A 137564-nucleotide genomic window follows, 5' to 3' on the forward strand; every position below is an offset into this window, starting at 1 on the left:
CTACTCATAAAGTGATACATTTTTATTAGGTTTTTCTTTTACTTTCAACACTTGTTACGAGATCAACTTCAGATATATCTGTCGATTTTATGCTGGAACTATTATTTTGTTTGTTTTATGCGCTTTTGTCAAAGAAAACTTTGATGTTTTTATATGGCTACTACACAATATATATAATATTTACCACATAAAACATTTTAAAGTGAAATATTTGAAGTAATTGGAGCCCTGAAAATAATTCATTATAACATGGATTTTTTGTCATTATTTTTTTTTTTTGAGCAATGGCAAAAAAAGAAAAATGAAGAAAGGCAAAAGAAAAAAAAACAGCCTGCATGGCAGCTTTTGTGTCAACATTGCAACTTTTTCTCGTTAGATTTCACCTCATTCCACTTTTTTAATGTTCTTTTTTATTTTTACAATAGTATTTCCAGAATGTGTGGTGGGCCGGTAAACAATTAGCTGCGGGCCGCAAATGGCCCCCGGGCCGCACTTTGGACACCCCTGAGTTAGTTGATCATAGGACTTCTTCACTGTTTCAGAGGAAGACATTCTGCGTGCTATTTGCACCAAATGTTCAGCAAACATTCCGTGAGGAGGGGAAAAAAACTTCCTGTTTCGATAAATCAAACCTTATCAGCCACCAGAAATGCCAGCATCGCTACGACAGTGTTTTGAAAGCCTACGAAGAAGCCTGTTGCTAAATAAGCCCCAAAGCCAGTGGCAAAGAAAGGTGCAGTTAAATGTACATTTTAAAAATAATAGACATTAATAAGTTATCGGTATTGGTTTTGAGAAGCTGAAAGTTATATTGTGCATCCCTATTAGTGGTGAGTAGGGCTGCAACTAACGATTATTTTGATAGTCGGTTAGTCATCCACTATCTTAACGATTAGACAACCAGTCGGATAATAAAGTGTACACATATTTTTCCATCGACTTCTAAATGCAGCTTAAGTTTTTTTTAGGCATGTGCTTACGGACAACAAAAATGATAAACTCATTCATAAATATTTATTCATACTGTAACTGTGCTGTGTTACAACAATTCAAATGACTATTAAAATGTCTATTGAAAAGAAAGGAAAGGCAAAGAGCTAAAAAAACAACAACAATTAACCATTACTGTCTCACAATGAAGGACACTCGACAGCACCTCTGCTGGTTGCAGCTAGGCCTGCAACAACTAATCGATTAAATCGATTATAAAAATAGTTGGCGATTAATTTAGTCATCGATTCGTTGGATCTATGCTATGCGCATGCGCTGGGCAATTCTTTTTTAAATTTTTAATTTTTTAATTTTATTTTTTTTATAAACCTTTATTTATAAACTCGAACATGTACAAACAGCTGAGAAACAATAATCAAAATAAGTATGGTGCCAGTATGCTGTTTTTTTTCTATAAAATACTGGAAAGGATAGAAATGTAGTTTGTCTCTTTTATCCGATTATTAATCGATTAATCAAAGTAATAATTGACAGCTTAATCGATTATCAAATTAATCGTTAGTTGCAGCTATGTACTGCCCTTGGGATGAATCAGCAGGCGCTGAAGAGAAAGAGGGTCAACAGTAAGTGCACCAAATGTATCCTGGAATTCTGCTCCAACTTTAAGTGCACCCTCCTCCTGATGAATTCCTAAAATTCCACCACTCTGCCTTTAATGCAAAAGGGCAAGTTACCAAGCCTGAGCAGAGACTTAATTAAAGACTAAAAAGGGATGTCACTCAAGTCATTCCCTCGGGGTGCAAACTACAACTCCCAGTGACCACTCAATTGACCTGTAAATCCAGTTAGGACATTTAAATCAGTGCAACACCACATTAATGACGTGCAACGTTCCAGCAGCGACGCTAAAAAAAGGGAAAATGTTTTTTTTCTGCTGATGAATAAAACACCAGAGTTGAAATAGTTTCCTTTACTGTTTTTTGCTAGTGTGTTTAAAAAACACAAAAAGAGGCGATGACGGAGTATTTTCACATCCTCTATACCCTCTTCCTTCTCCCACTTCCTGTGTAGACTCTGCACAGTGTAGGCAGGCAGTCCACACAATGACAAGCAGTGGCCTTGACAACCAAACTCAAAACAAACAGGCTTTACAGTGACGCCCGTTTTTTGCGTTCTTTTCAATACAATTAAAAGCGATATACAAAGGTAACCAAGTCATTGGTTAATAAATTGTGTACGGTCTAAGAATGCAAGCGTTTTTTGCGACTGATTGAACTTTGATCCCTCTAATCGTGCCTGTCATAAAAGCTCATAAAATGAGGCAACATGGAGTCGCCTCTTAAGCAGCAAAGTATACTAGATAAACCACTCGTACATTTTAGACCCATTTACAAAGGTCTCAATTTATACTATTTTTCAACAATTTTAGAAACATGTCAGAGGTGCCACACTACTGTATTGCAGGTCACATTTGAACTGATAGGGTTAGTATTCCTGCTTGTAGAGCTGGGCGTTATGGACGAAAAAGTACATCTCGATATATTTATACTTAAACTCGATATTCGATATATATCTCGACAGGGGCGTCACTAGCTTTTAAGGACAGGGGGGGCTTTGCCCCCAGGAGATGCACAGGATGCGAGCGAACGTAGCGCACGAGCACAAAACTTCACAAACGGCTTACAAAGATTTAGAAATTAATCATTGTTATTATTATTATTTCAGTGGGTTTATTTTCAATGTGTGTTCAGTACAACAACAAACATGGGTTTGCACAGTGACATTTTGTTTACAGCATCAACAAGAAACAATTACTTGCATGATCCTTCAAGATACACTGAAACACAATGAAAGTCATGGCGTTAGCCTCTATGTTATTCATTCACCAATTAGAGGCTAATGCCACCACTTTAGCTCACAATACAATAATTGTCTGTTCCCAAATATTTTGAAGTTGCACAGATTACATTTTGGGCACATATGTGACTAAAATGGTTGTAAATTCAAGCCCTGGAAATATTACCTAATTACTTGAATTAAAGTAATATCTGGATCGGGATAATTTGGCTTGTATATTATATATATATATATACATATATATATATATATATATATATATATATATATATATATATATATATATACATATATATATATACACATATATACATATACATATACATACATATATATATACATATATATATATATATATATATATATATATATACATATATATATATATATATATATATATATACATATATATATATATATATATATATATATATATACATATATATATATATATATATATATATATATATATATATATATATATATATATATATATATATATATATATATATATATATATATATATATATATATATATATATATATATATATATATATATTTATATTATGGCAAGCCGTTAAGGAAATTAAATATATATGGAAGTCTGAATAGAAATGAGAAACTTTTATATATACTGTAAATAAGAAAGACTTAGAGTCCGACTGTCTGCTGATCTGAAAAAGAGCCAAAGCTGTCAAAGAGCTGAGGGACCATCTTCAAAGTGCAATGCTGAAACAAATAATGCAAACAATAAAATGTAACTTCCAGGGCTTGAGATCAACGTAGTCCCGTCGTCAAAGGGACGGTAAAAAAAATGCACGGGACGAAATTAAATGCTCCCCGGGACGATGGCTTTTAACCATTTTCTTTGTTTTTCTTTTTATGTATTTATTCATTTTACATTTTATATTAAATGTCTTGGTTTTTCCACCCTCTGAAAATCCTATGAAATGTTTAACAAGCCATCCTATAATAATACAACAGCTATTAATGTAACAATACAATAAAACAAATATATTTAATGAGTTTTTTTTCATTATTTTAACTGTATATAGATTCTACAAGAAACACAAAACTTAAAAACTAAATTATTTACAATTGCAGACACAAGGTTCTTGTTCTGCAGTGCTGTGTGCTAATGTGCTTCGTACACCTGCAGGACCGCAAGGAAGGTCGCAGAGGAAATGCGGACTGGATTTTGAGTGATGTGGGCATTTTCTCTATGAACAAGTGGAATGGATTGGATACCGACGCACTAAAGGGGCTCTCTATCTTACGCTATGAAGTGAGGGGAAACTGAGTGAATAATGACAGGTTATATTATTATTTATTTAAACTCATATTCGGGCCACTTTATAATAAATATGTCGGCATGTATTTGTAAAAAAAAAAAAAAAAAAAAAATCTTTTTTTTTTTTTAACACCAAATTATTTAGGGGGGCTTAAGAACATTTTAGGGGGGCTTGAGCCCCCCTAAAATAGGCCTAACAACACCAATGTATCTCGATATATTTTCCGGTGAAAGTATACGTGTAAAGATATGAATTTTTGAGCGAGATTCACTGAAATTGAAGTGAATGACAACTGTACTGTAAACAGTCAGTGGCACTTTTAATAACCCAGTTAGTCAAAATGGGTATTAACAGCACAGAAAATAAACGGTTTAAGTAGCACAGAATTACGTAACATAAAAAAATATAAAAATATCATTTGTACGTAAAATAAATAACATAGCTGTGCAAATAATACAAAATGTATCAAACTCAGATAAAAAATACATTTGCAGGCAGACACTTATTAATTCCCAGACGACGATGTAATGGACTGTCACACACATACAGTTCTGGGGCCGTACTTATCAAGCTTCTTAGAATTACTCCTAAGAAGTCTGCTAAGAGTTGACTTAAGAGTAAATCAATTATTCGCTGAAAGCTGCACTTAAAAGTTAGTTATCAAGCGTCTTACTCACACTTTCAGCGAAGTGTAGGACTGAATCTTAAGTGTCACACTCAGAGCTGAATTACGACATTACTATGTGCCGTAAACGGAATTTTAGGTGACGTCATTTCTGTGTCCATAGAAATGACCAATCACGGAAAGGAATCCGTTGTCTAAGAATAAAGAAATATCTTGGAAATATTTAAGTGGACAATGGGAGTGTATATTTTGACAATAAACTGCAAAATAATACAAAACAAACTAGTCCCCGCTCCTTCTCTTCTATCGCCCACACACTCACTGACGTCACTCACCTCACGGCCACACACATACGCTACTGTCATAACATTTTCTTTCCAATTCATTAATTAGGCAACTAATTTGAAACTGGTGTGGGTGGCTCTATATATACTAGCCCACTGCAGACACATGCAGAAATCAACAAGGAATTGAAAAGTATTAAATCTGTGACAAAAATAATATCCGCTCTGTCTAAACGATACCGTTTGATCAGCTGCTCGTCATCAAAAAAAACCAAAACATTGTTCCGTTCCCTGAACGTTCGCGCACGTCTCTCTCACCTCAGTGCCATCCCCTGCTAACCACTTAAGACACCTCTGAAGGTCTCTTAAATATCGTGGAGAGTAGGAGTGATTCTTAGACTTAAGAACGCTGATAAAAAGCTTTTATTCTTAAGTTTGAGAGTAGGACTAAATTTCGCAAATTCTCATGACAATACAGCTTGTAGGTTCAATGTGCACAATTGAAGAGTTTAGTTGCTCAGACAGCAATGTGTTTATAGAAGTTTAGATGGCGGTTTGTCGTTTTATAAAGGGGAAACCCGTTATTCTCTCTTGTTTTCATGTTAACATTTAGGTTTGCGACCTAGCGCCAGTCAGTTTGTGAGTTTATGAAAGTGCAGTTATCAATCACAGTTTTTTGATCATTTTAATTTAAAATTATATAGTGGGACAGGAGTACACAAACGTTAATAAAAAAACAAATGAACAAACTTACATATTCCACATCTGTAGGTAACTGACAGATAGTTATTTTAGGGTGTGTAGCGAAGCCCTTAAGAAGACAAATAGCCATGAAGTGGGGGCTGGAGTGGTTGGAATACACATGCAGGCTCATTCAGCAAGTATCACGTCCATGAGGAAAGGTTTTCCCTTCATGATATCATGAAAACCCATAACTTTAAAAACAACCCTTATAGCATCTCTTCTCTAAACAGTAGAGCAAACAAGTGAGGGAGAGGATATATTTTTTCTCATAAACAGGCTCGAGTAATGACACACATTATTACTGTTAGGACATCATTAAAAAGTCATTTTTGCATAATAGGGGACCGCTAACAATCAATTATTGCCATTTTGCCCATCCCTAATACACACTATAGTAACTGACACCAGCTCTAACACAACACCAACATCAAAGACCGCTAAGGTCACCATGGCAACAACAAGAGGCGCATCCGCCATCAGCATTAAGGCTTAGAGTGTCTTGTTTTTTTCCTCTAAATTATTTCTCCAATGTGCACAATATCTGGTTGTTTTCATTTGACCCATGGCAACAAGGCCATGTGTGTTGAATATATGCGGTCAGCGGTCCCCACATCTTTCCTTCAGCTCGTTTCAAGCTCATTAGCCGCGCGCACGACCCATCCAAGTGGCCTAGTTCATAGCGATGGCGCTCCCATGGTTATTCCTCAACAAGACCGCAGGCAAGCACACTAAACACAACTGGCATAAACAGTGTTGTTGAGCAAGTTAAACGTGTGGAAATTGCATTCAGCAAACATGCTTGTGTGGAATTTACGGGTGAGAAAACATACATTTGCAGCCGTATTTTCCAAACTACAAGCCGTTACTTTTTTCCCCCCACACTTTGGACCCTGCGGCTTATAAAATGGTGCGGCTAATTTATGGATTTTTCTTGAATATTTTGTATTCAGCAAATAGTTTTTATAGAACACCGACAGAGACACTGAAACGATGTGTTTTTGTTTGTGCTATGGTACCATCTTTTAGATGAGTTCGCTCACTGCAGGTGCTGCGAGTTGAAAATGTACTTTCTGTTTTGCTCCTTGAACCGCAATTATTAGTCTATAGCGTTTCTGCTCGAAAGGATTCGTCATTCATCATTTCAAGAAGTGTTTGTAACTTTCAGTGGCCTAGTGGTTAGAGTGTTCGCGCTGAGATCGGTAGGTTGTGAGTTCAAACCCCGGCCGAGTCATACCAAAGACTATAAAAATGGGACCCATTACCTCCCTGCTTGGCACTCAGCATCAAGGGTTGGAATTGGGGGTTTAATCACCAAAAATGATTCCCGGGCGCAGCCACCGCTGCTGCTCACTGCTCTCCTCACCTCCCAGGGGGTGATCAAGAGTGATGGGTCAAATGCAGAGGTTAATTTCGCCACACTTAGTGAGTGTGTGACAAATGATTGGTATTTTAACTTTAACTTTTACATTATAATGAAAACAATTCATACTTACTAAACCGTTCAATGTGTGATGCCTTGAACCGGAAGTATAACAGTCCATAGCGTTTCTGCTCAAAAGGATTTTTCCTTGATCACTCTGAACAATCTTTTACAATACAACTATAAAATGATAGATGATAAATGGGTTATACTTGTATAGCGCTTTTCTACCTTCAAGGTACTCAAAGCGCTTTGACACTATTTCCACATTCACACACACATTCACACACTGATGGCGGGAGCTGCCATGCAAGGCGCTAACCAGCAGCCATCAGGAGCAAGGGTAAAGTGTCTTGCCCAAGGACACAACGGATGTGACTAGGATGGTAGAAGGTGGGGATTGATCCCCAGTAACCAGCAACACTCCGATTGCTGGCACAGCCACTCTACCAACTTCGCCACGCCGCCCCAATATACTATAACAATTCATACAGACTACATCCCATATGTAATGTCTGTATGAGTGTTATCATAGTGTAATAAAGCTAGCATTGTTAGCATTAGCAAATATGCTAACAAGTTTACAAGTGTCAGTGTTAGTATTATTAACTTACAATGACATTCTTTGCGCATTGTTTCAGTTTTGTAAATCCACCAAAATGTCACCGTGGAGTTATTTAGTCTGTTCAGCTTATTGGAGAGCTAGCTTCCGCAGCTCGTGGGTCCATGGCGATGACTGCTGTTTTGTTTGATCAGCCGTTTTACTGCCTTGTAACAGGCACTGTTTGGAAACAATTAAGGTATGTAAATAAACATTTACAAAATCTTTCATGCCAGTGTATATCTGCGGCTCATAGTCCGGTGCGGCTAAAAGATGTAAACATATTTATTTATTCTAAAATTTGTTGGGTGTGGCTTAAATGCCGGTGCGCTCTATTGTCAGGAAAATACAGTACTTTCAATTTCTCACCGTGCAACAAAATAAACAACCCTGAGCGTACTTTTTCTATTTGATTAAATGAACAAATGTGACCGTATCTAAGCAACAAGCAATAAGTGCATGTCTGTAATCTAAACTGACTCAATTTATTGTTATATCAGTGACTATTGATAGAGGATCACTTTCCTCCTGTCCGCTAATTCCATAAAAAGGACATTATCTATTTTGGTTTGCCCCGCTTAGGCTTCTCCGTTACACAAGAACGAGTACAAAACAATACCTGCAACATTTAGCATTGGCGTCACCGCCATAAAAGGCGAAATAAATGCAGACTTTTTTCCAGCCGTGTTATCACATGCACACCCTCCAACCAACACTCCCACATTCAGGTGCTCCGCAGGTCACACCCAGGTTAGCTGCACTTAATGAGATAAAAGGCATGACCTTGAACACACTCAAGCGCAAAAACAAACAACTTGGTTTTTGTCCTTACGGGGCCCCGACTTTACATAATAATCTAAAGTAGGCGTAGGTCGTTACCCCTCTCGATCCAACATGCTTAATGCAAATATGCTACTCAGAAAAACACACTTTACGCTTATGAAATATGCAAAAAGCTTCAAGCCTAGGAGTATCAGAGAATCGTTGTGGTATATGAAGTATCACACATTTTGGGGAACATTTACTGCAGCAAATCTTCTCATAGGACAATACCATTAGAGTAGGGGTGCACAATAAATATCCGGTACCTTTAACATTTTAACAAACACAGTACCAATTCCCGGTACTTGAGAACAATACTTTTGTCTGTTAATAAATGTTACCGTATTTCCTCCTTATGATAAGCCGCTACTGCTTTTCAACGCTTTGAGCCCTGCGGCTAGTAAAACCAACGTGGCTAATTCATGGAATTTTCTTTACAAACGGCCATAATGTTTTGTATTCAACAAATAGTTTTCATGTTACACCGACAGAAACACTGAAAATGTGTGTTATTGTTTGTGCTATGGCGCCATCTTTTGGACGAGTTTGCTCAATGCAGGTGCTGCGGCTCGAAAATGTACTTCCTGTTTCGTGCCCTTGAACCGGAAGTATAACAGTCCAAAGCCTTTCTGCTCAAAAGGATTCTTCATTGATCGCTCCGAACGATGTTTTACAATATAACTATAACAATTCATACAAACTACATCCCATGTGTAATGTCTGTATGAGTGTTTTCAAGCATATTTGTACGTGCTATTGTAATGTAATCAAGATAGCATTGTTAGCATTAGCGAATAAGCTAAGACTTTCACAAGTGTCTGTGCTAATACTATTGTTAACTTACAATGGTATTCTTTTGATTTGGAGAGCTAGCTTCTGCAGCTAGTGGGTCTATGACGATGACTTCTGCTTTGTTTGATCAGCTGTTTTACTGACAGGCACTGTTTGGAAACAATTAATGTATGTAAATAAACATTTACAAAATCTTTCGTTCCGGTATATATCTGCGTCTTATAGTAAGGTACGGCTAATATATGTAAAACACATTTTTTATCTCTCATTTAAAAATGAGCTGATAATGATAACTGTGCCATCCATTTGTTAAATCTAGTTTTCTTATCAAATTTCTGGGTTTCATTTGCAAATTTTATGCAAGCAGTTGCTATTCCAAGACTTTAGATGGCAGTTGTGTATAGGCTACGGTTTGTTGCCTAGCGAGGAAGTCGTCTTTGTCATGTAGTTTTCATTTACAAATTTGGATGTGTTGAAATCGCCAAGTATAACTGCTTAAGCATTATGTCTACGGTAAAGACAATGTAAATTAGCATAACGCTAGCACATTTTGGAAAAGTTTAGCTTTACTTTACTAGGTTGCAATTTTCAATGCCAACAAAGCAAATATTGCTTTGTTGGCATTGAAAATTGCAACATTATTCACGGGCAGTGTGGTAAGTCCGCTCTGAGTGCTGCTTGATTGATTGTTTCCTTGCCAAGTATTGAGCCGGTGTTTAGTCTGCAGTGGGATATGACATCACAAGCAACAAAGGTATCGAAATAATGAATTGATATCCTTCATATTTTTCATGTGTCTGAGCAAACGCACAGATTCCCTGAGCATTTAGTGGACCACATGTGAGCAACATCAGCATCACATCTGTCCCAAACCTGACTTTATAACAAGTTCAATGTTTTATTATATTAATAAAACGGCAGCAGTCATTTCCATGAGATTATTTTCTAATATAAATGATTTGGCCCACTTACAATGAAAATTACAAAAAATATATAATTTTTCTCGAGCTGTGTACTAGTACTGTATGTCTGGATGGGGGTCCTACTTTGGAAATAATTTGTACCCCTTACAGAGATCACATTTTAGTATCCCTTAAAACAGTGGTCCCCAACCACCGAGCCGCGGCCCGGTACCGGTCCGTGGATCGATTGGTTTCGGGCCGAACAAGAAATAAAATAAAAAATATATATATTTTTTTTTAATTTTTTTTAATTTTTTTTATTAAATCAACATAAAAAACACAAACTACACTTACAATTAGTGCACCAATCCCAAAAACCTCCCTCTCCCATTTATTAGGGATGATACTCGAAACCGGTTTTCCCGGTTGTTCGATGAGAAAAGAACAGAGTCCTCGGACTGAAATCCCTTTTTGAGAACCGGTACCCGTTATCGAGACCACTATAGTAAAGAAAAAGAGTTGGTTCTTTATTCGAATCGCTAGGAACGAATTCCGTCCCGACCAGAAATGCCCCGTGAGACATCACAAGAAATGACGTCACGTAGCTCAGTCATTAGGCGCAGATAGCGAAAGCAGGAAAAACAATGGACATGAAAAAGCGCTCCAAGGTGTAATAAAGTTCAAAACAAAAGGTATAATCCAATGAATAACTTTACTGAGAGATTTGAGCAGGGTACAAACACATGACGAACACTTTTACGACCAACCGGAAACATAGCAACCAGGCTAGCAACGCACCTCCTTTACGGCAGCTGTCGCAACGTTCTTAAAGCAACCGCAGCACATACATATATGACATCTCCCTTTTTTAACTTTTGTTTTTCTTTCCTTGTAAACAAAACAAAATCACACTGTATATGTGCTGTCTGTCTAATTATAAATAATGCAGACGAGGCGTGTAGGCTGAGTTCTTGACGTTTACTTTCACAGCGTGCTCATAACCTTATTCTTACGTGACGACATGCAACAACACTTTTCGGGGCTACCACGCATGCTCGTCACTCCCGTTGCATGCTGGGTAGTGTAGTTATATTCCTAGCTCACAACATCACATCTTCCCCCTATAAAGAAATAATGTTAACTCAATAAAGTGTATTTCTTTTTTTAGCTTTAACTTTTTATTTTTTAGCATTGTAACCACATTTGCAAACAACTTTTCTCTTCATAGAATTTTCTTTCAATAAAGAAATAAAGTGCAAAAATGTTAAAGCATCATAAGAAACAGTTATGTCAAATAGCAGCAGAATTGCACTTTTTGGAGAGCTGTATTATTTTCAGTTTTGTGCCCAGGGGACTGATTTTATTTAACACTATATTATTATTTATACACCTATAGTGATCACAGAGACAGGTTGTTTTTGTGTTACTGTATATAATTGTTTTTCTTAAAAATCCCACTTAATATACTTTGGGTAACAACAGTCAATATTTATTTATTTTATTTTATTTTTTTAGGGGGGTAACAGTCTATGTCTATTTATTTATTAGATTTTATTTTTTTCTTATATAATAAAAGTGAGCTTTTGTTAAACCAAATATTGTGTGTTTTTTTCCATATACAACAACCTATCTGGACTCAATAAGAGAATCGATAAGGAATCGGTTCGATAAGAGGATTCGATAATAGGCTCGAACTCGATAATTTCTTATCAAACATCATCCCTACCATTTATACTCATTCACACTCATTCGCACAAAAGGGTTGTTTCTTTCTGTTATTAATATTTCTGGTTTCTACATTATATATCAATATAGATCAATGCAGTCTGCAGGGATACAGTCCGTAAGCACACATGATTGTATTTTCTTATGACAAAAAAATAAAAATAATAATAATAATAATAAAACTACAAATAAAAAAAACATACACCCCCCCCCGGTCCGTGGGACAAATTTTCAAGCGTTGACCGGTCCGCAGTTACAAAAAGGTTGGGGACCACTGCGCATTCGTATTCATTTGCGCAGTGGTCCCCAACCACCAGGCCGCACAAGAAATTAAAAAAAAAAATTAAATTAAAAAAAAAAAATATATATATATATATATATATATATATATTTATTTTTTATTTTTTATTAAATCAACATAAAAAAACACAAAATACACTTACAATTAGTGCACCAACCCAAAAAACCTCCCTCCCCCATTTACACTCATTCACACTCATTCAAAAGGGTTGTTTCTTTCTGTTATTAATATTTCTGGTTTCTACATTATATATCAACATAGATCAATACAGTCTGCAGGGATACAGTCCGTAAGCACGCATGATTGTATTTCTTTATGACAAAAATAAAATAAAATAAAAAAATACCATCCTCGGTCCGTGGGACAAATTTTCAAGCGTTGACCGGTCCGCAGTTACAAAAAGATTGGGGACCACCGATCTACAGCATGGTGATGTACAGCGCACACAATGTCCTAAACCAAGTACATCTGCTGTCAGTCATATCATCTTCTTTTTGTTACTTAAAAAATTACAGAGCATATGACCTGGTGTCCTCAATGGTAGTTACGGACATTGATGGAATTCCTGTCCTCTTTAAAGCGTCTTCTACAGACGTTACAATAGTTGAACAATGTTGACACTGTTTTATCTGTTAGGGCCCTCGTTCTTGCACCTGTCACTCAGAGTTGCATTGCAAAATCTGACAGAACAAATAGTTGTGTGTTTATTTTGTTTAGAGTTCAGTTTGGATTTTATTTTGTGCGCAGCATGGATTTGCTGTGCGCAGAGGACGTGTGAGCAGCATGCAACTGCACAGGCACGCACCTTAGAGGGAATCTTGATACCCGGTAGTACTGACAGAATTCGATCAGTGCCTATAAAAGTAACTAATTTGGTACCAATCCCTACGCAGATAATTATTGAGCTGATATAAGGAGTTATGACATCATACCGATAAATCCAATGCATGAGAAAACAGCTCCCATAATTTATTTTAATTTATTTACCTGTGCTGTAGGTGGGTTAGGATGCATAAATCAAGAGCTGCTTCTCTCCTACCTTTGTGTTCTTTGATGTTTCCATTCTTGTTTTCGTGCATTTTTGCCTTTTTGTTTTTTGTGGACTTTTGAATCTGCTTCAGGGGAGCCTTTTGGCCAAGACAAAAGCTTTTTGCAGCACACACCAGCACAAATGTGGCACAAACAAATAGGCCAAGTTTAGAGAGATTTTGACAAGGCTGGGTATGAATAATAAAACGTCCATGACATAAAAACTACAATATACAAACATTTTTTGCAGCACTAACAAATGTGACAAGTTTGGGGAGATTTTGACAAGGCGGCGGCTGGATGACGTCAGTAGTCTGAAAAATTATTATTATTTTAATATTTGCAACTTCACATAGGTGTTTAGATTGTGGTATGTTGTTTCTTATCGGGGAAAGACGTTAATCCTCTTGTCAGCCTATGAGTTTATCCAAGTTATCACAGTTATTCGATATTTTTTATTTAAAACGGTAATAAACTGTTGCGAGTTTTACCGCGGTAATCATTAATATCGTTTATCATTAGATCCCTAGCTATGACATTGTGAAACAGAGCATGAACCTCCATGGAGTCGCTTGGCAGTTTCCCAACACGATACGGAACCCAAACACACCACCAAGATCATCAAGTCCCTTGCTGAAGAAGCCGCATGTGGCGGAGTGGTCTAGTCTAGTATGTGTCCTCAAGACCTAAACCCCGTTGAGCACCAGCTCCTCTAAATCAGTGACTTAAAATAAGCTGTTCTTATACTGATATTGCAGACTCACTGCAATATAGCCCATCTAGCGCTGGCCCAACCCTGTGGACAGATGCAAGATCTTGAATAATGCTAGCGGCCATTGCAGGAAAGCGTTGAGTCACCGGCGGGCAAGGTGTTGATGATTATTCCCGCTTTGCTATCAGAGATGATTCACTCGCTATCAGACGTCATTGCCTGACAGACTTGAGAAAAAAAAGCAACTCAACTAAATATTTAGTACTCCCTCAGTTTCTTCTCTTTGCATTTTGATTTGGGTACACCATGTAGCGCTGCCCACCAAGGAGTAAAATAATTAACAAACATGAAGGAAAATTGTAACAGTTTGACCTTCAACCGCTCAGGCTGCTTCAAGAGCCTTGAACCAAAAAAATCAATAGAATCATACATGACATTGAGGACCTATAAAAGAGACTAAGACTGAGAGTGTACAATGCAAATTATTTGCCAGTTAATATTATCATTATTATCTAACATTTTGTGTCTAGAAATCTCCCTAGTTTTAAGAGCTATTTACTTATTTTTAGTCATTGACTCCACACATCATAATCTTAATTTTAGCTCTAAGCCAATTGTTCCTTAAATATAATATTAAATTCCATTGCTATGCAGATGACACCCAGCTCTACCTGTCCTCCTCCCTCTCAGATTGCCTTCAGGAAATTAGATGCTGGTTCTCCCATAACTTTATCAAACTAAATAGTGATAAAACCCAACTCCTCCTTATTGGTACAAATTCCACCCTCTCTAAAATAAATGACTTTTCCATCTCCATTGACAATTCATCAGTTTCCCCCTCTCCCCAGGTCAAGAGTCTGGGTGTCATCCCGCATAGCACCTTATCATTCAAGTCCCATATCAATAATGTCACTCGGTCAGCATACTTCCATCTACGCAATATCTCTCACCTAAGCCCATTTCTCTCCCTCAGCAACGCTGAAATTCTGGTTCATACCCTGGTCACGTCCCGTTTGGACTACTGTAATTCTCTACTCTTTGGTTTACCTGACAAGTTCATCCATAAACTACAATGGTTCAAAACTCTGCTGCCCGTGTCACTACTAGAACCTCCCCCATTAGTCACATAAAACCTGTCCTGAAGCATCTCCTTTGGCTCCCCATTAAATATTGCATCCACTACGAGATCCTTCTCCTCACATTTAAGGCCATCAACCATCTTGCCCCTCCGTATCCCACCGATCTCCTTCATATCAAGACACCCTTTTGTTCTCTCAGGTCTTCTTCCTCCATCCAGCTCATCCTCCCACCTACACGTCTGGTTACCATGGGATCAAGAGCATTTAGTCACCTCTGGAACTCTCTGCCCCTGGACATTCGACACTCCTTTTTCATTGCCACCTTTAAATCTCACCTGAAAACATATATTTTTAAACTAGCTTACTCATGTTAATCAGTTGCCTCCATGTCACTTCTCATTTGCACTGCTTTTATTATGTATATATATATATATATATATATATATATATATATATATATATATATATATATATATATTTGTTTTTCAATTGTTTGCCACATGACTGATGTATCTTTTATCTGTTGTAAAGTGACCTTGAGTGCTGAGAAAAGCGGCCATAAATAAATTGAATTATTATTATTATTAATTTTAGCATGAATGATTATTGTCTATTCTAGTTTATAAATGTTAACATTGAGAAAATAACCATTCAAGTAAGATATATATTTTTTCTCCACATAGAATATCTTGTTCAAAGACTCTGCACTATCCCAAGGACGCTTAATTTACAAATTGCAAGTTGAATATTGCTGGTTTTCAGAATAAAATACCTATTCCGAGTATATATATTGTAAATGATACTAGAAGCATTTCAAAATGTGTTAAAAACGCTGCTAATTTGGCTGCTGACATATGCGGTAACTCCGCACACCTGGGACACTGTCAATCACCGGCGACGCCAGGGCAGAGAACAGATACTGTATGGCCGGGTCGGGGAATCTACTGATAAAATGTTGGCTACTGTACTTGCATTGAAAATGTTTTGAATGTTGAAAATGTGGGCAGAAATGTTTCCTCTTGTTAATTCAACCTAAAGCGTTGGTTGCACTTTATTCAAATAAGATGTGAATGCATTGGCCATTAATTGTTGTTTACGTGCTTGTTTGTATCATTAATTCATTTATACCTAATTCCCTTACAAGAAATAACAGGAATAAAGGAAACTTTACCTGCAGTGTCCAATAAACAGTATTTATTTTAGTCACACTGGTTGATTATTTTTGCTAAAACGTTAATATCATTCTAAAAAAATTGGATTGTGCCTAAATCGTATCGGCAACCGCAAATATCGAATTGAATCAAACGAATCATTACACCCCTATTATCGTCAATATCGCTCAGCCTTAGTGGCATGTCATAACGCAGCAGGCCGCTTAACTCAGGCAAAGGCAACATAGTCGCCAACATAGCATCTCTCGGTCCGTCCCATCTAGCCACATCTCCGTGGAGCCTTAGCGACAAGATGCTCGCTTGGCATGGACCCACAAGTTGGCTCTTTTCTGCTCAATCGGTCCTGAGGCCGACTAACAGACTGGACCTAAATGGCACTCATCCCAGTTGCACTGGCAGCGGCTGGTGTGATCAAATTCATTACAGCCTGGGGGGATCGATGGTCTGCGAGGAAAGACCGCATCCCTTCCTACAATACTATAAAAAAAAACAAGTGGGTTGTTTTTTTCCGTTACACATTTTCCCATCAATCAGGCAATAAAAAGGCAGGCAATACCACTTGACACGGTTTACAGGGTCAGCGCCACCATCTGTTCAGATTTGCTGCCGACAAGTGCATGATAGCAATTTCACACATACATAATCACACAATGTGAGTGACTCACTTTTTCTGTCGATGACTGAATCTCTGTCACGGCTTACTTTTCATACGCGTAATAATGAATGAGAGAAAGTCATTAACATGCATTTGATGATTCAACTTCTAAGACCACCATGACATTTTGGAACATGCTCCATTTTCCTGCTAAGAGATGAGAGGCAAATGCTTCATATGCTCTAAGTCAAATCAATAATTATAATCTGCAAAAAATGTGCTGTTGTGTCAGTGCTGTATAGAGCTCGGCAGGGTAATCATCAGGGGTGTGGGAAAAAATCGATTCGAATTCGAATCGCGATTCTCACGTTGTGCGATTCAGAATCGATTCTCATTTTAAAATTTTTTATTTATTTTTTATTTTTTAACTTTTTTTAAAAACAAATTATTAATCAATCCAACAAAACAATACACAGCAATACCATAACAATGCAATCCAATTCCAAAACCAAACCCGACCCAGCAACACTCAGAACTGCAATAAACAGAGCAATTGAGAGGAGACACAAACACGACACAGAACAAACCAAAAGTAGTGAAACAAAAATGAATATTATCAACAACAGTATCAATATTAGTTACAATTTCAACATAGCAGTGATTAAAAATCCCTCATTGACATTATCATTAGACATTTATAAAAATAAAAATAAATGAATAGTGTCACAGTGGCTTACACTTGCATCGCATCTCATAAGCTTGACAACACACAGTGTCCAATATTTTCACAAAGGTAAAATAAGTCATATTTTTGGTCCATTTAATAGTTAAAACAAATTTACATTATTGCAATCAGTTCATAAAACATTGTCCTTTGCAATTATAAAAGCTTTTTACAAAAATCTACTCTGCTTGCATGTCAGCAGACTGGGGTAGATCCTGCTGAAATCCTATGTATTGAATGAATAGAGAATTGTTTTGAATCGGGAAAAAAATCGTTTTTGAATCGAGAATCGTTTTGAATTGAAAAAAAAAGAAAAAGATTTTGAATCGAATCGTGACCCCAAGAATCGATATTGAATCGAATCGTGGGACACCCAAAGATTCACAGCCCTAGTAATCATGTAATACTCCGTATCAGTAGGTGGCAGCAGGTAGTTCATTGCTTTGTAGAAGTCGGAACGCGTCGGGTGAGACGAAGATGGTTTGTCGTGATCCCAATATGCAGAGCACAGCGGAAGACGGTGTGCAGGTAAAAAGGTATGTAATGCTTAAACCAAAAATAAACAAAATGCAAGTGCCGCTAGGAAAAGGCACTGCAGCATAGGGCTATGCAAAACAAAAGTAAAACTGAACTTACTACAAAGTAAACAAAAACAGAATGCTGGACAACAGCAAAGACTTAAAGCGTGTGGAGCCGAGATGCCGTCCACAAAGTACATCCGTACATGACATGACAATCAACAATGTCCCCACAAAGAAGGATAGCGTCCGCACAACTGAAACAGTCCTGTTTGCCAATACAAAGCAGGTCAGGCAACAGCACTCAAAGGAAGGCGTGAAGCTGCTACAGGAAAACACCAACAAAACAGGAAAGGCCACCAAAATAACAGCGCAAGACAGGAACTAAAGCACTACACACAGGAAAACAACAACAAACTCAAAATAAAGCACAATGACCTGGTGGAGTTTCATTTTTTAACGTTTTCTGCTGGTAGTGTGCCTCCGTATTTTCTTTATTAAAGAAATGTGCCTTGGCTCAAAAAAGGTTGAAAAACACTGCACTAAGGGAAACAGTGTTTCTTAACCATAGTGCTGGGGCCCGTTGCTGGACCGCAAGCGCCCACTAGAGCGCCACCAAAAAATATGTGTTCCTCAGCGGTACTTAGTTATAATACACTTTTCTGCCACTTGTGGCAGTAATAACAGTATGAAAGAAGAAGTCTAGAACTAAAGTCACAGAGAAGTGTCTTAAAGGCCTACTGAAACCCACTACTACTGACCACGCAGTCTGATAGTTTATATATCAATGATGAAATCTTAACATTTCAACACATGCCAATACGGCCGGGTTAACTTATAAAGTGCAATTTTAAATTTCCCGGGAAACTTCCGGTTGAAAACGTGTAGGTATGATGACGTTTGTGCGTGACGTCAATGGTTGAAGCGGAAGTATTCGGACACATTGTATCCCAATACAAACAGCTCTGTTTTCATTGCAAAATTCCACAGTATTCTGGACATCTGTGTTGGTGAATCTTTTGCAATTTGTTTAATGGACAATGGAGACAGCAAAGAAGAAAGTTGTAGGTGGGATCGGTGTACTAGCGGCTGGCTGTAGCAACACAACAAAGAGGACTTACTTGGATAGCAGACGCGCTAGCCGATGCTAGCCGCCAACCGCACCTGTGATCGAGTGAAGTCCTTCGTCGCGCCGTCAATCGCTGGAACGCAGGTGAGCACGGGTGTTGATGAGCAGATGAGGGCTGGCATAGGTGGATAGCTAATGTTTTTAGCATAGCTCTGACGAGGTCCCGTAGCTAAGTTAGCTTCAATGGCGTCGTTAGCAACAGCATTGCTAGGCTTCGACAGGCGGCACAGCATTAACCGTGTGGTTACAGGTCCAGGGTTTGGTTCGGTGTCTCCTGATAGTAGTATTGTTGATCTTCTGTCTATCCTTCCAGTCAGGGGCTTTTTTCTTTTGTTTCTATCTGCATTTAAGCACGATGCTATCATGTTAGCTCCGTAGCTAAAGTGCTTCACTGATGTATTGTGGTGGAGATAAAAGTCACTGTGAATGTCCATTTCGCGTTCTCGACTGTCATTTTCAAGAGGATATAGTATCCGAGGTGGTTTAAAATACAAATTTGTGATCCACAATAGAAAAAGGAGAAAGGTACAAGGGCTCATTGGATTCCACACTAAGTTACGGTCAGAGCGAAAAAAGATACGTCCTGCAGTGCACTCTAGTCCTTCACTCTCACGTTCCTCATCCACGAATCTTTCATCCTCGCTCAAATTAATGGGGTAATTGTCGCTTTCTCGGTCCGAATCGTTCTCGCTGCTGGTGTAAACAGTGGGGAAATGTGAGGAGCCCTTCAACCTGCGACGTCACGCTACTTCCGGTACAGGCAAGGCTTTTTTTTTTATCAGCGACCCAAAGTTGCGAACTTTATCGTCGATGTTCTCTACTAAATCCTTTCAGCAAAAATATGGCAATATCGCGAAATGATCAAGTATGACACATAGAATGGATCTGATATCCCCGTTTAAATAAGAAAATTTCATTTCAGTAGGCCTTTAAGTGCAAAAATTATGACTAAAGTGATGAAGCTGTATTTTCAATCGCACTTAAATTTTATTGACAGTTTATTTAATAAACATATCATTTATCAATAATTTAGTTATAATTTTTTATTTTTAGCACTGTACGTAAAATGTATTTGTCATCAGTTTTTATGAGTCAAATCTTTTGCAGTATATTTGATTAATATTTATTTTGTAATCAGCCTGACTTAAGCCTTGATAATAATCTTTGTGATTAACACAGGATTTTGTAAAATTTGACAAGGTTGTAAACTGTAAGTAGATTGGATACAATTATTAAATATGATTAAAATCACAATTAAGATTACTAATTCAGTGTTAATATTTGAGTGCACTCCGGCCCCTCTGTAGTGGAAAATATGGGCACTGGGGTCAAAAAGGTTAAGAAACCCTGCTCTAACACAATGGTGTCCAAAGTGCAGCCCGAGGGCCATCCGTTTGTTTTTATCGGGACTTCACATATTCTAAAAATAAAATAATTCACTATGAATTAAATATATTATTAGATATTACACTAATTTGTTAGTCACCTACAACAGGGTTCAACGTTTTCCAGGGTAACGAAAATTATTTTGAGAAAATTAAAATATAGACCCAATCACTCTAGTATCCATCACATACTGATACAACCCCTAGTATCCACGACAACAGATTATAGATGAGCTGCCCTCCTCGTACATGTCGTGTACTGACTGCGACAATACTGATACACCAACAGTTGTTATATTATCCTCTCTAACTTTTTTATTATTCTACTTGTTAATTTCCTGTTAATATCTGCTTACTTTCTGCTGTGACGAGGTTCCATCTACACTTTACTGAGGACGCATTTTTGTTTTTTCATGCTAGTTTAGCCGTTAGCTTAGCTACTCGCATGCCTGCTCCCAACTTGCTTTCGGTGTGTAACATGTCTAGCCTTGTCCTCCAGTGATAATACTACTTAAGATACTATTAAATGCAAGTTATTTGCTTTGTTAGAGGTTATCGTTATCAGCTTAGGAGAGCTAAAAATAAATATAATGTCAGGCAGAGGGGGTCAACGTTTGTGATCGGCATGAAAAGACAAACCTGCATTTGCCAAAAACACCTACTAAAAAGTCCTAGCATACTTATTTTGATATTTTTTACCAGTTTGTAAAAAAACTAACAAAATGAAACAAATATATATTTACAGACAAAACTTAACTTTTTATTTATTTATTTATTATTTATTATTAGTTTTTAAGATCACAATGTCAGCTTTTTCCTCATTACATCTTTTTGCTCCTTTACATTTTTACTGTTTTTTTGGTTGGATTTTTTCACGACAATATGCTGCAGGTTAACACAACTCTAGCTGCGGGCCACAATTGGCACCCGGGCCACACTTTGGACACCTCTGACCTAATGTATCACCATTATTGACAGAGGCAATAGAATGTGGTTGATGCTTCAGGCTTCTGATTGGCAACTGCGGTGAGGAAAATGTGCATTTTTTAAATATATCCACGTTTGTGCGGACATGGCCAGAGCGTACTGAGGACATGGTGTATCACGGTGTACCACAGCTACACAAAGGGGCAGATCAACGACAACAAAGCATGAATATTACATGTCACCCCGCGCTAGCTGTTCCACATACAGAACACAGCCATTCGTAATAATTTGCACACCCAAAAAGGTTATAAGAATACGGAATTCAAATTCTGTCATTTTTGACTTAATTCTGCTTTGTTGTATTTGAAAGAAATTGTCACTGTTTGACAAGTATTCTCTACGACGTCATTCCAAACGCGAGTGCTAATGTTGCTGCCGCGTGAAAGGAAACAATTGTACGACAGGTTAGAATACTTTTTAATTTTAGCATCAAAAGGAAATAACTCACCTCAGGTTTAGCGTCTTGCTTGGCTTTATTTCCTTTGTTTTATTTTTACAACACACGCACAAAAGACAGCTAAGTAAGCATGAGTGAAGATTTTTGTAAAACTGAGGCCTGAGCAATTACGTTGATCATTAACATTAGCCAATAGCGTTAGGTGTGGACTCGCTAGCTGCTTTTCGCATAGTGACTTGTTACCAAAATTTTATTTTTTTAATTATTATTGTTTTAAAGAGGTTAGGAACGCTTTTAAGATGACTGATTATTAAAATATTACGTAAACACTTGCGACAGTTTGACTTGGGATTAGTTTCCTTTCAATTGGGTTCTGTATAAAAAGGCACTAAAGAGGGGGAAAATGATAGAATAGAATACAATAGAATACAATGGACTTAATTGTCATTATATTTGCATATAACGAGATTAAGGACTCTAACTTAAGGTGCGGTATCGACTCTCCAATGCGTCACAATTCAAACGTAGGCAATTCATGAATTGATGCACAAATGTCCAAACACTGATTATTCACGTATGTTAAATAAAGTAATACAGACGGTTCTAAAATGTGGCATTAATGCTAATGTTCCCTTAACGTTAGTTCCAGGTTTGGTTTTAATTAACCAAGAGAGAACCATTAGCTAACATAAATTTTAATTCCCCCCCCCCCCCCCGGAGATTAATAAAGTGTTTCTGATTCTGATTCTAATTTTAAAGCAAGGAAGTAGCAGACCACTCGATGATGTCAACCAGTGACGTGCGGTGAGGTTCATGGCTGGTGAGGCACTGACTTCATCACAGTCAGATTTACAAACATATGAACCCTAAAGAGTATCTTATTCACCATTTGATAGGCAGCAGTTAACGGGTTATGTTTAAAAGCTGATACCAGCATTCTTCCCTGCTTGGCACTCAGCATCAAGCGTTGGAATTGGGGGTTAAATCACCAAAAATGATTCCCGGGCGCGGCTGCTGCCCACTGCTCCCCTCACCTCCCAGGGGGTGAACAAGAGGATGGGTCAAATGCAGAGGACAAATTTCATTACACCTAGTGTGTGTGTGACAATCATTGGTACTTTAACTTAACTTTAACTTTACACATACAAACTGTAGCACACAAAAAAGCACATTTAATAAAAAAAACGTTATGGTCTTACCTTTACTTATAAATGAAGTCCATGCGCCGCTGTTGTGCCGGATAATGCACCCCCGCCGTAGAATGCACCCCCTGACGGGAGTGTTATATCAACTAAAGCCCACACTTAAAGTTTCCACGTGCAAGATTGAATCTATTTAAAAAAGTTATTTAATAAGAAGCCAAAAAGTGCAAAAACAATAATGTTCATGTTGGAGGAGTTGTGAATGACTGAAATATGAAATCTGTGCTGCAGTCTGCAGGTGTACCTAATGTTGTTGTCCAGCAGTCATTCAAACTCCTCCAACACGAACATTATTGTTTTTGCACTTTTTGGCTTCTTATTAAGTAACTTTTTTAAATAGATTCAATCTTGCACGTGGAAAGTTTAAGTGTGGGCTTTAGTTGATATAACACTCCCGTCAGGGGGTGCATTCTACGGCGGGGGTGCATTATCCGGCACAACACCACCAGGAGGCGGGATTACTGCGAGCCTCAGCCAGTGCGTCTTCGCAGCCGTTTTATGATTGCTCAGCACAAGAAATACATTACACACATACAGTTGTTGACAAAATACATTGTACATTATATACCTCAGCTAACTAAACTATGGAAATGTATAATATAATTCATATAGCAATACGGTCTCACTGCACAGCAGGCCAGCAGTTAGCCGAGTCATTGCGCAATCCATGGTGAGGCTCAACTCAGTGACGTGCCTCAACTGGTTGCTGATCACCGCAAGTCTCTTCTCAGTATTTGAACGGCAAATGTGAAAATTCAGCGATTTTGAATAAAAATAATCTAAAACTGGTGAAGTTAAATGGAAAATAACTCTAATAATCACTGGATACATAACAATTTAATAAACATTTTTTCTTTTTACATTTTTTTTCTTTCCATGATGGCACGTGAGGCCCCGCCTCACCTGCCTCCCCTGATTGCACGTCACTGATGTCAACATAGGTTGTGATCACGGCGCCGCTCGAAAAAGTTTGTCTGCGTTAGCATTTATAATAACAATATCACTAATACTTGGTTAATATTCAAGTCACAAAATGTAAATTGAGTATTGTTGGCGCTTTTTGAATGGTTATTTATCGGATTTTATTGCTGGAATAATGGAGCTCCCATTGGCTCCGCTGTAAACTCTATTTTATCTATGTTTATAAAATATTTAGAATGCATTAAAAAATAAAAATCCATACGTTGTCATGTCTTTCATGATGATTGTGAACGATAGGCAACATTTTTTTTTTTTTAAAGTGAAAGTTCCCATTTAAGACAAGAATATGTTGATTAACTTCCTTCACTCGTTATTTTTCCAGTTTTATGCATTTTTGCTTTGTGTGGCTTTTCTGGAAAACAGGTGGAAATCCAGGGAAACTGAAGAGATGGTAAAGTCCAAGTCAATGGCCAGCATTAGTCGTTAGTGTTACCCATCCCTGTTAGTGCATGCAGCTTTCCAAAAAGGTAACATTTTCACATTCAACAGTGGTTAAGCATTCTTAACACTTGTTAATCTTCACACATTACTTAAAACACCGCCTGTACATGTTATGATAGCTTCTTGCACAATTGTTTATGCGGAAGAAATGTGTTTTGTAATCTAAACAAAGACTGACAATAAAGTGTGTTTGCCCTTGAAGGTTCCATTGCACAATCATTGTGAAATGTTATTCTTTTCTTACCAGGGCTTTCAAAGTTAACTCATGTAATTTATCACAAAATATAGAATATATTAATCACACAATTCATTTTGAGCACACATACTCCTTGATCCTTTATCTACGTTTTTTAAAATCCTTTTTATGAGCCCTGTTGTTTTAAATTAATTGTTGTTTAAAATTCACCCATGTTTTGTACAGCACTGTGTGATTTTATCTTTAAAAAAAACAGTTTATAAATAAAATTTACTTTTAAAGTTTGGTTCAAAATACACCGCAACGGGGTTTTAGATTAGGGCTGCTGCGATCGATTATTTTAGTAATCGAGTAATCTATCGATTGTTTCGAGTAATCGAGTGATCTAAAAAAAAATTATTTTAGGGGAAACAATTGAAGTAAATAATTTTGCTCCCTGCCATAAACTTCTTTTTTTTTAAAATAAATGCACATCATTAACATGAAAAACAAAATAAAAACGATTAAAAAGAAAATCACTTTTTAAAGCCACTGAAGCAGACATGCAGAAACCGTGTCCGCATCTACTGTATGTCCGAATCACGGTTATTGCAACTAGAATTATTATGGCTATCATTATTACCACGGTATTGTTGAATGTGCTCAAGAAGTACTTACACACACTGAAATCTTTTGACCAAGTATTTTTTAAAGAACTGACACACTGTGAGAAAACCTACTATTTTGTATTTTATATGTTTCTTATGCTTCACTGATAGTGTTTTAGTCTTAGTATTTTATCTGTTTTAATGGCTAAGCTTTTACTGCTTGAAATATCAGTTTGTACTGCAACAATTAAAGATTTACTTCAATGAAAAGTGTGTAACAAATCAAATATATTATTATTATTTATTATTTTGAGCAGGGATTTCCCAGCGTGGAACTGTCATAGGATGCCACCTGTGCAACAAATCCAGTCGTGAAATTTCCTCCCTCCTAAATATTCCAAAGTCAACTGTCGACTTTATTATAAAAAAATGGAAGAATTTGGGAACAACAGCAACTCAGCCACCAAGTGGTAGGCCACGTAAACTGACAGAGAGGGGTGAGCGGATGCTGAAGTGCATAGTGCAAAGAGGTCGCCGACTTTCTGCACAGTCAGTTGCTACAGAGCTCCAAACTTCATGTGACCTTCCAATTAGCCCACGTACAGTACGCAGAGAGCTTCATGGAATGGGTTTCCACGGCCGAGCAGTTGCATCTACGCCATACATCACCAAGTCCAATGCAAAGCGTGGGATGCAGTGGTGTAAAGCACATCGCCACTGGACTCTAGAGCAGTGGAGACGCCTTCTCTGGAGTGATGAATCACACTTTTCCATCTGGCAATCTGATGGACCAGTTTGGGTTTGGAGGTTGCCAGGAGAACATTACATTTCGGACTGCATTGTGCAGAGTGTGACATTTGGTGGAGGAGGAATTATGGTGTGGGGTTGTTTTTCAGGAGTTGGGCTTGGCCCCTTAGTTCCAGTGAAAGGAACTTTGATTGCTCCAGGATACCAAAACATTTTGGACAATTCCATGCTCCCAACCTTGTGGGAACAGTTTGGAGCGGGACCCTTGCTCTTCCAACATTACTGTGCACAAAGCAAGGTCCATAAAGACATGGATGACAGAGTCAGGTGTGGATGAACTTGACTGGCCTGCACAGAGTCCTGACCTAAACCTGATAGAACACTTTTGGGATGAATTAGAACGGAGACTGAGAGCCAGGCTTTCTTGACCAACATCAGTGTGTGACCTCACCAATGCGCTTTTGGAAGAATGGTGGAGAATTCCTATAAACACACTCCGCAACCTTGTGGACAGCCTTCCCAGAAGAGTTGTAGCTGTTATAGCTGCAAAAGGTGGACCGACATCAAATTGAACCCTATGGGTTGGGAATGGGATGGCACTTCAAGTTCATATGTGAGTCAAGGCAGGTGGCCAAATACTTTTGGCAATATAGTGTATTTTGTTTGGCCCGCAGCTGAGAAACAGATTTTTTTTTTTGAGGCCCAACAAATAACACGTACTACTTTAGATTATACTGCTGCCAATTTTTGAGGACGTGCGTTCCATTTACATTCCGACAACAAAAATGCAATTGTGTCACAATATTAAAGTTAAGTTAAAGTTAAAGTACCAATGATTGTGACGCACACACTAGGTGTGGTGAAATTTGTCCTCTGCATTTGACCCATCCCCTTGATCACCCCCTGGGAGGTGAGGGGAGCAGTGGGCAGCAGCGGTGCCGCGCCCGGGAATCATTTTTGGTGATTTAACCCCCAATTCCAACCCTTGATGCTGAGTGCCAAACAGGGAGGTAATGGGTCCCATTTTTATAGTCTTTGGTATATCAGGGTGTTTTTAAAATTTAACATGTATGACTTTTCTCACACACTCAAGTGAATGCCTATCATACTTGGTCAACAGCCATACAGGTGACACTGAGGGTATAAACAACTTTAACACTGTTACAAATATGCGCCACACTGTGAACCCACACCAAACAAGAATGACAAACACATTTCGGGAGAACATCCGTGTACACAGCTGCGTTTTAAAAAGTCATAAATTTTACTTTTTGAAACCGATACCGATAATTTCCGATATTACATTTTAAAGCATTTATCGGCCGATATTATCGGCAGTCCGATATTATCGGACATCCCTATTTAAGATGTCAATAAACTTCTCAATCAGTCAATTTTTAAAAAGTCTATTTGAATGATCCAAACAAGTATTTTACTGCGATTAAACGTGATTAATCAGAATTAGAAAGTGTGATTAATCTGCTTTTAAAATGTAATTATTTGACAGCACTTTACAGTAACTTCATGCCACCATGAGCACTTTTGAGTGCAGCTCATCTAAATAAATGAAAATAGTTTCCATCAACATGATAAGGTTGGATTTTGCTTTACAGCAGCAAACTAGTTTCATCGCAGTGATGACTTTAGGATATTGTTACAAGTCAACTATGCCAGGGATAGAAGATTGTACACATTTTGCATTTTCACACAGCACAAGGTTGCAAAGTGGGCGTCGTTGTAGTAGAGAAGCAAGATGAGAACCATGCTGCGGTTTGAAAAGTCAAACATTGGGGGGGGGAGTTGAAAAAGACCAAAAGAAATCTAAACAAATGTTACCTCGGTTTCAAGCTGCACTAGTTCCATAGTGGGCCATGGCTCGGCGATCTGTGCAAGAGGCATTTTTTTTTTTTAGCAGATTTCCTTCCTCGAAGCTGTACAACTTATTGGCTTTGGGTCTGGGTTCGATGACCTAGTGCTCAGGTCCGGTTCTCCAGTGTGAAGGATCTCACACACACACACACGGGAGAAAAGTGTAGCTAGCACCACCCGGGGCTTCAATAAACAGGTGCAATCCTTTGATTTGATTTGGCTCGGTCCAAAGTGATAATCCGGTGCAGTATAAAGACTAACGTGGATCCAGGTGAGGCAGTCTGGGGCTACAAGAGCCGTGCGTGAATATAAAAAAAAAATATCGTCGCTCCTTCTGATAAAAATCGTGTACCCAAATCCGGAGTGGCTTCACATTGGAATCCGATCTACTCCTGTTCCTGCTGCTCCGCGGTAGTAGTGAAGATCCACGCAGCCTCCAAGCTGCTACTGGCGCACACACACACACACACACGGTTTCATCCTGCCCTCCTTCGCTCTTTTTCGCCCCTATAGCTGCTTGGTCCGCCCGGGTCCCATGTCGCCATCACGCGGCGGAGAGGTGAACGTCAACTACGTCATGCCATTATAACAAAACAACAAAAAACCGCTTTAACAAAATTGATCTAAAATGCTATTCAGTAGCAGAGGTGGGCGATACTACACATTTTGATATCGAGTAAGCGCAGGACCAGTATCAAGTGATTTTTGAAGAAGTTTATATATTTTTTTAATTGGTATTCTCTTTAATTAGATAATATTCCGCATACAACGCAGGACTATGATTGAATTTGTGTTAATTTTATTTAAATATTGAACACAACAATATGATACAATATAACATCATTAATTATCTGTGTTGGCCCTGGGATGAGGTGGCGACTTGTCCAAGGTGTACCCCGCCTACCGCCTAAATAATAATAATAATAATACCTGGGATTTATATAGCGCTTTTCTAAGTACCCAAAGTCGCTTTACATGTTAAAAACCCATCATTCATTCACACCTGGTGGTGGTAAGCTACTTTCGTAGCCACAGCTGCCCTGGGGTAGACTGACAGAAGCGTGGCTGCCAATTTGCGCCTACGGCCCCTCCGGCCACCACCTATCATTCATTCATCATTTATTCACCGGTGTGAGCGGCACCGGGGGCAAGGGTGAAGTGTCCTGCCCAAGGACACAACGGCATGGTAAGAGGCGGGGAGCGAACCTGCAACCCTCAGGTTTCTGACACGGGCGCTCTACCCACTACGCCAGGGGTCGGCAACCCGCGGCTCTAGAGCCGCATGCGGCTCTTTAGCGCCGCCCTAGTGGCTCTCTGGAGATTTTTCAAAAATGTATGAAGAATGGAAAAAGATGAGGGGAAAAAAATCTATTTTTTTGTTTTAGTATGGTTTCTGTAGGAGGACAAACATGACACAAACCTCCCTAATTGTTATAAATCACACTGTTTATATTAAACATGCTTCACTGATTCGAGTATTTGGCGAGCGCCGTTTTGTCCCACTAATTTTGGCGGTCCTTGAACTCACCGTATAGTTTGTTTCCATGTATAACTTTCTCCGACTTTCTAGGACGTGTTTTATGCCACTTCTTTTTCTGTCTCATTTTGTCCACCACACTTTTAACGTTGTGCATGAATGCACAAAGGTGAGTTTTGTTGATGTTATTGACTTGTGTGGAGTGCTAATCAGACATATTTGGTCACTGCACGACTGCAAGCTAATCGATGCTAACATGCTATTTAGGCTAGCGATATGTACAATGATATTGCATCATTATGCCTCATTTGTAGGTATATTTGAGGTCATTTAGTTTCCTTTAAGTCCTCTTAATTAAATTTATATCTCAAGACACATGTAATATGGCTTTTAATTTTTTGCGGCTCCAGACAGATTAGTTTTTGTATTTTTGGTCCAATATGGCTCTTTCAACATTTTGGGTTGCCGACCCCTGCACTACGCCATGCCACTGAGATGGGCCCTAGCACCCCCCGTGACCCCAAAAAAGGACAAGCGGTAGAAAATGGATGGATGGATATTGAATACAACAATATGATGCAATATAACATCATGAAATATCTGTGTTGGCCCTGCGATGAGGTGGCGACTTGTCCAGGGTGTACCCCGCCTACTGCCCGAATGCAGTTGAGATAGGCTCCAGCACCCTCCACGACCCCAAAAAGGGACAAGCGGTAGGAAATGGATGGATGGATGGATATTGTCTTTAGTTTTATAATATTTCGCATATAACGCAGGATTACAATTTTAGGCAAACAAAAGCAATATCTGTATCAACAAACTATTGTCCATCCCAATTTCTACCGCTTGTCCCTTTCGGGGTCACGGGGGGTGCTGGAGCCTATCTCAGCTGCATTCGGGCGGAAGGTGGCGTACACCCTGGACAAGTCGCCTATTTTTTAAAATTGTATTTAAATATTGAATACAACAATATGATGAGGTGAATTTCAACTACGTCATGTCATTATAACTAAACAGAAAAACGCTTTAACAAAATTGATCTAAAATGCTATTCAGTAGCAGAGGTGGGTGATACTCCTCATTTTGATATCGAGTAAACACAGGACCAGTATCAAGTGATTTTTGAAGAAGTTTATAATTTAAAAAAAATTGATATTTTCTTTAATTTGATAATATTCCGCATATAACGCAGGACTACGATTTTAAGCAAACAAAAGCAATATCTGTATCAACAAACAATTTATTTTTTGTTAATTTTATTTAAATATTGAATACAACAATATGATGCAATATAACATCATGAAATATCTGTGTTGGCCCTGTGATGAGGTGGCGACTTGTCCAGGGTGTACCCCGCCTACCGCCCAAATGCAGCACCCCCCCCAAAAGGGACAAAAGGTAGAAAATGGATGGATTGATGGAAATTAGTCCTATATTCCCGACCAGGGCTGCCCCCTGGCTAAATTGGGGCCCTACTTGGAGTCTCTCTCATCCCCATTGCAGAAAAAATATATTAGATTTTTTTTTTTTTAATACTTTTTTTTTAAAAAACCTTGAAATTAATTTGATGCACGTTTTGTACTAAAATTCAGTAATTGATGTCTTTAATGCAAAATAACAAATTGAACATAAACTTCCCATCTTTCACGGTGTGAACACTCCTTTTTTACCACAGACTAATGAACAGATTGATGCAGGTGTTACCTTTGGAAATTCAAATTTACATGCTGATTCTATATTTGATTTCTCAGAATTAGGTGATTCCATAATTTCACTCTGCTTGATCTAAAAAAATAAATTGTTACTGACTACCACTATTTACATTCTTGTTTTTTTAGTGTTTCTTAATCATCATTAATCAGAAAGTATATATATATATATATATATATATATATATATATATATATATATATATATATATATATATATATATACATATATATATATATATATGTATATATATGTATATATATATATATATATATATATATATATATATATATATATATATATATATATATATATATATATATGTATATATATGTATATATATATATATATATATATATATATATATATATATATATATATATATATATATATATATATATATATATATAATAAATGAAAATGTAAACAATTACGAAAAATAACATTTAAAAAATTTATTAAAAATTTCCGATTAAATCATATATTGCATTTCACTGCATTATACTTGGATAACTTTTTATATTCACCCCTCCCAAGTAGCCCAGGATAAGGCAGTTCAGTTCTAATTACCAATATATTATTTAATTAGTACCTCCCCTTCTATTCAACACTGCAGGGGAAGATGATCATATGAATAAATCACAATGAAATCGACACAACACAATGAACATGTAGCTAACCATCAAGTAAAACGATCATAAATCAGGTCTGCTTGGTTCTACCTTCTACAGGTGTGCTTACTGTTTTGCCCTGACATGTGGCTGCATGTTTTCTGGAAGGCTTCAGTGGTTAAAGGCTGAAGAGCATTACATAATTAACGCTTAAGGGCACAGAAAAATTCAGATTTCACTCGTGACGGGTGCTGTTTTGGGCTTCAATGCACACTTCCCATTGACAACAGTTCTTGTTCTGAGGGCCCTCGGTGATATAACAGAACCTCCTCCTGCCCTCCACACTTCCCCGCTCCATTCAACTGCAGAAGAGAGAGTGTTTTGCAGCTGTGGTTACTATTGGCAACTGGAGAGCATCAAACTGCCTTTCTCGCCATAGATGGATCAGATGTTTTTTTGTTTTAAAAAAAATCCTGTTTGGGATAAAGGCAAGGCATTTTGGAGCAGACAAAGGAGGTGAAGTGGGGATGGCGTCTTTTGATGGAAGTGTTTGCACAACCAGTCTATGTAAACGTCAACATGAACTGTCATCAGAATATAAAGAAGCGCTTTAATTGGGCAGTAGAACTATTATTGAACATCGGCTGTGACAAGGTATTCATTTAATCAAAATTCATTTGACTCTTTTTTCAGATTTATCCGATCAATACCCTGCACATTTACAACATCTAATGTCAATCAGTGTTTTTTGCACAATTGCCTAGTATATTTTTTTCATTTGAAAAATACATGTTTTATTTATTTCAAAACTTTATATATATTTTAAAAAAAATAGATACTGTACATCTATTTTTTCTAAATAAATAAAACAATCTTAAATCGGTAATTTTTTTATTACTTTTTTTATATCCCCAATTTTTTCAATTATAGTTGCTCAACTCCCCATAGCTGACGTTGTATTGTTGTGTTTTTTAGTTGAGCCTGGATAGGCTGATTGGCAACACAAAATTTCCAGTAGGGACAAGCGGTAAAAATGGATGGATGGGCGATCCAACAACACCTCTGCTGGTTGCATCTAAGTATTACAACCCCTCTTGCCTCCATTATTTTCAAGATATTACTAATCAGCAATCAATTATAGGAATAATCCATAATGATGCCAATCTGTATTTTAGAGAACAACCAGAATGGCTCCTGTAAAAGCCTTTTTTTTTCTGTGTGACTATTTTGTTTAAACGGAACTGGCACAGAATGGAGGTGATGAAGTTTAACCAGCAAACAGAGGCGGGACACAGCAGGTATTTTAAAAAAAAATGGCCAAACAAGCAATCATTGCATACAAAACAAATCTAACATTACTTTATGAAATTGATTTGGTACCAACTGTTTGCCCACGCCCATAAACACAATAATAATAATTATTATTATTAGCCTTTATTTAACCAGGTAAAATCCCATTGAGATCAAAGATCTCTTTTCCAAGGGAGACCTGGCCAAGAGGGCAGCAGCAAGGTTACATTAAAAACAGTAAACAAATACATAAAACATCACATTTACGACATTAAAACTTGCTCACATAACACATGTGCATACAGACAAGGTAGACTGCAGTCTTTTCACAGAAGCTTTAAACTCATTCAACGTAACAAGGGTTTGAAGTTTAATATTGGATTGTAGGTTATTCCAAGCCTTCGCTGCTGAAAACCTAAATGCTTTCTTGCCCAGTTCAGTTCTTACTTTGGGGACGACAAATTGCAGAACATTCATTGAACGAAGATTGTGACTTCCTTGTTTCTTTGTTAAAAGACAAGACAGATAAGACATATATAACACACCTATAATATAATATAACACACCTGGTCTGCCAGGATATAAGAAAATGGACCAAGAGGGATTGACTTTTTCGCTATGTTTAGCGAGTAATCAGACGGACAAATCTAGCAAAGAGACTTTTAGTGAATTACATAAAAACCCTTTTGGCTCTTCTCACCAAGCAGCGGGTGCTGCTGTGGGCCTTTCTCCCATCTAAAACACTCACAAAAAAAACAACTGAAAATGAAGCAACAGAAAAAGTGTAATTGTAAAAAATGTTATGTTTTTTGCTCACTTTTTGTAAACATGTCTTTGAAAATGATGCAATTTTGACAATTAGATCATCAGGCCCCTCATTCCCTGGACTCAAAACCTACCGTCATGTCTTCAATGTGTGAATTTTGCAGGAACACTGTGTGGAATAGGCCAATAATAGAAATATTTGTAATACCTCAGAAGCATTATTGTTAGGCATGTGGCGATGGATCAGCCACCCATCAGTATTGGCTGATTTCAACGAAAACGTATGTGATCGACAAATGTTAATTACTGTCTTTCAGTGCTGATCACAACAGCCAATTTCCACTGGTTGACAGGGAATCCAAGCAGCTAAATGTGTCAAGCCGCCCATCTTCAGTCATAATCCTCTATCGCGGCAAATAAACTGCATTCCTTAAAAGTAGCATTATCACTGGAGGAAGGGGCTAAAGATCTTACACACCGAATAAGAACAAGCAGGAGCAGAGAAGGCATGCTAATCACTAAGATAGTCGCTAAGCTACAGTAGCTTGAAATAACACCAAGAAATAAGTGCTTAGTAAAGTTTAAGAAATGTAGATGGAAGCAAGTTAGAGCGAAAAGTTAGCAGATATTAACAGGATATAATGGTGCTTTGTATGCTAATGGTGAGGATCTGTTGAATGCTTATACATCTAGTGTTGTAAATGTTTGGAATACCATTGGCCCTCTCAAGGTTAGAGGGGTTAAAAGTAGGGAAGGGGTACCATGGAGAAATGAAGACTTGGTCTGGGCACAGAAAAATGGAGTGCCGCAGAGCTAAATGAAAATGGCGCAAGTCTAAGCTCCAAACTCATTATGAGATTTACAAAGAAAAGTTAAACGTGTTCAACCAGATTTTGCGTACAAGGGATTTTTTTTCTTTCTGAAATTTAAAAAAAATAACTTTAAAAGTAGTAACAACTCTCATGTCCTGTTTGCTACAGTAAACAGATGAACAAACCTTCAAGTTTCACTTTCCAATAAATATTATTTCTACATCAAAGTGCAAAGAGTTCTCAATATTCTTTCATGCTAAAGTTCAAGGCATTAAAAATGCAATAATTCCTGGAAAACAAATCTCTACTGTGCAGCCAACTTGGTAACAAGTGCTGGCACATTTCACAACAGTTGAAGAAATCATCAATTGTCCGAGTTCATCAAAATGCTGCCTTAATGTGTTACCTACTAAAATTCTAAAGCGTGGGCTGAGCAGTTTGTTACCGCAATTCGCTCGTCTAGTTAACATCTCACTTCAGACTGAAACATTTCCAAAGGCCTTAAAAACTGCTGTCATTAAGCCCCTTTTAAAGAAGAGCAGTCTTGATGCCATGGCACTGAACAACTATCGTCCCATGTCAAACCTGCCATTTTTGGGCAAAGTCCTCAAAAAAAGTTGTATACCAACAGCTTAGTGGCTTTTTTCTGTATAACAATGTGTTTGATACTTTCCAATCAGGCTTTAGGCCCAACCACAACACTGAAACAGCTCTGATCAAGGTGACAAATGATATCAGGATCCAAATCAGTTTTTTGGCCAAGTATGTTTAACACACAATGAATTTGACTTTGTAGACTGTAACCTCTTTGTTCAAGGCTAGAAAAAAAAAAAAAAACGCAACAACTAAGAGAGCACTATCCTCCTGAATACAGACGCAGGAAAAGTCTAAGTCTTGGTTCTGCTCAACCTGAGCGCTGCTTTTGACACCGTTGACCATTCTATCTTATTAGGTTAGGAACCTGGGTGGGGAATATCTGGTTCTGCTCTTAACTGGTTCAAAGTGGATCACAGGACATACTTTGTTTGAAATTTGTAACTGTGTCTCTCAGCAAATGGCTATGCCCAAAGCTTTGGCACCTATTGTTTAACTTGTACATGCTGCCACTAGGTCAGCTAATACACAGCTTCAATGTGTCTTACCACAACTACGCAGATGACACTCAGATCTACGTATCACTGACAACTGGTGAACCTCGGCCTGTTGTTGTACGTGGTCGCTGCATGGAACAGATCAGTGTGTGGATGCAAAACAATTTTCTTCGGCTAAACTCAGACAAAAGAGAAATCATTGTCTGTGGCCCACAGAAGCAAAATAACCTATGATTAGTCACTTTAAAACCCTCTCCCTGAACCCTAATAATCAGGTTAGAAATATCGGGGTATCAATAGACTCAGACTTCAACTTTAACAACCACATTAAGTCAATAAAATCAGTTGCTTTTTACCACCTGAAAAAATTTGCCAATTTGAGAGGAATAATGTCCTAATCAGACTTAGAAAGACTAATCTTTGCCTCCAGCAGGTTAGGCTATTGTAATGGCCTTTTTACTGGGCTCTCTAAACGAGCGGTTAAGCAGCTGCAGTACATCCAAAATGCTGCTGCTCAATTCCTGTAAAACCAGGAAATACAACCATATTAGTCCTGTGCTTCCGTCATTGCACTGACTTCTTGTTGCTCAGAGAATAGACTTTAAAACAGCTCTCCTTGTGTACAAGTCTTTTCATGGTCTTGTGCCAATGTGCGTCTCTGACATGTTAGAGACATATAAACCATCTCGAGATCTGAGAACCTTAGGGAGTGGTCTCCCGTTGGTGCCCGGGGTCAGGATGAAACATGGTGAGGCTGCGTTTCAGTTTTATGCTTCTAAAATCTGGACTCGTCTTCCAGAAGATGTGAGACAGCCCTCAACATTGGCAATGTTCAAATTCAACACTTTTCTTTAACTGTGCATGTGACAACTGAAAGTATTTTATCTAGACTATTTGATTTTGATTTGAATTATGATTGTTTTTATGATGATTTTTTTATTTTTGCCTTTTTGTAATTTTCTGTAAAGCCTGTTGAATTGCCTCGTGTACAAATTGTGCTCTATAAATAAACTTGCCTTGCCTTGCCTTGACTCTATTGCTGTCCAGCGTGTACAAGTGAGCGGAGGTTGGATCGATCTACATATCTGTAGTTTCGATACCAAGGGTAGTATCAGTACTTATATTATTGATACTATAGTATCAATAATCGTAGTACATCGTAGTGTGCTGGTGGGGACAGGCAGTACATCTAAGAAGGACAGTTCCAGACTGGAGAAACTGATCAGGCGGGCCGGCTCTACGATCGGAATAAAACTGGACTCACTGGTGACGGTGGCAGAGAAGAGGACTGTGGAAAAACTACTGAGCATCATGGATGATGCCAGTCACCCTCTGCATACCGTTATCAGTAGCCAGAGGAGCCTGTTCAGCGCTAGACTACTTCATCCCAAGTGGAGGACTAATAGACTAAAAAACTCCTTTGTCCCACACGCCATCAGACTGTACAACTCCTCTCCTCTCTAATTTTCCTGAGGGAACTCTCTTGAAGGAATCAATAAAGTGCAATTTATCTATCTATCTATCTATCTATCTATCTATCTATCTATCTATCTATCTATCTATCTATCTATCTATCTATCTATCTATCTATCTATCTATCCAGAGGGATTATACTGATATGTGATCGGTGTCGGATGAGCCCACGCATGGATGATCGATATTGGACTGTGCAGCATAAAACCCAATCAGAAAATCCCTGATTATTATCTTTGTGAAGAGAGAACACAACAACACAACAGCAAAATCATGAAAGAGTCCTCAGAGGTGGTGAGCATGTTGGGAGGGGTGTGTTAGTGTTCATCATGCTCCTTCAATGTCACCTCCCTCACCGAGCTCACATCAACCCATTCATTTCTCTCCGTGAAGGATAAGCAGCTACCGATAAAGCGCTCATGATAACGCCGCATTGGCCTTCGTGCTGCAATATGACAGTACTGTATGATACTGTCAGCAACCATCCCCCATCTTGTCTCCCTCCTCCACTAACAACTTCAGTCTATATTGGATGTCAGTCAGTGGAGGCTTTCCACTGCTTACAAGGCTGACATCATGAAGCTAAAGGGTGAAATAAACAGTCCAAAATAATGCTGTAGTGACATCACGGCTGGCTGATGACTCAGTGGGAACCCCAGGGATAACCTACCCCCACCGACAGTTTGGAGCGAAGCATCATGGGTAAATGTGAGTCAGTCCGACATGTCGTGCACGCTCAACGGAACGGGACGTGAATGGACTGGACATGTTGTCGACGGAATGCCAAATAAGAGAATCTGCCGCTGCTTCTTGACTACATGAATGATGGATTTATGACAAGGTGTGCAGAAATGGAAGCTGTTCTCATGAATCTTGTACTAAAAGAAACAGAGTATTTAACAGAGCTGGCAAAAAAAGGATGCTTAGGTTGCCGTCTGAATAAAGCAAAAAGATCAAATAATTTTTTTAGTGATGGAACCTATTCTTACCATCATATGAAAAATTATGTTTTTAGTCATGGAATCTGTTCTCAACAAGGATGGCGGATTTCAATTTTGTAAAAAAAAAAATCTCTAACATCCATCCATCCATCCATTTTCTACCGCTTATCCCTTTCGGGGCCGCGGGGGGTCGCTGGAGCCGATCTCAGCTGCATTCGGGCGGAAGGCGGGGTACACCCTGGACAAGTCGCCACGTCATCGCAGGGCCAACACGGATAGACAGTCAATTTGTAATACATTTTATGAGAAAAATAACAAACTTTAAAAATGTTTGCTAAACAGAATTTAGTCGGGAGTTCTATTTTGCCTGTAAAATAAATTTTTTAGCAATGGATTTTGTTTTCATAGTAACATTCCATAGTTTAAATTTCGACCGGAAATTCACGTATATAGTGATGGAACCTGGTAAATCTGTTGATTCAGATCTTTTATCGTGACAGAACCTGTTTGTACAACAATTCAGTTAGTTTTTTACCAATCAAGTTTGTTTTAATAAGAATTTAGTTGGAGTTCGATTCAGTACGAACATTTTTATAGTGATAGAGCCTGTTCATACAGTAATTTAGTCGGATTGCAATTTTGTACAAAACATTTTTTTAGTGATAGAGCTTTTTTTCTTATTATGAATTTAGTAGGATTTCGATTACGTAAAACAAATCTAGTTTTTCGTGAAGGAGCATCTACTGACTGAGATTTAGATTCTGTATGAAAACTATACTTTTTAGTGATGGAGTTTTTTACCTTAATAATTTAGTATGTTTTAGTAATGGAGACTGTTTTCAAAAATGCAAGTTGATTTCGACTTTGTCAATCAATCAATTTCAATCAATTTTGTGAGGAAAAATAAACATTTAATTTGTTTCCCTAAGAAATTAGTAGAATTTCTATTTTGCCTGTAAAATGTGTTTTTTTAGCAATGGAGTTTGTTTCTGTGATAATTTTGCCAAACTTAAAATTTCGTACATAAATGAGCATGTACAGTGATGGAACCTAGCTTTTTAGTCGGATTTTGGTTTTGTACAAAAAACTTTCTCAGTGACAGAGCCTGTTTGTACAACAATTTAGTCAGATTCTTAGTAGGGATGTCTGATAATGGCTTTTTGCTGATATCTGATATTCCGATATTGTCCAACTCTTAATTACCGATATCAATCGATACCGATATATACAGTTGTGGAATTAACACATTATTATGCCTAATTTGGACAACCAGGTACTGTGAAGATAAGGTCCTTTTTAAAAAAAATTATAAAATAAGAAAAATAAATTAAAAACATTTTCTTGAATAAAAAAGAAAGTAAAACAATAAAAAACAGTTACATAGAAACTAGTAATTAATGAAAATGAGTAAAATTAACTGTTAAAGGTTAGTACTATTAATGGACCAGCAGCACGCACAATCATGTGTGCTTACGGACTGTATCCCTTGCAGACTGTATTGATATATATTGATATATAATGTAGGAACCAGAATATTATTAACAGAAAGAAACAACCCTTTTGTGTGAATGAGTGTAAATGGGGCAGGGAGGTTTTTTGGGTTGGTGCACTAATTGTAAGTGTATCTTGGGTTTTTTATGTTGATTTAATAAAAAAATAAATTAATTAAATTAAATAAAAATAAAACGATACTGATAATAAAAAAAACGATACCGATAATTTCCGATATTACATTTTAAAGCATTTATCGGCTGATAATATCGTCAGGCCGATATTATTGGACATCTCTAATTCTTAGCAATCAAATTTGTTTCCATGAGAATTTAGTAGGATTTCGATTTAGTACAAAACAATTTTTACAGTGGTGGAGCCTGTTCGTACAATATTTTAGTCGGATTTTAATTTTTTACAAAAAACATTTAGTGATGGAGTTTTTTTCTTCTCATGAATTTAGCTGGATTTCGATTATGTACAAACAAATAAACATTTTTATGAAAGAGCCTGTACTCACTGAGATTTTGAAACTAACTTTTTAGCGATTGAGTTTTTTTTATCTTACTTAGTATGTTTTTAGTGATGGAGTCTGTTCTCGACAATGTAAGCAGATTTCAAATTTGTATTTAAAACTAAATAAACAATTTCAATTCCTTTTGGGGGAAAAAAATACTTTAACTTGGTTCCTTAAGAATTTAGTACAATTTGTATTTGGCCTGTAAAATAAATTTTTTGCAACAGAATTGGTTTTGAGAATAAATATGCAGAATTTCGATTACGAATGTAAATTAACGTTTATAGTGGTAAAGCCTGTTTGTACATCCACTTAATCGGATTTCGGTTTTGTACGAAAACATTTTTTTTCAGCGATCACGTTGTTTTCATAAAATTTTAGTAGGATTTCCGTTTCAACGAAAAAAACTCTTGTAGTGACAGAGCCTGTTTGTACGAAAATGTTGTCAGATTTTTAGCCATCAAGTATTTGTATAAAAAAACATTGTATGATGGTCCCTGTTCGTACAATAATCTAGTCCGATTTCAAAAGATACTATCCATAACAAATCCTACAAAACATAATGCAATGAAAATTCCATAGAGCAGTAATATTTTATTGTTTATATTTTTAAGGTCCTGCAACCTATACACCAGTGTTTTTCGAACTTTTTTGAGGCAAGGCACATTTTTTTCATTAAAAAATCCGGAGGCACACAACCAGCAGAAAACGTTAAAAAATGAAACTCCACCAGGTCGTTGTGCCTTATTTTGAGTTTGTAGGTGTTTTCCTGTGTGTAGTGCTTTAGTTCTTGTCTTGCGCTGTTATTTTGGTGGCCCTTCCTGTTTTGTTGGTGTTTTCCTGTAGCAGTTTCATGTCTTCCTTTGAGCCCTATTCCGTGCACCTGCTTTGTGTTAGCAAGCAAGGCTATTTACGTTGTTGCTATCCTTCTTTGTGTGGACATTGTTGATTGTCATGTCATGTACAGATGTACTTTGTGAACGCCGTAAGTTTTTGCTGTCGTCCAGCATTCTGTTTCTGTTTACTTTGTAGCCAGTTCAGTTTTACTTTCATTTTGCGTAGCCATTGCCTTTTCCTTTCCCTTTCGTTCATTTTTGGTTTAAGCATTACATACCTTTTTACCTGCACGCTGCCTCCCGCTGTGGTCTGCATATTGGGATCACAACAAACCATCCTCGTCTCACCCGACACATTCCGACTTTTACAAAGCAACTAACTACCTGCTGCCACCTACTGACATGGAGTATTACGTGGTTACCCTGCCAAGTTTTACACAGCACAGACACTAAGCAACGGCACATTATTTGCAGATTATAATTATTGATTTGCAAACAATTATTTTTGGACCAATTAGGTGAAGTTGCATAATTTCCCACGGCACACCAGACAAAATCTCACGGCACATGCCGCGGCACAGTTGTTGAAAATCACTGCTACACACCATTAGCGGGATTATTAATGCATCCTTGCATTACAGTGACATGTTTAGTCCATGGGATTAATTGCAATGGACTACATAAAGATAAAACAAGAGCATGGTCTCTAAAATCCCAGCTTTACGAATAGATCAACACAGGACTTCCAGTATGTACACAGTGTTCTCGGTCACAATGCAATATATGTTTCATCCCGGTGGAATACATCGCAGAGCTAAATTTGATTCTCTAGAAGGGTCAGCTTTCAAGAGGAGCACTTTCAGGTCTCTACCATGTATCATTTCTGTGCAGCTGTGCACAATGAGGCCATGCCTGCACCTTGCGTTGACCAAGATGCTATTTAATTAGCAGCTCCAAAGTTGAGCGAGGGTAATTATCCAATCTATGCTGGCTGGGATGATGGGATTGCGATGATTAAAATTCACTCTGGAGGCGCGCCGTAATGAAACAACGGTGTTATTGTATTTCAGACGTCGGCGGCGTTATCATTTATCACAGCAATGGCTGCAGGATACTGCGGTCACACAGGGACTTGGAGGACAGCGGTGATCGATAAGACAAGTAAAGACAGACAAGTGTTCTGGCTCTCTTTGCAAAAAGCCTCTTATGTTTACCACAGATTGTTAAAAAAAGAAAAGATGCTGAATGCGGTAATGGGTGGCTCCAACAACTTGTCCGGACTTGAATTGTGCATCTTAGATATTTGGGGCTGGGCAAGGATGTGCACACGAAACTCTTGATAGCTGAGACATTAAAAGCAAATGTTGGTGTAAATCAAAACAAAATCAATTGAAGCAACCAACGCTTTTACAAAGGAGAGCACAACATTTTAGTAAGAATAGACTGGTGGACATATTCTCATTCCTAATATAATTTAAAAAATAATTCCATGATATATAATATCTTGTCAAAATCGAACTTAGTGCATAAATATAATTATCTTGCCATTTCTGTATAAACACATCCACTTTTAGAACTGTATAGCGCCCTCATGGTGTCTCCTGGTTGAAAGGATTAAACAGCAGGGGGTGCCACATATCACAGGTCAGCTCTTTAAATGGCTTCTGTAAATCAATCATGCCCTTTCCCTTGCCGTAGGGGTTGGGGGGGCGGGGGGGGGGGGGGGGGGGGGGGGGGGGGAACGACTGTTACCATTCTCCTCCTTTTTATCTGTTTTTTATTCGTGGCCTCTACACACTAGACCAGTGATTCTCAAACTGTGGTACACGTACCACTAGTGGTACGCGAGCTCCATCTAATGGTATGCCAAAGAATCACTTGATTAGTCGTGCTTTATTTACCTATATTAAAGTTAAATTTAAAGTACCACTGATAGTCACACACACAATAGGTGTGGTGAAATTACCCTCTGCATTCATTTGACCCATCCCCTTGTTCCACCCCCTGGGAGGTGAGGGGAGCAGTGAGCAGCAGCGGTGGCCGCGCTCGGGAATCATTTTTGGAGATTTAACCACCAATTCCAACCCTTGATGCTGAGGGAGGTAATGGGTCCCATTTTTACAGTCTTTGGTATGACTCAGCTGGGGCTTGAACTCACGACCTACCGATCTCAGGGCGGACACTCTAACCACAAGGCCACTGAGCAGGTGGCCTGAAATCACAGTGTTACTGTTCAAAGTGTGTGTAACCTCACAGTGGCCAAAAATATTAAATATAATTGTTAAATGAAACATCTTCCTTGTTTTTAATGAATACGTAGGCCTACTATGCTACTGTATTTTAATGTTGGTCAATATGGTGGTACTTGGAGAGACAAGTTTTTTCTGAGGTGGTACATAGTGAAAAAAGTTTGAGAACCACTGAAAAAGTCCATCGCCATTCGAAGGTTTTCTTCCGTATTTTGCCTTGTTTTAGTGCTCCACCCACTTTTAGAACACTCTAGCAAACTAGCTAGTCATCCCATGATGCATTGCGGTACGTTGCTTTAACTTTGTTATTTTTCAAGTTTGTTGTTAATAAAAGGCCAATATCTGTGAAAGTTATACCTTAAATATATAACATACTACTTGCAGTATCATTCTTCTAAAAACTACAAGTAAACTATGTTGTTAATGATAATCATTTTGGTCTGAATTCACAAAACACAACAAACTAAATACACAGTACTTATACGCTAAATAATGAAGTAAATTAAAACATTTGGTACTTCTAAAGGGTAACTAAAATAGAACACTGTGGCTGTAATTGCATTGCCACAAATGAAAGCTATTTATCACACAACAATGTTGTTAACTGCATATTAAGCAATTTAAAAGCTATTTAATTAAAAAGCTGTTTCCATACACAGTACTGTAGTTCAAAATTACCTCATTCTCTATAGTTATTCATTCTCTATGGCTTGTCCTCCATCGAATCACAAGTGAGCTGGAGCTTATCCAAGCTAAGGCTGGTCACAATTCAGTCACAAGACACATATAGACAAACAACCACATTCACTCCTATGGACAAGTTAAAGTCGCCATGCCAAAACACATGTTAGAAATCCAGTGTGTCAGCCAATAGGAGAAGAATGCATATTTACCCCGTACACAACCTGAGATTTTGGACTATATTATGAAACAAATATCTTATAGTACTTGGATTCAATTCCAATGGTATTCAATTTAGTTTTAAAAGCCCCTAAAATAAACAAGATGGTGCATTAAGCATGGTCACATTGCATTCACGCTATACCACGGTCAGTCTCTAATAATTCATGCTCATGCATGCTGGAGGTAATCATTCACCATACACCAATGAAATAAAAGTAAATATTAGGATTATTGTAAAACAATTTAATAATAATACATTATAAAAAATTATAGTAATACGATTTAGATACAAGTAAATCAGAGAATAAACACTATTCTATTTCATTATCATGTATCAAAAAAAAAGATATGGAAACATTTTTAACTCAGTTTGATTCAGTGTAATTAATTTTTTATAAAGTAATGAATGATGATGAATAAGATAATGATAAATAAATAATTAATACAATTCAATAATCGTATTATTATTGAATTAATTACATTATATATTCTATTTTATTATTGTTTGTTCACCAAAAATAGATGAATAAATACAAAACTAAATATTTATACAATTATTTGAGATAGTAAAAAATAGAAAATACAGAATACAAACATTTGAACAGTTCTATGTTTTTAGTATTATTTATTTATCAATAAATATATATAATAGAAATAAAGATAATTATTTTCTTTATAATTAAAATTTCCAAAGAATTATCTGTTTTATTAATTAAAATGAGAAAAGTTTAAAAATATAGAATGAATGAAGTAATTTACACTATTGTATTTTATAATTATTTATCAACAGATAAATAACAAAAAAATAAACAATGACAAGAAAAAAAACATTTACTTACACATATGGAGCAGTATTGTATTTATTTGTGTAAAAATAAATACATAAACATAAACATATCAAATGTTTAAACAGTATTATAATTTGGAAAAAAATACTGGTTAATTAATAACATGTTCACTATTGTGTCTTACGCTAACTCTACTACATTATTTTTGATTTATTTGAATAAAGAAAACATTGGTAATCAAGAAAATCATTAAGAAAAATTAAACGTGTTCAAGTCATAATGAGTGTTTTATAAGTTATTAGCAGTGGCGGGCCGTGCGTTTCCCACCTTAGGCCTTCAGTGATGTCCGACTTCAAAGATTACCTCTCAAAATACCATCATTGATGTCACCACATGACCATTGCTGGAGAAATACTATACAGAAACACATTTACGCCCTACTGAGCATTGGATCACATCAACAGTGTACAAAACGGGTTATTTTCTGGCGCAATCAATTAAAACGCATCAGCAATTAAAACATATCTTATGTGGTACCGTCAAAATTAAATATGCAAAAAACATCAAAAGTGAAAAAATAAAATATTCGAACTCACAATTAGTAGGACCTATTCGACGCCGTATAAGCTAGTGGTACCCCACGTCGTCGGCTTATTCGAGTGGAAATGCAAACAGCTGAGCTAGTTTCTGGAGTTGGCCGACATCGTCTCACAAGATGTAGTTTCTCTAAATATCCTTCTTGAAAATGGCCTTGCGAATACATATCTGCCACCTAATCAACGTTTTGTTCTCCTTCTCTGCTATCCCGGTCTGGCTACGGCACAACACTTCCTGCTTCCTGCTAAATTTAAACTTGTGAATGGATACTCACTTTGGAGTGACAGGTGAGTATCCAATCACTCTCTCGTTAACATCAGTCTACTTGGATAGGATACTGTCAACAACTTGTGATCTGATTGGCTATCGCAACTGTCTCTCAACTCTATGTGTTCTCAAATTCACCCGCTAACGGTCCCGGTGAGTATCCAATCACATTACCATGAATTGATTTACGTGGACCCCGACTTAAACAAGTTGAAAAATGTATTCGGGTGTTACCATTTAGTGGTCAATTGTACGGAATATGTACTGAACTGGGCAATCTACTTATAAAAGTTTCAATCAATCAATCAATCAAAAAGGATGCGTAAATGTCACGTTCAACATGAGGCCATCTAGAACAGTGTTTTTCAACCACTGTGAGATACAGTCTGGTGTGCCGTGGGAGATTATATAATTTCACCTATTTGGGTTAAAAATATTTTTTGCAAACCAGTAATTATAATCCGCAAATAATGGGCCGTTGTTGAGTGTCGGTGCTGTCGAGAGCTCGGCAGAGTAACCGTGTAATACTCTTCCATATCAGTAGGTGGCAGCCGGTAGCTAATTGCTTTGTAGATGTCAGGAACACGTCGTGTGAGACGACGATGGTTTGTCGCGATCACAATATGCAGACGACAGCGGGAGGCTGGGTTGAGGTGTGGGGGGGGACGGGTTTTGGTGGTAGCGGAGTGTATATTGTAGCCCGGAAGAGTTAGGGATGCAAGGGATTCTGGGTATTTGTTCTGTTGTGTTTATGTTGTGTTACGGTGCGGATGTTCTCCCGAAATGTGTTTGTCATTCTTGTTTGGTGTGGGTTCACAGTGTGGCGCATATTTGTAACAGTGCTAAAGTTGTTTATACGGCCACCCTCAGTGTGACCTGTATGGCTGTTGTTCAAGTATGTCTTGCAGTCACTTTCGTGTGTATGCAGAAGCCGCATACAACATGTGACTGGGCCGGCACGCTGTTTGTATGGTGAAAAAGCGGACGCGTCGACAGGCTGTAGAGGACGCTAAAGGCAGTGCCATCACGGCACGCCCTTAATATTGTTGTCCGGGTGAAAATCGGGGGAAATTCGGGAGAATGGTTGCCCCGGGAGATTTTCGGGAGGGGCACTGAAATTCAGGAGTCTCCCGGAAAAATCGGGAGGGTTGGCAAGTAGCAGGCGGAAGACGGTAGATTTAAGAACTACCCAAACGGCTGCGATGGCGTAAGAAGGCTGCAGCAGAAAAGGGTCCTCAGTCGTCTTGGACTCCATGCCACTGGACCCTGACCCGATTCTGTCAAGGTTCGTGTGGTGACTGTCTGTGCACCAGTCTCCCCACGCAAAACAAAGTCACGCACAGGCATCCTCCATAAAGGGATACACCCCTACCAGGAGGATCGTCATACTCGTTTGAGTGACCGCCGATGATGAGAATATGAATAATTTTAGATATTTAGGGTAAGTAAATACTTTTTTTTTTTAATCTTTATGTTAGGCCAGCACCACTGGTTATTAGTAACATAAATATTTCTACAAACCCTGTTTCCATATGAGTTGGGAAATTGTGTTAAATGTAAATATAAACAGAATACAATGATTTGCAAATCATTTTCTACCCATATTCAGTTGAATATGCTACAATGACAACATATTTGATGTTCAAACTCATAAATGTTTTTATTTTTTTTGCAAATAATCATTAACTTTAGAATTTGATGCCAGCAACACGTGACAAAGAAGTTGGGAAAGGTGGCAAAAAATACTGATAAAGTTGAGGAATGCTCATCAAACACTTATTTGGAACATCCCACAGGTGAACAGGCAAATTGGGAACAAGTGGGTGCCATGATTGGGTATAAAAGTAGATTCCATGAAATGCTCAGTCATTCACAAACAAGGATGGGGCGAGGGTCACCACTTTGTCAACAAATGCGTGAGCAAATTGTTGAACAGTTTAAGAAAAACCTTTCTCAACCAGCTATTGCAAGGAATTTAGGGATTTCACCATCTACGGTCCGTAATATCATCAAAGGGTTCAGAGAATCTGGAGAAATCACTGCACGTAAGCAGCTAAGCCCGTGACCTTCGATCCCTCAGGCTGTACTGCATCAACAAGCGACATCAGTGTGTAAAGTATATCACCACATGGGCTCAGGAACACTTCAGAAACCCACTGTCAGTAACTACAGTTGGTCACTACATCTGTAAGTGCAAGTTAAAACTCTCCTATGCAAGGCGAAAACCGTTTATCAACAACACCCAGAAACGCCGTCGGCTTCGCTGGGCCTGAGCTCATCTAAGATGGACTGATACAAAGTGGAAAAGTGTTCGGTGGTCTGACGAGTCCACATTTCAAATTGTTTTTGGAAACTCTGGACGTTGTGTCTTCCGGACCAAAGAGGAAAAGAACCATCCGGATTGTTATAGGCGCAAAGTTGAAAAGCCAGCATCTGTGATGGTATGGGGGTGTATTAGTGCCCAAGACATGGACTTACATATCTGTGAAGGCGCCATTAAGGCTGAAAGGTACATAGAGGTTTTGGAGCAACATATGTTGCCATCCAAGCAACGTTATCATGGACGCCCCTGCTTATTTCAGCAAGACAATGCCAAGCCATGTGTTACATCAACGTGGCTTCATAGTAAAAGAGTGCAGGTACTAGACTGGCCTGCCTGTAGTCCAGACCTGTCTCCCATTGAAAATGTGTGGCGCATTATGAAGCCTAAAATACCACAACGGAGACCCCCGGACTGTTGAACAACTTAAGCTGTACATCAAGCAAGAATGGGAAATAATTCCACCTGAGAAGCTTAAAAATGAGTGTTGTTAAAAGGAAAGGCCATGTAACACAGTGGTGAACATGCCCTTTCCCAACTACTTTGGCATGTGTTGCAGCCATGAAATTCTAAGTTAACTATTATTTGCAAAAAAATAAATAAAGTTTATGAGTTTGAACATCAAATATCTTGTCTTTGTAGTGCATTCAATTGAATATGGGTTGAAAGGGATTTACAAATCATTGTATTCCGTTTATATTTACATCTAACACAATTTCCCAACTCATATGGAAACGGGGTTTGTAATTTCAACCCATTTTACAGTGATTTTTTTGAGAAAAACAACAAAAGATTTCCTCCAGAAATTCCCACGAGATCTCGTGGGAATTTCTGCAGCAAAGAAGATTAGGATTAGAATGCTTGTGACCGATCATGGAATACAACAAAAGAGAGGCAATACTCACATAGTTTGTGTGTGTTGTGTTCAAAACAGGTGGTGTGCGTTTAAGAGATCAGATGTGTGATTATTATGAAGTGACGTCATAATTATGCACGGAAGAAGCGCAAAGTTGGGAGACGCGCGCATTTCCCACAGGTAAAAAGAGAGGGGAGGGGTCTCTTCCTGACTCTTCACTCACATTATTGGCTCACAACAAAGCGGGGGGGCTACCCTCACCTGTACCTGCGCAAAGGTGTGCCACTCATAGTCATCGTCCGACTCCGAATCACCTGGAGACACTTTCCCGTCCTCCAGCAGGAATAGGTAGAAGTCGGCCAGGGCGGCTGGAAGCTGACCGAGGGACTGCAACAAGACGCCGAGCATGGAGTCGATCACGGCCTGGAGCGAGGAGACGGTCTGCCAGTGGCTCCAAGGTGAGCTGCATTCTTCTCATGGCTGCTTCCCTTTTTTTTTTTTTTTTCCTGAGCTGGTGTTCACCTCACAAGTACTTTGGCTCGGACAGTGGAGTCGGAAATAGAAACACACACACACACACACAAATCCTTTTGGGAGTGAAAGGTGGAGTTGGAATGAGGAAGTGATCCCCCCGAGAAGCCATTAAAGTCCGTCTGTGTACGATATCTCTGTCTTACTTTCTTTCTTCGAAGAAATGGCGTGTTTACTTTACACCGGAAGCACCCGTGTTTCAAAGTGCAGTTTATAAAACCATAACATCAACTTTCACAGGACGCAATGTCTCTGTTGGACACTCAACAGTTGTTTTAGGACAGGCATGTTTTTCATTGAAAAAATCCAGAGGTACCCCACCAGCAGAAATCATTAAAAAATGAAACTCAGTAGACAATAAAAAGTCGTTGTCGCAATTGTTGAATTCAAACCATAACCATCCATGTGTCACTATAGCTCTTGTCTCAAAGTAGGTGTACTGTCACGACCTGTCACATCACGCTGTGACTTATTTTGAGTGTTTTGGTTGTGCTCCATGCATAGTGTTTTAGTTCTTGTCCGGTTTTTTGGTAATTTCCTGTTGCAGGTTCATGTCTTCCTTTGAGCGCTATTCCCCGCACCTGCTTTGTTTTAGCAATCAAGAATATTTAAGTTGTTGCTATCTTTTTTTGTGGGGACATTGTTGATTGTCATGTCAGGTACGGGTGTACTTTGTGGACGCCGTCTCTGCTCCACACGCTGTAAGTTTTTGCTGTCGTCCAGCATTCTGTTTTTGTGTAATTTGTAGCCAGTTCAGTTTTAGTTTTGTTCTACATAGCCATCCCTAAGCTTTAATGCATTTTCTTAGGGGTACTCACCTTTTGTTTATTTTTGGGAGACGGTGTGGCGAAGTTGGTAGAGTGGCTGTGCCAGCAATCGGAGGGTTGCTGGTTACTGGGGTTCAATCCCCACCTTCTACCATCCTAGTCACGTCCGTTGTGTCCTTGGGCAAGACACTTCATCCTTGCTCCTGATGGGTGCTGGTAGCGCCTTGCATGGCAGCTCCCTCCATCAGTGTGTGAATGTGTGTGTGAATGGGTGAATGTGGAAATACTGTCAAAGCGCTTTGAGTACCTTGAAGGTAGAAAAGCGCTATACAAGTATAACCCATTTATCATTTATTTATCATTTTGGTTTAAGCCATACTTGCCAACCCTCCCGAATTTTCCGGGAGACTCCCGAGTTTCAGTGCCTCTCCCGAAAATCTCCCGGGACAACCATTCTCCCGAATTTCTCCCGATTTCCAGCCGGACTTGAGGCACGCCCCCTCCAGGCCCGTGAGTGAGGACAGCCTGAATTTAGAATAGAAATAGAATTTGCATTAAGTTTTTGTGAATTGTCTTTTTTATTTTATTTTAGTCAAAATTATGTCATTTTCAGTATTTGTCCAGTTTCTTGATGTCTTTGACAACAAGTTCTTCCTGCGATGCTCTGTTTAGTATTTGATGTAGATTTTAGTTAGTACTTCACGTGTCTTGGCTTTTCCCTTCTCTTTAAGTTGTGTGCTTTCTTGTCCATGACAGCGTTGCATTTTGCTAAATGTTCATTGATGTGGATGTTTGTTCCTTTTAGTCTGACTCTGCCTCCGCAAAGTCACCTTGGTTTTTTTTGTTGGTGAACTTTATGATGAGGACATGTGTGGTGTTATTCCTGGCAGACATTGACACATTTATGAAGTAAATACAGAACCACTAATGCTTTCACTGATACAATACTAATTTATTATTATGATGCTTTATTGTCTTTATTTGTTACATGGGACAATGCACATTAATATATGTATTGTAAATGTGCCAGATTGTAGTCATATGCTAATTTCCATCTCTAGTCCCTGGCAGGTTGATGGTACATCCGACAAAGTAAAATTTAAAAAAACACATGTAAATAAAAATCAGACAATCGTGAACGGTACAATAATATACACATACTCAGATATAACTATAAGTTGGAGACCCACATATAACAGAAAGTGGCTGCATGACCTCAGTTTAAGGCAGATCCGGAATAAAGTGACCTTTGGTTGGAGTTGGGGGTTAAATCACCAAAATGATTCCCGGGCGCGGCGCCGCTGCTGCCCACTGCTCCCCAAGGGGATGGGACAAATGCAGAGGACAAATTTCACCACATCTAGTGTGTGTGTGACAATCATTGGTACTTTAATCTTTAAAATTCTGCGGCCCACAGGCTATTTGCGGTGCCCATCTCGTTTTTCTTGGCATGTGGCATTTTGTCGAAAAAATAAACCCCCCAAAAAGGGAACAAATTGAAAAACAGAGCAAAAAGACAATGTAAGAATACATGTATAAGGTTGTTTGACTGCCCACTGTCCCGACTAAATAAATAGCATACATCAAAATAACATATTTTTAGCCTTTCTTTCAAAAATGTTGACATCAAAGTGGAAATACTAAATTTGAGAAGCTTTAACACAAACAAAGACCAGTAGACACGAGCTGTGAGCTGACATTTTCTATCTACAAGCTGGTACATTTAATGCTGAAAGAACATTACAGCCACTAAAAATAAGATAAGAATCCTCCACACTGTTCCAACTCAGACTATTTATCTGCATTGTTTCATTTTCCTAAGAAGAAACTCTGTAAACTAAAAGATAGTATATCATAAAGTATTTATTTATTTTTTAGTCAACTCCTTTATTTATTGGCAAATCTTGTAACGATAATTTACAGAGACGCTCCTAATGTTTTCTATTGCCACTTACTGTCTGTGTGCTGATACTTCCATGTCCACTTTTAGTAATTGTGTGAATGTTTGTAGAAAGACAATGAAATACTTGTGCTGTAAGAGGGGTTGAGGGGGGTTTAAACACAAGCACAAATCCCCAGATCGTTTTACTCATGTTCTAGCTGCATGTCTCGACCTGTTTTTTCAAAATACGGGCTTACATTTTGGATAAATTTGACTTATCCCATCTCCTGTGTCCCGCTACCAGGTCTAGACGCACCCTTGCATCGGTATGCCGTCTCGGAGTGGCATCTCTCCGGGATGGAGCTGCTCCAGTTGACCGCCGAGGACCTGGAGAGGCTGGGGGTCACCAAGATCGGCCACCAGGAGTTGATCCTCGAGGCCGTGGAGAAGCTCTGTTCTCTGGTGAGACAAGGAAATGGAATCACGTGTGGTTGTGTACAGTATGTAACCATGGCGATAGAGAGGGTAGCTAGGGATGTTTGACTTGAGGGGATTGCAGATGACTCGTGTTATTACCATGCGCACTGAGATAGAGTTTAAGCACGAGGAACAATATGTTCTTCAATTAGGTTTAGTAGCTTGTAATTTATAGTTTTATGTTTAACTGTCACACTGTTGTCTAGTAATTCATTAGCACCTTTCGTGTTGCCTGTATGAGCCGGCTATTTTGAGCCTTATTCCTTTTTCAATGTTCTGGACAAACAGTACCGACATGAGACTTTCGGAGGTAGCATAAGAGCCATAACAGCCTTGTTTGTAAGTGTATTCCACAATACTGTGACTAGGCTGTAAAGTTTAACATCTTAAAAAACTGCTGCCTCTTTCACACAGAATTCCCACAAAATTGTTGCATCCGAGCCGGTATTGATTCAGTTGTGCTTTTCATACAGAACCAAGCAAAGCAGGCTATTGGTGTGACTTGAGAATACTGACCTCTAACCTTACAAATCTTCTAGGAAAAAAAATGTAACACTCAAGCAAATAATAGCCCCTTTTACACAGGATTCTGCAAAATTGCTGCATCAGTATTTATATTTACAGTCGTGGTCAAAAATGTACATACACTTGTAAAGAACATAATGTCATGGCTGTCTTGAGTTTCCAATAATTTCTAAAACTCTTATTTTTTTGTGATAGAGTGATTGGAGCACATACTTGTTTGTCACAAAAAACATTCATGAAGTTTGGTTCTTTTATGAATCTATTATGGGTCTACTGAAAATGTGACCAAATCTGCTGGGTCAAAAGTATACATACAGCAATGTTAATATTTGGTTACATGTCCCTTGGCAAGTTTAACTGCAATAAGGCGCTTTTGGTAGCCATCCACAAGCTTCTTGTTGAATTTTTCATCACTCCTCTTGACAAAATTGGTGCAGTTCAGCTAAATTTGTTGGTTTTCTGACATGGACTTGTTTCTTCAGCATTGTCCACATGTTTAAGTCAGGACTTTGGGAAGGCCATTTTAAAACCTTAATTATAGCCTGATTTAGCCATTCCTTTACCACTTTTGACGTGTGTTTGGGGTCAGTGTCCTGCTTGAACACTCAACTGCGCCCAAGACCCAACCTCCGGGCTGATGATTTTAGGTTGTCCTGAAGAATTTGGAGGTAATCCTCCATTTTCATTGTCCCATTTACTCTCTGTAAAGCACCAGTTCCTTTGGCAGCAAAACAGGCCCAGAGCATAATACTACAACCACCATGCTTGACGGTAGGGATGGTGTTTCTGGGATCAAAGGCCTCACCTTTTTCCCTCCAAACATATTGCTGGGTATTGTGGCCAAACAGCTCAACTTTTGTTTCATCTGACATCACATGGACAAATATAAGACCTTCTGGAGGAAAGTTCTATCGTCAGATGAAACATTTTAATTTCCCCTCGGGGATTAATAAAGTATTTCTGATTCTGATCTGATTCTGTAAACTTTTGACCACGACTGTATATGCTTGTACTTTTCAAACGGAACCAAGTGAAGCAGGATATTGGCGCAACTTGATAGTCCTGACATTTTACCTTACAAATCATGAAGAATTTTAAATTTACCACCCAAAAAAACACAAGCCTACTTCACACAGACTTCTTGCAAAACTGCTGTATCAGAGCCGGTATTGATTCAATTGTGCTTTTCGGACAGAACAAAGCAAAGCGGGATATTGGTGCAACTCAAGAACTCCAACCACAAGTCACCTCAAAAATATTTTAGGAACAAATTTACTATTTGAAAAAAAAATGGCCTCTTTAATTCAAATTCCCGCAAAACTGCTGCATCAAAGTCGGTATTGATTTAGTTGTGCTTTTCATACAGTACCAATAAAATAGTAAGATTTGCGCAACTTAAGAACCCCGACCTGTAACCTCACAAGTCTTTTAGGCAGAAATTTACCACTTTAAAAATAATGGTTTCTTTCAAAAGTGTTCCCGCAAAACTGCTGCATTAGAGCTGGTATTAATTGGTGGTATTTATACAGAACATAGCAAAATGGAGTATATGGCACATCCTTAGAGCCCCTACCTGTAACCTCACAAATCTTTTTGAATGTGAAATTTAAGACTCGAAAAAACACCAGCCTCTTTCACACAGAATTGCTGCATCAAAGCTGTATGAATTCTTCAGTTGTGCTTTTCATACAGAACTAAGTAAAACGGGATATTTACACAACTTAAAACCCCCAACCTCCAACCTCACAAATCTTTTTCAGAATGTGAAATTTAACACTCAAGCAAATAATAGCATCTTTCCCACAGAATTCCTCCAAAATATTTATTTACTTGTTATTTTCATACAGAACCAAGTAAAGCGGGATATTAGTGCAATTTAAGAACCCCGACCTGTAATCTCACAAATCCTCTTCCTGGAAGTGAAATTCAACACTCAAACCGATAATAGCCTCTTACACACAGGATTCCTGCGTAATGTCTGCATCAGAGCTGGTATTTATTTAGTTGTGCCATTCATACAGAACAAAACCAAATATTGGCACAACTTAAAGGCCTACTGAAACCCACTACTACCGACCACGCAGTCTGATAGTTTATATATCAATGATGAAATCTTAACATTTTAACACATACCAATACGGCCGGGTTAACTTATAAAGTGCAATTTTAAATTTCCCGCTAAACTTCCGGTTGGAAACGTCTATGTATGAAGACGTATGCGCGTGACGTCACGACGGCAACGGAAGTATTCGTACCCAATTTGTCACCATACAAACTGCTCTGTTTTCATCAAACAATTCCACAGTATTCTGGACATCTGTGTTGGTGAATCTTTTGCAATTTGTTTAATGAACAATGGAGATTGCAAAGAAGAAAGTTGTAGGTGGGATCGGTGTACTAGCGGCTGGCTGTAGCAACACAACAAAGAGGACTTACTTGGATAGCAGACGCGCTAGCCGATGCTAGCCGCCAACCGCACCTGTGATCGAGTGAAGTCCTTCGTCGCGCCGTCAATCGCTGGAACGCAGGTGAGCACGGGTGTTGATGAGCAGATGAGAGCTGGCTGGCGTAGGTGGAGCGCTAATGTTTTTATCATAGCTCTGTGAGGTCCGGTTGCTAAGTTGCTAAGTTAGCTTCAGGGTCGTTAGCAACAGCATTGTTAAGCTTTGCCAGGCTGAGAATTATTAACCGTGTAGTTACATGTCCATGGTTTAATAGTATTGTTGATCTTCTGTCTATCCTTCCAGTCAGGGATTTATTTATTTTGTTTCTATCTGCATTTGAGCCAGATGCTATCACGTTAGCTCAGTAGCTAAAGAGCTTCGCCGATGTATTGTCGTGGAGATAAAAGTCACTGTGAATGCCCATTTCGCGTTCTCGTCTCTCATTTTCAAGAGGATATAGTATCCGAGGTGGTTTAAAATACAAATCCGTGATCCACAATAGAAAAAGGAGAGTATGTGGAATCTAATGAGATCTTGTACCTAAGTTACGGTCAGAGCGAAAAAAGATACACCCTGCACTGCCTCTCTAGTCCTTCACTCTAACGTTCCTCATCCGCAAATCTTTCATCCTCGCTCAAATTAATGGGGTAATCGTCGCTTTCTCGGTCCGAATCTCTCTCACTCCATTGTAAACAACGGGGAACTGTGAGGAATCCTTCCTCCTGTGACGTCACGCTACTTCCGGTATAGGCAAGGCTTTTTTTAATCAGCGACCAAAAGTTGCGAACTTTATCGTCGTTGTTCTATACTAAATCCTTTCAGCAAAAATATGGCAATATCGCGAAATGATCAAGTATGACACATAGAATGGATCTGCTATCCCAGTTTAAATAAAAACATTTCATTTCAGTAGGCCTTTAAGAGCCCTGGTCCTCAACCTAAGAAATATTTTTCTAGAATGTTAAATTTAACACTTGAAAAAACACCAGCCTTTTTCACAGAGAATACCTGCAAAATTGCTGCATCAGAGCTAGTATTGATTCAGTTATGCTTTTCATACAGAACAACGCAAAGTGGGATATTGCTTCTTCACAAATTTTATTTTAGAATGTAAAATTCAACACACGGAAAAACTTAAGAGCCCCAAACTCTAACCACACAAATCTTCATCTCAAATGTGAAATTTTAACACTGGAAGAGCTTTTCAGACAAACCAAAGCAAAGCGGGATATTGGCGCAACTTGAGAGCCTCGACTTGTTACCTCATGCATTTACTTCTAGAAAGTAAAATGTAACATTTTAATTGCCAGATCGACTGGTCTGACCATGTTGGTGCCCTTTATACAGAACAAGGTGCAAAATGCTGGCTTTGACAGACACTGTGAAAGGAGTTCAGGGAAATTGCGATTTCCTGACCTCAATTTAATCAATAAAATGATCAGCTAAAACTAAAATTGTGAGCACTCTCTCCTAAATTTGGTGACCTCTGACATATTTCTGTCCATTTTATGGTGTGCCAATGCTAATGCCCAAAGTGTATTTACAGTATGTACACTACCTTTCAAAAGTTTGGGGTCACCCAAACAATTTTGTGGAATAGCCTTCATTTCTAAGAACAAGAATAGACTGTCGAGTTTCAGATGAAAGTTCTCTTTTTCTGGCCATTTTGAGCGTTTAATTGACCCCACAAATGTGATGCTCCAGAAACTCAATCTGCTCAAAGGAAGGTCAGTTTTGTAGCTTTTGTAACGAGCTAAACTGTTTTCAGATGTGTGAACATGATTGCACCAGGGTTTTCTAATCATCAATTAGCCTTCTGAGCCAATGAGCAAACACATTGTACCATTAGAACACTGGAGTGATAGTTGCTGGAAATGGGCCTCTATACACCTATGTTGATATTGCACCAAAAACCAGACATTTGCAGCTAGAATAGTCATTTACCACATTAGCAATGTATAGAGTGTATTTCTTTAAAGTTAAGACTAGTTTAAAGTTATCTTCATTGAAAAGTACAGTGCTTTTCGTTCAAAAATAAGGACATTTCAATGTGACCCCAAACTTTTGAACGGTAGTGTATGTCAACATAAAAGCACTACATTAATCCTCCAGTGTCTTAATTATCTGAGCCTATCTACTTGTGAGATGGTTTAATAACACTTAAGTAGCAGTGTGTTTGTTAGGCCAGAGCTAATTGAGCAGGACAGTAGCGTGCAAACCTGGTGTCCTGCTTGTGACCATCACACTGGGGCTCAAGCAGATTAAACCTGTTGTGGATGTGCAGATGGAGCTGCAATGCTCACTGCAGCAAGTGACCGCTCCATGAAAATAAAGTGCATCTCTCCCTATCAATGTGTTATATAAACCTTATGGGAATCGTTTCATAAGAGTCAGACGGTTATATACGGTACCGGACATTTACGTTTTTAGTGCGTTGTGGATGTGATGCTCCAACACACTGCTTTCATTCATGAAAAAACGAGCGTCACATGGAAAACGCTTTCAAGTGCTGTGTTACATCATCGAGTACAACCGTGTTGAGAAGGCCATGAAAAATTCATCGCCACTCGTTGATGGTGGATTAGTGCGGCTGGTTGATATGTAACAACAAAGCCTCACTAGAACAAAACTCTTGACCCCTGATGAGGGTGTCCAGAATGGAACCTGCACTTAAAGTAAAAGGCTCACATGCAATTCAATTTAATATGAGCTGCTCTATTGTATTGCATTTCCTCTAATGTATTATGTCTGATACCCTAATTATCTGTTGTATAATAGTACAGTGGTACCACTGGATACAAGTGCGAGTAATTGTTGGTAGCAAAAATTTGGTTTATTTATTTTTATTTTTTATTAATCAATCCAACAAAACAATACACAGCAATACCATAACAATGCAATCCAATTCCAAAACCAAACCCGACCCAGACACACTCGGAACAGCAATAAACCGAGCAATTGAGAGGACACGCAAACACGACACAGAACAATCCAAAAATAGTGAAACAAAAATGAATATTATCAACAACAGTATCAATATTAGTAACAATTTCAACATAGCAGTGATGCTCATAAAATTCAGTTTATGAGCATCCCCACCGCTAGCTGGCGTAGCAAATGTCACAGTGAACACTGTTACATCAGACCAAAACATCCGGTTTTACTCGCTAGCAATAGCTTATAGCTAAATATTGATGTAATTTTGTTTTTCCAACAGTGCTGAGAAAAAGTGGATGATATTCATTGGATTAAAGAAGGAAATCATCCAAAACATGACTGAGCTTGTAGTGGACTTGGTAAAGCAGCGTAAGCACTGCTAGTCTGTAACATAATGAAGCAGAATGTGTCTAACACCAGTCAAGAATGGTAAAATAGTATCCAAACAGCAGACATTTATCCATGAAAATATGGAGAAGCTGCTAATAAAGTGTTTGATAGAGAAGCAGCTCAAAGGAGATATAGTAAGTCCACTCTCCAAGGTAAATTATGTACATTTTAATTGAATTACTTTATAAAACTAATCTGTTTGTAGTTTTTAAAAAATAATGTTAAATTGTAAAGTTGTTGTGTTTTTGGCGGCAATGATTAATTAGATAGATTTTATTCATTTTATACATCATTTGCTGTTTTGCAATAAAAGTTTTCGAGGTTGTGTCACAGACTTAATTAAATTTGTATTCTGAGGTACCACTTGATAATCCTTTCAATATGAAGCTTTTTTGGGCTGAGAAAAGCCTCCAAAGTGTAACCAGAATTAAAAAGTCTACCAAAGTTAAAGGGAATATTCTTCCAAAATAAGAGTGTTTTATTGTTTCTATATCCTCATATCACCTGTAGTTATCTTTTTTTTTTCACTTTTATGACAGATTCCAAAATTAAATGTAACAAAAATGCTTTTCTAATGCCAACCGTTTGATGAAAGAAGATCTGTATAATTTTCACTTACTGTGATTGATTTAAAATCAAACATTCCCAACACAGCAGAATCTATAATTGTACAGTCTTGTCATTTTAATTCATGCTTCGTGCACTGAAATATGAATGGACTAATTTAAAATATGTCGCTCAATGTTTTCATTTTGTCGCTCAATGTTAAAATGTTTTCATATTACCAGTGTTTTCCATAAATGTTTTTAATACATTTGGGCCGCCACAAAAACCTCCCTAACATACACATTACAATGCATTGTAATGCCCCGGGTCTGCCAGAGAATAATAAGAATAAGCAGGAGGGCTCAGTGTTGGCGACTCTTTCGCTCTATTAAGCGAGTAATCACATACCTCTCGATACTCTTTTCCAAAAAGCAACGAGTGACAAATCTAGTGAAAATATTTTTCTGCTATCATATTGCTCTTCTCAGCCGGCACTGAGTGCTGCTGTGGGCCCCTCCCCCATCTAAAAGCACTCACTGTTTGTGACATTGGGGAAAAGGCGACGCAAAAAAATAAATTTTGTTCATGTTGATCTACTCACTTTTTGCATCATGGCCAATAATATTCACATTCAACAATTTTTTTGGACATTTTTGTAAACTTCTAATAACCTATTCCATTAAAACTTGGAATAACGGAGTTGTGCTCTAAATTGTCACTCCCAGACGTACGGCATGGGCGGCGAGAACCTCAAAGGTTTGACGGAGAAGCTGCGCGCCCTTGCCCACACCCTCCAGATGGGCATCCAAGGCCGCTGGCGCCACAACAGCTACGACGGGCAGAGCACCACCAGGCTGCCCACCAATGTTCTGCATGTCGTGGTGGACCTCATCTCCTCTGCCAAAGGACTCTTCTCCTTACTGAACAGGTCGGTGAAGTGTTATCTAACTGTTCCACACTCTAGTCCAAATGTTATTTTTACTCTATGCAGTCTGTTATTAAAATAGTAAGCGTGTCTTATTTAAAATTGTGGCCTTGCACATGGAAATGTTTATTTGATTTGTATACAGTACCGTTCAAAAGTTTGGGGTCACCCAAACAATTTTGTGGAATAGCCTTCATTTCTAAGAACAAGAATAGACTGTCGAGTTTCAGATGAAAGTTCTCTTTTTCTGGTCATTTTGAGCGTTTAATTGACCCCACAAATGTGATGCTCCAGAAACTCAATCTGCTCAAAGGAAGGTCAGTTTTGTAGCTTCTGTAACGAGCTAAACTGTTTTCAGATGTGTGAACATGATTGCACAAGGGTTTTCTAATCATCAATTAGCCTTCTGAGCCAATGAGCAAACACATTGTACCATTAGAACACTGGAGTGATAGTTGCTGGAAATGGGCCTCTATACACCTATGTAGATATTGCACCAAAAACCAGACATTTGCAGCTAGTATAGTCATTTACCACATTAGCAATGTATAGAGTGTATTTCTTTAAAGTTAAGACTAGTTTAAAGTTATCTTCATTGAAAAGTACAGTGCTTTTCCTTCAAAAATAAGGACATTTCACTGTGACCCCAAACTTTTGAACGGTAGTAAATATGCCACTTCTAAAAGTTTTACGTGGCCTCTAAAGTCTAACAAGTTGTTTTGCCAAAAGTTGGTCAACTTGATCACTGCAGCGAAGATAGAGCAGACATTAGCAGTGTCATTACCATAGAGTGGGGCAAGTAGCTAAGTTTTACTTGCTGTTGTCGATGCACATCGCTCATGTTCAAAGGCTTACGAATGTGGAGATAAATCAGTGTATAGTAAAATTTAAGTGCATATGGACCCTCGTTACAGCAGAAAGGAAACAGATATTATTATGAAATTAACAAGTAGAATAGTAAAGAGTATAAAGAGAGTTTAATGTAACTTCTGTTGGTGTGTCAGCATTATTAGTAGAAAATAAGACAAACTTTGTGCTGTAACACATATAAGACATACATTTGATTTCATTTCAAACTTAATTCAGGGAAAAAATTATGCAAGACTTGCTTTCAAAATAAAGAAGAAAACATACAATAGAACAGGGGTTCTAACCCTTTTTGACCTTTGGGCCCAACTTTTGCACTACAAAGGGGCCCGGGGCCCACTCAAATATTTACACTGAATTATTAATCTTACTCTTGATTTTAATTGTATTCAATAGTTATACCTAATCTACTTGCAGTTTAACAGGATCAACCTTGTCACATGATACAGTATGAAAGCATGTGTTAATCATAAAGATTAACACATGCCTCCTTGGAAATGCCCCCGTCTACCTTAAAGAACTGCTCACCCCCAACACCTCCGCTCCAAACAGGCTAACCTCCTCAAACCTCCAAAGACAAAGCTACGAACTATGGGAGACCGGGCTTTCTGCTCCGCTGCTCCCAGTCTGTGGAACGCTCTCCCTGACCACCTGAGGGCACCTCAGACTGTTGATGCTTTTAAAAAAGGCTTAAAAACCCATCTTTTAAAAAAAGCCTTTTTATAGATATTCATGCTGGTTCTAGCTGTTGGGCTGTTTCTGGTTTTATATTTTATTTGTTTTTATTATCTTTTATTATTATTATTATTACTATTTTTTTTTTTTACTCTGTGGCACTTTGAGGTTGTTTGCTCAACCTAAAGTGCTTTTTACAAATAAAATATATTATTATTATTATTATTATCAAGTCTTAGGTCAGGCTGATTACAAAATAAATAGTAATCAAATATACGGTACTGCAAAAGAGTGGACTTATAAAAACTAATGAAAAATAAGTGTGCATACAATTGCTGTGCTAAAATAAACTGTAACTATTTGATGATGATAACTATATTTACCAAATAAAATGTCAGTAAGATTTTAAGTGCAACAATGACCCTATGGTTAAGAAAGACTACGAGTGAAGCTGCGATGAGCTGAGGGACAACTGTAAACTATCTTATTTACTTTAGTTTAATTTTATAGTACCGCAGTTATGTTACACAAAATATTGCATGTAAAGTTAATAAAGGTGTTAATAAACAGTTTGACACTGAAACTGATTATTGTTAATGTTAACAGTATTTCATATTTGAAGTTAACCAGTATCACATAATCGACTGTGTTGCACTTTGTGAGAGTTTCCTCTGCAGTAGGTATCATTACATGCCACACTGACTTATAATACGACCGAATGTGTGTTCAGGTATCAGTTCTCCCAGCTGAGCGGACACACCACCAGCAAGAAAGTATTCAGCCACTGCAAAGAACTCGGGGAGATTGTGCAAAAGGTTGGTTTATTACTTTTTAGTTGAAAAAAAAAAAAACGAAACGGTCACTAAACTCGTGTTTGTCCTTTTCTGTTAAGCATTATATCCTGCAAAACAACACTTGCATGCATTTATAAATAGATTTGGTCTTAAGAGGAACCATTGTTTTTAGTCATGCTCTGAGGATCTACAACAACCTGTTGAAAATAAAGAATAGTGCAAACTCCCCTTTTTCAACCTAGCTTCTTTATCTCTGCATTCCTGGCATATTTGAAGGTGCTTGTACCTTGAAGACTAAAGGGAGGGCTGGACAGTGCACATGTGATTGTGTGTGCTTGTTGTCTGAGAGTGGGGGAGACAAATTAAAGAGTAAAGGACCTCCATGGCATTGGGAAGCTTGGATGTGTATTTTTTTTTTGTCTATAGAGTGAGCGAGTGACTTATTATTGACTCAACCGGAGCTAAAGAAGTAGGAGGACTTGAGAGGAGGGATTACACATCGACTCTTTGACTCTTCAGGGACTTTGTGTTAGGGAACACATTGTCAGCAGCAGGGAAAGATTTTTAACTGGGAAAAGCAGCAAAGTTCAACCTGACAGAAGTGAGCACATGATGAAAACACTGAGTTAAAGAATATTTAAGTGCACAGAGAAGTCGTAGGTAGAAAGAAGAGCTGCATCCGGATTTAGAGGTGTTTATATTTAGGTAGCACTTTATATCCAGATTTGGACTCCAGCCCAGCACAGCAGGTACTGTTACTACCTTTTCTAAATCTCATTGCTTCTACATTAGATACTGTAGATAGATGACATGTAGATACAATAGCTACTGTAGGTAGAGATGCGTTTACAAATTACAAAACCCAAAACCAGTGAAGTTGGCACATTGTGTAAATAAAAACAGAATACAATGATTTGCAAATCCTTTTCAACTTATACTCAATTGAATAGACTGCAAATACAAGATATTTAATTTTCGAACTGCGAAACGTAATTGTTTTTTGCAAATAATCATTCATTTAGAATTTAATGGCAGCAACACATTGCAAAAAAGTTGGCACAGGGGCATTTTAACCACTGTGTTACATCTCCTTTCCTTTTAACAACACTCCGTAAACATTTGGGAACTGAGGAGACCAATTTTTGAAGCTTTTCTGGTGTAATTCTTTCCCATTCTTGCTTGTTGTACAGCTTAAGTTGTTCAACAGTCCAGGGTCCCCGTTCTGGTATTTTACGCTTCATAATGCGCCACACATTTTCAATGGGAGACAGGTCTGGACTAGAGCTGCAGCTTTCGAATATTTCAGTAATCGAGTATTGTATCGAATATACCGGTCGATTAATCGAGTAATCGAATAAATCATATGTTTATTTATTTTTGTCCTGTCCAGCTTCTCAGGCAAATCATATTGTTGATGTAGATGCCTATATCGGCTGTACACATTTACTTTACAAAAGAGAAGTGTGGGATACTTCTCTTGTTGCCTTATTTCTATTTTGACTTTATTAAATTGATTTATATTATTATTTGGTGCAGCCGGGCCGGAGCAATATTTTTGCTTAATTAAGGTTTAATTATACATGTTAAGATGTGCCCTCAATTATTGCGTTTGGCCTAATTGTCTTTTATTTCCTAAACGCCTGTTTTCATTATTGAAGGCTGAAATGGTAATAGTCAACTTAAGTAGCTGTATTACTGATACATAAAAATGTAGTGTAACAGAGTCATGCTAAATATACAGTGTGTCACAATCCAATATTAATATCAGATGTCCAATATCAACAAAAAAAAAACAAGTATGCAATGATATGGCTCGCATCTAAAATCAGTAATACAAGCATAAGCATTTGCATAAGGTAAACATGGTAGGCTATAGGTTACTAGGCGCTAGCAGTTACATAACAGCTAATGATTATTTTATAGCACAATGGCGCATACGTAATAAGTGTCTCTAATTGAAGTGTAACGGAAGTGAAACAGTTGTATCGGTACACCCCTACTAAATAGTACAAATAATATCTTAATTTAATTTGGGAACGGGCAGAAGCATGAGAAAAATACAGAAAAAGTAAATCAAAACCTGCTAAACAATTGTCAGCTATTTTTAAGGCTTTAAAAAATGTATTTACATTTTTAGATGTGCTGTAAGCAATGACACATTATTTTGGTGTTTGATCCCACACGAGGCACTACAAAGTGTTTGTCAGTCATTCCAAAAAAATTCTAAATCAAGTATGACAACAAAGTTTTGTTGTATTTTGTTTCACCGAAGTCTTAGTATGTTGGGGATTTAAAGCAATATATATAAAATAATACGACAGCATAAAAGAAAATACTAAATGTTATGTATATATACTATTTATATACAGTATGTAACTATAGTGCATCCAAAAAGTATTCACAGTGCTTTACTTTTTCCAAATTTTGTTATGTTACAGTTTTATTCCAGAATGGAATCAATTCATTTTTGTCCTCAAAATTCTACACACAACACCCCATAATTACAATGTGAAAAGCGTTTTTTTTCCTGAATTTTTTGCAAATAAAAAACAACAACCAAAAAACAAGAAATCACATGTACATAAGGATTCACAGTAGGGTTGTCCCGATACCAGTATTTTGGTACCGGTACCAAAATGTATTTCGATACTTTTCAAAATAAAGGGGATCATGAAAAAAATTCATTTTTGGCTTAATTTTAACAAAAATTATTACGAAACACATGGTTCTAATTGCTCTCAAATAGTAATTTCAGAAGATTAAAATAAAAAAAGTAAATACAATAACTACTATTAAATGGCATTAAACACCGGGTTTTTCTTGTTGCACTCAAAGAACAATTTACATTTTTCTATATTACATACAGCCTGCCATTATCTAGGATTAGGTTACAATAGAATAAAAAGCTTAACCGACATTGTAGTAAATGCTTCAGGATTTATGTTTGCCACTCTTGGTCTGTGCTTTAAGACAAATAACTTTATTAGTAAATACTAAAAACTATACTATGGCTAAAAGTACTCATATAAGACATGTAGCAGGTAAAACCCACATTGTTAAAGATAAAACACAAATTTTAGCAATTTTTTATAAAATTCAGTCAGTTAATTTGTATTAGATTGCGCAACGTGGGAGGTTTGGACTGCACTAATATTTGGCATCAAGCCAAGCAGCTGTGCGCGCCTACGAATCTATATGTGTACATCAGAAGAGCTAGTTAATAACTACATTACCAATAAACTTATTTTTCAGTTCTCGATGATAGTTGATAAAATGTTTACCTAAGTTTGAAGCAAAGAGTATCATACTTTAATCATGCCACCTTTGGCGAGGCATGTTAAGAAGCACTGCTTGCAGCGTGGCGCTTTCGTATTTATAACATCACCTTGATCGATCATTTTGAAGCCCACATACCTCCTTATTAGGCTTTGAGCCCCCTCTTTATTAACCAGTAGAATTGCCTTTTTTGCCAGTTTTCCTCCCTACAGTGTTTCTGCTTGTGCGCTCTGTGAGTGTGTGCGTGCTAACACACTCAACATGCTCCTTCGCTGAGCAACGTCACCGCAGCATGGAGGCATCCATCCATCCATTTTGCGGATGAAAAAAAGATCCTGGTATTTTTCAAAGGCAGTACTTTATTAGTACGGGTATAGCGTACAACCCTAATTCACAGCTTTTTCTCAAATACTTTGTTGATGCACCTTTGGCAGTAATTACAGCCTCAAGTCTTTGAATATGATGCCACAAACTTTGCACACCTATCTTTGGGCAGTTTCACTCATTCCTCTTGCAACACCTCTCAAGCTCCATCAGGTTGGATGGGAAACATCGGCGCACAGCCATTTTCAGATCTCTCTAGAAATGTTTAATCGGATTCAGGTCTGGGCTCTGGCTGGACCACTCAGACATTTACAGAGTTGTCCTGAAGCCATTCTTTTGATATCTTGGCTGTGTGCTTAGGGTTGTTGTCCTGCTGAAAGATGAACCATCGCTTTAGTCTTAGTTCAAGAGCGCTCTGTAGCAGGTTTTAAACCAGGATGTCTCTGTACATTGCTGCATTTATCTTTCCCTCTACCCTGACTAGTGTCTCAGTTCCTGCCGCTGAAAAACCTCCCCACAGCATGTTGCTGCCACCACCATGCTTCACTGTAGGGATGGTATTGGCTTGGTGATGAGTGGTGCCTGGTTTTTCTCCAAACATGACGCCTGGCATTCACACCAAATAGTTCAATCTGTGTCTCATCAGACCAAAGAATTTTGTTTGTCATGGTCTGAGAGTCTTTCAGGTGCATTTTGGCAAACTTTTACGAAATAATGTATTCCATCTGGCTACTCTACCATACAGGCCTGATTGGTGGATTGCTGCAGAGATGATTGTCCTTCTGGAAGGTTCTCCTCTCTCCATTGAGGAATGCTGTAGCTCTGACAGAGTGACCATCGTGTTCTTAGTCACCTCCCTGACTTCGACCTTCTCCCCCGATCGCTCAGTTTAGACGGCCGGCCAGCTCTATCAGAGTCCTGGTAGTTTCAAATTTCTTCCATTTACGGACAATGGAGGCCACTGTGCTCATTGGGACTTTCAAGGCAGCAGATATTTTTCTGTACCCTTCCTCAGATTTGTGTCTCGAGACAATCTTGTCTCGGAGATCTCCAGACAATTCCTTCGACATTCTTGGCTTGTACTCTGCCATGCACTGTCAAGTGTGGGACCTTATATATGGACAGGTGTGTGTGCCTTTCCAAATCATGTTCAACAAACTAAATTTACCAGTTTACTTGGGGCTGTGTGGTTCTGTTGGTAGAGCGGCTGTGACAGCAACTTGAGGGTTCCAGGTTCGATTCCAGCTACAGCTACCCTAGTTACTGCTGTTGTGTCCTTTAGCAAGACACTTTACTCACCTGCTTCCAGTGCGTCCCACACTGGTTTCAATGTAGTTTAAAAATGCAGATAATGGGTTTCACCATGTAAAGCGCTTTGAGTCTCAAGAGAAAACAGCGCTTTATAAATATAATTTACTACTCTCAAGGATGATCAGTTGAAACGGAATGCACTTGAACTCACTTTTGAGCTTCATGGCAAAGTAACACACAAAAGTAAACAGTTTTTTGTAAAAAACTTTGCAAACATTTCTAAAAAAACCAAACTTTTTCACATTGTCATTACGGGGTATCGTGTGTAGAAGTTTGAGGACAAAAATGTATTTATTTAATTTTGTATTAAGGCTATAACATAACAAAATGTGGAAAAAGTGAAGCGCTGTGAATACTTTACATTATGATAATATGAAGGTATAATATTTCATGATTAATTCCCTTTTGTCATTATGTTTCTATTTTTGGATTTGTTGTGCAAAATCACAAGCCATAAAATGTGGCTTGCCTGAATTTAAATAACCAAATTCGGTTCTTGAATCGCTAGGGAGAGAAATTCAATCACCTTAGTAGTTTTAAAACTACTGGGGGAAAATCACATGGGATGTGTGTACATTTGTGGATTCCCGAATATTAACTGATGTGGTTCTCAGATTGATGAACAAATCTGCATAATGAAATGTACACTTGCAAATTGGAACTAAATGTGCTCTTATCAGGTTGCTATCAAAACCCTGGATGTGTATTTTGTTTGTCATCAACCATATGTCATCGCTGATTCATTGGTTTTATCAGCTGTGGGTGTGATGATGCAGCTGATAAGTTTTCAAAAGAGTGTGAGCGTGTCAAAAACAGAAGCTGCAGTGAGTTGGCGTACAGAAACAGTCAAAAATGTTGCAGAGGACAGACAGACAGATGTAGCTGACTCAGAGGATGTTTTCCCAAGTACACGAATAGTGATTGACTGGTGAGCTCAGACCTTCATGATAAGTCACTGTATACAGGAGACGCTAATGAAGCCCTATTGTTCACCCACTTCCTGTTTTGGATTCTTGTGAATGTGCGTGTTGCTAATAAGTATGCCCAAAAACATTTTTGACGCTTCCCTTTTGTCAAATGATTGATGAATGAACTGCAGGTTATCCAAACTTTGCACGTTAATCTTTTATATTTGGTAAGCAACCTTAAAGTGGATTGGTTTTCGATTTCCTTCTAACTTTTATTGGTGTTGCTATATAATACAAAAACAAAAACATTGAAAATATTATTTCGCTGAGCAACCGGGGGGGCGGGGTAAAGGGGGTAGGAGTATATTTATAGCTAGAATTAACTGAAATTCAAGTATTTAAGTATTTCTTATATATATATATATATATATATATATATATATATATATATATATATATATATATATATATATATATATATATATATATATATATATATATATATATATATATATATATATATATGTATGTATATGTATGTATGTATATGTATTAGTACAGTACACAGTAATGATAACACAGTTGTTCTACTAACTGTACTGTACTTGCTGCTTACTTAAAAAAAAAAAAAACACTTACCTTTCACTATTTGAGTAGCCTTTGTTCTGCCATTTGAGTACTGGCGAGCATCTCTGAATCCGGGAACATATCCTTCACGGATTTGTTGAAAACATCCGCAAATGAGAACGGGATGTTGCTTGCAGCTATCAGTATAGCCATCTTTGTCTCGGCATATGTTACACCCTCGGGTCTCCATTTAGCAAGGTGGCCCAAAATACTGGGCTGTGACCGGTGCTGCGTTGCCGCTACTTTGTGCTTCTCGGGGGGACGGCGTGGCGAAGTTGGGAGAGTGGCCGTGCCAGCAATCTGAGGGTTACTGGTTCAATCCCCACCTTCTACCATCCTAGTCACGTCCGTTGTGTCCTTGAGCAAGGCACTTCACCCTTGTTCCTGATGGGCCTGGTTAGCGCCGTGCATGGCAGCTGCCGCCATCAGTGTCTGAATGTGTGTGTGTGTGTGTGAATGTGGAAATAGTGTCAAAGCGCTTTGAGTTCCTTAAAAAAGGTAGAAAAGCGCTATACAAGTACAACCCTTTTACCATCTCTGACCGTTCATGAGTGACTATATCCATTCGGCCACCGAGTTCAATGGAGAAGTCTGATCTACAAAATTTGCAGGCGGCATACACCTTCCCCTTCGAGCTGTCCTGGATGAACTGAAATTCTTGTTTCCAATCATTTTGGAACTTGCAAGCGTACTTATTCTTCTTACTCGTCGTCGCCATGACTGTCTCTTCTTCGTTCTTCTGCTTCGTCTCTGTTATGTTTTTGGACATTACTACTTGCCGTAGTTTTGAAGCAATGCATGATGGGAATCCGGATGTTGTGTGTCAGTGTATTAACGTGCCGGCTTGAATAAACACACGCTGAGAAATAGCTCTGTGCCTGCCTACTTAATGGGTTATAGATAAACCTATGGATAACGGAGACATATATAATAGTCTCCTTTTCAGGTGAGAGGACGCTAAAGGCAGTGCCTTTAAGGCCCGCCCCCAATACTGTTGTCCGGCTGGAAATCGGGAGACATTTGGGAGAATGGTTGTCCCGGGAGATTTTCGGGAGAAGCACTGAAATTCGGGAGTCTCCCGTAAAATTCGGGAGGGTTGGCAGGTATGCTGCTCTCCCTGTCCTTTCTCTGTTATGTGTTGCAGTGACCCCTTTTTGGACGAGTTTACCAAGGAAAGTGCGCCGTGAGCATGACTGGCAGATGCCATTTTATTTTGGGGGACAAATTATGTCCTCACAAATTCTGCACAAGCTAGATGAAGGAACTAGAAAAGGTCTTGTGCTCTGCCGGGTGCGTCTGTCTGCGGCCTGCTGCTGGCCCTTGTGGGCGGCACGGAGGGCCAGGCTCTGGGGTTCCTGTCGCTGTCCGGCTTGGCTGCGTGGGGGCGGTGGCCCCTGGTTCCCTGGGCACCACACCTACTGTTTGTGGGATGGGTTCTCGGGGAGGCTGGGGCCGTACTCTGGCTCCCGCACACACTGGGAGTCAAATGTATTGTACATGCAAATTCACATATACTCACACACATACATACAGACATACATAGGTACCTACGCTCCCACATACGTATACAAATAAATACAGTACATATTTACACACTCAAAGTTCGTACATCCACACGCACATTCATTATACAAACATACTGTATACACATACTGTACATATACATTCACTGTAAAAACATACATATACACATACTGTACATATACATTCACTGTACAAACACACATATACACATACTGTACATATACATTCACTGTTCAAACACACATATACACATACTGTACATATACATTCGCTGTACACACATGTACACATACTGTACATATACATTCACTGTACAAGCACACATACACATACTGTACATATACAAGTACATATGCACACATACACTCATGCACATAATCACGTTTCATCAAACATATATTAACGTTGTTGCCCTAGGGTAAACTGGGTATAACACATGGCACACTGACAAAGCTTAACCTATTGTTACTATAACAATCTACTAGGTTAATGTAGGTTGCTTCTCTTTCTTCCCCTCCATTTTTCTGCATTCTTTCGTATCTCAAGTTATCATTACGTATATGTATTGTTGCATTTGAACAATTGTATTGTTGATAATAAAGGTAAAGTACTGGTATTGTTTATTATCAATAGCACTATTTCTATTGGTATTCATATTGCTCCATTTTTAGTGTAATAATGCTCATTGTCATTTCTGTATTTTTTTTTAAAATTTTCGCTAACTGCTTATTTGCTATTACTTTTACCATCATATTTGTACATGTCGTATTTGCTGATGTTGCTCTGTTGTTGTTGTTGTTGTTGTTGTTGTGTTTGCTGTTGTTGTTTTTGTCTCTCTGTCTAATCCCCCTCTTGTCCCCACAATTCCCCCCTCTGTCTTCCTTTTTCTCTCTTTCTATCCCCTCCTGCTCCGGCCCGGCTGCACCAAATGATAATATAAATACATTTAATAAAGTCAAAATACAAGTAAGGCAACAAGAGAAGTATCCTACACTTCTCTTTTGTAAAGTAAATCTGAACAGCCGATATGGGCATCTACATCTGCTATATGATTTGCCCGAGAAGCTGGGCAGGACATTATAAAAAAAAAAAAAGTAGTTGTTTAAGAGTAGTTGCAGTACAATATACTTGTTTGTATGTAACCTAAATAAAATGTGCCCCTTGAGGATGAATAAAGTATATGAAAGGGAAAAAAAGGCTGTAAGGTAATGATGTCATAGCAACAGACAGAAGAAAAGCTGTCATCGCTGTGTTATAAGAGCCCTTTGTAGTGAGTGTGGATGGATATACACTATTATACCATGTCCTTTAATGAGCCAGTCACATTTACAAGCAGCGTGTGTTCCTATAGCGTCAGTAGCAAGCAGAGCTTATTGATCGGTCACAGCGGCTTCACATGCACATGCTTGCACAGCCAAAGAAAGGACTTTTATTTCCTGTTTAGTCAGCCTGAGGGCGACCACACTAGGAAGTCAGCTGGTGTTGTATGTGGGGCTCCAACTACTGGACTCGTCAGTATGCTTTAAGTCGCTCATGCAACAGGGAGATGTATAAGGAGGGTGTGTGACCTTTAAACCTGCATGACGATCGAAAAGTGGAATTTGGAGCTTTATGCGAAAAGGTATGTGATGGTAAACCACGCTTATTTTGAAAAATTATAGCAAGAATATCAAGCAGCTCGCGACATGAACCTTAAAGTTACATTTGTCTGTCTGTTCGTTAACAACATAGCTGAAAGGGTTATGGGTGGATTTTGCTGAAACTTTCAGGAAATGTCAGAACAAGTGATTCGATTTTGGGTGTGATTTCTACTATGTTACCTTATGAGGGTCAACTTCTCTGTGTGTGTGTGTGTATGCTAGCAACCCCACCTCCACCCACAGAGGCAAAGAAAGGAGATGACTGACAAAATGGTTCAAAGAGTTAGGGCTAGATTTGGGTGAAACTTTCAGGAAATGTCAAAAATGTTTGGATTTTGGGAGCAATCCAGATCATCGTCAGGTTCAGAATTTTTTTAAAAGGACTCTTTGTTATTAGAAGAAAGAGCCTGGCAGAGGTATGCGCTCTCAGAGTGCTTTTCTCATGTAAATCATTTTATTTAGTTTTTCAAGTAATTTTTTAAATGTCATTTAAAATATTTTTTAATTTTTTATTGAAAAAGTTATGTTTTCAAAATAATCATTTTATACTAAAAGTTACCAGTATTTTTTAAAATAAATATATAAATAAATATAAATATATATGTATATGTTTTTAAATGTACTAGTTATTTTTCATTGTTTAGTCATTACTTTACAGTACCATTTCTTTATTATTATTTTCTTTTTACAGGACAATTTCTGAAAACCCCCCCAAAAAAATTAAGAAAAGAAACAAAATATTACATTTTGATTTTCTATTTTTGTTTTCACCCAAAGTTCTAAAAAGAATATACCTTAACCCAAACCTATTAACCTTAAAACACAATTTTATACTCATGACAGAAAATGTATTTTACATTTTTTCTTAAAAAGGTCATATTCAACATTTACACTGATGCTCAAGGCAAGGCAAGGCAACTTTATGTGTATAGCACTTTTCATACACAAGGCAGACTCAAAGTGCTTCACAGACAACAAAGTGAAAGGAAAGAAAATAAAAGCAAAATTAAAATGCGGACAATAAAAATTAAAAACAGTGCGGACTTTAAAAGTTAAAAGATTAAAAGATTTAGCTGAAAGCTAAGGTGAACATAAAAGTTTTCAGTCTAGTTTTAAAAGTAGTCAGAGTTGGGGAAAGTCTGACATCTTCAAGAAGTTTATTCCAGCTATTTGTTGCATAGTGACTGAATGATGCTCTCCCTTGATTTGAGTTTACTCTGGGAACCGCTAACAGATTGGTCTCAGAAGATCTTAGTGATCTAGAGGGCTTATATAGGGGGAGCATATCAGTGATATACTTAGGCCCTAGACCATGTAGTGATTTATATGTGAGCAGGAGGATTTTGAAATCAATTCTCTGATGTACAGGGAGCCAATGTAAGGATTTAAGAATTGGTGTAATGTGCTCACATTTTTTGGTGTTTGTTAGAACTCTAGCAGCAGCGTTCTGAACAAGCTGTAGCTGCCTGACAGTTTTTTTGGGAAGACCTGCAAGGAGACCATTACAATAGTCTAGCCTACTGGTAATAAAGGCATGTACAAGTTTTTCTAAGTCTTGAGCTGACATGAGCCCTTACATTTTTGAGGTGATAGTAGGCCGATTTTGTTACTGATTTGATGTGACTGTCAAAATGTAAATCAGAATCTCTAGTCAACTCAAGCAAATTCTAATTTAGTGTGTTATTTATTGCGCCAACGTCTCCAGTGCAAACACAGCAATTTCATACTCTTCATATTTTAATTCATGAAACACGCTAAAAATCTATCCTATATGGGTAATGATATGCTAAGCTTCTAAATACATTTCTAACAACCTCAACATTATGCTATCCGTGATAAAGGAACCATTTTCTATTCTTTGCCATTATTATTAATATTTCGGCCACTAAATCACGTTTTTAAGGGCTTTGACTGACTCAAACATGCCAAATCTTGCAGTGTATATCCTAGCAAAAATGGACATATTTTAACCAAACCCTGCTCAGCACTGTAATGCCCCAACCAGAGAAGGAAAAATACCTTACACCGGTGTCCGATTACCAGGAATAATAGTGCAGTACACATATTAAAAAATGTGAACAAAATATCAAAGAACACATCCAGTAAGATGCACAGGAAGTTTTCGTTTTTTCATTGTTTTCTGTGTAATAATTTTATATGGGCCGTATTTAATTTTATTGTAGGACAGAAAAAAAAAAGAAGCTGCGAGGCTGCACTTTGGATGGACACCACCGCCTTAGACATTTAATTTTTGCCTGATAAAACACAAAGCTAAAGTTTAAGAGCAGGATAGTAGGTGAACTGAAAAGGTTAGTAAGACTGACATCGAAAAACGAGAAGCTGTGGAAGCAGGAGTCTTTTTATAGCCCGCTTTTGACCTGCTGGCTTATTGAAAATACTTAATGAATGTGAACTTGCACCAAGAGACATAACATTGGCTTTATCACACATAAAAAAAGAACAATATAGTAAATGTACGATATGTTTTTACAGCTTTAAATGTTAAATCCAGCCTTTTGTCTTTGGTTGCGTCCTTCACTACCTTGTTGTCCTATTTTTCTTTATTCCAGAACGTGACTGCCATATAATAGCTTGTCTTTGTTACCTTGACAACCACAGAGAGATCGGCTTCGGGCACACACACACAGAGAACAACACAATACAATTTTTCATTGACTTAGTCTGTGCTGTTAACCCAACCTTAGAGCAGACTTTGATAAGGAAAAAAAACATGGACGGTTCATAATACAACTTCCTATCTTTTACGAGGCAGCTTTAGTAAAGGAGTTCATCAATCATTGACAGCTTGACATTTGTTTTTTGTGAACCAAAAATGTAAAACAAAAAAAAAGATTACTGACTGGCTTGTAAATGCACAAGCATCCTGTGCTGTTGAAATTTCTAATACAAATTAGGGTATAGTTCGAACTTAATCTGTCAATAGAGTCGCTTTGGAAACGCCAAAAACTACAACATGAATGGCGGGGAGAAGACGTCAAAGTCGAGCCATGTAAATAAGACCGGCCACAAAATGGCGTATCTTGTAGAGCAGTGGTCCCCAACCTTTTTGTAGCTGCGGACCGGTCAACGCTTGAAAATTTGTCCCAATCATGTGTGCTTACGGACTGTATCCATGCAGACTGTATTGATCTATATTTATATATCATGTATATATTGTGTTTTTTATGTTGATTTTAATTAAAAAAATAAATAAAAACAATTATTTTAATTTTTTACATTTCTTGTGCGGCCCGGTACCAATCGGTCCGCGGACCGGTACCAATCGGTCCGCGGACCGGTTGTTGGGGACCACTGTTGTAGAGAGGGTCCGGAACCGGCTCGAAGATGGTCTATAAATCATAATCTATGCAACATTTTGACCAAAGAACCACCATTACATGTTATGTAGACCACAAGGAAGTGTTTTAAATGTACAATAGAAATCATAATATGACCCTTTTAATTGAAATTATATTTTAACCATTTGATGCACCATTTAGTGATTTTATTACTTTCTCCTTTTCTTTCTTTCTTTGTTTTTACATAACAAATTTTCAGGGAGTTTGTGAAATGTTGACTAGGGTGGACAACAGGTTTAATAGATAAATTACACTTTAAAAAAAAAATTAAAAGTAGATTTTTTGAGTCCTATGAGATGTTTTTAATAATCTTTAACAATGTGTTCACATATTTCACATATTCCGATATTGTGAACCGTATTGCAAAAACATTGACTTTAAGAATAACATTTTTGAAAAATGAAAGGACTAACATCTGAAAAAATATTGCTAAATTTACATTCCAATTAAATCATTTATGGGCCAAACGTTATTGCAAATACAATATTTTTCAAAAACAACAAAGTCAAAACAATATGAATTGCAGTCAAAATATAACCAGCGATATGATCATGTGTACAATATATTGGAGATAAGTTTATTCAGAATTTCCTCAAATCTCAAAATGAATACTACCTTTTATGCCTTAGAAAACAAGAATTGGACAAATATTCTTCCAATCCTCTGCATTTCTGCACATTTGTCGACATTCTTGTTTTTAAGGACTATATCTTTGTGTCGCACTTAGAACAGCAGACAAATATGTAATTTATAAATTATATAGGAGAGAACAACTTTAAAGTACCTGTCCACTGTAGTGACCACTATGCAAGAAAGGATTGATAATGTTTATATGTTGAAAATAAAAATAACATCATTAGGGCCTGAGCAGCAAAAGCTGCAAAGGCCCTTTTGAATTTGCTTTGTTTATAATTATTCTACTAATTCGATCGTATTTTAGAGGCACCTAATATGCATGTAGGACATTAACATACTGTCAAAATTGATTCCGTAGCGCCCCTTTGAATTTTTGATAAAAAATTAGCCCAGCCCACCAGTTTCACGTATTGTCACGAAAGTCACAGGAGACGTCTATCATGACAAGATACACGTTAAAGTGTCAAAAACCCATATTTGAAAACAAACAGGAAGACGGCCATCTTGGTTTCCGTCTGCCATTTTTAGGCCAAAAACAGGGGTCATACTCCTCTGAGGGACTTTAACCAAATGAACCGTGGTTAAAATAACAGATACGAGACAGATGGGTGATGATAAAATGCAAAGGAATTTTGCCTACGCCATAAAATGTGGGCAAAATGTTCAACATTTGTAACTCGACTCAACAAATTCAGATCTTGGTTACAATTGGTTCAGATGATGATGATGATAATGACACTTTGAAGTTCTAGATGGGTCAGCACGTATTTGTACCCATTCATTACTTCACTTTAAATGATCAGGGGCCGTACTTATCAAGCTTCTTAGAGTGCCATTTTACACTTAAGTCCTGAGAATTTGCGAAATTTAGTCCTACTCTCAAACTTAAGAATAAAAGCTTTTTATCAACGTTCTTAAGTCTAAGAATCACTCCTATTCTCCACGATATTTAAGAGACCTTCAGAGGTGTCTTAAGTGGTTAGGAGTTGCCAGCAGGGGATGGCACTGAGGCGAGAGAGACGTGCGCGAACGTTCAGGGAACGGAACAATGTTTTTTGTTTTTTTTTGATGACTAGCAGCTGATCAAACGGTATCGTTTAGACAGAGCGGATATTATTTTTGTCACAGATTTAATACTTTTCGATTCTTTGTTGATTTATGCATGTGGCTGCAGTGGGCTAGTATATATAGAGCCACCCACACCAGTTTCAAATTAGTTGCCTAATTAATGAATTGGAAAGAAAATGTTATGACAGTAGCGTATGTGTGTGGCCGTGAGGTGAGTGACGTCAGTGAGTGTGTGGGCGATAGAAGAGAGGGAGCGGTAGCGTGAGTGCCGGCGGGGACTAGTTTGTTTTGTATTATTTTGTAGTTTATTGTCAAAATATACACTCCCATTGTCCACTTAAATATTTCTAAGATATTTTTTTATTCTTAGACAACGGATTCCCTTCCGTGTTTGGTCATTTCTATGGACACAGAAATGACGTCACCTAAAATTCCGTTTACGGCACATAGTAATGTCGTAATTCAGCTCTGAGTGTGACACTTAAGATTCAGTCCTACACTTCGCTGAAAGTGTGAGTAAGACGCTTGATAACTAACTTTTAAGTGCAGCTTTCAGCGAAGAATTTATTTACTCTTAAGTCAACTCTTAGCAGACTTCTTAGGAGTAATTCTAAGAAGCTTGATAAGTACGGCCCCAGATCTCCTTCTGACAGATATGAGACTGAACTTTACTGATCATGACTAGACATCTCTATCGACACCAATATCACCGCCTTGTGGTGGGAAATTATAACAATCCCAACTTCCTTTTACATGCTCCAGCCTTACTGATTTTTTTGATGGTGTGTCATGGCATTGGGAAGGACATGACCAGCTGACTCACGTGAACCCTGAGTTGCAAGTGTGTGCAAGGGCTCATTCAACACTGCTTGCAACTTTAATTATTAACCTACCAGAATGCTTGATTAATCATTATTTGAAAAATTGGACTTTTTTGTCAAATGAATTTTTTTGTTATATAATTAACATAAAATGAAATCAACACAAAAACATATTTTATTTATCAATTTTTTATCCATCCATTTTCTGTAACGCCTATCTTCATTAGGGTCACGGCTAAGCTGGAGCCTATCTCAGCTAGCTTTGAGCAAAAGGCGAGATATATATTTTTTAATGTCAATGCAAATAATATGCCTTATTTAAACCCTCAAACCATAACTGATCTTACTCTTACTGCAAAAATAGGGGCATTGACTATATACATTTGGGTGCTAATCTTAATTGCAATTACGTTTTTTGTTGAATGCACATTTGAATTATTAATATGTATTTATTAACCAATATATAATTTTTTTCTTATTTTTTCTAACTTATTCTAAAATCAAGCTAAATAGAACACTTTCTTTAATAGAACAAATTATATATTAAAAAAATTACAGTCCACTAATATTTTTTTAATAAGAAATTATCAAAGAGAAAAAATAACCGGCTACAAAATACAATCAGATATTTTTCTGGCTTCTATGACCCTGGGGTCCGGCCAGGCACAGCCAGAAGAGGCAATGTGGGTCCCCCCTCCAATCGGCTCACCACCCTTAGGAGTGGACATAGAAGTCGGGTGGTTTGTGAGCTGGGCGGCAAAGCGAAAGCAGGACCCTTGGCGGTCAGATCCTCAGCCACAGAAGATGGCTCTTGGGACGTGGAACGTCACCTTGCTGGGGGGGAAGGAGTCTGAGCTGGTGCGCAATATAGGGAAGTTCCGGCTAGATCTAGTAGATCTCAACTGGACGCACAGCAAGGGCTCTGGAACCAGCCTTCTCCAGAGGGGCTGAACTCTAGTCCACACTGGCGTTGCCAGCAGTGAGAGGCGACGGGCGGGGGTGGCTATACTTGTTGCGGTAGTTTCCTTCCGCCTCCGGGTGGGGGGACGGGTCCTGATCAATGTTTGTGCTTATACGCACCAAACAGAGTACCTTTTTGGAGCCCTTCGAGGGAACACTGGAGAGTGCTCCCTCGGGTGATTCCCTTGTTCTACTGGGGGACTTCAATGCTCACGTTGGCAACAACAGTGAGACCTGGAGAGGCGTGATTGGAAGAAAAGGCCTCCCTGATCTGAACCAGAGTGGTGTTTTGTTATTGGACTTTTGTGCTCGTCAGAGATTGTCCATAACAAACACCATGTTCAAACATAAGGGTGTCCGCATGTGCACTTGGCACCAGGACACCCTGGGCCGCAGTTCGATGATCAACTTTGTAGTTGTGTTATCGGACATGCTGTAATGAGAAACTGGAAATATGTAATGCATCATATTGTAATTGAATGCATGTTTAAAGCAAACTAACACCATGACCACCATAACCATATGTTTTAAATCTCAAGTATGCTTTTGGGTACTAGTATTCCTATTTGGAAATCAGTTGTGGTATTGTGATGAATAAAAACGAAGCAGTCTAATTGATTGGTACTGTGAAGAGGAAATAGGACATGTATTTTCAGTCAACATGGCCCATTTCCGCAAAACATCATCAATCAATATCATTATCAATACTAATCAGGAGTATTTCATGCTGATGTGACATCTAACACTCATTTGACATTTTTTACCACCAGAAAAACACATCCGTCTATGAGAAAGAGAAGGACATCATCTCTGTGGTAAGTCTTTTCAATTACCTTTTTTATCATTAACATCATGGGTTCTTGGTCCTCATCCCGGTCAGTGTTTTTTTGTCTCGTCTTTATTTTACTAAAAGTGTCGTCAGTTGGTGGTGGTATGCGACGAGATCTTGAGCTGCAGCTCGGAGACTCTCCTCACCAACACTGCTCAGCTGGAGAGCGTCGACCTTGTACCCGTGTCACCAGGAGAACATCTGGTAATGTATATATTATTACTCCGTAGGTTTTCTCTCTGTCACTTTTTGATGTCTTGAATGAATGAACATAGTCGACCCCATTTAAGTCAGTTCCGCTTTTGTCGACATAAAATTTGACCAAAATGGGTCGTCTTTATGAAAAGTCAGCTCGTTGACATGTGTAGCAATTTTAATACAATTAAATTTACTGAAAAATGTATAATGAAGCCTGTTTTGTTTTGAGCAAAATAAAAAACTAAGTAAATAATTAAAGAAAAATGTTTTTGCAAATCATCACGTACATTTTGAAGACCCAATAAGTAAATGATATATAAACATACTGTATAAAAAATAAAATAGAAATATACCGCCTGAGGGATCCAATGTCACAGGCATTCAATGTTGGTTTTCAGCCTTGTTGCTTACGTGCAGTGATTTCTCCAGATTCTCTGAACCTTTTGATGATATTACAGACCGTAGATGGTGAAATCCCTGGATTCTTGAAATAGCTCGTTGAGAAATGTTGTTGTTAAACAATTTGCTCACGCATCTGTTCACAAGGTGCTGACCCTCACCCCATCCTTGTTGGTGAATGACTGAGCATTTCATGGAAACTGCTTTTATACCCGGTCATGGCACCCACATTTTCCCAATTAGCCTGTTCACCTGTGGGATGTTCCAAATAAGTGTTTGATGAGCATTTCTCAATTTTCTTAGTCTTTTTTGCCACTTGTGCTTTTTTAAAACATGTTGCAGGCAACGTTCCCTCTAAGTTGCGCGCCTGTGCAATTGCGCACTGCTCAAGCGTCCTCTGCGCACGGCAAATCTATACTGCGCACAAAATCAAATAAAAAAATAAGCGCCTAACAATTTTCGACACACGGACACGACAGAGAAAACCGTTTTCGTCATCATTGTTCAAATGATATAACGTCTGTCGAGACGCTCTGAGGACATGAATTCCATCGATGACTTTACTGAGCAAAACTCTTTATTGTCGGCCATAAACACATCACCAAAACATTAGTAAAAAAAATTCTATCTAGCAAAAGTGGTCATTTTCTGCAGTGCAAACCAGACCAAAAGCAACTTTGTTATATCAACAGCAGCCGCTCGCTCTTTCTCACTTGCGCCAACACATGCACATATGGCACTTCGCCAGTGATGCGTTTACAGCCACACAAAAAGTCGGACAACTCAAACACCACACATAAAGTGTCATTCCAGATAGTTACACTATGACTTACCAATCAAATGTGTGCTTATTCTAGTGTCATTTATTAGGAATCTTAATTTATAAATATTAATCGTGAAATGCTGTTAGTATATTAAATAAATACTAATAAAAATATATTTTTTACAAACAGGAAGTTGCAGGAATGTACACATGATCCCCTGCTTACATCTCATTGTGCAACATGTGGAAGTTTTAATGGGAACTAAATGCAATGTCTGAAAGGGGTACAAATTATTTCCAAAGCAGGACCTCCACCCAGACAAACAATACAAGTACCGTACACAGTTCATGAAAAACAGTATTTTTTGTTATTGTCATTGTAAGTGGGCCTAAACACTTATATTAGAAATGGAAATGACTGCTGTCATTTGATTATAATAATAAGAGAATGTTGTCTATCTGTGTTGGCCCTGCGATGAGGTGGGGACTTGTCCAGGGTGTACCCCGCCTTCTGCCCGAATGCAGCTGAGATAGGCTCCAGCGACTCTGAAAGGGACAAGCGGTAGAAAATGGATGGATGGAGATTGAACTTGTTATTTAGTCAGGTTTGGGACAGGTGTGCTGTTAGTGTAGCCACAGTGTGCACGTCTGATGTTGCTCACATAGGCTCCACTGAATGCTCAGGGAGTTTTTGCGTTTGCTCACACACATGAAAAATTAGAGGGAACATTGGTTGCAGGCATTAAATTCCAAATTAGCTAATACTTGCAAAAAATAACGTTTTCCAGTTCGAAGGTTAAGTATCTTGTCTTTGCAGTCTATTCAATTGAATATAGGTTGAAAAGGATTTGCAAATCATTGTATTCTGTCTTTATTTACGATTTACTCAACGTGCCAACTTCACTGGTTTTGGGTTTTGTAATATGAGATAAGGTATTGCCTGGATTTTGTCAAATTGAATGGTAGGGTGGGTGTGATCATCTGACCTTTACCAGTACCATAGTGATGATACTGCTTGCTCAGTCTGCTGGTATTTTTGCCTTCGTATTCCTGAATCGTAAATTAAGTGCTGGACATCATCGACGTGGTAAGAAAGATTAGTCATTTCCACTGGGTATTTGATACACAATCTGAACGAAAAAAAGATTATTTCTTATCATCCTGTGCAGACATACAAACATACTGTTATTACTGCTAACAGAAGAATAGAAGAAAATTATGAAGGTAAACACACTCATAAATTGTAAGGGATTTGGCAATGAGTGTGTATTGAGACAGCCTGCTCTGTTTTTTGTTGCCGTGTGAAACATATTGATTGTGTCTCCTGGGTGAGATTAGTTTGCTTTTATAGCTGAAAATAATTAATCAGGGCAGGCTAATGGCTAATTAGAGACACAGCCGCCAATCCATCTCGAGGCAGACATCAATATTTCAGACAGTGTTGACAGAATGTTGCTCCTCTGCCGATTAAATACACCAACATTGCTTGTTTTTGTATTTTTACACTGTAAACTGTCTGTTCTTTTTTCCTCCATTGTCTTTTGTATTAGGGTATTGAGATAACATCTATTGGCTCCAGCAACCACTATGTGACCGGAACTGCAACAGAGGTCAGATTGTTTTTTACGTCTCCACAAACTATTTTATAATTTGGTTAGCTGAATGAAAGCAGCTTTTTTTCCCATCAAAAATTGAAGGACGTAGGGGGCCAACTCTAATATTTAGTGCACGAAAGATACATAAACCAATCCAATGTTCAGTACTTGCTAACCTATCTGAACAAAATACCACATCTTAACTTAACTCTTACTTAAATTACTGTAATATTGTAATATCTAATTTATTATTAAATATTTTATGATGTCATTAATTGGCTTTATATTCGTTTAATTTTGGCACAGAAAACTCAATACAACTGGTTCATAGACTGAAATATAATTGTGGTTGAAAAGAAAATATAATAAATATTGATAATAATTACAATATTTTCATTTAGTGCAGCATAAAACGACCAGGCTCATGTTTTTGTTGGTTTTTGTCTCATTCTAAAAATATAATGGACTCATTGTTGTAATTATCTATTTTATTTACTTTAAAATAATATAATTTTGGCACAAACAGTTGAAATAAGTTAGAATTGATTTAACATTAATTTACTAAAGACTGCAGAGGCTTTATAATGTTTTTATTATCAGGTCTTACTTGGTATTAATGGGTTTCGTTTAAGCATGTTTAATGTAGTGTCTCCATGCAATGAGGTGGTTTGTGTCTTTTGATAAGAGAAACAAAAAAACCATTGGGATGAAAATACTTTTAAGATATATTCAGGGCTGCTTGTTCCAAACTCAACCTTACATTACAATTTTCACTCCTGTACAGTATCTGAACCTTTCTGCACTGTTCTGTCCTTTTTGGACATACCTAATTATTGTGACACGCCCATGTGTTATCTTTGGTTGAAAGTGCAAAACCAGACAGAATTGAGGCATTTGATTTTTGAGCAAAGCAAAACTAATTCAGCCTGTGAAGTAAACAGGGGTGTGATTGAGGGTTAGGGTTGTAGGAGTGATTATCAGCTGGTGTGAGAACAACATCTATGCCAACAAGGAATGCCTTTTTAGAATTGAACACTTTCTACATTTGCAAGGCGAATGGACTAAAACGCAGCCTAAAACAGCTTTTAATTGGATTAGACTAAAGCTAACTGTGAGGCACTATGGTGCGATATTGTCATACTGAATTATTTTTACAGCAATAGATGAGTCAAGTGACTTACCACTAGTCATGTTATATAATCACATGTTTTATGTTTTGTTTTTTCTGTGCAATACAGTTATGTCACAGATAGGTTCATCTTTATGTCTAATTTTTGTTTCTTAGCCATCAAGCGATGTTGCAAAGATCCTGGCTGGAGATGAAGTGATCAAAGTCAACAACCAGATTGTGGTGAGTCTGAGCTACCTAATTTTCCCATTGGAAATAATGGAAGTAGAAATAATATGTTCCAGGGTCAAACTGCTGCCATCATTCAGCTTTCACTCACTGAGTCTCCTACAAAATCAAATAATCGCTGAAGTCTCCAATTTTGCTAATTAATTTTAAGAAACATTGTCATAAACATGTGTGGCTGTAGGCAACCTCCTAATATGTATTTTAAATAACTCTTCAAAATGGCATTAGCTAAATTTTAAGTATGGTCAGCATGCAGCAGCTTCCTCTACCTCTGCATGTGCTTCAAAATGTTGGTTGTGTTGCACGGTTGTTCACAATGAACTCACCAGCGATATTAATGCTGACTAAGCAGTTTGCTCCTAACCACAGTTAACAACATCGGCTGTCTTGCTGCTTTGCTTTGCTAATATACTTAAAAATGTATGATCATGTGGTCAAAGAGAGCTACGTTTACTTTGAAGTAAAAAAAAAAACAACTTGTATATATTTTGGAAATAACAACCCAAGTAATTCTTACAAAATATTTTTATTACGAGCTTATTCGCTATTAGGTAGGAGCTACGAAGCTCTGTAGTTTACTTCGCCTGCTAGCTACAATTTTCCCGGGAGCCAACGTCCTCTACAATGGACATTTGTTATTTTGTACAAGTGTAAACAGTGCAATTCTGATTTTTTAAAATCAGACACAGGCCTCTTTTGTGTGTGGTCATAAATCCGATATGTATCCGATGCAACTGCAGTCTGGACACTTGGACCTATATGTCATCGAAATGCGATAAACGTCATAATTCTTTGCCAAAATAGACTGTCGCAAATAGAAAAGGTGGACTAATAACAGTGTTTCCCCCAGAAAATTTGTTAGTTAAAGTGGTGTCTCACCAGGGGCAGGGGGGACAGGCAGACAGACGGAGAAGGGGGTGGGTGGGCATAAGGAACAGTGTAAGCAATAAGCTGAATAAGCAAAAAATAATCTGTTTTTGAACTTACTTGAGCTCAGACTCTTCACCCACACATCCTCGGAACAGACGTCGAAAAGTACTGCACAAACTGTAAAAAGCCAAGATTGAAATAATTGGGTTAAGAAAATGTTGACTCTTGTTACACATCCTTCAAATTGCCACAAATGCACCAACACTGAAACCTACACCCATGTTTACTCCAATAAACACTGCATCGCGTGTGACTAGGGTTGGGAATTCGGTACTTTTATAGGTACCAGGTATCGATTATTGTCAAATCAAACGGTAACATATTTCAACACATTTGCTGGTTGCGGACTATGCTCAAGTAAAACGGCTTAATCACTTGGTGGGTAAACAAGCACTTTAAGAGCAGTCATAGCAGACGCAGACAAACTGCCTGGAGGCAATGTTTAGTGATGTAACAATTAGTTTTAACTTTGATTAGAATCATAATTTGAGGTTGCCGATTCAGGGACGATATTAGTTTATTTAAAACGATGCGATGCAAAACGATTGAAATCAATTCAGTAACTTTTACCCAAAAAAATCAACCAGCGTGACTGTGAAATAAATACTGGCTACTGGACATTGCAGGAGAAGTTCCCTATATTCCTGTTATTTCTTCTAAGGGAATTGGGTATAAATTAATGATTGCTACAAACAGGCAAGTAAACAATTAATAGCAATTAATACATTCACATATTTGAATAAAGTGCAACCAACACTTTAGGTTGAATTAACTAGAGGAAACATTTTCTGCTCTTATTTTTAACATTCAAGAAATGTTCAATAAAAGTACAGTAACCAACATTTTAACAGTAGATTTACCTGCTACTTCTGCTTTTGTTTTTGAACATATATATAATACAAAGTTAATATCAAAAATAAAGTGCAACCATCATATGTTTAGGTTGAATAGAGTACACTTACCTGCTACCTTTGCTGTTGTGGTTGGCGTGTGTGAAATCCCAAGGCACCATAGGTAGTTTGATAGATTTGTTGTGTCACCATTGTCTTTTACGTATCCTACAAACAGTGAGCAACTTTTTAAGAACATCTCTGTCTTTGTAAAAGCCTAAGTGTTTCCACACACTGTATAGCAATGGTGGCTTGTTTACTTCTCGTTTGCCTGCTTCTCTGCCGGTATCCGTATTGACGACTGATGAGACGTGGCGCTGACGTCACAGACGGGCGACAAACTCACGTAACGTTCACTGTCTTTATTTCTTTAAAAGTGCTAAAAACAATGAATGTCTCTTTTCTTGTATCAATTAATCAATTCATTACCTTTTTAAACAATTTTTGAGAGATATATCTTCTGGAAGGTAAACTAGCAAAGCACATATCGATATACCGGTACTTGAATTTTAGGAATTTAAAATCGATCTATCGATCCATCGTTACATACCTAGTAATGTTATACTTTTTCATTCCAACGAAGAAAGAATGCCTGAAAGAAGCCGCTCAGACTTAAAGTAAGGCTTCACTTTTCCAAAATGTGCTAGATGCTAATTGACATTAGCATTGTCATATACATGCTACTGATTAGCATTAGCGATTTTACATGGCGATTTCAACACCCCCAAATTTGGTAATGACAACTACAACTCAGATGCACGTTACAATCAAACAGCTGGTGTGTAATAAAACAATACTGAAAGTAAAAACTCTGTGCGGCACAACAAAAGACTAGATTCAGATTCATCAGAGTCGTGTGTAGAAAGACTATTGCTGGTATTCCGACATGTGACTTCTTCCCCGAAGTGAAAACCAGTGGTGGTTTACCAAGCTAAGATGGCTGTTGCACAGCAAAAAGCGCGCAAACTATGCGAGTACAAAAGCGGCTTAAATCTTCCTGCAAAAAATCAAACTATGCAATGGAATAGATCCCTATACTTTATCAAAAAAAGATTTGTCGAGTGATGTTGGTGGTCGTGTTCCCAGATATATAGAACTATTGTGCGGCAGACGTCATTCTACACGACAAAACAGATGTAAACTTGGAAAAGCATGGAGGTCTACAACTTCTTTGTGTGCGACTGGGTCAAGGAAATTTGTATCATGAGTGTCCCGGATAGATATACATTGTTTTTGCTCGGGTAAGGTTGCATTTCATGATTTAACTTTGCGTCTAAATCTGCCATATTTGTTGCTGTGCACGCACCGTTTAAGAGTGCCGTGTTTTTCCCAGTCTTTATCAAAATATAACTTTAGATCTCAACGTTGTGTATGTGCTGAAAGCTTCATTTGTGATTGTTGCCTTTGGTAAAAGTTGAACTGTTTTAGGTTTTACTCACATTTGCTTTCTTCTATTTAGATACGCTGAGTTGGCGCTTTTTGAAACACTTGTAGCAAACATGTTAAAGAAATACAAAAAATATCAAAAAAATACTTAATGGGAAATAATAACCGTTAAAAGTATATCAAACAAACGTTTACCGAAATAATCACTGCAAACTCATGCATTCTTTGACTTTGCTTCCTTGGACTGAAGTGTGAGCTGCTTTTCTGTCGTCTGTTCCACAAATCTTGCACTTTTCTTCCCTTTTTGATAACCTCTCAAGGAAAACAGTTATCATTTTCGCGAGCTGAACGGTTCCTACAGCTGAAAAAAACACAAGCATAGGGATTTTTTTCGTTGAGAAAGGCTAAATGGCGCCTAGTAGTCATTGAAAACAAAGCTAGCTTGACCACCACCGATATTCATTGGGCGAGACGTGAGCCGGACGCGACGTCGGTAACATCCCAGCAATGGCCTACCCGGTTTCAGATGATCTTATAAATGATTTGTCAACAGGCACTCAAGTGACTACAGGGTTCCATGATTGCTAGTAACTTTGGCTGATGCTCTGTGTTTGCGGCGATTCCTTGTTTGTTTTTTGACGTGTATAAATTCTCTGTTGTGCAGCATGGGGCTGCGCCGCACGCGAGAAATGCGGAAAGCTTTTTGCTTTCCCAACAACACGAAAATAAAGACAAGTGTGGGAAGTGAAGGTTCACTGCCAACACTGCAGAAGCACACACAACACACAACATAACGTCTGCGTGTTGTTCAGGAGATAACACACTGAAGCTAATACAAATAATAACAGAAGAAATTAACAAATAAAGAGATTTGACATATACAGGCTATCCTTAAATCTCAGTAAAACTAAGATAATGCTATTCGGTAGCAGCAGAACAGTCAAACACAAATACAAATAGACGGACGGAGTAGACATTGAAAGAGTAAACAAACCACATTTTGTTTGTAATAATAGATGATAGTGGATCAATAAAGTTTGTCCGAGTAATGGTAATAAGGGTATATAAGTAATTTTTTCGGTTGTTCTTTGTATTTTTGTTATGTTTCTTGCGCAGTCGGGTGCGTGTTAGACAGCCTGCTGGTGACTAAACACTGCAGGAATGTAGCAGCATAGTGCATCAAATATGACGGCAAAATTGTACTTTGACCAAAAAATGCATGTTTTATTATAAGTTTACGAGGTGGAGTATGTTTAGAACTATAGTTAGACTTATTATTTTGGTTAATTTTGTCGAAAAAACTAACATCACAATGACCGTAATTGCATGCTTTCGCACACAGCCGAAGACGTCATTGGTAGCAAAGATGCCGCCTCTCGTTTAGACTGCTTTCTGTCTATGCTACACATTGCAGTGCCATCTAATATCTTGGAATAGCAACTGCATGCAAAGTCTACTACAAAATACTTGCAAATGAGACTCAGAAGTGTAAGAAACAACTGGACAGCACAGTTACCAAACCCAGTACATTGTTGAACATTAAATTAAAAACAATTAATATTTATGAACACACAAGCACACATTGAAGTACCAAAAATTGGTACGGTTGTGTACTGGTATCGATCCCCTTTTTACTGGAAATTAGCACATCGGTTCAAATATAAAAGGTACCCATCCCTACTGGTGACGTCATGTTTTGTGCGCATGCAAGTTATTTTACGGACCTATTCTGTTCATATTAGATATCGCATCAGCGATTGCATAAAAAAATTGGATTTAACAAAAACGTCAGATTTAGATATCATACCATGCAGTGTGAACATTGCCTTTTAACTTACATTTGTATTTCTGACTATTGAAATAGACTAAAATCTAATATCCAAAGTAGAGGACGCTGGTTCCTAAAAGATTATGTATAAAACAATTACAATTAAAATATGTTGTTTACTGACTCAATGACTGAAAGTGTCATGACACATGTCACAAAAAGGCAACATATCAAAAATAAGAATACCTTTTATATTTTTTGGTATATTAGGTGGGCTGGAGCAGGGCTAACCTTGTGAAGAAGCTACGAGAGAATCCAAGTGGGGTCTCTCTGGTCCTAAAGAAGTCTTCCGGGTCTCTGAGCCGCAGGGGTCCAGTCCAGCGGATCTCCACTACGCAGGTCATTCAAGGATTCATTCGTTCAAGTCACTCTGATCCGTCACAAAGTTTCCATTAGATTCGGCTGCTATTTATCCAGCACTGTCTTAATTGATGTATGAGCTAAGAAGTTATAAAAACGTGCTCACTCTTGCTGCGTTTTACCCCTCTTGTGACTAACACCATGTTAATCTTAAAACCAGTTTGTGCCGTAAGGGGTGAAAACACAAGAAGAGGACTTAAATCAACTGTGTGCCCTGACAAGATTCCATGCTTGAGGCAAGGTTGTGCATGTGTTGTGGTCTCGTTGAGGAATTGACACAATGCAGAAATGAATTAATCGATGGAGACCTCAACAGAAGGCGGTCCTAATACGTCCATACAAAACTCACATGCTTGTGTTTGTATTCATGTCTCGTGGAACAGGACGAAGAGGAATATAAGGAGGAGAGTTCAGAGGAAGAGGAAGAAGAGGAGGAAGAAGACAATCCCCGGCACTCCATATTCGAGCGGGTAGCAGCTTCTGTCAGGTCTCTATCTTTCAGGTCAGAACTTTTCTTTGCTGCTTTGAATGTCTATCTTAAATATGCTCATCTTCAAAAGTGTAATCAAGGGTTCTTATCAGTTTAAACTGTTGAACTACTATGTTAATATTCTAACTAAACAAATGAATAAAGCTTTCTAGCTTCATAGCTAATCTGCTAACTAACTAAATAGCTCCCCTGTCCCCCATCACTTTTAGTTTAATGTAAACTAACTTGCTTATATATAACTTTCTATCTAGCTTTTTATGTTGTGTGGTTAGTTAATAAAGTAATTACCGAGAAAATATATGTATTAGTATTTTATTATTACAACTACAATATTTAGTTAACTAGTTAACTAAACAACTAGCTCTCCTGTCAAGGGATTAAGAAACTACAGAATTTAGTTTTAGTTTAATCTAACTTGCTAATGTCTAACTTTCTATGTAGCTTTCAATGTTGTGTAGTTAGTAATAAAGAAACTACCTAAAGATATACAACTACAATTACCTAGCTAGCTAACGAACCAACTGCAGTTTTAGTTTAATTTGCTTGTGTCTAAATTTCTATTTAGCTGTCTATGTTGTGCAGTTAGTTAAAGTAATTTCTTCAAAATTATACATTATGATTTTCCTATTACAACTAAAATGATCTGGCTAGCTAAGTAGTTAACTAACCAACTAGCTCTGATGTCTACATGCAACATGCTTATGTCTAATTTCTATATGGCTTTCTATGTTGTGTAGTTTGTTGATAAAGTAATTATCGTACCTAAAGATTATGCGTAGGTATTTTACTTTTCCAACTACAATTAGCTGGCTAGCTAACTAACCAACTACCTTTCCTGTCAAGGGATTAAGACACTACATTTAGTTTTAGTTTAAACTAACTTGCTTATGTCTAACTTTCTATACAGCTTTCTATGTTGTGTAGTTTGTTTATAAAGTAATTACATACTGCTTATAGACTTAGAACAAACTTTAATGATCCACAAGGGAAATTGTTCCACACAGTAGCTCAGTTACAAAGGATGGAAAGGATCGTGCACACAAGGCACAAAAGGAGGGTGAAAACAAAAGGTATAAAGTAGACTAAAAATGTACCATAGTAGTAATATAAATATAACCTATGTAATATTTACATATTATATATACAGTATATAATATATACTGATATAGTATTATTATATTATATTATATAATATATACAATATATAACAAATCCCGATTACCATGTACAATATTACAGTATATGTAACAGCTGCAGCAAAAAAAGGGGAGTAGTCCAGCAGAAAATATACATTATAAACAAAGAGAGGTAGCTAACATAGAAGCGGTCAGGTATTAGACAGATATCATCTATTGCTGTATGGCGAGTGATTATACAGCTGGTTGGAGTGCGAAATAAAGGAGTTCTTGAATCGCACACTGTGGGAACGAAGCTGAAGGAGGCTGTTGGAGTATGAGCTCCACTGTCCCTTAAGTGTTTTTTTATTACAACAACAATTAGCTAGCTCGTGAATGGAGGAGAACTTATTCTCTTATGCGTGTTCATTTAATCGCTAATAAATCTTCCCAAATCGCTGTCAATTTTCAGATTCACTCTTTTAGATGTATCTTACAGTGTGATTGTTTGAAGCAAAGAAATACAATTCCTTCATGGCCACAAGCAGGGAAATGGAGACATCCTGCCACCTCTGTCTCCTTGCAAAATGTCTGTCTTTTCCTTCTTCCCAAGGACTGATGCATCATTTTCCAAACGGAGGTTGAGTTGTCTTTGTCCCTTCTGACTCTGGTTTACATGGTTACTGTTCCTCTGCGGGCTTATCTTGATGATTATTGCCGCTCGCAAATACCTCACACCGTCCTGTCAGGGCTCTATTGTGTGTCCCTTTATATGTGTGACTTTAAAACTAACCATTTACAGAAATACCTAATGGTATACTTTAAAAACTATATGATAGTCAGCATGCTGAAAATATGATGGTAAAATCAATATACATTTTATTAGGTGTATGTTAGCAAAATGTGTAGTTTGTAGGGGTGTAACGGTACACAAAAATTTGGGTTCGGTACGTACCTCGGTTTTGGTTATTTATTTACCAAATTTGTAAACAATGGCTTTATCCTTTTAACATTGGGAACACTATAATAATTCTGCCCACGTTAATCAACATTAAACTGCCTCAATTTGTTGCTCAGATTAAATAAAATGACACAACTTTTCTTCTACATATAAAAAGTGCAACATTAAACAGTTTCAAGTCAACTCATCATACTTAATTTATTACAGCATTTGGGAAGCCTGTAGTTGATTTTTACTATGTAAATGTTATATTTTTATCAACATGTGATAGCAGGGACCCTGCCATTCAAAACTAGGCTGCTGCATTACTAATGATTAATGTAACTATAGCTGAAAAAATAGTACAATAGCAATAGGAGAGACTATTCATCCCTGAACACCATGGAGTTCATGTAGGCTTAATGATGCAGTTACATTATTATATCAACTATCAGAGACAGAAACTCTTCATTTAACATAATGCCCTTTTTTGCTGCTTCAACACAGCTCAATCAACACAGAAAAGGGTAAAGTGAAATAATGGACAGACAGGGCTTTGCTGTCCGTAACACACACACACACACACACACCGCAAAATGAGCTAACGTTACGCTAAAAGCGAATTAGCCTTCACCTCAAACCAGGACTGCGAGCGAGCTGAGCTGCCTTCTATATTTCTAGAAGGTCAACGGGCTCATAGTGGTGTTACTAGTAGTTGACTGGGAGGTGTTTATTATAATTTGGGGAGAGTCCGCTGCCTGATGCTTACCTGCTAAACGCTAAGCACTGACTACATGCGCTCTGAATACGCACTGCTGATTGTCTGTTACCGCTCTGTGTGTAACCAATCAGATGGTTGTGTGGGTGGGACAATGCTGGGTGCTGTGTAGAGTACTGACAGAGACAGAGGCAGAAGGAAGCGGAGCAGCTTGTTAAAAGACTTTAGCTTAGGACTCGTTAAGCTTGTTAAGACTTTAGCGGCTACTTAATATGTTCGTGTGGAAACTCGTTCGGTACACCTCCGAACCGAACCGAAACCCCCGTTCCGAAACTGTTCAATACAAATACACGTACCGTTACACCCCTAGTAGTTAGCATTAAAAATATTCAAATCCTTCACTAGCTAACTAACCAACTAGCTCTCCTGTCAGGGGATTAAGAAACTACGTTTAGTTTTAGTCTAACTTGCCAATGTCTAACTTTCTGTCTAGCGTTCTATGTTGTGTAGTCTGTCAAAGTAATGATCTAAATATTATACTGAAGTCAGGGCTGCCAAGTTTCAGAAAATGACAAGAGTGAGATTTTAGAGTCACGATGCGTTCAAAATTTTTGGGCTTTTTTTTAACATTGATTTGGCCTATTTTAATGTTGATTTATACCTTAAGACTGATGTCCTCACCTTCAGCGGCTCTCCCTGCACTGTTGCCACTGTTTGATTGAATACTAGTTTACAGTGGTTCTCAAGGCAGATTTCAGGGACTCTGTGGGTTCCTTTTAAGGCAGTCTAAATTGACCCTTACAAAGCTTGTAACACTGACAGTGTTGGATTCATCCGGTTCTATTTGTACACTGTCAAAGTTAAGGACAAACCCTGAATTTTAATTTTTTACGAAACACTGCTTTGGGGGGGCTCTAAATCTACATTTACAAGTCTGTAACTGACAAGCACGCACACATTTTAAGTGTGAACTGGCCAAGAGAGGAGGCAAATAAATCAGGCACATCTTTGCAACAAATCCAGCACAATAATAGACTTATAGCAGCCGTAAAACAGTACATATAACCTAGGGAACACAAGGAGAAACAGCAAATCAACAGTGAATAAAATTGGGTAGTTGCCTTCTTTTTTCAAGCAGGAGAATGTTGAATGGGTTTTAAATGTTGGCGCTTTTGTGAGTGAAAGATAGTTTGAGACGCCAACACGGCCTGCCTTCTTCTTTTAATGGTGATTAGCAATCACGTTTTTGATGTGCATGACCGCCACCTTCTGAAATAGTGTGAATCGAGATTTTACCCTAGTCTAAATTATTTTATTGAACCCTGTCTTTTTAAAAATGTATGTATTGCTTTGTACCCTACATGTTTCAAGGTTCAAGGTGCCGTTTATTGTCCATTTTTAACATGTACAAGACATAACAACTAAAATTACATTTTCTGCACAGTCCCACTAAGAGCAGACTGTGCCGCTAACGGATCAGCCACTTACGGCGCTCCTTTAAAAAAGTTGGGAAACAGGTGATATTGGGGAAGGGTGGGAAGAGTAAAAAAATATCAGTCAAAGGCTGGACACCCAGGAGGGGGTCCAGACTGAGTCCAAGGGAAAAACCTAATTTGCCATAGCACACATAAACATGTTACATATCATCACAAAAACTTGCAACAGTGGGGGGGAGTTGGAGCCATGGAGGCCGTCTGCCGCTAAAAAGCGCTACTCAGTCATCCATCACCCCGAAGGGGAAGCAAGCTGTGGTGAAATCGTGGGGTGGGGGTGTGTGTGTGTGTGTATATGGCCATTGTCCTGGGTGTAGTGGTGTTGTGTCTACAGGCCTGGAGCCGTTCTGCTTGCAATGCAAGCAAAGTTCGACTCCCAGGTGTTGTTGAGACGCGATTTTAACTATACTAACCTTTTCTTTCAGTAATCTTATTTTTAATTATTTCCCTATCTCTTTTATATTTCATACACTGTATTATAGGTGGGGGAAATATTCAATTTTGAGATGAATTGCAATTCGGACATGGGCGATTGAAAGATCGATTAGTTAACGTCAATAATCGATTATTTATTTAGTGTAAATAAAGTACTGCAGAAAGTTCTAAAAATGGCTGACTGCAGCAAGCCACCTCACCGAGAGATTCGACCACCCCTTTATTTTGTGACGTATCTGTATTTAGTGAAACAAAATTTTTTAAAACAGCATCAATATACATGAATTAAAGATGCAATATTAATCGATTTTTGATAGAATCCTAGCTCCTGATTTGTAATCAAATTGTGAAGCACCCAAAGACTCCTACCTCTAGTATTAATACATGCTCTACATTTATTTGATTACAACAATCAAACAGGCCTGTGTTATGTTTCCCTATTAATTTCAATGAGATATTTGGTAACACTTTAGTATGAGGAACACATAATTCACCATTAATTAATTGCTTTTTAACATGCAAATTAGTAACATATTGGCTCTTAATTAGTCATTATTAAGTACATATTAATACCTTATTCTGCATGGCCTTATTATACAACCAGCAAGCCATTAACTAAGAGTCTTCCCTCAATAACCTCAGAATTATTGCTTATTAGTAACCCTAACCCTTATATGTTCCCCTAGTGTCTAAATAACTCTAAATTAAGTCTTTGTCGCTTTAATAAGCAACTAATTAATGGTGAATATGTTCCCCATACTAAAGTGTTACCAGATATTAATGACATAACCTCATTCTAGCAATGCTATCTTCCTCTTTCCTAGTTGTATTGCCTCCTCTTATTTATTACTACACTCCTCTGGACTTTGTAATTCATCTTACCTTTTCTTTCTTTATTCCAACTATCGTGCCATTTTTTATTGACTTTACCACGCTTCCAGCTTTATTTATTTGAAAGATTTTCGGAACTATTTCATATATTAAATTCTGTCTTGTTTCTAAAGCTATATTTTTATGCTGATTAATGTACCTCTACTTTACTTACTTTATTTTTCTCTGTCCATTTAACTACCATGTAAATTGCTATTAATTCCCCCTTAAAAAAGATAACTTGTCACTAATTATTTTCAAAACTATGTTGTGGAATAATTGCTGAAGCTCATACTTTATCTTTTAAAGCTTTAGATGCATCTGCATATTTTGACAATACTTTTTCTCAATTAATTTTTCTATCTGGTAACGATTTAAACTTAATTTATTTAATACTTACATCTAAATGTCTGGAATGTCACACATCCGCTGCAGTATGCCAGGAATTGGTATAATAAATGATAATAATATGAATAATGAAATAATACTATGAATTTGATCTTATTCCAGTGTAAAGTGCATTACAGTACTCCAGACGTGATGAGTTAGAAGTGTGCATGACCTGTTCAAATTGTTTAAAAGATAGACAATATTTAATCTCTGATAAAAGCCAACGGTTTAACAATGGCGTTGATTTGTTTGTCAAATTTAAAACCATGGTCTATAATGACTCCAAGGCTGGTGGCTGTGGGACATACAGAGTTCTTAATAAAGTCCAGGTCAAGCAGAGGGTCACTGTTGTCCAGCAGCACAACTTCAGTTTTTTCCTCGTTTAGCTTTAAAAAATTCTGCGCCAACCAGGCCTTGACGTCATTTAAGCACTCAAGTAGGGGTGTCAGGGGGGTACGATGATTTTTTTAAATTGGCAAATATGTATATTTGGCAGTCATCTGCATAAAAATGATAAAAGATGCCATGCTTTCATAATACTGCACCAAAGAGAATGACATAAAGTGCAAACAGGATGGGCCTAAGAAATTATCCTGGGGAATCCACAGTCAATGGGGGTGATGGATCCAGTTGAGTCCCCCAATTTTACACAGAAACTTCTCCCTGACAGATAAAACTTGAACCACTTCAGAGCAGTCCCCCTGACACCTACATAGTCTTCCAAATGAGATAAAAGAATTGTGTGGTCAACTGTGTCAAAAGCAGCAGTCCGGTCTAAAAGCAAAAAAATGGCTGAACTACCAGAATCAGTCATTGAAAACAAGTCATTAAAAACCTTTTAAGAGTGCCGACTCAGTGCTGTGGAAGGCTCTGTAACCTGACTGAAAAGTATCTAAAATGCCACTGTCATTTAAAAAAGGCTGTATCTGCATTAAAACACTCTCCTCTAAAATATTGGATACAAATGGGAGCTTAGAAATAGGCCGGTAGTTGGACAAGACAGAAGGGTCAAGACTGGTCTTTTTTAACAAAGGTTCAACATCTGCCTTTTTACAGTAGGAAGGCACAACCCTAGAAGTCAGGCTGCTGTTGACTATATCCTTCACAATAGGGCCAATTGTTGCCCATACCTCATTGAAAAAGAGAGGCGGGACAGGGTCAGTGGGAGATGAGCTAGCTTTCAGTATATTAACCAAGTCAGTGAGAGCTGATAGTGACATAGGTTCAAACTCATTAAAAACGTTCACACAATTTGTCGACATAGCAAGAAAAAGAGACGGGGATGATATGTTAGCACTGACAGTAGCAACCTTGTTGTTAAAAAAAAAATGCAAGAAATTGTCACAAGTCTCGCATGACATTTCCAGCATGATGGATGGACTGGGATTTAAAACGGAACCAATTGTTTAAAAAAGAACCCGGGGCTTATAAATGTTATTTGAAACTAAGTCAGAGAAACACTTGGTTTTTTCAGCCTTCCCAACATCTTGATACTTTCTCCAACTGTCTCTTAGGAGTTGGTATGTCACCTGTAGTTTGTCCTTCAACCAGCTGCGTTCTGCCTTACGACACTCACACCACGCTGCATGCGTGATGTCATTGAGCCACAACCAATGTTTGGATGTCCGGCGCATAACTTTCAGTGGAGCCAATTTATCCAGCACATTGGTACAAATAGAAACAAATGTGCCCATTAGCTGCTCTGTGTCAGAAGAGGTGACAGTACTCATTTGATCTGCACTGCAGGAGTGAACAGAGGGGAAAAGCTAGCAGTAGTGTCAGGCTTGATAAAACGGCCAATGCGCCCAGGAACAGGCAATATCACATTGCTATTCAAATAACAGTCAAACATGACCGGATTGTGGTCTGAAATACTGCATCACCCACAATTACTAGCTACTAAATGTACTCTACAAAATGTTATGCACTACAGTAGTCTTAATAGCCATACTCCCAACAATTACTTGGGTTAGAAAGCTAACTAAGTAACAACTAACTAATACTTGTTACCCAGATAGCAATGGACAATGGTACATAGTTTAACCTAACTAACTTGAACTAAGTTGCCATTGTCAAGGAACGGCAGCAATGCATAGTCAACAAGTCAGTGTTATTTAATTTAATCATTTATGTCGAAGACAACAAACCAAAAATACTCCCCATCTACACAATTCAAACAAAATAGCATCTACAATTTATCATCATCTGAAAAAACAACAGTAAAATTAAAAGAAAATTACAAAAAATTACATGGTGTGTTTCTTACATAAATGACTATCTGTTCTCTGTAGCTATTAGACTACAGTACTACATAAGTAAAACAAAATCTAAATTGTTTTAACTACTAACTGACTGTAACATGAGCTAGGTAGCAACTACAATTCACATTGTTTCCTCCCTACTATACACTTGAATGTAAAATGAATGAATACTGAAAATGAATACTAGTAAACAAAGTAACTCTGCTCACTACTTTCTAGATGCATGGTACTTGTTAAAAAGGTACATTTCATTATTATGCATGTTAACTGGCTGGCTAATGGAACCTTTAAAAATGTACTCGTCAGCATGGAAACTTCCATCAAAACATTGACCTCGCAACCTGACATATCGCAGTTGGTTTTTGCAATGAAGTAAGTACATTCCACTTTGTACAGCCACGGCCTACGACGGGCTGGAAGATGGGAAGAAATGAGTAGACAGATAAATGGAGGAAGGAGGAGGAAAGGGAGTGATTGAGGGGGTTTAAGGAGACAGCGAGAGGTGATGGAGAACAGATGGTCTTAGATAAATGGATGGAGTAGGTGGGAATACATTGCACAAAAATAAGCCAACTTTACTGGTAAACGAAGCTTTCAAGGTCAGTTTCTTCATATTCCAGGAGAGCCGTTCAAGGTCCAGAAGTGACTGACCAGCCTATGGGACAGGAGGAGTCCGAGCTGTCTGCCGACAAGGAGCTTGAAGGGAGGCTCACTCCAGACCAGCAAGACGATCCATCAGCCTCAGGTACTGTAAGACAACAGGAACCCTTTGAGATACATCGGAAGTCCTTACATTTGCCTTTCTTATGCTTTCATCTAGGGATGGGAATTTGATAAGGTTTTTCCGGTTCCAATTCCACTTTCGATTCTGCTTAACGATTCAAAAAGGTGGATTAGCATCAATTTTGTTTAGTTCAGAGCTAACCTGACCTTACAAAGCCACCAGTGCGGTCTTAAAAGGCACATAGCATAGAAAAACTATTTAGAAAATAAATAAATAAAACAATTCTGTAGAATTTAACAAAAGAAAACCTATGTGGAAATTTCACATGAAATTTTAAGAATCTTCGTCACCTGCCTCGAAAATATCCCGTGCAAAGGTTTGTTTAGATTTACAAGGTGGAACTAACAGAATGACAGGCTCATAACATGCAAAACAAAATACAGTATTTCAAGCCTTCTTTTGGCATCATTTTGATGATTATGGCTTACAACTTATGAAAACCTTGAATTGAAAATGTGTGGTTCTCAAAAACTGTGAGCCATGATCATCAAAGTTGTATTAAAATAAAGGCTTGACATATCTCACTTTGCATGTAATGAGTTTATATAACTCATTAGTTTCACAATGGAATTTGAATTGCTGACATAAATTAACTTTTACACAATATTAAAATTTTATGAGTTCCACCTGTATAATATAATGACTGAGTGAAAATGTGGTTGGAGGAAAACCTGCAACTTTTCTCTGACTATATACTCATCTACCGAAAAAAGGAGAATATATGTGGCAAATTTTTGCAAACTTTTGACCATAAACTTAGTCACTGTTCGGTGACATTCGTCGTTCCTGACCGAGTGGTACTCTTCCCTGCCGCGGTGAAAGCTCACGACAGACGTGAACTGGAGCCATTACTGCCCACCTACAAACCGGTCAGAATATGTCTCCTCATGCTCATCTGAATGAGAAGGCATAAATTTGAATTTAACAGGTAATAGCGCTAACATGATAGGCGGTATTAGTACCTGTTGTATTTATGTCAGATGACTGCTGCTGCCTGGGATGAGATCGGCGCGGTTCATAACCGCGACATTCATCGCATGCTGTATGTTCAAATGTTTCAGCATATTGCTCGTACGTCCTCCTCTTGATGAAATAGCAACCTTGGAATTATTAAAAGTAACGCTGTTGCGCAATGACGTCATCTCCACCCGGAAGAATCGTTAAGAAAACCGCTTGACGAAATGGCGAGCGATTCCAAGGAATTGATACACTGGGAACCGGTTCTGAACAAGCACCAGCTTCCAATTTCCATCCCTACTTTAATTCGAAGGATGCCATCAGATGGATTCCGAGTTGACCAGAATAAAGTATCAACAATCTGGGATTAGTACATTATGTCTTGGGATGTTCTTATTCATCCAGGTCATCGTACTCTTAGGGCACTCAATTGATCATAACTGGACTGTTCAGTTTCACCTCTCAACCAAGTAGGCTTCATCAGTTCATGCTCTTAGATTTAGATTGGTCAGATCTAGTCTTGGACTTCAAAAGGCCTTCTAAGAAAAACTGAACAGTCCAGTCCAGGTTGATTGAATGTCTTGAGAACATAGTACAATAGAACCTCACTTTAAGAGCTTAATTGGTTCTGTGGTTGAAATTAAATGAATTAAAATCAGTTTAAATGGTGTTTAGCCCCCCCAAAACAGCACCAATTTAACATGTAACATGCCATCTAAAAAGGAAAAATAAACTTTTAGACAATGAATATTGTACAAAATCAAATGTTATGATAATGTACAGCCTTTAACTTGAAGAGCAGACTTCTACAGTACCTCCTTCGAGCTGCTTCTCCATCAAACACACCATCAGCAGCTTCTACATATTTTCATTGATAAATGTCTGCCTTTTAGATATTATTTTAACATCCTTGGCTGGCGTTAGACTCTGTTTTAGCATGGTGCAGACTAGCAGTGATAGGTTTGAATTGCTTCGTCAAATTGGTGATGCACTTGGTTGTGTTTGTGATTATTTTTTCATTTAATTTAATGAATGTCATCCACTTCTTCTCAGCACTGTCCTTCACACTCACTTTCTTCCTTCCAATGCTTTGGAAAACAATGTTATGTCAATGTCTAGCGATAAGGTATAAGCTAATGCCAACGAGTAAGACCAGATGGTTTGGGCAGATTTACGGGGTCCGCTGTGGCATTTGCTATGCCAACTATTGGCGGGGATGCTTGTAACTAAAATGTTACCTTGCAACTTTAAGCGTGACAATTAGCTGAGAGACAACTTTTGTCTCAAAATACTATTAAGTCAAGGAACTCTTAATTTGAGCTACATCTGTACCTTGTTATTCTTTATTTCAGGCGTGTTTGATAGTTTTGTTGGTCCGAGTATTTCTCCGAGGCTAAACAGAAGTAGAGACCGCACGCCATCGCCTGGAAGCATTTCACCCTACGGATTTTTGGAAAATTCTTCATCCCAGGAGTTACGCCAAGAAAGAGCTAGTGTCTGTTCCTGTCCTGAAATGGTGGGACACACGGTGAGAAGAAAATATTTACAAAGAACGTTAGCTTGCTAGATGTTCGGCTGCATACTGACAAATTTACGGTTTCTTCTCAGGGAAATAAAGACACAAAGAAGAGTTCTAAGAAAGGTGAGCGTCCTTACAGAATACAAGAGTTTTTTTTCTTTTGCCTTCGACCATTTAGTTGACGGTTCTGTCTTGTTCTAGGGATGTCCACAGCCCTCAGTCGACGTCGGGTTTCTTGTCGTGAGCTGGTACTCCCTGACTGCGATGGCTGGCTGTGGAAGAAGAGAAAGGAGAGTAGTGTCTTCATCGCCCAGAAGTGGCAACGCTTCTGGTTTGTCCTGAAGGGGCCGTCCATTTACTGGTACAACAGCCAACAGGTCGGTATAAATAATGTCGAATTCAAAGTAAAGTCAAGAAGACTGTCTTTTTTCCTACAGGAAACAGTTTGAAAAATCGTATATTTAGTCGTTTAGCGATTTCTACTTGCAAACCTTCAAGTGGCTTCAAAATGTTACATATCGGAGCTTTTCTTTCTGTCACACACACACACACACACACACACACACACACACACACACACACACACACACACACACACACACACACACGCACACGCACACACACACACACTCTACTGATATTTTTGGACACGTGCTTTAAAACAAGTATGCTGACCTGGCCTGTTGCGTAAACACTCAATGTGGTTGTTTAGGGCCACAACCACATTATCATGGCTTGGGCTTTTGTAAAGAGTTTAAGATGGTTTTGTCTTTAATTTAAATCCCTCAGTTATAAAATAAGATGCCGCAAAAGTAACGATTAAATACATTTTGCTGTAAAAGTTCAATAATAAGGTTTTTTAAAATAAATTAGGAAACTGTAACACTACTTACACACAGTGTTGCCAACTCCTCGGTAAGGAAAGTAGCTATTATTTCCTAAAAGTCGCTAGATGGCGTCATCACCTCATTTGCATAAAATATTCCAATGGACGGTGGAGGTGAGATACAAAAGTGAGTTTAAAAAAATGTTAAGTATGATTATAACCGCAAATTAACCTTATTCTTTTGATTCTAAGTTGTTTTTTTTAAATCAATTTTGTTCTGCATTGTTAAATGTTGAGATTGGAGGGTTGTGATATTCACTAACGAAACAAATTTAATGACTGGCTCATTAACATGAACGATGGAATTGGGACGTTGCAGTGATTTATATTAGCTTGACATGACAGTGAAGAACTATTTACATTTACATCTCACTCTGTAAACCACGGCGGAAAAAGTAACCGCTACGCACATGCGCATTTCATTGGCATTGTGGAGGCATGTGGGTCTCCTTTCTGCCTTGACTGATATGATGAGCTAGCTAGCTAGATGTTCATCTTTTGTCACAAAGACACACGCACGCACGCATGCACACACAAGGTGAGTAAGTGACTGAGGCTGTGTACAATAGGCAAATCAAATTCAGTGATGTGATAGTAAAGAAACATTTACGTTTAAATTCCAGACCAAACTTCGGGCTAGGACCTCAGAAATTCCGACTTCCCAGTACAAATGGAACACACCTTAAAAGTTCAGATGGCAAATGATTTGCGCATGTGTGAACCGCTGCAATTCCCGCCCTGTGAGGGTCTCCGCTCTTCTGGCGCAGCAGCAGCACCAGCTGACCGACAGCACCTGTCACTGCTGCGTGCTTTCAGCTCAAAGTCTCCAAGACACAAATAAGTCTCCTATAAAACCGGAAAAAAATCACTAGATTTATCGCTAGTAGCTGTTTACAAAAAAAGGTCACCAAGAGGATTGGAAAATCGCCAAGTTGGCAACACTGCTCACACCCAATGCAAGCATGGAAGACTTTACTGTTCACTCAACGCAGACATAACATCATCAAAGCTCACATGTATGTATTCACTCACAGCGCCAACATTTGGGAACCAGGATGAGGTGATAGATTTATCAAAAATGTTACCTTTCATCTATTTGTGGAAGCATTAGACAAAGTTATGTTGAAGTTTCACTTTTGTATCTTATAGCTCATAACTGTGCTGTGTTCAAGGAACCTTGATTAAAGTCACTTTGTTGGGTCAAAACATCTGGGGACCACTGAACTAAGTAATTCTGCTGGTAACTTGAAAAACAACTTTAATGTAGCACTGCTATGAAAACAACCACTACAATTAAGAGGCTATGTAGTTGTGTAATTAGGTAAATAACTAACCAGTAGCTATCCTACCAAAGAATTCATTGTGTAGCTTTATCTCGCTAACTATACCTTGATAGCCGGCTTGCTTTCTTGCTCACTTAAGTTCTGGAATAGTTACGTAAATGCTCAAATTAACACCTCTATTTAATTAAAGGCAGTGTCCTTTCATCGCTTGATGCTTGGTCTGCAACTGTAAAAAAACACTGGGGTCGCTAATTAGCGTCGGGTCCGAAAAATCATTAACATTACAGCAGTGCAAGTGTCATGAGTGTTTGGCATTAGGTGGCTTCATCTACGGTAACTCTGCAGATGCTTTAAACCTTTGAAATGTTGTGTATAAAACATTCACTTTGACATTTCTTTGCATGTTTTCCTTCAGGACGAGAAGGCAGAGGGTTTGGTCAACATAGCCAGTTACAACATAGAGAGCGCTGGCGAGCACAAGAGAAAATAGTAAGCACCACCGTGTTTTTTCATTCATGTTTAATATGTTTACTGTAACCTGCTAATTATTTTTTTGTTTCTTTTTATTACTCCACCCAGTGTGTTTAAAATGTGCCACCAACGATTTCACAACTTCTTCTTTGCCGCGGACAACGTCAGCGAGATGAGCAAGTAAGCAGAAGCAATAATTGAATTTATTGATTGTGACAGAGCTGTGACGTCCATGGCTGGTGAGGTACTGACTTCTTTTTCCAAACTTAAAATTCTGCGACTCAAATCAATGTTAATCCAAATTCTTTAGCGACCTCTCTGGGGACAAAGGCTGACGTTTCTGTCCTTGCAGCAAAATGTTTAGCTATTCTGGCCATACATTTTGTAGTTAGTCCATTATACAATACATTATTGTTCCGAAGTGGTTGTTTTTTCATGTACAATTAAAACATTCCGCCTTCCGCCCGAATGCAGCTGAGATAGGCTCCAGCACCCCCCGCGACCCCGAAAAGGACAAGTGGTAGAAAATGGATGGATGGATGGAATTATTTCACAAGTGTACGATACAGTGGTAGTTATTCCACAATAAACACAAAGCTAAAAAACTTTTTTTATTATTATTTTGCGCAAATCTTTTAATCTACTTCAGCCCTTAACAAAAATATCAAGCATTTTTATTTTGACCCTTTATTTCTCAAACGTCACAGTTTTCACTTAGTATACATTTGCATAACATTACTAATTTAAACCTGTGACATTATCTGATTACAACGCCTTCAAAAATAAGAAATTAAAAACATTACATATTTAATATTGATGTTTAGGACTGAAGTATATTGAGATTTTTGAGCAAAAAAAAGGAATCCGAAATGCTTTTACTCTATTAAAAACGCCACTAGTGGACTTTTATGTCCTGTTTGGCTTTAAAGATAATTAAAATAGAATGTCCCACTGGGTTAAAAGAAGAAAATAATTCACTTAGGTAAAAACGTAGTTTTCACATAATTCCGCATTAATCGGAACTTCATAACTTTAACAACTACACAGTCGTCCACTGATGACATCATTGGGGGGTGACTGATCTGACTTCTACGTAGAGAGAACAGACTTAGACAGGCACATTGTGGAATGAATAAAATCATCCATCCATCCATTTTTTACTGCTTGTCCCTCTCGGGCGGGGTATACACTGGACAAGTCACCACTCCATCGCAGAGCCAACACAGATAGACAGACAACATTCACACTCACATTCACACACTAGGGCCAATTTAGTGTTGCCAATCAACCTATCCCCAGGTGCATGTCTTTGGAGGTGGGAGGAAGCCGTAGTACCCGGAGGGAACCCCCGCAGTCACGGGGAGAACATGCAAAACTCATTTGGACTCAGCAGCGTATTAAAACCACAACGTTATTATTCTCTAGGAAAAGCTCTGTTACTTTGTCGTAAGACTCCTCCCTTTTTTATTTTAGTTTTTTTTGGCTCTTTAGCAAGACGGCGGCAACAAACAACTGCCAGCTCACGTACGCCCTCACTCCTTCACAGTTATCTGTATTTTATCACTGGATTAGCAAGAATAATGACGTAAGGCTGCTGTACAATTAATGTTTCTGCCAAATTTACATTGGCGACATGCTAACAAACCGAGGCGGACATGCGCTATCCAACCCAGTTTATGAAGGGTTTCTACCAAATATTTGGAAATGATAGGACAAGATAACTTCTTATTTATCTCACAATGGGAAAATTATGTGGTTGCAGTTCAGATTTAAAAAAGTCCACCAAAAAAGTATTAATTGTAGCGCAAAGGTTGTTGCGCAGTCTTGAAGGGGTTTAAACCAAAACGTAAACGAGGGAAACATTAAAAAACATAGAGGACATAAAAGAGGACAGTGCTGCACCATTGTTACATACAGCAACAAAAGTAAAGCGCAATATAAAACTAGAAAGGAGTAATTGCACCATGCATATATAAATAATAAAACAAAAACACCAACATGTGCAATGTAGAAATTTAACAATTTTTACTTAAAACGTTTACAATTTGAATCATAGGGATGATACATTTATGACAGTTCAATGGACAACTATTAATATTTATCTTATGATGCAGGCTCTGCACCTTGCCTGATTGCATGTCACTGCAATAAAGTCACTGACTCTCAAATGTCTATTCGTTTTAAGGACTGAAGTCAGACCTTAACAGCTGTTGGTCTACACTTCCCCCTGCTGTTTATTTCACACAGGACACCTTCCATTGTTAACACCATGATGGTTTTAATTGTACACTTTATTAACACTTTAAATCAACATGTTGTTCTCTTAAGGTGGATTAACTCTCTCATCACAGCCATACATAAGCACAAGAAGCTTAGCCCAGGTCCAGACAGTGAAGAAGGTACTCTCAAATGTTGATTCTGTTAAAAATACAAGTTTATTTTTGTTAACATATTATTATTAGCCATTATGGAAACACACATTGCCCTTAAGCCGTATTAGATGAATATATGTGTGTTAAATGTCATGGATTATGTTTGTGTTTTGTGCAGAGTGCTACAGTGAGACTGAATCGGAGACAGAGAGCTCCCCATCACCCCGAAGAAGAAATAAGGTCGGTATAAATTTATATGTAAACACAGGATTTTTTTTTTGGGTGGGACAAGAAAGTCTAAAGGTTTGTTGATATATGTGACAGAAAGTGCAGTCCAGCACTCTGCCTCGCCCCAAACGCAAAACCAACAAGGTGCCATTGTCAAGTCTTGCAACAGGGAGCAGCAAAGGGTCAGGTATGAAACCCAACATGATGTTTTATTTACTTCAGGTCAGTGCTACTCAATGTTTACACATTTTTGCCTCCGCCCAGTCTCCACGCCACAATAAACAGCATAATTTGTAGGGGTGTAACAATTTGTTTTGACTACGATTCGATTTGATAATTGTGGTTGGCGATATTATTCAGGGACAATCTAATTGTTTAAGAACAATACCCTCTGAAACGATCCAGTGAGTTGAAATTGATTCAGTAACATTTTAGCAAAAACAATCAAGCAGTATGACTGTGACATAAATACTGGATACTGGACACTGCAGGTGAGGTTTTCTTTATTCTTCTTATTTCTTGTAAAGGAATTACAAGTAAACAACAATTAATGGCCAATGCATTCACGTCTTATTTGAATAAAGTGCAACGAACACTTTAGGTTGAATTAACAAGAGGAAACATTTTCTGCTCACATTTTCAACATTCAAGCAAATTTTTTATAAAAGTACAGTAACCAACATTTTAACAGTAGATTAACCTGCTGAATAAAGTTCCCTGACCCATATAATATTTGTTCTCCACCCTGGTATCCCTAACGACGGACAGCGTCCCAGGTGTAATCACTGTTGATAATGTAGATCCCTCGCTTCCTAATTTCCATAACCGCTTTCTTCCATCTCTTGTATTTGTGTTTCTGATGAAATGCCTTGCTTCTTGGCTGCCAGTTGTTGTGTTCCAGAGGCCGATGCTTTTGTGGCTAAACATTTTGTGGCTTTATTTCGTTGAGGCTTTTGTAAGCACGCTGTAGCTGAATGTTTTTTTGTTGTCATTTCTGATATTGTCTTGTGGCGTTTGCGTTTCTGACCTTTCTTGAACCTCCGCCATTTTTTTTTATGACGCCACAGACGGACGGGCAAATAGACCTAATATCTTAGTATCGATAAAATTGTTTGATTCCCTTTTAAAACGATTCTGTTTCAATACCTATCTTTCGGAAGGTAAACTTACCAAGCACAGATCGATATACTTGAAATTTAGGAATATAAATTGATCTACCGATATATTGATCAATCGTTACACCCCTAATAATTTGTGTATGAATTTGTTATAAGTACATCTCTGCGTAACATTGTATCCTCATTAATATTAAAGAAAACAACAAAATAAATATTGATCAACACACAACCAAGAATAACTTTATTTACATGTTTTTTGTCTGTAACAGAGAAAGTTTAAAGTGCACCTGAAATTCTAAAAAAAAATTTTAAAATTCTTTTTTTAAACTACAATCATTTTTTGGACCAACTTGAACCATTTGATATTGAAAAATAGAACTAAATAAACTCAATTTCCTTATAATAAACTCAAATTGGGGGGACTTTGGGGACTGGCACAAAGACATTCGGGAGGAGCTCAGAGTAAAGCAGCTGCTCCTCCACATTGAGAGGAGTCAGATGAGGTGGTTCAGGCATCTGGTCAGGTTGCCCCCTGGATGACTCCCTGGGGAGGTGTTTAGGGCGCGTCCGACCGGTTGGAGGCCAGAAGAGAAGACCCAGAACACGTTAAATAGACTGTCTCCCAACTGGCCTGGGAACGCCTCTGAATCCCTTGGGAGGAGTTGGACGAAGTGGCTGGGTAGAGGGAAGTCTGGGCTTCTCTGCTTAGGCTGCTGTCCCCCGACCCGAACTTCGGATAAGTGAAAGAAGATGGATGGGTGGATGGATGGAAATTCTAATTGATCAGCACGATATATAAAACACTTTAAAGTACAAAACAAAAAATCAATAAAACAATTTGTGCAATTGTTTGTATCAAAATGAGGAAGTCAGGATTAATGGCTATAATGAGCACAATTTGTAGCACACAACTTTTCAAAGCGGGGTTTGAAGCATGACACTGCAGAATGCTGATAAAGTTCAAGTTAAAGTACCACTGATAGTCACACACACACTGGGAAGTGAGGGGAGCAGTGAGCAGCAGCGATGCCCACGCTCGGGAATCCTTTTTTGGTGATTTAACCCCCAATTCCAACCCTTAATGCTGAGTGCCAAGCAGGGAGGTAATGGGTCCTATTTTTATAGTCTTTTGTATGACTCGGCTGGGGTTTGAACTCACGACCTACCGATCTCGGGGCGGACACTCTAACACTCTAAAAGTAAAGCATGATAAAGCATGTTCTCCGGGGTGACATGCTCCCCACTATTGGAGAAGAACTGCTTTAGGTGCTGATAAAATCATTAAACAAAACTTGTGTTCCTTTTCTTCTTCACTTTAATGTGAAAAGTGGCTCCTGAAGACGAAATGGGCAAGATGTTGAACAACATCAAGGAAGGAGGAGTTTCTCTGATGGGCCACGAGCAGCCGTTTACACACGACCACTTCAGGAGGTCATTTATTCGACGCAACAAGAACCCTATCATCAACGAGAAAGCACACACTCTCCGCGCGCTGCAGAGCACCCTTAAGGTAAGTCGGAAGAATCTCTCTCTTTCTCTCCCCGTTTTATATAAACCAGGGGTGTCCAAACTTTTTCCACCGAGGGACGCACAATGAAAAAATTATATTACATTTTCAAAGCCAATACAGATATAGATTTTCTAAAGGATGTCAGCTTTGTGTTATTAGTAGGGGTGCATGATAAATATAATTTGGACTCGCGCAGTGTATAAAAACCACAACGGTATTATTCTCTAGGAAAAGTTCTGTTACTTTGTTGTGAAAGTCCTCCTTGTTTTATTTTAGTTGCACTTTTTTAGCTCTTTAGCAAGACTGCCAGCTCACGTACGCCCCCACTCTTTCCCGCTGAGGAGGAGAACTGTGAGCCTCGCTGTATGATTTATCCGTATTTTATCACTGGATTAGCAAGAATAATGACGGTAAGTCTGGTGTACGATTAATGATTCTGCACATGTTATATTGGCGACATGCTAACAAACCGTGGCGGACATGCGCAATCCAACCCAGTTTATGAAGGGTTTCTACCAAGTATTTGGATAGGATAGGACAAGATAAACTTTGACTTATCTCACAGTGGGGGGATTCTGTGGTTGCAGTGCAGATTTAAAAAGTCCATACAAAAGTATTAAATGTAGCGCAAAAGTCACAAAAGTGCCACCCTTTGTTGCGCAGTCTCAAAGGGGTTTAAACCAAAATTATAGAAGTTGTACAAACTAGCTAAATTTATATTTTAAAAAAATAACAGGTATAAAAGCTTTTATCGGTATCGTTCTTGAGAAGCAAGAAATGATCTGTATCGGCTTGAAAAAAAACCAAACATTTTGCATCCCCTGTTCTTTTATTACACTTTGTATGTGATTTTTGTAGCCGTTTTTAAGAATATGCGGCAGGCCACTAAAATAGTATCTGAAGGCTACAAATCGCACTTTGGACACCCCTGATTTAAACAATTCTGCACACAGGAAACAAAACAATGCTGTGTGGACTTCATTAGGGATTAATTACATCTTAAAACTAATGAGGCACAATGGAGAGCACTAATTAGCTGCAACCAGGAGAGGCGCTGTTGCTTCAGGCTCGACTAGTTTGCAGTCTAAAGAACAACAAATTACACCAAGCAATAACTCCTACTGGCAGTGTTTTTCTACTCAATACAATACACAGGCATGGAAACAGGAGATCAGAACATTCAAATACAGGGTCTCTAAGTCCTCCCAAAAATGTACTTTAAAAAATACATAAAATAGCCCTTATTTTATTTAACTTTATCATGTATTTTATTTTTTTTAGGACTTGAACTGATTTTGTTACAATTACTGTTTTTTAAAAAAAAATGAATTATCAAACTCAACAATACAAGATACAAGATTAGCTATTGTTTGCATTTCAATATTTATTTCCGAAATCACTTCTTGTCATCTACAGGGCTTAAAATGTGCTTCAATTCAGGAGCACCACTCGTTACTTTAGGCGCCCAATTTTAGAAAATTTGTTGGCCCAAGAGTGGAGGAAAAAAAGCCCCCTCTACATACAGATGCCTCAAAATTAACGCATCCCAGCCATAACAGAGGATCCTGTATTTATCCCTCTTTGCCTTTTACACAGTACCTAGCAAAAAAAAAAAGATAACTGTGTGCACTTTGACACAGTAAAATGGCATCCAAAAATGAAATGATTAAATGCATTAGTCATTATTTTTACGTTTTAAATCTCACACCCCAAGTGGCATTGTGGAATACCCATACACACAGGCAGTGGTAGTTTCAACATGTGTAATCAGCCTAGGTGTCATTCTCTAGGGGGCGCTGCAAAGATGAAGGGGGGAAAAAAATCATATTAATTTATAAGCCTGGGCGATAAATCAGTTTTATCGATGAATTACATTTTTTTGTTGCAGACGATCAAAAATAAAATAAAATAAATATTTTTTGTTTTTTTTCTTCGGCATACTTTTTTCCTCCAGGGGCTTCCATAGCTTCCACCATCCCCCTTATTTGAGGTGGCTAATGCTAACACAAACCAGATAGAGAGATGCTTGTTCCATGGAAAAGAATAGTGTCGTCAGTGGTTTTGTATTGCGGTAACAGGCATGGAACAAATGACTGCACGCTGCAAAGCATCCAGACAAGTGGGGGAAATGCAACACATTATGAATCGAACAACAATCTCCAGCTAAAAAGCAGCTTACTGATGTGGAATCATTTGCACAATGTACCGTGTATGATAAGAAAGAAGCACAGTGGAAAATGATCGCTAAAGCTGATGAAGATGTGACGCTCAAACAGTGGAAAAGCCTATGTTTAGCCACTTATTACAACACTTGAGACCTCACAATGCTACATTTGTACTTAAAGAAGTATTTTATTCAAAACAGAAGTTTTGCCTCCCATGGAAGCTCTAAATTTAATACCGTTATTTGATTAGGAAAATGCACATTGATCAACACAAGAGCACAAGCATCACAGTAAATATGTCAGAACTAGCTGCAATAGCTCAATTTAATCTGTTTAGTTTTTTGAAAATTGTCTTAAAGTGTATTTTATATCTATTGTTAAAAGAACTCATTTTATGAAAACAAATCATTTGCTTAGAGTAGTGTATGCAGTGCCATTTCAAACTACTGGTGTTTTATCAAATAAAAGTGAAACTTGTTAGGAATTATGTCTGTCATTTGTATTCATTGGTTTCTTGAAAAAAGGAGGGGAAAAAAATCGTCAAGTGAATTTTTTGTTAAAAAAAAAAAAGGGAGATATTTTTTTTAAGGCCATATCGCCCAGGCGTGTTAGTTTACACTCAAATGTCAAAGAGGCTAACTCGAACTTGCTTTAATTAAGGAATATATATTTAATTGGCTAATAGCAGCGAAACAAATACCCACGCAGAAAAAAAGAACAGCGGGTCTTCAACTTGAATCACTCTCTCACTCAAGGTGCGATACAAGCAAAAACACACTTCCCAAACATGCTGCAATATTATTTCACTGTGAAAATATTACATCACAAGATGTTATATAATCAATATATTCAATATAAGTTAATACAAATTGGTTTAGTTGAGGGGGGTCTCACACAGTGCGCCATTGAAGTTGGAGTTAGAAGTTAGTGTCCTCCCTCTGTTACGACTCAAGTACGATCCCAAAAGGCAGAAAATTGCCGGATGGACTTTGACAAAAAGTCGCAAAAATGGCACTTGTAAACAGGAGCTAATGTAAAAAAAAAACCTGCATTGTTCTTCAGGCCAAAGAAGCAGAATTGCAACAGCTCAACAAAATTCTGGAAGGTTCTGCCTTGACGGCCTCAAAGTACCGACAGTGGAAGGAGCAGAACGAGGAGCTCGTTCAAGAAATCGAGAGACTGGCTGCGCTCGGGGCCTCCAAAGTAGGAGACCACTCTCCTGTGCGGGACACGCCTGCTGATGAGGTTGCCTTGGAAACGGTTGCCAAGGAAACACCCGACGTGGAGACAAAAGGCGCTTACAGACTGAGCCTCAGCGACGGAGAGCAGCTGGTTGACGCAGAGCCCTCTGATGTTCTCCTGGAGGTCTCTCAGGGCTCTCTGGCAGCGGTGGCGAGCAGTCCCGAGTTGGAGCTCTCGCTGGGCTCGCTGCAGGAGTCTATCAACAAACAGCTGAGCGAGATGCGAGAGAGCGGAGAGGTGTCCGAAACCTACTTCTTCATTTAAGGACTGGAAACAGACATGGACTTACTGCACAGCTGCAGTATTAGAGTAGACCACTATGGGACAGAAGGAAGACCGGTTGAAATCCCACACGTTTTATTCACATTTTACCTGTGAAATATTTCATAGGATTGTCCATAAAAAAGCCCAATTTTTAGACCTTAACTTGCTACAGCTCAAGTTTACACCATGAACAAGTTGCCAATCGTCAGTATAATAACTCCAGCATGTCCATCATCCATCCATTTTCTACCGCTTGTCCCTTTCGGGGTCACGGGGGGTGCTGGAGCATGTATTTAATTTTATTCTAGGAAAATATGTAATATAGTAGATCTCTCCCCCGCCCCCCCCCCCCCCCCCTCCCCAATTAGTTACAGTACGTTCCAAGAACCCCATGAATGGCAAAAAAACCCAAAACAACACTAATAAATAAGATGCCATAAAAATGCTTATTTTTCTCTTGAGATTCCGTTTTACACACAAAAAAAATAATTATAGGAATGCCATATTTACTTACAAAACATTAAGTCCCTTCATAGACATATTTAGGGAATATACTTGTAAGACAGTGCCCTCAACTGGATTCATTGTTATATAATTATTTTCCCCCTGCAGATAGCGCCATCAAATCAATCGCTAAATAAATAAATACTTATTTACAATTTCGAGCAGAGAATCTGCAGGGGAGCGAATGAGTGAGGATCTATTGTATAGGACATATCTTTTCAAATGTGATATGTAAATACTCTACATGTGTTTTGTTTGTTAATACATGATTATTTTTTTGCACAGAAAATGTACATTTGTTTTATAAAAAAAAATCATTTAATTTTATCCCTTAAAACAAACCTATATTTGTTTATGAACCATGCAATGGTTAAGACAGAAAATATATTCTTACGGTTTTGTAGCATGATTAAATATTTCTTGAAAATGTAAAAAATGTTTCTATAAAAAAATAAAGCGCTGACCTCATTATTACTGTAAGACTTACTGAATAATAAAAACAGAGCATTATGATCATGCAAATTTGTCATACTGTTTTATAAAGGTTGTTAGCTAGGATGATATAATAAAGTGTGGGTTTTTTTAAGGATATTATGCTATTTAATTATTTATTTAACTTAATTTGTTTATTTTTATTGTTCAAAATGTTTTATTCTTTTTTTAGAGATAGCTTATATAGTTAAACAAGGTTAAAATGTGTGTTTGTTGAGTTTTACGAATACAAATAAATATATCAAATATAAACGTACATTTTAAAAGGGATCTGACATTTTTCAGAATTTTTTTAAGTTATGAAAAATCTACAATTCAACACATACACAATATAATGTATCATATGTTTATTTATGTATAGTCATGTATTTCATATTGTAATTGTGTTATTGGTTAGTTATGTCGTTCAAAGCAAATTAAACTGTTAAAAAGATGATTGAGTTAATTTGGTGTAGTTGATGATTGCATCAAACTTTTTTGGAGTTTTCATCAAATATTTAGCATCATTTTAGGTATAAATTGCAATCTAGGCTAATTCAATGTCATAATACGTTATTGATAAGTTTAATATAATTGTGTTTTTTTTGTAATTTGTTTTAGTTTCATAAAAAATGTGGGATATTTTTTACATTTAGATACTGTATAATGTGTCGCTAATGTCTTTGCCATATAGTATGTCCTGGCAGCGCTCGACAGTGTAAATATTAACGTTACCTTATTGTAGGAGTATATAAATGTTTACTGTTTTAGTCAGTTTAAACTGAGTCATCCTGACTTTGTTTCTAACATTTTCCTCTTGCTGTGTAGCTAAATAATAAAAGTATTAAAAAAACACAGCATTGCAACCGACAGTCATTTAGCATGCGTTAACTTTGAACATTATTGAATTCAACTCACTTAGAGCTTTGTTGTTTTCACACAGAAAATACATTTTTACAGTAAGTCAGCCAATCTCACACTTACCAACTGTTGTTGACACTTGTCCCTCATGACCTATTCATTTTTGCAAGAAAGACGCTGGTGATCCTGCTTGAATAATTCAATGTCATCAAGTTGAGAACAGCTCACGTCATGTGCCTCATTCTGCTAATTAAGTGACTCACAGAATATTTCTATAAATATCTCCTTTAACAGTACCATTGCAATCAAGCACAAAGTGACAGATTGTTGAAATGCATTTTATTTAATGCAAAATGTGCGATCACGTCATTTATTAATTTTTTTTTTTTTTACACAGAATAAATCAATTTGCTATGCCAAAAACAGTTTCTCCTTTTGTACTTATGTAAAAAGTACTTTTTTTTTATATTTTTTTAATCCAAGCAAAGTATTAAAGGCCTACTGAAACCCACTACTACCGACCACGCAGTCTGATAGTTTATATATCAATGATGAAATCTTAACATTGAAACACATGCCAATACGGCCGGGTTAACTTATAAAGTGCAATTTTAAAATTCCCGCCACACTTCCGGTTGAAAAACTCCTTTGGATATGATTTATGCGCGTGACGTCACAAAATCCACGGAAGTAGTTGTACCCCATCGACCCGATACAAAAACCTCTTGTTTTCTTCGACAAAATTCCACAGTATTCTGGACATCTGTGTTGGTGAATCTTTTGCAATTTGTTTAATGAACAATGGAGGCTGCAAAGAAGAACGTTGTAGGTGGGATCGATCGGTGTATTAGCGGCTAAGTACAATACTTACATCAACACAACAAGGACTACTTACTACGCCTAGCCGATGCTTGCCGCCAAACCCACGGATGAAGTCCTTCGTCGCGCCGTCGATCGCTGGAACGCAGGTGAGCACGGCTGTTGATGGGAAGATGAGGGCTGGCTGGCGTAGGTGGAGCGCTAATGTTTTTATCATAGTTCTGTGAGGTCCGGTTGCTAAGTTGCTAAATTAGCCTTAGCGTCATTAGCAACAGCATTGTTAAGCCTTACCAGGCTGAGAATTTTTAACCGTGTAGTTACATGTACATGGTTTAATAGTATTGTTGATCTTCTGTCTATCCTTCCAGTCAGGGGTTTATTTCTTTTGTTTCTATCTTCATTTGAGAACGATGCTATCACGTTAGCTCAGTAGCTAAGTGTGTCACCGATGTATTGTCGTGGAGATAAAAGTCACTTTAAATGTCCATTTCGCGTGCTCGATTCATTTTCAAGAGGATATAGTATCCGAGGTGGTTTGAAATACAAATCCGTGATCCACAATAGAAAAAGGAGAGAGTGTGGAATCCAATGAGCCAGCTTGTACCTAAGTTACGGTCAGAGCGAAAAAAGATACGTCCATCACTGCCTCTCTAGTCATTCACTGTAACGTTCCTCATCTACGAATCTTTCATCCTCGCTCAAATTAATGGGGTAATCGTCGCTTTGTCGCTCCAAATCTCTCGCTCCATTGTAAACAACGGGGAATTGTGAGGAATACTAGCTCCTGTGACGTCACGCTACTTCCGGTACAGGCAAGGCTTTTTTTTATCAGCGAGCAAAAGTTGCGAACTTTATCGTCGATTTTCTCTACTAAATCCTTTCAGCAAAAATAGGGCAATATCGCGAAATGATCAAGTATGACACATAGAATGGATCTGCTATTCCCGTTTAAATTAAAAAAAATTAATTTCAGTAGGCCTTTAATAAATGATCGTAATGACCTGAATGCACTGGCAACTCGCTGTTCATTACAAAAGGTCGGCCGAAAACCAAATCATAGGAAAACTGAAGCATTATTTTCCCATAAGAAATCCAATAAATCTGTTCCCAACACCCACAAATATAACAAAAACATTTTTTTTGTATTAATACCGTAATTTCCGGACTATAGGACGCTACTTTTTTCCCACGCTTTGAACCCTGCGGCTTATTAAATGACGCAGCTAATTTATGAATTTTTCTTCGCTAACTGCCATAATGTTTTGTGTTCAACAAATAGTTTTCATATAACACCAACAGACACCGAAAAGGTGTGTTATTGTTTGTGCTATGGCGCCAACTTTTGGACGCAATCGCTCACTGCAGGTGCTGCGAATTGAAAATGTATTTCCTGTTTTGTTCGTTGAAACCGGAAATATTCATCTATAGCGGTACTGCTCGAAGGAGTCTTCATTCATCACGTTGAGCAATATTTGTAAGTTTTACGATATAACTACAACAATTCATACTTACTAATTCGTGTGTGATGTCTGTAGGAGGGTTTTCATGCATATTTGTGCTTTCGTAATGTAATCAAACTCACGTCATTAACATTAACGAATATGCTAACACATTTACAAGTGTCTGTGTTAGTATTATTAATTTACAATGGCATTCTTTTTGTATTGTTTCAGTTTCGTAATTCACCGAAACGTCAGTGTGGAGTTATTGAGTCTGTTTCGCTGATTGGAGAGCTAGCTTCCACAGCTAGTGGGTACATGACCATGACTTCTGCTTTGCACATCAAATCTGAATTTTTTTGCCCTCAAGTGACACAGATCGGATTTTTTATTGCCAGTCTAATTGCTTCGAAGGGCTTCAAATCTAATCTTTTCGCATCAGGAGGTATTCCAAATTCGATTGGAATCGGATCTTTTCAAATGTGACTTAAGTCTAAATGCAATGCGAGGTTTCGGTGAGCAAACTGTTTTTTTGACCGCCAAATTGATATGAAATATATGGATATATATATTTCACTTCAAGTGTCATCGAGGCCACATTGGGCTCACATTGGGGCCTGTGCGCGTCTGATAAAAATCTAATTTTTCTTGCAGCGTCAACAGTCAGCTGGAAAACAAATCAGATGTCGAAAAAGTCAGATTTGAGCCACTTTTGCCTGCAGAGTAAACATAGTCTTAGTCTGTTTAGCGCATTAGGCAGCTAGCAGCTAGAGTGCATGACGATGACTTCTGTTATCAGCCGTTTTACTGCCTTGACAGGCACCATTTGGAAATAATTAAGGTATGTAAATGAACATTTACCAAATCTTTCATACCGGTATATATCTGCGGCTTATGGTCTGGTGCGGCCTATATATGCAAACTTATCTCTTCTAAAATTTGGTGGGTGCAGCTTAAATACGGGTGCTCTCTATAGCCCGGAAAATACGCTACTCATAGTTGTACATACAGAAAATAATGTCAAATATATTTGAATGTCAAATAAAATGGATAAATTAATCACTTTTATCTTTTGTGAAGGCTTTTGATGGAAAACACGGCCTACAATTTCTTTTAAAGTGCTGCCACTTGCAACTTTCTTTGGCCCCGTAGAGGGTCATTTTGCAGACAGACTAGTTTTTTACACGCAACGTGTACAAGATGCAATATGAAAACTGGGGCAAACTTTTTTTTTTGGTGAAAGTTTCCAGACGGAAACCGGATTATACGAGAAGCGAGGTGTACAAAAAAATGAATACCGCCGTATGAAACAAAAAAAAGTCTTCATGTATTCAGGGGCCAGAGATACCAACTGTTGGCACCAAGCTTTTCTTCCTGTTACTCGCCCTTGACCTGGAGAGATACATTCACAAGAACACAAACATATTTTTTTTTCTGTGCGTTCTAAATAGTAAAAACTGCTAGTACGAGGTGGCTAACAATGCCTGCATGGAGTTAATCTACTCCGCCCTTGAAGCGCTCCAAAACACATCCTAAAACCACCAACAACGCTCTGTTTACATGTCTTGACCTGCAAATGAACCTAACTATGGCGACATTGGTACTGTAAGAGCTAACACAGAGGAACTACTTTTCTGTCGTCGCGACACATCGCCTTACTCGGAGTCACACTGGTCTTACAAAATCCAAAACCAGTGAAGTTGGCACTTTGTGTAATTCGTTAATAAAAACAGAATACAATGATTTGCAAATCCTTTTCAACTTATATTCAATTGAATAGACTGCAAAGACAAGATATTTAATGTTCGAACTGAGAAACCTATTTTTTGTTGTTGCAAATAATCATTAACTTAGAATTTGATGGCAGTAACACATTGCAAAAAAGTTGGTACAGGGGCATTTTTACCACTGTGTTACATGGCCTTTCCTTTTAACAACACTCAGTAAACGTTTGGGAACTGAGGAGACCAATTTTTGAAGCTTTTCAGGTGGAATTATTTCCCATTCTTGCTTGATGTACAGCTTAAGTTGTTCAACAGTCCGGGGTCTCCGTTGTGGTATTTTACGCTTCATATTGTGCCACATATTTTCAATGGGAGACAGGTCTGGACTACAAGCAGGCCAGTCTAGTACCCGCACTCTTTTACTATGAAGCCATGCTGTTGTAACACGTGGCTTGGCATTGTCTTGCTGAAATAAGCAGGGGTGTCCATGATAACGTTGGTTGGATGGCAACATATGTTGCTCCAAAACCTGTATGTACCTTTCAGCATTAATGGTGCCTTCACAGATGTGTAAGTTACCCATGTCTTGGGCACTAATACACCCCCATACCATCACAGATGCTGGCTTTTCAACTTTACGCTTATAACAATGGTTCTTTTCCTCTTTAGTCCGCAGGACACGACATCAACAGTTTCCAAAACAATTTGAAATGTGGACTCGTCAGACCACAGAACACTTTTCCACTTTGCATCAGTCCATCTTAGATGAGCTCGGGCCCAGCGAAGCCGGCAGCGTTTTTGGGTGTTGTTGATAAATGGCTTTCGCTTCGCATAGTAGAGTTTTAACTTGCACTTACAGATGTAGCGATGAACTGTAGTTACTGACAGTGGCTTTCTGAAGTGTTCCTGAGCCCATGTGGTGATATCCTTTACACACTGATGTCGCTTTTTGACGCCTGAGGGATCGAAGGTCTGTATTTCTCCAGATTCTCTGAACCGTTTGATGATATTACGGACCGTAGATGGTGAATTCTCTAAATTCTTTGCAATAACTCGTTGAGAAATGTTGTTCTTAAACTGTTCGAAAATTTGCTCACTCCCTCACTCGCCCATCCTTGTTTGTGAATGACTGAGCATTTCATGGAAGCTGCTTTTATACCCAATCATGGCACTCACCTGTTCCCAATTAGCCTGTTCACCTATGGGATGTTCCAAATAAGTGTTTGATGAGCATTCCTCAATTTTCTCAGTATTTTTTGCCACTTGTGCCAGCTTTTTTGAAACATTTTGCAGGCATCAAATTCCAAATGAGCTAATAATTGCAAAAAATAAAGTTTTCCAGTTCGAATGTTAAGTATCTTGTCTTTGCGGTCTATTCAATTGAATATAAGTTGAAAAAGATTTGCAAATCATTGTATTCTGTTTTTATTTATGATTTACACAACATGCCAACTTCACTGGTTTTGGGTTTTGTATAACGTTGGCTGTGACCCGCCATGAAATAAAGAAGGAGCTTAAGCTGTTGCTGCTGTATTGCCTTTGACTTTAAAAAAAAAAGTGAGTAGTGTGTTGTAAATCATGAATATCACCAGTATAGCAGAAGTTGGGGGCACCAAGCCGGGAAGTTGATCAACACTGAAAATCTACACGCTACCAATTTGATGCTATATGGCTCCCAACAAATGGAATGCAGCAGAAGACCGTCGCAACATTGCTCGGGAGCAAGGATTATTCTGCTCAAGGAGAGAACAAGTGCTGAAAGATACAACCATCGCATTAGTCCCAGTGAGAGCAGACATTGTAAGTTACTGTTTTTTTTGGTTTTTTTTCCCATATCCAATTTTGTTTTTGTTTCATTCATTCAAGGTCTAACAAAAAACAATCAACATTAAAAACCTCTAAAGGCTTAGTGGCCACATGCGTGGACAGCACATTTTAGCTCTTATTTCCAAAATTGTGTACACTACTGTATTGGGATCCTCTGCGCGCTTATGTGGACACTTATACTGCCATCTGGTGGTGTCAGAAGAGTATAACATACAATGGAATTTGGAGGGAAAAAAGTGTAAAAATAAGAGTTAACATGTCACTAAACATGAAGTACACCTTTGTTACTTATGGACTAAGTACATTATATCAAAAGATGATTCTTAGTTTTTATTCTAATTAGGGTCCAATAAGCCCAAATAGCAGAAATTTAAAAAAGCATGTAAACAAACAGCTTGGGCATTAAGAGGCTAAAATAAATCATGCAGATAGAAGTATAAACTTATATTATCTTCCCCCTTTGCACACAGTTACATTTGTTGTTCAACTCAGAATACTGTTAAGGCAATATAACATACAACTAAACAAACAAACATTAAAACAACAATAATTTACTCCAAATCATATATTTTCATCGTCATATTTTAGGTTTTTTTCAAATACAGAAATAAATACATAGTTATTCTCCACTATCAAGTTTATTCCATAAACTAACACCTCTGATTGAAATGCTTATTTACATTGTCACTTTTCTAAATCTCGACTGATTAAAGATCTCCGTTCCTTTTCAATTCCAATGACTTTCTCTTTCAACAAAGCTGTTTTGAAAGTTGCTTGGTAGAACTTTTGCATGTGCTTATTTGAAACGGTGAGCAATAGTGCTACATGATAACACTCCGACAACCCTCACCGAGTGATGACAAACATGCAAAGTGCTCTCTGTTATTGTTGTGGACGGAAGTAGCTTTCCTTGCTCGGCGCTCTTCGAAATCAATGCGCCCAAGAAAGAAGTTACGGCAGGGGTGTCAAACTAATTTTAGATCGGGGGTCACATGGAGAAAAATCTACTCCCAAGTGGGCCGTACTGGTAAAATCACGGCACGATAACTTAAAAATAAAGACGACTTCAGATTGTTTTCTTTGTTTAAACATAGAACAAGCACATTCTGAAAATGTACAAATCATAATGTTGTTGGGTTTTTTTTTTGCGGTTAATAGTATTCTACCTTTATTTGTCGTTAATTATGTGACAATGTTCATCAGTCAACTCATTGTTGTTCATTTTCAATCCATCAAGATAAAAAAAATATCAAAATCAAATTACAGGATGTTATTTATGTAGTTTGCTCATTTTCCTCGACTGGTGCACTAACATGTGGTTTATTTTTTATTTTTTTTTACATATGAAGCATTATCTACGAAGATACAAAGAATTGCTATTGTGACATCTAGTGGACACATTTAGAACAACAGTTTCTTTCATTCAAAAATTTCGGCTCATTTTTACTCTTAGCAAACTCATCCCGCGGGCCGGATAGAACTTGTTCCCGGCCGTACGTTTGACACCCCTGAGTTACGGTAATGGCTAAAAAAGACCTCAAATACAGTAAATATTACATATTATTATGAATGTGCCTGTTACTACAGTACATACATAGTTACAGCATGTATACAAAACGGTCTTGGAGGTCTTTGGATGTTTGGTAACACTTTAGTATGGAGAACATATTCTAAGTAAATAGACTTAATTTAGAGTTATTTGGGAAACTAGGGTTAGGGTTAACCCTAACCCTAACCCTACTATTCATTAAGTGGTATTAAAGGGAGAATCATATACAACAACTTCCTTACTTAGTACTAATAACCAATCATTCTGAGGTTATTGAGGGAAGACTCTTAGTTAATGGCTTACTGGTTGTATAATAAGGCCATGCAGAATAAGGCATTAATAAGTACCTAATAATGACTAATTAATAGAGATGTCCGATAATGGCTTTTTTGCCGATATTCCGATATTGTCCAACTCTTAATTACCGATTCCGATATCAAGCGATACCGATATATACAGTCGTGGAATTAACACATTATTATGCCTAATTTTGTTGTGATGCCCCGCTGGATGCATTAAACAATGTAACAAGGTTTTCCAAAATAAATCAACTCAAGTTATGGAAAAAAATGCCAACATGGCACTGCCATATTTATTATTGAAGTCACAAAGTGCATTATTTTTTTTTAACATGCCTCAAAACAGCAGCTTGGAATTTGGGCCATGCTCTCCCTGAGAGAGCATGAGGAGGTTGAGGTGGGCGGGGTTGAGGTAGGGGGTAGCGGGGGTGTATATTGTAGCGTCCCGGAAGAGTTAGTGCTGCAAGGGGTTCTGGGTATTTGTCCTGTTGTGTTTATGTTGTGTTACGGTGCGGATGTTCTCCCGAAATGTGTTTGTCATTCTTGTTTGGTGTGGGTTCACAGTGTGGCGCATATTTGTAACAGTGTTAAAGTTGTTTATACGGCCACCCTCAGTGTGACCTGTATGGCTGTTGACCAAGTATGCCTTGCATTCACTTGTGTGTGTGTGTGTGAAAAGCCGTAGATATTATGTGACTGGGCCGGCACGCAAAGGCGGTGCCTTTAAGGTTTATTGACGCTCTGTATTTCTCCCTACGTCCGTGTACACAGCTGCGTTTTAAAAAGTCATATTTTGAAACCGATACCGGTAATTTCCGATATTACATTTTAAAGCATTTATCGGCCTATAATATAGTACTTAAGAGGCAATATGTTACTAATTTGCATGTTAATACGCAACTAATTAATGGTGAATATGTTCCCCATACTAAAGTGTTACCGGATGTTTTTTTAGAGGGCTTTATAGACGGAATCGATTGTATCAGCATTAGCCGCTTCTTACTAGCAGTTTTTTGCTATTTAGAACACCCAAATAAGGGAAAGACATGTGTTCTTGTCCCACATTGTGAATGATACAGTAGGCACTATTCAAAAATAAATAAATAAAAGTACATTACCCTTTTAACAGTACAAAGCATGGTTGTAGAAGGCCGCACGAGAATAAACATTGCAAGATCAGTCTCCAGTCCTGCAACAACGAACAAAGTCTGGCTTGACAAATGACAGCAGCGGCTGCACAACTCACTGAATCACTGGATGCAAGCGAAAGGCCAAAATGAAGCTAACAGCTGACTTCATAAACATCAGAGTCAGGCTTGTTGTGAATCTGTGAGCAGCGGCGACAAGCGGGGCAGGCGGCGAACTCCGGGCAAGTTTGGCATCTGGGTCGCTTGAAACTAAACACGAGCGCGCCCCCTCCCAGCACTTGTAAGCATGAACCCAGCCAGCCGAAGTAGAGCGAGCCGGCCGGGCTCAAGCTCAGCTGAGGTAAGCGGGTGTTGTGGACTTCCTGCCGGGCGCCTTCCATCCCAAGCCTCTTCAGGTTGTGGGTGTAGACCACCAAGGCGCTCATGCTGAGCACCCCCGCCATCACCACCAGGAGGCCACCCGTAGCCGCCACCCCTCGGAGCGGTAGATCCGTCCAACAGCGGACGCCGATGCAGGCCAGAACGATGCCGGTGCCGCACAGTAACAAGGAGGTCAGCACCAAGCCTTGCGCCAGGCGGACCCTCCGGTCCCGCTGATAGGACCCCGCCACCGGCCAACACTGCTTCAGCTCCGAGAGCTCCACTTGAAGACAGCTCTCCCAAAGTCCATCGGAGCGCACTAAGAGGAGCGAGTCCACGGATCCCGACTTGACCCCGGCTTGACCGTTGCTTTTCACGATGGTTCGGAGAAGCGAGCCCGGCCTGGCAAGGCCCAGACGGGTCTGGCCTTCTCTCCATTGGGGCGTGATGGCTGCGGTGAAGAGCAGGACCAGTCCTAAGGGGGCGAAGACGATGCCCATCACCATGGAGGCCTGAGTCTGCATACCCACGATTCTTCCAATGTGATCTCTTTAGCTTTTCAGATGTCTTGTAGAGATGACCACGGGATGCTGGAGAACAATCATCTGGTATGGAAAGAAAAAGATCATTTCATTTTATCCTTAAAACAAGTTTTTCTACATCTAAAGTACATTTTTGATACAGTCATGTGTCACTATGCTGTCCACTTATCTTGTTTTCTTACACTTCTGTTTCTCATTTGCTAGCACTGCACTGTATTTATATAGGAGACTTTGCATGCAGTTGCAATTCCAAGACGTTAGATGGCAGTGGTGTACAGATTACGACAGAGTCGTGTATAATGAGAGTATGGCCAACTAAACAACAGACGCCATGATTGCTACCAATGACATGTGCGGCTGCAATTGCAGTCATTCTGACGTTAGTTTTCCTGACAAAATCAACCAAAATAATCATAGTCTAAATATAGTTCTAAACATACTCCAGCTCATTCACTTATAATAAAACATGGGTGTCAAACTTTGGCCCGCCGTGTAATTTCACTTGGCCCTTGAGGCGATACCAAATTAACACTAAAGCTGGCCCGCCGATCCTCCCGGGAGTCTTCCAAACGCCAGCCAGCCAGCGAGTGCTGGCCCAGTCACATAACATGTGCGGCTTCTGCACGCACACACATTAGAATGCAACGCATACTTCATTAACAGCGATAGAGGTTACACTGAGGGTAGCCGAATAAAAAACTTTAACACTGTTAGAAATATACGCCACACTGTGAATCCACACCAAACCAGAACCCTTTGCAGCACTAACTCTTCCGGGACGCTACAAGGTGTGTGTGTGTGGGGGGGAGGTTTGGTGGTAGCGGGGGTGTATTTTGTAGCGTCCCGGAAGAGTTAATGCTGCAAAGGATTCTGGGTATTTGTTCTGTTGTGTTTATGTTGTGTTACGGTGCGGATGTTCTCCCAAAATGTGTTTGTTATTCTTGTTTGGTGTGGATTCACAGTGTGGCGTATATTCCTAACAGTGTTAAAGTTGTTTATACTGGCACCCTCAGTGTAACCTGTATGGCTGTTGATGAAGTATGCGTTGCATTCGCTCGTGTGTGCGTACAGAAGCCGCACATATGACTGGGTCTGAACGATGTTAGAATGGATGAAAAGCGGACGTGACGATAGCTTGTAGAGTACGTTAAAGGTTAATTTGTTCAGTTTTAAATTTTGGCCCACTCTGTATTTGAGTTTGACACCCCTGTAATAAAACATGCCTTTATTTCGTCAAAGTATCATTTTGTAGCCATATTTGACGCACTCTGCTGCTACATTCATCCAGTGTTTGGTGACCAGCAAGCACTCTAACACACACCTAATAAACGAAATAAAAAATAAACAGAACGACCAAAAAAATAACTTATTACCCTCATTTTGCCAAAATCTTCATTAGCTTTGGTTGAACAATCACAGAGAAATTGTGACTTTTGTGTAAAGTATGTCAACTGTGGTGTCTGCCTCCAATGTGCTTGTAATCGCTGTATGTATCGCTCATTATGTATTATTCATCCTGGATCTTTCTTTTTTGTAATGATGTGTATTTCTGGTCTTGTCATCCTCGTCCGGACAGAAGGGCGACACGGCAGTGTGGCCGGATCAAAAGAGACGTCGGAGACGCTTTACTGAACCAAAAGTTACTTTATTACGAGCGAGGGTCATTATGCAGGACTGCAGTTCCTGGAGGAGGTCAGGGCAAAAATGAAGCACTCCTAACTTGGAGAAGCCAAACCATTAGTTTTATTTGGAGATGTCCGATAATATCGGACTGCCGATATTATCAGCCCATAAATGCTTTAAAATGTAATATCGGAAATTATCGGTACCGTTTTCTAAACGTAAAATAAAATACTTTTTAAAACGCCGCTGTACGGAGTGGTACACGGACGTAGGGAGAAGTACAGAGCAGTTGCGTCTCTCAGTCAAACTTGCCTACCCTCCTGATTTTCCCGGGAGACTCCCAAATTTCAGTGCCACTCCCGAAAATCTCCCGGGGCAACAATATTGGAGGCGTGCCTTAAAGGCACTGCCTTTGCGTGCCTGCCCAATCACATAATATCTACGGCTTTTCCCACACACAAGTGAATGCAAGTCATACTTGGTCAACAGCCATACAGGTCACACTGAGGGTGGCCGTATAAACAACTTTAACACTGTTACAAATATGCGCCACACCGTGAACCCACACCAAACAAGAATGACAAACACATTTCGGGAGAACATCCGCACCGTAACACAACATAAACACAACAGGACAAATACCCAGAACCCCTTGCAGCACTAACTCTTCCGGGACGCTACAATATACATCCCTCGCTACCCCCTACCCCCCCCCCCCCCAACTCAACCCCGCTCCACCCAACCCCGCCCACTTCAACCTCCTCATGCTCTCTCAGGGAGAGCATGTCCCAAATTCCTAGCTGCTGTTTTGAGGCATGTTAAAAGAAATAATGCACTTTGTGACTTCAATAATAAATATGGCAGTGCCATGTTGGCATTTTTTTTTCCATAACTTGAGTTGATTTATTTTGGAAAACCTTGTTACATTGCTTAATGCATCCAGCGGGGCATCACAACAAAATTAGGCATAATAATGATAAATTCCACGACTGAATATATCGGTATCGGTTGATATCAAAATCGGTAATAAAGAGTTGGACAATATCGGAATATCGGATATCGACAAAAAAGGCCATTATCGGACATCTCTAGTTTTATATTCCTACCTCCTGTCTCTGGGTGTGTGCTAAGTCAGGAGAGTGCATCCTGGCCAAAAAGGGGATGTTTGTGTGTAAGTGACTGAAAAGAAAACAGATGCCGGTCGAATCTTAGATGCTGTCATTAGGCTAAACATGTAGTCTTTTCTCACGGTTAGGGCCATCACCTTTGCATACCAAGGTCCAATTTTATTGCCTTTTCTTTCCGCGAGAACTAATCCAATCCACACACAAACGTCAATACTCAAAGGCCCCATGTTATTATGTGCCCAAACTGAAATATCTACCATTTACTTAAACCTGGTGGTTGGCTTTCTCCAAGATGAATATAAACATTCACCATATGCAAAACATAATATGAGTTCATGAATTCACTTCAGTAAATTGCTAAGTGTACTTTTGTAGTTATTTCCCCATATTTCTACACAGAAACTCAGATATAGTAACACTAGCGAGCAGTGGAGAATATGAAGTGACTTTTGGTCTAGAACAGTTTTTGCTTTATTCATTATTGACATGTTTCTTGCCACTTTGTGTTGTATATTTTTTATGAGAGTTCCATTTCATTTTTTCATCTATTATTACACACATTTGGTTTCTTCCATTCTTTCAATGTCTCCAAGTGATGTCATTTGCAACAAAGGTACCATACTATGGCACTGTTTGATTTTACGGGAATTGATACCCGGTAGTACCGACGGTCAATACTTATTGAAGTAGAGATGGGGAAATAATCGATTTTTAGACACATCACAATTTGGGCATGGGCGTTTGTAAAATCGATCGATAAACATCAATAATCGATTATTTATTTATTGTAAAAACAATAATGCAGTCAGTTCTAAAACGTGTCTGACCGCAGCGAGCCAACTCACAGAGAGATCCGACCAGCTCCTTTATTTTAAGGCACATACTGTATGTACCAGTTTTGCACACATTTCCATTATTTAATAAATGTACGGGGAATTAATTCAACTCTTTCAATTTCAATTCATAAATTAAAGATGCATGAATAACGATCATAATCGAATCGGGAGGTGCCCAAAGATTCCCCCCTCCTATATAAAAATGCCAAATTGGGTATACATCCCTACTCACCAGTAGTATATCCTTCACGCATCAATGAATACAAATCGAAATTTGAATGTGAATCTATTTTTTGAGCACCCAAAATAATAAGTATGTGTAGAAAAATATGCAAGGGACGAGCGTTGTCCCGATACCAATATTTTGGTACCGGTACTAGTACTAAAATTATTTCGATACTTTTCTAAATAAAGGGGACCACAAAAAAATTGCATTATTGGCAAAAAATCTTAGGGTACATTAAATATATGTTTCTTATTGCAAGTTTGTCCTTAAATAAAATAGTGAACATACAATACAACTTGTCTTTTAGTAGTAAGTAAACAAACAAAGGCTCCTAATTTAGTCTGCTGACATATGCAGTAACATATTGTGTCATTTTCCATTCTATTATTTTGCCAAAATTATTAAGGACAAGTGGTAGAAAATAAATTATTCATCTACTTGTTCATTTACTGTTAATATCTGCTTACTTTCTCTTTTAACATGTTCTATCTACACTTCTGTTAAAATGTAATAATAACTTATTCTTCTGTTGTTTGATACTTTACATTAGTTTTGGATGATACCACAAATGTGGGTATCAATCCGATACCAAGTCGTTACAGGATCATACATTGGTCATATTCAAAGTCCTCATGTGTCCAGGGACATATTTCCTGAGTTTATAAACATAATATACATTTTTTAAAAACCAAAGATGATGTTGTGATGACAAAAAATATCGACGTATTTATAGTAGTATCGACTAGATACGCTTCTGTACTTGGTATCATTACAGTGGATGTCAGGTGTAGATCCATCAATGGCGTTTGTTTACATTTTGACGCCGGCGAGCTACGGTGTGTAGTGAAGCATGTTTAGCTATTCCTCGTCCTGCAGGGATGATACTTGTAAGAAACTTACTTTATTTGTCGCCATGGAGGCGAGGATTAGTGATTTAGAAGTAGCTAAAACACTGCCGACTGGGGCTGGACTTTAGCTACTAGCTCGCTAGCCATGTCTTAAAGCACCTCTTCCTGAGGTCGTTTCAGTGTTATAGCTTCACCTTTATCGTTAGTTTTTAAGCCAAAATGTGTCCGTTCTCCCTTTTCTGTCTACACACTGTGTCTGCTTGTAAGTACTCCGTGATTGTGTGCCGCTGAACATGCTCGTCTGCTCGTAAATCAGCAATGTCACGACGTGACGACGACGGGGGGTGGTGGACCAGTACTTTTTAGAGGCGGCATAGTACCGAATATGATTCATTAGTATCGCGGTACTATACTAATACCGGTACAACCCTACAAGGGACACAGACTGAAAATTGGTTCGGACCTGCACTCTGTGTTTATTGTGCCTGTATTTTCCCAACTAATACACCACATGGTGGCGCTGTTATTACAGTAAATACCAAAATATGACCACCATTAATGGGATTGCGTGGGAATTAATCACAAAGCTCAATGTGCTTGACATAACTACTTTTAGTAACTTTGAGGTTTTTGGGCGCATCACCACAAAAGTTGGTACACACCTTTGGGGGACTGACAGGCACAAGTGTGTGGAATTTGAGCAAGATCTCTTGCAAAACATGTCCACAATCAGTCATAATGTCTTTGCAAGTGCGGCACTTATGCAACTAAATTGTCTAAATTATTAAACCACTTTGAGGAGATTTGCATCACATGAACTTTATGCTGTTTTTCCAATGCATGTTGAGCACAACCCAGAGGCATTACCACAAATGTCATTCACAGTCCACACTGTGGAATTAATTTTGTAAATTAATGTATTTAACTAATGCAGCCTTTTCATACTGAGGACTCTATACCAGCTCAACGTTTTTCACCAAGTACCACCTCAGAAAACACTCGGCTCTCCGAGTACCACCAGTGGTACACGTACCACAGTTTGAGAGCCGCTGAGGGAAGCAGAGCAAACTGATGCACCAGTCAAAAAAAACCCCAAAACCCGACATTGCAGCCAGTGAAAGCAGAGTCAGGTTCTATTTCACAGCTGCTGCTGCTGACGTGAATGGTCTCTGTTGCTATGAGACAATAACCTGGCAGCTCACAACGCAGGGCTTTATTTATCACACGAGCTCATTAGGGGGCTTTCTATTCCAGACCTTTGCGCTGGCTGATACACAAATGTTGAGTTCAGGCACCCGTGTGAGATTGTATGGGTTTTTTTGTATTTTTTGTCAGGACACGTAGCGTCTCAATAATGCATGTCCCTGACAAGAAGAGAGAACACCATAATTATAGCTGAAGTGAATATTTACGAACCAATTCATTTGAAGTTATGGGGATGTTAACAGCTCTCCGTTATTTCTCATCATATCTCGACGATTTTAAATCAGATGTCCAACAATAGTGTATTGTCCGATATTTAGCCTTGATGCTCAAATTTAGACTAGGGTTGTACGGTATACCGGTGTTAGTATAGTACCGCGATACTAATGAATCATATTCGGTACTGTACCTCCTCTGAAAAGTACCGGTCCGTCCCCTGAGGACATGAGGACTTCGAATGACTTGGTATCGGATTGATACCCAAATTTGTGGTATCATCCAAAACTAATGTAAAGTATCAAACAACAGAAGAATACGTGATTATTACATTTGAACAGAAGTGTAGATAGAACATGTTAAAAGAGAAAGTAAGCAGATATTAACAGTGAATGAACAAGTAGATTAATAATTCATTTTCTACCACTTGTCCTTAATAATGTTGACAAAATGATAGATTGGAAAATGACACAATATGTTACTGCATATGTCAGCAGACTAATTAGGAGCCTTTGTTTGCTTACTTACTAATAAAAGACAAGTTGTCTTGTATGTTCACTATTTTATTTAAGGACAAACTTGCAATAAGGAACATATGTTTAATGTACCCTAAGATTTTTTGATAAAATAAAGCCAATAATGCAATTTTTTGTGATCCCCTTAATTTAGAAAAGTACTGAAAAGTATCGAAATAATTTTGGTACCGGTACCAACACTAATTTAGACTGTTTGGTGCTTTTTGATGCCGTTTTGTGGGTCTGTAGCCTTAATGCTAATTAGCTGTGTTTGTCCAAGCTCCAATCGCAATTGTGCACTTTATCCTCCTTTTACATAACCTAACCAAGAGAGGTGGGAATCTTTGGGCACCTCATGATTGGATTCGAGTCTGATTCCGATTCTTGATTCCGATCGGATTAAGAATCAATTCTCATAATATGTTTTTTGATATATAATTTACAATGAAACCTTTTGACAATAGGTTACAAAATCTCCTTTTAACTGCTGACGTACGACAGATTTACGCGGTGTTGGCCCAAAAAACGTCTTTAAAAATCCATCCATCCATTTTCTACCGCTTGTCCCCTTTTGGGGTCGCTGGGGGCTGGAGCGTATCCCAACTGCATTCGGGTGGTACACCCTGGACAAGTCGCCACCTCATCACAGGGCCAATACAGATAAACAGACAACATTCACACTCACATTCACACACTAGGGCCAATTTAGTGTTGCCAATCAACCTATCCCCAGGTGCATGTCTTTGGAGGTGGGAGGAAGCCGGAGTACCCGGAGGGAACCCACGCAGTCACGGGGAGAACATGCAAACAGAAAGACCCCGAGACTGGGAATCAAACCCAGGACCTTCTCGCTGTGAGGCACAAGCGCTAACCACTGCGCCACTACAAAAGCAACAGCCACATTTTGGGCCCCCACACACAAGACTGTAAAAAGGGGCCCCTGTCTGACCCTGATGCACACACTTGGTATGTTTACATGCACTAAAAACTAATTATTGCATGAAATTAGCTGGAAAACACATGAAATACACCTTAATTTGTTTATTGACATTTTAAAGATGGTAGTAAGACATCTAAAACACATCTAGAAAAAAACATGTAGCACATTTAGTGTTACACAGAAACCATTTTTAAGCACAAAAATGGCTGTATGACGTAAAAATGTCATTACTACAGTAGTATTATGACAGCAAACCAAAAGAACGGCTCCCATAGGCTCCATTCTAAGCAGATTTTGATCGCATTTATTTAATATTTAGAATGCATAAAACAAGAGAGAAACATATGTGTTCTTGTCTTACATAAGGATTTTCAATGAAAGGCAAAATTACCCCCAAAAAGTGCAGTTCCCCTATAACACTTTGATTTATACAATGCTGCGGCTAATTTATGGATTTTTGTGGGTTCACGAGCTTCTCGTGCCACCAATAAATTTAGCCTGGTCACATCAGACCAATTGAATTGCTGAACGTGTCACCGTGGCCCAATAAGATTGTTCACATTAAATGAAACACACTCACAGAATCATTCAGTCAGCCATTTCGCGCTTTATGGACTCACACTCATCACGTGAAGAAACACACAAAAACCAGCCCCAAACCCAAATAATTCCGACCCGTGTGCAAGTATTTCATGTTTCAATGTGTACACTTGCGGCTTGTAGACTTCTGCAGCTAACATACTGTATGTTTACATGCACTAAAAACAAATTATTGCATGAAATTTGCTGGGACTAGCCCCCCAAAACACAGGAAATAAGCCTTAATTTGTTTATTTACATTTTAAAGATGGTACTAACACATCTAAAACACATCTAGATACCTCCAAAATTGTGTAGCACCTGTAGTGTTACTCAGAAAAAAAAATGGCTGGATGAAGTAAAAATGTCATTACGACAGTAGTATTATGAAAGCAAACCAAAAGAACGGCTCCCATAGGCTAAATTTAGCCTGGTCACATCAGACCAATTGAATTGCTGAACGTGTCACCGTGGCCCAATAAGATTGTTCACATTAAATGAAACACATTCACAGAATCATTCAGTCAGCCATTTCGGGCTTTATGGACTCACACTCATCACGTGAAGAAACACACAAAAACCAGCCCCAAAGCCAATGAATTCCGACCCGTGTGTAAGTATTTCATGTTTGAATGTGTACACTTGCGGCTTGTAGACTTCTGCAGCCAATATACTGTATGTTTACATGCACTAAAAACTAATTATTGCATGAAATTTGCTGGGACCAGCCCCCCAAAACACATTTTAAAGATGTTACTAACACATCTAGATACCTCCTCTTTTGCCCCCCAAAAATGTGTAGCACCGGTAGTGTTACTCAGAAACCATTTTTAAGCACAAAAATGGCTGTATGAAGTAAAAATGTCATTACGACAGTAGTATTATGAGAGCAAACCAAAAGAACGGCTCCCATAGGCTAAATTTAGCCTGGTCACATCAGACCAATTGAATTGCTGAACGTGTCACCGTGGCCCAATAAGATTGTTCACATTAAATGAAACACATTCACAGAATCATTCAGTCAGCCATTTAGCGCTTTATGGACACCTGAAGAAACACACAAAAACCAGCCCCAAAGCCAAAGACTTCCGACCCGTGTGTAAATATTTCACGTTTCAATGTGTAGACTTCTGCAGCCTTATAGCGCTTAGCTTATAATGACAATATCGCTAACACTTGGTTAATATTTAGGTAACTCGATGGAGTTTTTTGAGTTCTTTTTAGATGTTTTTAGAGGGCCTTATGGGGGCAATAGAGGACTCCCATTAGCTTCATTGTTAGCCACCTCGTACTTGCTGTATTTTGCGACTTAGAATGCATGAAAAAAGAAAAACATATGTGTTCTTACGTAAGGATTGTGAATGATAGGCAGTATTCCAAATTGCCCTTTGTAACTGTGTGACGTCTTTCCTCAAAGCCACACAATTGATCTCCAGAAATAACCTTGTTGGGCTTCACTCCCCTTTTGTAATAACGTCAGTCTGAATGCAGAATAACAATGCAGAGACCGCCACAATAGCTAACCTGAGCAAAGTCAGCCAGTAGCCACCAACACACGCTGCTGTGTTTTGGAAACAAACAAATCAGGAAGACAATTATTAAAAGAAATAGAATGAAGAAAAAAATACATCTTCTTCAGTCTTACTTACTGGCAGCGCAGCATTTCCTGTGATTAAGGTGATAGGAATGCTGAAGGGTGGGTAAACAGTAACATATGTTTATAGGTAACATTAGGAGTTGATAATGCTACAAATATTTCTTGGAATATTTCTTCAATTGTAGCTTTGTAATTACATGACGTTCTAAGGATTTCAAGCGCTGTAGTTCACATAATTAAGCACTACAAGTCAAGGGAGGGCGGTGTATGATACAACACTTTGGAAAGTTGGCGTCCCCTTTAATCATGTTAAAAATACATTCACCGACGTAATTCATATAAAAGTATAAATGAAACCAAAAGTAATCAACTACATTTGATTACCTTACTGTGTTAGGGCCGTCTAGGCAGCCGTGTAAAGGTTGCAAAAATGTATTTAATCATATTTAAAAATACATTCACCGAGGTATTTCATATAAAAAGTGGCTATGAAACCAAAAGTAATCCACTATATTTAGTTACGTTATTGTATCCATTCATCTATTTTCTACCGCTTGTCCCTCTCGGGGTAATGTAGTATTTTTTTGTGTGCTTTTGAAGTCCTTATTGGTAATTGTGTTGTCAGTGAAGTACAATATTGGTCAGTGTATGTTTTGGTCATTGAAACGAATGGCAATTGAAAAACCCCAAAAACCTGATTGGTTTATTTGACTTTTATTTTGAAAAACAAAACATTTTATTGAAAAATGCAACTTCCGATTCCGACGTTGGAATACGACAAAACATGGTGACTAAAACCAATTCTTGCAAGTATGCTAATTGTTCTCATTTTACATTAGCATGTGTTAGCATGCATGTTTTATGCTAGCATTTTGGTTAATTGTATATGATTAAACCTAAAAATCATGGATTTTTTTTACACTTGGCACCATCTTGCAAGTATGGTAACTTTTCTTATATTAGCAAGCTTACATTAGCATGCTAATTTTTTTTAGCTCATTTTAATAATTTCAATGTAAAATTCATGGATTTTGATAATTGGCGCCATCTTGCAAGTATGCTAAATTTTTTGTATTTTAGCATGCAATTGTTCTATCCTAGCATTTTCGCCTAATTCATGTTTAAACCTAAAAAGCATCATGTTGTTTGGTTATTTGTTACCATAGTAACATTAGAATATTTTTATGCTAACCTGAGCATGCTAACAAGTTGGTCTTCGAGCAACCCCAACTACTAGCAGGTCTATCTAAATGTTCTTGTACATTTTCTAGTTAGTCTAGTTATTGTTGTCCATCACTAAGGAAGAAAAACTCTGTTTTTCAATTTTAGTTTTTGTATTTTAAAATGAAATTAATATCAACCAATTGTTTTTGGTTTCAAAGGGGAACTGCACAATTTGGGGAATGGGTGTACACTGTGTCGTTCTTGCCAGTTTCAGGTCCTAAATGGCTGCCAAAGTGTACCAATTTGTTGGATTATACTCACAGCCATCTACTTTTCAGGTGAGATGCATGATTTATGATCTACAATAAACATACAGGGAGCAAGGAAGCGAGGAAGCAGCAGACCACACGCTGAAGTAATCACGGCGCCACTACAAATAGTCCGTCTGTGTAAGCGTTTTTAATAACAATATCACTAATACTTGGCTAATATTCAAGTCATGAAATGTGTTGTTGGCGCTTTTTGAATGGTTATTTATTGGGTTTCATGGGCGGAATAGTGGAGTTTCCAATGGTTCCATTGTAAGAGAACTTTTATTTACGTTTATTTATTATTTCAAATTAACTTAAAAAAAAAATCCGTCCGTCGTCATGTCTTTCATGATGATGGTGAACAATAGGCAAAATTCCAAAAAATGTGCAGTTCCCCTTTAAATTCTCATTCATGAAAAGAAAATTCAATGACCAAAACATACATTTTGTACACATAGGACTATATTTTGCAACATTTTAAATACAACCTGTTCCTGAGTAAAACAAATGTAAAATAAACAATATATAAACAAAAACAGAAACCTGGGTTAATTGCAGTTTAAAAGAATATTTTTAATACTCTATTTGGCACTCTGCCATTCAAATGTGATATATTTTAGTACCGTATTAAATTGCACAGCATATATTTGTGTCAGCAAACTTTTCTTCTACTGAACAACTACACAAGATAAAGGCTGCAGGATTAGGTCTCTGCTTTTTGCAGATGATGTGGTCCTGATGGCTTCATCTGGCCAGGATCTTCAGCTCTCACTGGATCGGTTCGCAGCCGAGCGTGAAGCGACTGGGATGAGAAGCAGCACCTCCAAGTCCGAGTCCATGGTTCTTGCCCGGAAAAGGGTGGAGTGCCATCTCCGGGTTGCGGAGGAGACCCTGCCCCAAGTGGAGGAGTTCAAGTACCTCGGAGTCTTGTTCACGAGTGAGGGAAGAGTGGATCGTGAGATCGACAGGTGGATCGGTGCGGCGTCTTCAGTAATGCGGACGCTGTATCGATCCGTTGTGGTGAAGAAGGAGCTGAGCCGGAAGGCAAAGCTCTCAATTTACCGGTCGATCTACGTTCCCATCCTCACCCATGATCATGAGCTTTGGGTTATGACCGAAAGGACAAGATCACGGGTACAAGCGGCCGAAATGAGTTTCCTCCGTCGGGTGGCGGGGCTCTCCCTTAGAGATAGGGTGAGAAGCTCTGCCATCCGGGAGGAGCTCAAAGTAAAGCCGCTGCTCCTCCACATCGAGAGGAGCCAGATGAGGTGGTTAGCTCGAACGCCTCCCTAGGGAGGTGTTTAGGGCACGTCCGACCGGTAGGAGGCCACAAGGAAGACCCAGGACACGTTGGGAAGACTATGTCTCCCGGCTGGCCTGGGAACGCCTCGGGATCCCGCGGGAGGAGCTGGACGAAGTGGCTGGGGTGAGGAAAGTCTGGGCTTCTCTGCTTAGGCTGCTGCCCCCGCGACCCGTCCTCGGATAAACGGAAGAAGATGGATGGATGGATGGTAA

At 38.4% G+C, this 137564-nt stretch overlaps 3 protein-coding genes and 1 long non-coding RNA gene across 5 annotated transcripts in view; 1 reads left to right on the forward strand and 3 right to left on the reverse strand.

Annotated features, from left to right (window-relative positions):
* Positions 1 to 28541, reverse strand: part of rps6ka1 (ribosomal protein S6 kinase a, polypeptide 1) — a 138192-nt gene extending 109651 nt beyond the window's left edge. For both annotated transcript variants that reach the window (XM_062041502.1, XM_062041501.1), the window contains exon 1: positions 28035 to 28541. In XM_062041502.1, coding sequence (XP_061897486.1) covers positions 28035 to 28097 — 63 coding nt within the window. In that variant the 5' untranslated portion in view covers positions 28098 to 28541. The remainder of the gene's footprint in view (positions 1 to 28034) is intronic.
* Positions 28542 to 49251: 20710 nt separating this feature from the next.
* cnksr1 (connector enhancer of kinase suppressor of Ras 1) lies at positions 49252 to 115504 on the forward strand. Its single transcript, XM_062041500.1, has 21 exons — positions 49252 to 49519; positions 52546 to 52703; positions 60286 to 60488; positions 62758 to 62842; positions 80046 to 80090; positions 80189 to 80308; positions 83015 to 83074; positions 84345 to 84410; positions 89661 to 89789; positions 90194 to 90312; positions 99143 to 99267; positions 101616 to 101791; positions 101872 to 101905; positions 101984 to 102159; positions 104367 to 104440; positions 104531 to 104602; positions 106751 to 106821; positions 106973 to 107034; positions 107119 to 107209; positions 109469 to 109650; positions 112878 to 115504. The coding sequence occupies exons 1-21, from the start codon at positions 49468 to 49470 to the stop codon at positions 113319 to 113321; spliced, it is 2544 nt and encodes an 847-aa protein (XP_061897484.1). The 5' UTR covers positions 49252 to 49467; the 3' UTR covers positions 113322 to 115504.
* On the reverse strand, positions 85443 to 99248 carry LOC133646292 (uncharacterized). The gene is made up of 3 exons (XR_009825267.1): positions 99102 to 99248; positions 86309 to 86404; positions 85443 to 85463 (listed from the first exon to the last, which is right to left on the reverse strand). It is a non-coding gene; the product is annotated as an uncharacterized LOC133646292 (long non-coding RNA).
* Positions 115505 to 123673: 8169 nt separating the features above from the next.
* cldn23l (claudin 23-like) overlaps positions 123674 to 137564 on the reverse strand; it is a 14881-nt gene continuing 990 nt past the window's right edge. Inside the window, exon 2 of the mRNA XM_062040448.1 lies at positions 123674 to 124927. Within this exon, the coding sequence (XP_061896432.1) occupies positions 124097 to 124846 (750 nt within the window). The 5' untranslated portion in view covers positions 124847 to 124927 and the 3' untranslated portion in view covers positions 123674 to 124096. The remainder of the gene's footprint in view (positions 124928 to 137564) is intronic.

The sequence above is a fragment of the Entelurus aequoreus genome, linkage group LG03, assembly GCF_033978785.1.
Source record: "Entelurus aequoreus isolate RoL-2023_Sb linkage group LG03, RoL_Eaeq_v1.1, whole genome shotgun sequence".
In the NCBI taxonomy this organism is placed as follows: domain Eukaryota; kingdom Metazoa; phylum Chordata; class Actinopteri; order Syngnathiformes; family Syngnathidae; genus Entelurus; species Entelurus aequoreus.

Coding starts and splice junctions, on each gene's coding strand:
- cnksr1 (XM_062041500.1), top strand. CDS start 49,468: ATGGAGTCGATCACGGCCTGGAGCGAGGAGACGGTCTGCCAGTGGCTC. Junction 62,843..80,045: donor TCGGGGAGATTGTGCAAAAG/GTTGGTTTATTA, acceptor TTTTACCACCAG/AAAAACACATCCGTCTATGA. Junction 104,603..106,750: donor AACGTCAGCGAGATGAGCAA/GTAAGCAGAAGC, acceptor TGTTCTCTTAAG/GTGGATTAACTCTCTCATCA.